This window comes from Lacerta agilis, chromosome 1 (genome assembly GCF_009819535.1).
Source record: "Lacerta agilis isolate rLacAgi1 chromosome 1, rLacAgi1.pri, whole genome shotgun sequence".
Classification (NCBI taxonomy): domain Eukaryota; kingdom Metazoa; phylum Chordata; class Lepidosauria; order Squamata; family Lacertidae; genus Lacerta; species Lacerta agilis.
In genome coordinates this window covers 132,304,230-132,408,443 of record NC_046312.1, presented here as the reverse complement: position 1 = coordinate 132,408,443, position 104,214 = coordinate 132,304,230, and the positions used below count along the sequence as shown (strand labels likewise).

General features: G+C 45.1%; 3 protein-coding genes across 8 annotated transcripts; 2 read left to right on the top strand and 1 right to left on the bottom strand.

Annotated features, from left to right (window-relative positions):
- The first annotated feature begins 2,221 nt into the window (after positions 1 to 2,221).
- MLPH (melanophilin) lies at positions 2,222 to 62,500 on the top strand. 5 transcript variants are annotated; one of them, XM_033172251.1, is made up of 15 exons: positions 2,222 to 2,358; positions 11,951 to 12,172; positions 13,424 to 13,560; positions 16,946 to 16,984; positions 17,683 to 17,774; positions 18,702 to 18,821; positions 19,895 to 20,096; positions 23,773 to 23,936; positions 33,423 to 33,506; positions 35,296 to 35,499; positions 51,223 to 51,378; positions 51,901 to 51,993; positions 54,760 to 54,817; positions 60,366 to 60,463; positions 61,921 to 62,500. In XM_033172251.1, the coding sequence occupies exons 1-15, from the start codon at positions 2,246 to 2,248 to the stop codon at positions 61,945 to 61,947; spliced, it is 1,809 nt and encodes a 602-aa protein (XP_033028142.1). In that variant the 5' UTR covers positions 2,222 to 2,245; the 3' UTR covers positions 61,948 to 62,500. The 5 variants fall into 5 exon arrangements, 4 of the variants coding, with proteins under 4 accessions (XP_033028142.1, XP_033028159.1, XP_033028151.1 ...); XR_004427974.1 differs by lacking the exon at positions 54,760 to 54,817; XM_033172268.1 differs by lacking the exon at positions 18,702 to 18,821.
- Positions 62,501 to 72,045: 9,545 nt separating this feature from the next.
- Positions 72,046 to 73,142, top strand: PRLH (prolactin releasing hormone). Its single transcript, XM_033174233.1, has 2 exons — positions 72,046 to 72,161; positions 72,933 to 73,142. The coding sequence occupies exons 1-2, from the start codon at positions 72,062 to 72,064 to the stop codon at positions 73,094 to 73,096; spliced, it is 264 nt and encodes an 87-aa protein (XP_033030124.1). The 5' UTR covers positions 72,046 to 72,061; the 3' UTR covers positions 73,097 to 73,142.
- Positions 73,143 to 78,587: 5,445 nt separating this feature from the next.
- Positions 78,588 to 90,371, bottom strand: RAB17 (RAB17, member RAS oncogene family). Of its 2 annotated transcripts, none has more exons than XM_033172230.1 (6): positions 90,251 to 90,364; positions 86,497 to 86,674; positions 84,201 to 84,352; positions 81,282 to 81,407; positions 80,441 to 80,534; positions 78,588 to 78,735 (listed from the first exon to the last, which is right to left on the bottom strand). In XM_033172230.1, exons 2-6 carry the CDS (start codon positions 86,669 to 86,671, stop codon positions 78,611 to 78,613), a joined length of 672 nt encoding a protein of 223 aa, XP_033028121.1. In that variant the 5' UTR covers positions 86,672 to 86,674; positions 90,251 to 90,364; the 3' UTR covers positions 78,588 to 78,610. The 2 variants fall into 2 exon arrangements, with proteins under 2 accessions (XP_033028121.1, XP_033028129.1); XM_033172238.1 differs by having other exon boundaries at positions 78,627 to 78,735; positions 80,441 to 80,551; positions 90,251 to 90,371.
- Between the last annotated feature and the right edge of the window lie 13,843 nt (positions 90,372 to 104,214).

Here is a 104,214-nt window from a genome sequence, read left to right as displayed (position 1 = left end):
TATTTTTGGGGACTCAGATATAAGAAAATGTGGGGAGATGGCCCAGAGTATAAGACGCCCCCTAATTTTTGACATTATTGTTAAGGGGGAGAAACCAAGTTTTATACATGGAAAAATACGGTACATCCTCAAGTTCCAGTAGTATCCTTGGATACAGCTCATCAAGCCCTGGTGATTTGAATTAATTTAAAGTATCTAGGTGTTCCCTTACTACCTCTTTTCCTATCTTGGGCTGCAGCTCCCTCCTTACATCATTTATTCTGTTATCGCCAGGTTGGGCATCGCTTTCCTTTTGTGTGAAGACAGAAGCAAAGTAGGTGTTGAGCAGTTCTGCCTTCCCTCTGTCAACCAATAGTGTTTCACCATCTTCTCCACACAGAGGACCTACCATCTGCTTGTTCTTACTCTTGCTTTGAATATAGCGGAAGAAATATTATTATTATTATTATTATTATTAACCTCTCTTGCAAGCCTGAGCTCATTCTGGGCTTTAGCCACCTAAACATTAGGAAGAACTTCCTGACAGTGAGAGCTGTTTGGACAGTGGAATTTGCTGCCAAGGAGTGTGGTGGAGTCTCCTTCTTTGGAGGTCTTTAAACGGAGGCTTGACAGCCATCTGTCAGGAATGCTTTGCTGGTGTTTCCTGCTTGGCAGGGGGTTGGACTGGATGGCCCTTGGGGTCTCTTCCAACTCTAGGATTCTAGGATTCTATGACTTTTCTGCTGCAACTGTTGGTGTATACTCCTCCTTTGTGATATCCCCTTTCTTCCACTTCTTATACATGTCCTTCTTAAAACTCAGCTCATCTGGAATCCCCTTATGCAGCCACACCAGTTTCTTTACATGCCTCCCATTTTTCTTTCTTGTTGGAATTGTCTGCATTTGACTTGGGTCACTTTATCTGCTTTCCCAGTTTAAATGGGTCCCTTTTCTTGTTTGTTATCTAGATGCAGTTATAAATTTAATACAGACGCATAATAAAGCAATCTTCTATTTCCGTATACTGAAATGACCTGACATGTGTGGTCAGATAAAGGCCCAGTTGTTCATTTTGCCCTTGGAAATGATAGCAGCTCATAAGGAGTGCCTCTGCCTGAATCCATGCTAAGCAAAGTTGGCTTGCATGTTTGGGATCAGCAGATTTTCTTGGCAGACCTTTCTGTCTCTTCACTGGCATCCTCCACGAGTTCAGTTTACCGGACAACTTCCTGGAGAAGAAGCAGCTGAACCAGTTTTTTACTTCTGGGAAGAAATCTACCCAATGCTAAGTCTGTCCTGTGTATTATTGCCAGTTCCTTCAGCTCTGTGGCTCTGGAGAAAGCCCTTCACACTACAGTGTCATTAGCCTTACTACAGTGTTGCTTGTTTGACAACTGTGCAAAGGTAGGGGATTGCTGACTGGGTGACATGCATTTCAGGGCGATGGGGATGCATTTCTCCCTTCATTTCTCACGAAGGCTGCAAACTGTCTTTTGACAAAGTCCACCGTGAACTTCTTGCAGAGAAGCTGGTAAAATGTGGGTTGAATAAGGTAACTGTTAGGTGGATTTGTAGCTGGTTGACCAAACCCAAAGAGTACTCATTAATGGTTCCTCGTCATCCTGGGGAAAAGTGACAAGTGGGGTGCCGCATGCCACAGGGTTCTGTCCTGGGCCTGTTGTTGTTCAAAGTCTTTATAAATGACCTGGATGAAGGAATTGAGGGGTGCTCATCTCCAGTTTGCAGATGACACCAAACTGGGAGGGGTAGCTAATGCCGCAGAATCAGAATTCAAAAGACCTTAACTGATTGTATACCTGGGCCCAAGCTTACCAAATGAATTTCATGAGGGACAAATGCAAGGTTCTGCACTTAGGCAGGAAGAACCAGATGCACAGATATAGGATGGGGACACCTGCCTTACTAGCAGTACGCGTGAAAAGGGTCTAGGGGTCTTGGTGGACCACATCCTTAGCATGAGTCAACTGTGATGCAGCAGCAAAAAAGGTGAATGTTATTTTAGGCTGCATCAAGAGAAGTCTAGTGTCCAGATCAAGGGAAGTCATAGTCCCACTCTACTCTGTCTTGATCAGACAACACCTGGAGTCCTGTGTCCAGTTCTGGGCGCCACAATTTAAGAAGATTGTGGTGATTTAATTTATTTATTTTAATTAAACAAATATTATTGGAAAATAATGAGTTCTAACCTGTCTGACACAGTTTACCTGACTTTTGTTCTTGATTTTTAGGTGCTCTGTTTCTAAAGATGGGAAGGCGGAAACTAGATCTTTCCAAACTGACAGATGAAGAGGCCAAGCATGTTTGGGAAGTTGTTCAGCGGGACTTCGATCTGCGAAAAAAAGAGGAAGAGCGTTTAGAGTAAGTAGCTAAAACATGAGAACAGGAACTTGGATGACTCTTCCAAAGGAGAGCTGTGGGAGGCCTTTAGCATTTGTCATTTTCAAGCTGTTTTCCAGCCAGCTTGAATCCCTACTGCTAGACCCATGGGGTGGGGGCTACAAAAAGAGCGATGGGGTAATATAGATAACGTCATCACAGAATTTGTTAATAATGTAACGATACAGTTTAATTTAAATTTAAAACTTCCTAAATTTAATTAGGAAAATTATTTTACCACTTACTAGCTGTTGCATACTAAATCTTATGGAACAGAAAAAGCAGAGATTCAGGAAAAGACAGACATTTAGTGAATGACTGGAAAAATATGTACTTTTGTAGACTTCTCTGGGAGTCGGTTGGTTGGAAAATGCAGCTTATACGAAAATGCTCTTTCCATCTTCTCAAAGGTCTCAGTTACAGCCTGTATAGGCTTCTGAAAGTGCATGTTACCATTTTTACGCAGCTCTGGCTCAGCCTTGACCACACGCGGCTGTGATGTCACTTTGGCACAGCAAGGTCAGACCTACCCTCACAGCTCCCAGAATGCCAATTTTAAAATTTTAAAAGAAATATCTGTGTTTCCAGCCCTTGTTGTTTTGGAGATCTATTTAAGAGCCAGGCAGCAAGTGCATCAGGAACAAGTTTAGGAAGAGTCCTTTCCACATGGCAGTGAATCATGTCCCATCTCTCATATGTCCATGGTGCTGTTCAATTATGACATCAGTTGCCTTTTTCACCATTCCCCAGCAGAGCACAGGATGCTCCCAGTACGTGGCACTTCCCCTTTCTCTTCAGAACAACCCTGTGAGAGACAGCTAACTGCCAGTAGTTTTTCCTCAAGTGTTGAAGGCTGCCTTGGGGTGGATGGAAGGAACATGCCCATGGTATTGTTTTGCAGTGCAATTTGAAGTACAGAAATGTATAGTATTTTTCTAGGCACAGAAGAATTGTGAATGCCTAGGTGTAAAATGGAGCCTTTAAGGGGTATATCCACAGCACTACAGAAACGGTATTCTGGCAGTGGGGAGAACAGCTTAGCTGCGCATAAAATTCTCAAACTGCGACTTTTGAAGGCTAGAAGGGAATGAAGAGTCAGAATAGTTATTTTTCTTTCATTCTTAATCCTTACAACAGGAGTCAGGGCAGAAGGGCATAGCTGTCAACTTTTTCCTTTTTTTAAGGGAAATTCCCTTATTCTGAATAGGATTCCTCGCAAGAAAAGGGAAAAGTTGACCGCTATGGCAGAAGGGGGAGCTGCAGGAGAATTGGAGCAGCTTCGTCAGGGTTTTTAGTCCTCTTTAGAATAATTTAGTTTGATGGCGTTTTTACCAGAGAGGACAAACTGCCATACTGCAAAATTAAAAATAAATCAGTTATACAATTTGGAGTGCCTGGACCCTGCCTTGAAGAACAGAGGTGAGGATGTGAAAGAGAAGCATGCAGTTGCCATGTTTCTTGGGAAGAGAAGGAAAAATTAATTCACTCCTCTTAAAGGAATTATTTACTTTGAGGGAAGAGGCAGGAAGTGAGTCATCAGATGAATGGCTTCTTTAATGATTGCACTGACATTCGTGGTTTTACAGTATCCATAATGAGAAAAAGAAAAACTTTCCTATGTCCATGTCCTATGAGTGGTCCAGGAGGAAATGCATTTTTAGGCCATTATAGCCCTCCTGGGCTTTTGTCAATCTGCTCTAACCCTTTCCCTGAAGAGAATTCATCAGATCCAGCTCATGACAGACCACTTGCAAATCTTGGGTGAGCTTCTTAAGCAGGCAATCTGCAGCCAGGCCCAGGCGCTCCGGGATGAGTGATTTTCTGGGTCCAGGTCAATGTGGGTTGAGGCCCAGTTTAAGCACTGCTACTGTCTTGGTTGGCCTTGTCAGGATAGAGACGGGGAGAGTGTAACACTGTTGATGCTTGATCTTTCAGTGGCTTCTGATACCCTAATTCATGGTATCCACCTGGAGCGACTGTCTGAGTTGGGGTGGGCAGCACTGTTTGCAATACAGATGACATGCAACTCTATTGCTCTTTTTCTATGGGAGTGGTGTTGCATTGGTGCTTGGCTGCTGTAAAAGACAGGATGTTGTTGTTGTTGTTCAGTCGTTCAGTCGTGTCCGACTCTTCGTGACCCCATGGACCAGAGCACGCCAGGCACGCCTATCCTTCACTGCCTCTCGCAGTTTGGCCAAACTCATGCCAGTAGCTTCGAGAACCCTGTCCAACCATCTCATCCTCTGCCGTCCCCTTCTCCTTGTGCCCTCCATCTTTCCCAACATCAGGGTCTTTTCTAGGGAGTCTTCTCTTCTCATGAGGTGGCCAAAGTACTGGAGCTTCAACTTCAGGATCTGTCCTTCTAGTGAGCATTCAGGGCTGATTTCTTTGAGAATGGATCGGTTTGATCTTCTTGCAGTCCATGGGACTCTCAGGAGTCTCCTCCAGCACCATAATTCAAAAGCATCAATTCTTCGGCGATCAGCCTTCTTGATGGTCCAGCTCTCACTTCCGTACATTACTACTGGGAAGACCATAGCTTTAACTATACGGACCTTTGTCGGCAAGGTGATGTCTTTGCTTTTTAAGGTGCTGTCTAGGTTTTTCATTGCTTTTCTCCCAAGAAGCAGGCGGCTTCTAATTTCGTGACTGCTGTCACCATCTGCAGTGATCATGGAACCCAAGAAAGTGAAATCTCTCACTGCCTCCATTTCTTCCCCTTCTATTTGCCAGGAGGTGATGGGACCAGTGGCCATGATCTTAGTTTTTTTGATGTTGAGTTTCAGACCATATCTTGCGCTCTCTTCTTTCACCCTCATTAAAAGGTTCTTTAATTCTTCCTCACTTTCTGCCATCAAGGTAGTATCATCAGCATATCTGAGGTTGTTGATATTTTTTCCGGCAATCTTAATTCTGGTTGGGGATTCATCCAGTCCAGCCTTTCGCATGATGAATTCTGCATATAAGTTAAATAAGCAGGGAGACAATATACAGCCTTGTCGTACTCCTTTCCCAATTTTGAACCAATCAGTTGTTCCATATCCAGTTCTAACTGTAGCTTCTTGTCCCACATAGAGATTTCTCAGGAGACAAATGAGGTGATCAGGCACTCCCATTTCTTTAAGAACTTGCCATAGTTTGCCGTGGTTGACACAGTCAAATGCTTTTGCATAGTCAATGAAGCAGAAGTAGACGTTTTTCTGGAACTCTCTGGCTTTCTCCATAATCCAGCGCATGTTTGCAATTTGGTCTCTGGTTCCTCTGCCCCTTCGAAATCCAGCTTGAGTTTGGCCAAACTGCGAGAGGCAGTGAAGGATAGGCGTGCCTGGCGTGCTCTGGTCCATGGGGTCACGAAGAGTTGGACACGACTGAACGACTGAACAACAACAATTAATGAAGTGCTGATAAGATAGCTGATATTCTACCTTGCAAAAACAAAGATGAATTTATTTAACATGGTTGTTTGGCATTGTTGCTCAGTTTCCAGAGTCATAATGTTTAGGTATGTATACATTTTTGAGGCAGCAAACTACAGTAGTTCCAAACCTTCATGTAAAATATGATACGAAGGGAGCAGCCATGCCTGCTTATTCATGGGTCTACCACATGCTAGGTTTAAAGAGGTAGCAGTGATTTTTTACATCATCAGGGATGTGAAGGTGAGGAGAGCTGAACCCGGCTGCTAGCTCCCCATGCTTTGCCCGTGCAAATACCTTTCACCCCCCCAGCTCAGCTCACTTCTGGTACAGGAAGAAAAGTGCCTGAAATGATGGAGAACAGAGTCTGGATGGGAGTGAGGTGGGGGCTCAGATCTTCTCACCTGCTCCTATTTTGGTGTACTGAGTAGAGCCCCATCCCAGCTTCATACTTGAATGGGAAGTGTCTGCTCTCATCCCACTCCGCTTGGCTTTTGGGACTGTGTGTAACGTGCACAAGGCTTTTTTCCGATGACAAAAATGATGGATTCATTTAAAACCACTAGGTTAAATTTACCTGAAGTTTATGAATCAGCAGATATGAACCGTGGTAGCTTTCCCGCCCATTAGCTCTTGTAGGAGAAAATGTTCCCTTCATTGCCTCAACACCCAGCTGTCTGCCCCCCAACGCCTTGCTGTTTTGAGTAGGTCCAAATGAATTTGGCCAAAGAAATGAATGAATGAATAATACACCTTTGGAAGGAAATCTGTTACATTTTTGGAAAATCCAACTTTATAAACACACAACACATAAGCACCACTTCTTGTATCCCCGATCACAAAAGGCCCTTCATTGAAGGGTTGGATAGGAATTTCCAAGACGGGGAGCTTGTCACATCCTTGCCGCCCCTTTTTGACGTGTTGAGCATTTACCAACAGGGCTTCCCCTTAAGCACTAAAGCAAGTGCCACTCCCATCTTGGCTGGAGTAGGGAATGATGTGTGGGACCAGGAACCTAGTGAGCAAGGCTCAAATCCCCACTTAGCCCTTTTGCTGGTGGGGTGTTTTTGGACCACCAGGCACCGTCTCTCAGCCCCGTCCGTAGAGGGTGTGGCCAGTGAGGTCCAGTGGCTGGAGTGTTGGACCTGGGTCAGATCCCCACTGGGCCAGGAAGAATGACTCTGGGTGACCTCGGGGCAGCCACTATCTGTCAACCCACCTCACAGGGTTGTGGCAGGGATTAAATGAGGAAGAGATCCATGGACCCCACCTGGAGCTCCTTGGAAGAAAAGGTGACGGGATTTAAGTGCAATAAACACATAAATACATGAAGACATAGATAAATGGAGAGGGGGGACTGTGCACACCACTCTCAGCTAAGGGGAAGGGCAGAATAAAAACAAAGTTTCCCATTCAATGCAATGGGGTGTAAAAGTGGTTCTGTTTGGCTTCGCAGTGGTGTGGGTCGGTATCCGCTAGCCTCATGTTCTCCAGATGCTTGGGACTGTCACTCCTATCAGCTCCAGCCAGCACATCTGGAGGGCACCACATTGGCAAAGGCAGATTTTTGTGTTGAGAAGGTTCTTTGCATACTTTGCTCTGCCTGCTCTTCATGGCTGGATTTCCACCTCTTCTCATATGCTCATTGGACATTTTGCTATTTGACAAGAGAGAAAACTGCTGTTGCGTTAGCACACCTCTGCCCTGTCTTATGCCACCTGCTGTTGCCACACACCTTGGCCTGCCTTTGGGTACTCTGGTGGTGCCCTCCATCCCTTCTGGCCTGGGCATCCTTGGGCCCTGCCTCACTTGCTTTTGCCAGCTGAAGAAGTGAGGAGGGTGGCACCCTGGGTTTGAGTCACAACTCTAGCACATCTCCCCTGCCCTGCCCTGGATTCTTCTCATTTAGGCAAATGCCCAATGCTGGCATACAGCCAGCTCAATGACTCAATGGCTGAGCTAATCTCATGGACCAAACCAGAACCCCCAAACTGTCAGGTCGTCTTAATGCGTCACTTAAGCATTCATGTATACAGAAAAGTTGGTTTTCTGCAAGTCCTAGCTAAGGTCAGTATCTTTTTGTCTGTTTCTTTGGAGGTTTCTGTAGCTGGTCACACTCCCAGCCATATCCTAAAATAGGAATAGAAAACATTTCAAAAAGGTGTGTGTCAGTTAATGTACCACAAGAGCATTGCTAATTACTCTCTAGGTGAAAACTTTCCAGCCCTGCCTACATGCAAAATAAGCCTCCAGGGGCCCACCCTACTAACCAAACATTGCACTTCTTACTTGTAGCCCCAAAGGCAAACAGAGTGCCGTGTCTATTTCTAGCTGCTCTGAAAGCAAACAGAAACCTATCATACAGCCTGGCAGATCCTGTCCTGCTATAATCCAGTACAGAGGCATTCACTTTGATCAGAACCTCACCAGAAGGTGTTTTAGTAGAGTTTCTAGAGTGGTTTTGCTTTCACACTGGCTGCATGTGGATGTCATGATAAACAAATCATAGTTTAGTGTGTCATGTACCAGTTTGCGCAAGTCTTGGGCTTGTTGCTGCCTCCATCCCGTCTCCTCTTCTAGCACGGCTGCGAACAGAAGTTCAAAAGCTTTAGTTTCCATTTTAAATTAACTGCAGTTTTAGCTAAGATTAACAACTGGATTCAGAGCTTAATTATGGTTTGTTGAAACAAGCCAGCTTCACAACCCATAGTTTGCAGCAGGGTTGTCTGTTCCACTCTCAACCTTTCTGATAGTAAAAGCTGTTTGACAGTGGAACTGTCTCCCCTCAGGAGGTGGTGGATTCTCCTTCCTTGGAGGTTTTAAAGCAGAGGTTGGGCAGCCGTCTGCCATGGATGCTTTAGGTGAGATTCCTGCATTGCAGGGGATGGACTAGATGACCCTCCCTTCCAACTCTACAGTTCTATGAAACAAACCATAGTTGAGATTTACCACAGGTCAGGCTGACACAGCAAGCCATAGATCAGCATAGGTCCCAGTTTGGCTTGCAAGGCTGTTTTCTCCAAACCCCAAACTATGCCCACGGCCTGCACCTGGTATCATATGTGGTGTCAGGTGAGATCCGGTTTCCCATCCCTGCCATAATGAAAAGTGAAAGCGAAAGCTGACAAACATTGCTACACTAGCAGAGGGGATGGGAGCGAGAAGGTGCATCAACCAGAGGCTCCAACAAGCTCCTTCGCATAATTGGGGGAACTCAGGCTCTGCAGGTGAATCCAGCCTCCCTCCAGGACTCTCTGCCCAGCCCTTGGGACCCCCACCCACCCACCCAGAGCCTGCTCCTCCCACGCAAGTGCTTTTGCTTATCTTTAAGGTGACCTTGGACTGTGACCTGGTGTTTGTCCTGGTGTGCAAGTGTCTGTAAACCCCGACTTTTGCATGGTTGGAATGAAGCATACCATGCAAAGGTAAGAGCGCATCCATCGCTCTGCCACTTTTTGGCTCTAGCCACGCCCACTTTTGACTGGTATGTGGCCCCCAGAAGGTCACCCACAAGAGAATGTGGCCCTTGGGTGGAGCAAGGTCCCCCACCTCTGTGATTGTACCCTGGTTTGTCATGACACCCCAATGCAGCCACTTTCTGACAGGTTGAAGCATTTCTGTTTTCAGCTAAGAAAGAAAATAATCTGTTGAAATCCCGTGCAAGACAATCCATAGGATTGCTGCTAACAGCTTTGGTTTCTAAAGAATTATGGAAAGTGAAAGGGTGTCAAAACTGCAAGGCAACGTCTTGATAGATTATTTTCTTGTTGTGAGCAGTTTTAAGGTACCATCTTAATGGTCCCTTGGAGGATGTCCCAGGAGCCATCGGAATGTGAGGTCTGCCCTTGGATTCCTTCTCCATGGGATGGTGGAGATGCCCCCCAAGAGCTGTGGGGGTGGGGCAAAAAGGGTGGCAGGTCAGAGGCAGATTGTAGGGGGTTTGGTTGGAGCCATTTGTAATATTGGGATGATAATACTGGTCACCTTTGCAGGGCTACGATTACAGCAAGGAAATATATGAGACGTACTTTGAGTACTGCACTCTGAAACATACAATTATTATTGCTATTATTGGAGCCGAAGCAGTCATGCAGGACAGATTCCCAAGCCTTCTTCAGAGGACATATGCCTGCTTGTACTTTGAGTACTTTGATAATATACTGTAGACAGTGATGAAGTTGCACTATATTTATTTAATGGAAACCCATAACGTTTTTCTGAGTCATGAAGCTGAACGATGGGTGTGGGTTTTGACAGAGTTCCATAATGGTTTGCCACTAATCTGGACTCTCTGTTCCTAAATAATCATCACTGGAGCCAAATACAGTATATGAAATCAGTCAGAGGCGGATTGAGAGGTTTTCTCCATGAGTTTTACCACCCAGGTTCAGAACTCCCCCTGTAATGCTCTCTTAAAGTCCAAGCCATCAGCTCACCACTCACCCTGAAGCAGTGAGAGAGACATATTCAGTGGCCAGAGAGAAATACTAGGTTGTCCAGCCTTGATAGGTGCATGTTTGTTATTGGTGAGAACTGGAGGATTGTAGAAGAAGGTAAGAGCCAGGAGATTTCCAGTTCGGATCCCACTGCTGACACAAATCCACTAGTCCTTTACCCATTGACTTGCTGAGGGTTTGCTTATTAAGAATTACTCAAACAGTAAGCAAATGGACTGTGAGCACCTAGAAAGGAACGCTGTGATCACTAAAAGTCAGCATGGGTTTCTGAAAAATAAGTCGTGTCAGACCAATCTGATTACAAGCCTGGTAGATGAAGGGAACGCTGTGGATGTAGCCTATCTTGATTTCAGCAAGGCCTTTGACAAGGTGCCCCATGATATTCTTGTAAAGAAACTGGTAAAATGTGGGCTAGACAATGCTACCATTCAGTGGATTTGTAACTGGCTGACTGACCGAACCCAAAGGGTGCTCATCAATGGCTCCTCTTCATCCTGGAGAGATGTGACTAGTGGGGTGCCACAGGGTTCTGTCTTGGGCCCAGTCTTATTCAACATCTTTATCAATGACTTTGTATGATGGGCTTGAGGGCATCCTGATCAAGTTTGCAGATGACACCAATGGGAGGGGTGGCTAATACCCCAGAGGACAGGATCACACTTCAAAACGACCTTAACAGATTACAGAACCGAGCCAAAGCAAACAAGATGAATTTTAACAAGGAGAAATGTAAAGTACTACACTTTGGGGGGGGGGGGAATGAAAGGCACAAATACAGGATGGGTGACACCTGGCTTGAGAGCAGTACATGTGAAAAGGATCTAGGAGTCTTGGTAGACCACAAACTTGACATGAGTCAACAGTGTGATGCAGCAGCTAAAAAGCCAATGCAATTCTGGGCTGCATCAATAGGAGTATAGCGTCTAGATCAAGGGAAGTAATAGTACCACTATATTCTGCTCTGGTCAGACCTCACCTGGAATACTGTGTCCAGTTCTGGGCACCACAGTTCAAGAAGGATACTGACAAGCTGGAACGTGTCCAGAGGAGGGCAACCAAAATGGTCAAAGGCTTGGAAACGGTACCTTATGTGAATGGCTTAGGGAGCTGGGTATGTTTAGCCTGTAGAAGAGAAGGTTAAGGGTTGATATGATAGTCACGTTCAAATATATAAAAGGATGTAGAGGAGGGGAAAAGGTTGTTTTCTGCTGCTCCAGAGAAGCGGACACTGGGCAATGGATTCAAACTACAAGAAAGAAGGGTCCACCTAAACATTAGGAAGAACTTCCTGACAGTAAGAGCTGTTCGACAGTGGAATTTCCTACCAAGGAGTGTGGTGGAGTCTCCTTCTTTGGAGGTCTTGACAGCCATCTGTCAGGAATGCTTTGATGGTGTTTCCTGCTTGGTAGGGGGTTGGGCTGGATGGTCCTTGGGGTCTCTTCCAGCTCTAGGATTCTATGATTCTATGAGTATGTGAAATGTTCTGAACCCCTGAAATGTGCTAAGTATTAACTGAATACAAACATTTGTTGGAGCCTGAACAAACTGTTTTCTCCTGTTGAGTTCTGAACCAACTTTTAGGGCAGAATCGTCCAACTTCTCTTCTGTGCCTTCTGGCCAGATCTTGAAGCCTTTGTTTTTTGCTCAAAGTTTACTTCCTGTATTCAGGTACTAAATACTCCTATTATCATTTTTTCAAAGGGAACTGAAAGGCAAGATTGAAAAAGAAAGCACCAAGCGTGAGATGCTGTCCGGTCAATCCCACCTCAATGAAACTCATTGCATTCACTGCCTGCAGCCCTTCAAGTTCCTGGTGAACAGCAAACGCAAATGCTTAGACTGCCACTTACACACCTGTAAAAATTGCAGCCGCTACAATAAAAAGGAGGAAGGTTGGGTGTGTGATCCTTGCCGTTTATCCAGGTAAGTAGGACAGATTCTTCTTGTTGCTGCGGTTTGTATAGTAGTGGGCCAAAGTAGATGTGAGATTGGGTTCTGTCTGGTACTAGAATTTCTCACAGGTTTCAATGTTTACCCACCTAGCCCTACAAAGAACACCCAAAATGATTTTATTTTCATTTTTTATTCCTTTGCGTGAACCTTCTGCAAGTTCCTCTTAATTCTCCAGTATATCCAGAACAGGATTGAACTGGTGTTGGGGGGGCTGGGCAGGTGAGTGGCTGCAACAGGGAGGGGCTGCGTTGCCTTTGACTTTTCTGTTTTCAAAAACGGGCAAAATGAAATGGTCATTGTTTCATTTTTATCCCATCCTTTACCTAGACAGCTCAGGGTAGCTGCGCACACCTATCTCCATAAGTTAGGCCTAGGGACAGGGATTGCTCCAAGGTTAAAGTCCAGCACGTAAGATGTTCTCTTAGCAATTCATTTCACTTCTGCTTTGCTCAATCCCCAGCATCAATTCCCTCAAGCTTCAGGCACTTGTCTACCAGCAATGAGACTTGAGGATGCTTTCTTTAGTTTTCATAACAGGCCTTTATGTTCGAGTATTTTTCACCATTACAGTGGTGTGAGGGGAAGCCCAGAAGAACACCTGCTGATCCCACCCAGTCCCTCACATCACCCTGTAGTAGGGAGCCTTTGGCGCCTTGTAAGACCAGCGTGCTGTGCTGCACAAGGCGCCTGCGCAAGGGAACAGGTTCATGGACGGAGGTGGAGCACATGCAGCCAACTGGTGCTGTCGAAGAATCTGTTGTTGCCGAGCACCAATCTTTTCTATCTCTCATTCCATGAACTTGGTTGCTGAATTCCCTGCTCCCCCCAGAATGTTTTATCCCCAGGCTTGTGTTACCTATGCAGGACACTTGTGCCTAGAATAAGCAGCTGGGCTGCAGCCATGGCTGGGATAGCCATGTTCCCCAACAGCCACTCATTGAGCACAGACAACTGAAGAGGAGCCCCTGGACATGAGCCAGGGAGCAGTCAGCATGCGGACGTAGAGGCCAGGGCTAATCTGGCTCCATGGCGTGGTCCCACTCCTACCCTGCGCACAGGCAATTGCTCCCTAATCCTAATGGAAATGTTTCCTTTTCGTGTGATTTGTGTTTTTGTGGTGCAGTCAAAACAGCCCTAAAGTCAACAGGTGTGTTTTAATTGATTGAAGGTTTGGGATCGTCCCTGTGTACATAATCCATTTTTTCCCCTCCTACTGGACAGGATTGTGAAGACTGGATCTGTGGAATGGTATTATGAACATGTGAAATCTCGTTTTAAGCGGTTTGGAAGTGCTAAGGTGATGCGGTCACTCTACGGAAGGATGACGCATGGACAGAAAATGAATCCTACCTTGCTTGGTATGGGCAGGGGGGGGTCTTGGGGGAGGGTCCTCTTAGTATCTTTCTCTACAGCACTCTGAAGGTTCCACAGAATGCTGGCTACCAAGTTAACTGCCACCACAAATCACAATAATTACATCTGAGTAGCCACAGTCTGTTCCCACACATTTGGAGTGAGTGACGTGGCTCCAGAGTTAGAGAGTGCGGTTTCGCAGCTGGCTTGAATCCCACCACCTTTGTTTTTAGAAATTAATCACCACTGGTGAGCGGTTTGGAAAAAGTGAATTGCAATGAGCTGTTTGCCCTTTCACTTAATGCTAAAATTAGGGGCACTCACTTGAAAGTTAGCTGCAGTGGATTTAAAGTTAACCCAGCAACAATTTTTGAAGGCAGAACCGTTGGTTACAGTTCCTGGTAGCAACCGATCGATCTAGTGTTTAGGGGTGTCGTTAACCTTAACTGTTGAGAGATGGATGGCAAATCTTCCTGGAGCATCTGAAGGCGGTCTCTGCTGAAGAAAGTCAAATGAGGCTCTTTAGGAGCCATGCAGCTATCAGGTTCCCCGCAGGGAACAAGATGCCTAAGACTGGCCGAGCTGCCATCTGTGAAAACACAAAAATTGGTGATTTCCCAGATCTGTTTTAATTTTGCAGGCCAAGTAAAACAAAATGTCCAGAAAAGACATTATAGAAACAAAGGCTGGAGATGAACAAAATAATGGTAGTAACAACAACTACTGCTGCTTCTACTAATATTTCAAGCATTTGTTATCACATTGCATACACACTCATCTCTCTGCAGTTTTCAAGTGAACAGTCTTCACATGTTTTTGTCGTGCTTCTAAAAGTCACAATGGGCGGGAACAATCGGACCAAAGAAATGGATGTGTACCGTCACCTGCCAGCGAGTGTAGTATAAAATGCCCTCCCATGAAGCTGCTGTTCACCATTTTTGGCGCAGCAACCAGTACATGCATGTTTTTCCTAACAGAGCAAATGGCAATTCAGGGACTGAATTATTTGGGGAAATGGACCAGGCAAAGAAAGGGCTGAGACCCACTGATTCCCATTGCTGTGATGCAGATCCAGATTGCCCCAACCCTGGATGAAACTGCAATTTGCCAAAATTTAAAGAAATGGGAGGTCTGACCACAGATATTTGCCACCTTGCCTCATTTGGCCCTCAGTTGTGAGGGAGATACTTCAGAACACACTTATTGTTGGTGTCCGTCTGTCTCGGGAGACAATGGAAGAAACGCAGACTAAACAGGCCTCTCTGGGCTCATCCACACTTTTGCTTGTCCCTTCCTTTCTAGCCACCGCTCTGAGTGGTTTTTGGTTTGTCCCACCACTTTCCCCAGGAAAACCCACTGCTCACTGTTGAATCGGAACAAACATCAATCTGCAAAAAAACAAACAAACCCCAATTGACTTTGGTTCTGATTTAGTGGTGGGACAAGCAGAAGTGTGGACACGCTTTCTTTGACTGACTGTCCTCCAGGCTTGCCTTCTTAAGAAATAGCCAGTGAGCCAGTGTTGCATCCTTAAGTCTTGTGCAAGAAAAGTGAAACCTGATCCTGATACATTATTCTGCTCACATGGAACTTTGTGCAGCCTCTTGCTTAAGCAGAAGTATAAGAATCGCTGCAGTCCCAACCTTTTTAGCACTGTGTGGCTGCATTGTGGAAGACTGCTAATGGTTGTTTTCCTTCTGCTTAGAATTCTTTGAACCCAGTCCAATAGATCTGCTCTGCAGCTGGAACATAATGACTTGCTGCTGGCTTTCCAGGGACACATTGACCTCCTCCAGGGTTCCTTCCAGTGAAGCATTCTCTAATATGGCCAAAGCTTTCTGATGGCTGAACATTTGTTTCCAGTTATGAAGCCTTGTTTTGTCTATTTGTCTCGCTATCTTCCTTTTCTATCTGTCAAATACGGACACAGTAGGCTATCCCATTGTAGCATATGGGAGCCACTGTGTAATGAAGACCTCACAGTTTGTGTTACCAAATGCATCACTGAAACCTATATTGTCTGTGTAGTTAGGTAGACTCCTTGCTTGTCCAAGAACTCTAAAGCAAATTAGAATAAAATATGGAATATATAATGAACAGCATTATTGAAAGTAATATTTAAAAAACCATTCTGGAAACCTACAAACTTAACAATAATGATATGTTTAGGAGAATCTCAGATTCTTTCTCTCATGCTTGTTAATTCCCCCACCCTCTTTAGATCTGTAAAAATTTAATGTCTGAAACTGAAATCCAAGGCGCTCTTAACTTTGGAGCACATCTTAACCCAGTGGGACTTACTTTGGAATACATGCACATTATCAGGCCTGAACGTGTGTGCATGTGTGTGCATAATGCATTTTGTTTCTAGTGCACATACCTGCCGAATTGCACCTGGCCAATAGATGGCAGTCTTGGGCAGTCTTGCAGGTTTGTCATGTGAAGGCAAGCTGCCATTTACAACACACTCCATGAGAAGTGACATTTGGAAACCTCTGGTTCAGTGAGTTCATGAAGGAAGAAGGTGTTTCTGTGGGTCATCCTTGTTTTCAGCATGGGATCTTTGGGAAAATTTGTATCCCTGTTCACTTTTTAAATGACAGCACATTAGTTTTATACAAAATCATACCAAAATCATGCCAAGGGTGGTGTCATTTACATTAGATACTCTTTCATTTCACTGATGATATCTGGGGTTTTGGATCATTAATAAGCAGAGATCAAGATGGTTAACAGAGCACCCTCTGATTTTGGCATGCTGACAGAGTGACAGCAGAATCCTCTGCAAAGCAAATCAGGGAAATCCACACTGCTCTGTCGCCCCTTGGTTGTGGGTCTGTTGCAAAAGTTGGTTATGCAGGGCTGAAATAACCACCCTCAGTTCTCCATGCTCTTTTGGCATGGGCTGCATTTCTAGCCTGATGCTGATGTTCTGGTGCCATAGCATCAACCCATGACCAGGGGAACACCATGATGTTGCAGGATGGGAAGATGCCTTTGTCATGGTCCACATTTTGGCACTGTGATGGCCCCAGTTATTATATATCCTATATACATACTACATGCGTCAGTGGATGTTGGTTTAAGTGGAAATCAGGCACAAGTAACTGTTTCCTAGCAGGAATTGCCAGCCTAAACCTGAATTATCCCTACAAAAGGTAGCTTCTCTCAAAGCCAATACAGCATTTTCTCAGGAACTAACTTGCATGTGACCACAAGCTTATTGATTTTCAGTCTAAGCTGGGGCTCCAGGCTGATAATAGATGCTATTTTTAATTGTCTTTACCAATTGTACACACATTCTCAAAGGGATAATTATTCAGCCCTACATCAGACTTACTGCAAAATATGTTTTTAAAGTATTTATGTTGCATTTTCCTCTTATTCTAGGTCTTCATGACAGAGTTTATAGCTTGCCAGACATCAACAGTAAGTGGCTTAAAGCAAGCAAACAAACTTATACACCCTGCTCCACCAAGAGATGTCAGGATTGAACCTGGGACCTACTGCATGCAGAACAGATGCTCTGTCATGGTCTGTCAAGGACAGAGGAAGGGAACTAAACTGGCTTGGGCATCCCCATAAGAAGGGAACAGCAAACATTCAGGCCACAATCTGAGCCACTTACAAGGGAAGTGAGCTCAATTGAACTTACTTCTGAGTGAAATGTCTAGGATTGAAACAAATGCTGTGCATTCAAAAAATCTATAATAGCAGTGATCAGAAATGAGGATGAGGTGGTCTTATGCTGAGTCAGACCACTGGTGCCTCCTTCAATATGCAACCCTTTCCCAAAATCTCAGAAGCTTTTCCTCGCCTTGGGAAGAGAGCCATAGCTCAGCTGTAAGCGCATCTGCTTTGCATGCGGACAATCCCAGGTTCAGGGCCAAGCAGCTCCTGGACTGGCAGAGAGGCCTTCTCAAACGTTGAGCTGCTGCCATGGCTGGACCCATGGTCTGACTCTGTATAAGGCAATTTCCTATATTTCTGTGTCTTTCCTGCTAATTCCCTTTCTGGTGGAAATGGCTGACACATTCTGAATGTAACGTCTGCATTCTCCTGCTAAGCTGCAGCCACTTCACATGCCTGGTTTGACCAACCTGAGGGCCCATCTCTTTGCTGTCCAGGTGACTGCAACTTCTACAGTGGGAATGAGGACAGTGAGGAGGGAGAGGCAGAAGATGCCATCGATGGCGGAGAAGCAGAGTGCTACGCAAGGGTAAGGGCACTCTGGGAACGGACTTTCTTCCATGTTAGCACTGAGAACTCGTTTATATAACACGCTGGGCCTCCTTGAATGAAGACATTACTCCTTTTTCTCTGGGAAAAGGCAATCTTTCTGCTTTTGATTTCTGATATAAATCTCATTTCCTGTGGAGTGATTTATTGTAGCCCTCGTGCCTCAAGCTGGCTTCTGGGTGATGTTCTCTCATTTCTCACAGTCTCTAAGAAGAATCTAAATTATACCTCGGCATCCACTGGAAATGTAAAAAAAAGGAAACCCACCATTTTGCCCTTCTATAACCATTGGTATGGAGTGTGCAAAAGCTGTTTAAGTATATTAATGAACGACCGACTGTTAGCCAATAAAAGATCTTCAGTCATGGACCTTGACATGAGCCCAGGAGGATAGCCTCACCCATATAAATATATTTTAGCAAGAATTGTTATTTAGGTTAGAAAAAAATCTCACTGAAATGTTAAACCCTCAGATTCAGATCTTTAACTTCAGCTTTGGCATTTCAGTGTATGTATAAGGAAATCAACATTTGAATAAATTCCAAATTCAGAGTGCAGAATCCTGGATCTGAATGTTTTTGTTTGAACTTATTTCTGCCCTTTTGGGGGAAGTAAATTGTTTTCAAAGGAGTGTTTGCATGTTTTCTATATAAATCTGTATAGAATAGCCCTCAGCTGCCACTTTTCCTTATTGACCTGAAAAGAAAACACCCCATAGGAGATAACAGCAGGGCTGGACTTGAACTCTGGCATAGAACTAGGGAACTGCAGGGGAAATCCCGTGCAGACCACTGCGTGGAAAGTAGCAAGATGGTTGCTAACCTTTCCAAGAGACCTGTGAAAATACTTTACTATCAGCTGTATTTACAATGGACTCTGGTTTCTTAAACTTTCTGTGCTTTCTAAGATGCGCAAGACCAAGCGCCTGCTGTCTGTCCATCCCTTTGATTTTGAAATGGACTCGGAATATTCTGCTCAATCCCGCCGGCAGTCTGCGCAACTCTCTCCTGGGAATGAAGGTCTTCAGGTATTAAGATGGCGCGCCTGCCTGCCTGCCTGCCTGCCTGCCTGCCTGCCTGCTTGCTTGCATCACCCTTCGCACCTCACAATTGCTCCCCTCCCCCATTCTTCTCATTTTCTTGACCTTTGCTAGCCCAGCTTGTCTGCCCTGTGAAATGTATTAGTGAAAGCTACAAGTTGGAAATAGGCTAGAAAGTGAGAGAGCAGATTCAGACGTCAGGAGGCTTTTGTTTGTTGTCACTTTCTGACTGTAGCATCAAGCATTGAGTTGCAAGTGTGACTCAGCCTTCACTGATGGAGCACCACAGATTATCACTTCCATCACACACACACACACACACACACTGTATATAGGAGATTAATTTTCCCCCATGGGGAATTATATGAAACACAATGGCAGCAAAACATCAGGTATTACATAGAATTCTTCATACAGTCGTATTCATGCTTTTGGTAAGCCGTTTAGGATCTCTTTATGTTAACTCAAGCACAACACTTCAGTGTAGAGTGTTCACACATTTAACAGCCACCCAACTTTGAGACATGAAGTGGAAAGTTAGTATTTTTCCTCTTGGCAGCTACCAGAGTGATTGTGGCTGCACATTGGAAACCTCCTCCTCCTCCTCTGCAAGCCCTCTCAGAGTTTCTCACTCACCATCATGATTTGAGGTGTGTGCATGCAAAAAAAAAAGATCATTTCGATCAGGGGTGGTATCAATTCGTCACATATATAACCAAAACTGAGGAAGTGCCCCTCCTCCAGACACTTACCTGTCAATGAGAGAATGAGAACGAGAGATCAAACTGCCTCCTTGTTCTAGTTACAGGTAGGTAGCCGTGTTGGTCTGCCATAGACGAAACAAACAAACAAACAAACAAACAAAATCCCTTCCAGTAGCACCTTATGAGACCAACTAAGTTTGTTATTGGTATGAGCTTTCGTGTGCTGTATCTGAAGAAGTGTGCATGCACACGCAAGCTCACACTAATAACAAACTTAGTTGGTCTCTAAGGTGCTACTGGAAGGGGGGGGGTTATTTTGCCTCCTTGTTGATGCTGATGGGCACTGTTTCTTCTTAGAGTTTTGCAGGATTTCCCAGTGCCAAGGAAGACCCCTCCCAGAAGGAATCGATGATTGCCGAAGCCGACCTGGCGGCCACGTTCCACCACCTCCTGCAGGAGCAGGGGCAGCACCTGCCGGCCCCTGAACAGGAGTTCAGCACCGAAGTTCGGCTGACCGTGAACGCACAGCCTAAAAGCCTCGAGAGAACTCCCAAGGCTGGTAGGTTCTCCTGTAGCCAAACACCCGAGGAAATGCCTTCTCAGCACTGTTTATTTTTAGAAGAGCTAAAATATTAAAAGTACAGCCTTTTGTAGATTTCTGTCTTTTAGTGTGAATCTAATTTACATGCAAAAATCACGTATCTCAGAGGATGCAGAGGATGACCAGGCATCTCATCCCTAGGAAATGGTTGCAGAGCAACATGGATCTTTCTTCCCAAATCCTTCCTGCCAAAGTGGAACAAGTACCACACTAATACGTTATTAAAAATGAGCCCTGCTGCAGTGGACTATGTGAACTTCTTTTGAATTTTCAGATCATTGCTGTAGTTATGCTTTATTCTCATTTACATAAATACATTTGACTAGAAGACCAGGAATAACATAGTTCTCCAAGAGTCAAACATGATTTCTGTAATGATGTTTAGCAACAGCAAACCCTCAGTGCCACCCTGCCAAAATGGTGGGGGGGGGGGACAAAAGAACCCCCACCCTGCCAATATTATATATAATCAATATATTAAAGTAAAAAGGAAAGACATTAGACTAAAGCCTCTTTCTGAAGGCACTTCAGAGATTACTTGAAATTATCAATTAGAGCAAGAGAAACAAATTTGTATTATTTGTGTGTTTACACTGGGGAGGGGGTCTTTTTATTTTTTAAAATTAGAATATTCTTTTTAAAATTGCATTTTGAAATGGTTATACTGTTACTGTGAACCATTCCTCCATTGCGCTGGCAGCCACTGAGCTTGCCGAAGAAGAGGGAGGTGTCAGGGCCACAAGGCCTGGGATAAATTGGTGGCCCCCAGGATAAAGGACAAGCCACACATCCCAGGCCAAAACTGCCCCTGCGCTGTCCATACTTCAGACTGTGGGGAACTGCATGATGAAATACCGTATTTTTCGCACTTTTTTCCTCCTAAAAAGTAAGGGGACATGTCTGTGCATCTTATGGAGCGAATGCATGGTCCCTGGAGCCGAATTGCCTAGGGACCAAAAGCAGATCGTGCTCTTTTTTTTACAAAGAGAGAAGGGGGTGTTGAAAGGAAGCCACTGAACAGCTGTTCAGCAAGTGATGGGGAGAGAGATAAGGCTCCCTTTCCAGCCCCCCCCCTTGCCCTGGCCTCCATTGTTGAATGCAGAGGGAGGCTGTTTGTTTCCCCAGCGACATGTGACTGGCTGATTAGATTATCGGTCTGGAAACTGTAGAAATGGCTGTAGGACTAGAAGCTGCAGAACTGTGAGTTGAACCCCATAAAAACTGGGCTTTTCCCTTTGCAAGAAAAGCTGCACCACTTTGAGTTGAACCCCATAAAAACTGGGCTTTTCCCTTAGCAAAAAAAGCTGCACCACTTTCAGCTGATCCTCAAAAAAGCAGGGCTTTCCCCCTTTCCTCCTCTAAAAACTAGGTGCGTCTTATGATATTCCCTTCATGAAAAGAAATTCCTAAACTGATATGACAAGAGCAGCTGCCTTTCGGGTAGCGTGCATCATGTTTCCTATGCACAGGAGCTGTTTAATTCGCATCATTCCTCCTAATAGCAAAAGTGGCTGGTTAAGGGCCTGTCAGTCTGCAAGTGAAATGGGACCTCCCAAAAATAAGGGTGTGGCACCCAAACACTTGGGGGAGCACTTCTCTCCCTAAATTAAAATGATAATAATAAATTTAAAATAATGTAAAAAAAGCAGCAGTAAGCAGCAATCCACCAAGCCCTATGAGTCTCCTGGCTTGTACGTAAGGCTGAGTAGTACTTTGTTTTGCAGAGGGGAGAGGAAGCAATGACAGAAGGAGTGGTACCTGGAGTATAAATGGTAGGGGAATTGGTAAGCCCCTGATAGTTTATACACTAAGTATGCTGGAGGGGGATTAGGATTGTGGGGATGGTAGCTGTGAGGTGAAAGAACTCCACTCCCTGCATTTCTCTTTCCCACTCTCTGGGACTCACCCCCCCCCCCCCCGGCTGAAATGGTGAATGCTAGCAAACCAGCTCCAAGCCTGACCCCAAGCCCAGTTGGAAGAGACCCCAAGTCCTCCCCTCTCCCTCTCCCTCTGGCTAGAACTTTGAGGCTGCCACACCAGCAATTGTTGCAGGTCTATACACAAACACCCCTCCTGTGGCAGTGCATGCAATTCAGTCTTCCAGTCATAAATGGTACAGACAAGGCAAGTTGGGCCACACAATAAGCTCTTGGTCTGGAGTGCATTTCTAGAAGGGCAGTTGGAATGAATTCATCACACAGACACTCCAACAGCATAGGCCCAAGCCATCGCCAACAGCCTACAGTTCTGGCAGATGGAAGACCTTCTTTCTTGGCACTTGGGGGTGGCACGTTGATTTACGCCTTTTGGCAAGGTGCAGAATGCCATGCAGCAGGGCGAAGGTAGCTCTTCTTTCTTGTCTTGCGTTGCCCATCAGAGGTTTGCATTTTAAGTGAACTTATTGTCAAATTGTCTATGGAAATGGATCCCAGTCCGGTTACTCTCGGAAGGTTTTGTTGTGCCACAGGGTTCAGTGCTTTACAGTTACTATAAATATCTGGAAAATGTGATTATTGGAAACTAAATTATCCCTAATGTGGTTTCTCTTAACAAGGTAACAAAACGGAAGAGTGCATGGTGCAAAGATTAGACACCTGCAGCCTCTCAAATGCTGCTCAGCGTGTTCCTCGTTTGTGGGTTAGGTAATGCTGCTCAGAGTTTAAAGGCCGGCAACAAACCAGGGCTGAGCTACTGTTGAAAATACAGGGCCAAAACTCCAGAACTGGTGACAAGAGCCGCCTTCCCCTTGTAGTTGCACAGCATCTAAGCAAACTTGAGAAGGGTCCCCTAGAGCGGGATCTGTTTGGAGAGTTTTGCATAGGCGGCTAGCCACTGAGGGCAGCGGGAGTTTCTGTGAGCCTGGTCTCCTGCCTCTTAGCATGGGGCATTGGGGAGCCATAAATGGAGAGGAGTCGTTGCCCAGTGGGTGGACTGCGTGCTTCGCAGCATAGCAGGGTTTATCTCTTTCTAAGCCCTGTTTCCCCAATAAATGTTATCCTGCCTCCCAATCCCCAAAGTGGCTTTTTGCTCCATGAGAGAAAACTTTGGGGTACAAACTTTCTCTTAATAGGTCAAATTGCCACAGAAAATGGGAAAGCACAAGGACAGGGTTAAGCCTGTCCTCACTCTTGCAAACATTTAAAGAAACAGGTAATCTGATCACATATCTCTTTCATCTAGTTTGCCCCTAAAACAATGGACACACTTTTCACACATTTTGTTTTTTCTGGGTTGAAAACTGGCACCTGGCTATAGAAATATTCTATTCCCTGCAATTAATTTGCTTCCATCTTTTGATTTCTTTAGGGAAGTTTTTAATGTTTGATGTTTTATTGTGCTTTTAATTCTGTTGGGAGCCGCCCAGAGTGGCTGGGAAAACCCAGCCAGATGGGCGGGGAATGAATAAATACAGTTTATTATTATTATTATTATTATTATTATTATTATTATTATTATTATTATTATTATTTATTTTGTCCCCTTTTTTGTAAACATATCTGAAGCCAAAGTGAATAAATTGAAACTTCTTCCAGAAAGTTTCAGAAATTAGTAATCTCGCTCAGATTGCCCTGAAACACAAGATTTGAGTTTTGAGTCTATTGCTCTGAATCCCAGCCTTGTTCTGTTCCCAAAGGCCGCCCCTGGAATGAGCAGCATCCATCCCAGTACTCAGCTGATCTGGACACTTCCGAGGAAGACATGGAGGGAGTGCAGAAGACCCTTGTCTATCAGCCCCACCACACAAAACGCAGGAGCCGGGCCTCATCCCAGGAAAACATAAATCCACCTGGAAATCAGGTAAATAAGGAATTGGACACCTTCCTTCGAGGCGTCTGCCCCTGAAGTAAGGCAAGAGCTGGGGTTTAGGGGCGACTCTTGGCTCAGAGTAAGAATCTGTGTCCAGGAGCAAACTAGAAACACAGAGAGAACACAAGATTGCAAGAGTCAAATGCCTGCCCAACGAAATGTTTTTATATTTTTCATGTTCAAGGTTTTAGAGAAAGCATGCTGCAAAACAAGAAACTTACTTCCCTTCCTCTTTGATGAGTCTAAAAAGGTTTTCACAGAGCATCTTATGTTAAAACATTCATAAATGGACATGAAGTTATAGGCTGTAGAGCTATCCCATTCACCCACTGTTAATCTTGTTGCATTTTATGTTCATTAATTGGTTGAATTTTAGTTCAAAGGCATGTGTTTTAAATGTATAGGATTCAATGGATTTCTTTTGGAGCACAAAACAGAACAACCCCTGTTGATGAGTTGTAAACTGCTTGAAATCTTACCTGCAGGTTCAATGCTGCTTTATCCGTCTCTGAAAAGCTGCAAGTAGAAATGTAGCACCACACTTAATGAAACCACAGGAGGTTACTTACCCACCTTGGTTCTGATTGTCACCCAAACTGGAGATGAGAAGTGCAATTTAGAGAAAGCATTCATGATCTAGCTGATCTCTTTCAATTGTTGTTCTAAGTGTCTGCAACAAGACCAAGAATCTTAAGGACTTTTTTTTTTCTTCCTGTAGACCATAGGGGGGCAACTACTGATCTGAAGCTTCCCAGTTCTTCCATCCCATTGCATCATTCTCTTTCTCCTTATTTTTATTGGCTTTTTAAAGCTTTTCTATCTCATTCCAGAACAACTGAAAGGAGAAATAGTTTCAGAAAAATGCATTGATTAAAAAAAAAAAACCCGAAACTATGGCTATACAATTTGGGCAAAATAGGTTTTTACCCCATTGTCCGAAAATAGCTTGATAAGATTAAAAAGGAATTACTTGCACTGGTGTTCCAGACCAGTAGATTCATTGGTCTTTTGTAAAAACATTTTTTTTTACAAGCCTCCTCCCTGCTCCCCTTTAAGTTTTGAGTAACAGGGATTTTGACAGGTGAGTGGCCCTTCCCATTTATCAAATTTGGCCCATGAAGCACTTCCTGGTAAGGATCTGGCCCATTGTCAGGGTCCTTGTGTGGATGGATGGGGTGAACTGCAGAACCCCAATTCATTTACACTCCCGCAACTGAGAGCGTTGAAAGTGCCTACCCAGGTCCTTTAATTATTTGTCTGCAAGTGACATGAGAAGCCAGATTCTCTCCTCCAAAAACATTTCCCCTTGAATCCAACTGTTTATAGCTGAAGTTATTGGAGGCTGTGAATTTTTAATTATTTTTCCAATTTACTACCAAGCAATTCAATTCATTCAGACATTCAAATCTCAATGAAGGTTTTACTTGAGACTCAGTTCTGTTTCACACTGTGAAAACTTGAGACCAGTTCCAGCATAGCGTCTTATTCATTTGTTTGAATGCACATTAAAGGTGTACATCGTAATGCTTATCCACAATTGCTTCCAAGTTCTGAACTGGAATCTGGAGTTCAGAAAAGCCATGAAGACACCTGGGAGTTTAAGCCCAGTGTGAACTGAATTCTGGGGCCAAGGACCAGGGAAAGTACCTCACATCTCTAACACACGAAAGCTCATACCAAGAACAAACACAGTTGGTCTCTAAGGTGCTACTGGAAAGAATTTTCTATTTTGTTTCGACTATGGCAGACCAACACGGCTACCCACCTGTAACATCTCTAACAGTTAACATTGTACCAGTGGGAGTTGTCTTGACTATGGTGGGATTAATCCACAATATGCCATGGTCCCAATCCTGATCCCCTTTGCTATTTAGAGCTGGTGGGTTACCTTTTTTTGGCCTGAGTGCCACACTCATCATTGGACAGCCCTCTGGTGGCTCAGGGGCGACATTTGGTGTGGTCACCTTATTGCAGATATTAATATTGCACAGCATGAAGCAACTGGATGCACAAAAACCCGACTCCTTTTGGAATAAAACATTCTCCAGACCCACAAATATTGTTCAAAGCATTACTAACCAGAACGTCTTCAAAACAAGTACAAAAAACATCCAAGATACACCTACATAATACCATAAGACATATGCCCGTCCAAGGCATAGGTTCATCTTCTTAGAAATAAAATAACTTACAACCAGAGCTGACAAACAGAGCTCTCTCTCTCTCTCTCTCTCTCTCTCTCTCTCTCTCTCTCACACACACACACACACACACACACAGGTTCCATTATCCTGAGCTCCTGTGTGAGAGTCATTTACACTTCTCCCACTGAGCCTGGAAACAAAGGGAAACAGCCACAACTCTTCCAAGATGGAGAATTTGCAATTGAATGCCTTCATCAAAGTTAAACACTCAGTTAATTATCAACTAGTTAGAGCTCAGAGGGCTCTCAGGATGCAGCCATGGCAAATCTCCAATGTTAGCAAGATACAGTTAGACATTCTCAATTTCAGAGTCAATTAAACCATTATACTTACACCTACACACAACTCTCTCTCTCTCTCTCTCTCTCTCTCTCTCTCTTCTCTTCTCTTCTCTTCTCTTCTCTTTCTCTTTCTCTTTCTCTTTCTCTTTCTCTTTCTCTTTCTCTTTCTCTTTCTCTTTCTCTTTCCCTCTTTCCCTTTCTTCCCTCCTCTCACACACACCCAGCTCTCCACCTTCAGCTGCTCTGGCAACAGTTCCCTCTCCGTACTCAACTGATGAGGGGGACTTTGTTCCCAATCCCCATCTGGCCTCTGGGCTTTCTCTGCCCGCCATACCGACACGTCTACTTTATTTATTTATTTTTTCATTTTTGCCACCACCAGCAAAATCAGTGAGGTCCTTGGCTGGGCCAGACCCTTGGCTCAGCTTTCACCACCTCAGATTTAGAGTGTATTGGGATGGAGAGATTCGCAGAAGTTGGGGCTGTGTTTTGCCCTGTTCAGCTATATTTTCACCCGTGAAGCAGAGATGTTATGGCTCTCTTTTGCTTCTACTTTCCTAGAAATGAAGCAGCAACATGTTGTCTCATATTCTACCACTGAATGCTAAGTAACGAATACCAAGGAACAGGCCCTTCCATCTTAGTTCCTTTTCTTACTGAGAAACACACTGCAGCTTATCTTTCCTCTAACAATTTGGCTCTTCTTTTCTTTTGGCGTCATTGATTTTTACAGACATTCCCACCTTTGGAAAGCCATCAGTTTCACAGCCTTTTATGGTTTTCTGTTGGCTGCCAATGGCTTCCCCCACACTAGGCATCTTGAAATTGATCTCGCCAGGGCTCTGGGATCAGGAACAAATCTTGAAGTGGGGCATCTAAGCATCAAGAACTCTCTTCAGTGCTTCCTCCAAGTGTCCAAATCACGGCAGAGCTTGGTCACAGTGACTTGTCACCTGCTAGTCTGACTGATGCAACTGAGTTGTTATTTTTCTCTGTAAAATGAGATTTATTATTTCTCTTTACCCAAGACATTTGAGCTACTTGGGAAAACACATGTTGATTCTGCACAAAGTTAATTATACTCAGATACAATAAGCATTTAGTGTTTGTAACAAAAAAAAATGAGCAAATTAGAGCTACCGTACTTCTATTCCATAACTCTTAGATCTTCTCTTGTCTGGATTTGTTTTTATCAAAGTAGCTACTATATGGTGGTCCTCTATAATCAGTAATCTCAGTTACTGAAAAGCTCATTTTGTACTTTTGTAGATCTCAGTCAGAGTGTTTCGCTGTGTAAAGAGCAAATAGTCTTTCACAACGGACATTCCCCATATGCCAGGATTCATGCCTGTACCTTCTCGCAACTTCACTTCCCAGCAATGACAACTGGAAACATTTTTCAGTCCAGAGCAGATGCTGGCCAGCTTCTTGTCTGCTTTAGATTAGACTCCCACACTTGACCCGGATTTGAATTATGGAAAGGGTTCTTGTATTGTCTTGAATACACACCACCAGAACCACCTCAAATGCAAATTCTGGCCATGACCCAGAAAAGTGTGTAGTTATTTCTTCCCGTTCAAGCCACACACACCATGCCATGTGGCAAACTCCTTTTGGAAAGGATGAGGCATTTGAAAGGGACTTGTGCCCTCAGCCAGGCCTGCCCCAGTGCTTGGATGTGCCTAAAAAGAGGTATTTGGGTCTGAATTACTGACATTATAGCCAAAGCTGTTAGTAGTTTGGATTTAATAACAGAAACACACACAATTCTTCAAGAAACTACAGCAGGAATTCACAATATGCAAATGCAAGGCACGGAAACAAATTTCATTTTCACAGAATCATAGAATTGGAAGGGACTCTGAGGAACATCTTAGTCTATCTCCCTTCAATGCAGGAATATGCAGCTGTCCCTTCCATGCAGGGATCGAACCTGCAACCTTGGTATTATCAGCACCACCCTCTAACCAACTGAGCTATCCAGGCTGAACTTAATTTGGTGTTATTTTTGTCATATATATTATTATTAGCCTTTAAACAGAACACATCTTAAGAGGAATGTTTTTGGCAATAGCATTGCCCTAAGATATTAAGATTCTTAGCATTGAGATTGTTTTAGCAGAGAGGATACAGCATTGTTTATACAGATATAGCATAGTGTCAGAAATGCCGTGCTTTAGTCCCGAATGTTTGTAGTCTGCTTTCGTCATGAACTCGTTAAGCCTCACAATTGGGATTTATTAGGAAAGAGCCAAGCTTTCTTTAGCTACAGAGATTCAAATACTGAGCTCTAATGAATTGCGCTGAGCTAAGGGGGTAATCCAATTATCCTGGCTACCTAAGTGGCTTAGTCTTGGCCGTGATATAAGAGATAAGGTGAGTGTAACCCTATTATTCCTGCCATGTTCACAGTCGGGGGGGGGGGGCAGATTCTGCGCTCTGGAGAGCCCTGCAGTCCCTTTGACCTATGCGAGGATTTAAGTGGAAGCAGAGCCCAAGAGCGGGTCTGAGCAGGGTTTCAGTTAGAACCAACTCCAGAATAGAATTTCATTCCTACAGGAAATTCCACTGTGTTTGAAATTTTGTTTCTGCTCCAAGGGAAAAAATAGAATATCAGACTCAAAGTTCTGAAGTGTTTCAGTGTAGACAATAAAAATTCATCTGATTTTCTGTCATTGCTCACAGGGAATGTGCATTTTGTTTTGTTGTCTGGCAAAATTTTTATATACTTTAAAATTTAAACTGCAGTAGGAGAAACAGCCTTACTTTAGATTGCCTAAACAAATATTTGCCAAACTTAAATTTTAACTAACCAACCTTCTCGGGTAATGCTTAAACAACCCCCAGGTAGTCCCTTAAAACTAGGAAATTGTAAATAATTTTGTTAGCCACCTCCACATGACACTGAATCCCCTGCAGCCTCTTCCTCCCAGTCTGCTCTTGGGGGGGGGGGGCTCCAATCCAGCAGATTTCATGGGGAACTGGGATGCAGGTGGAGGGACAGTCACCAAAATGGCCTCCCCCCTTCCACTGATGGATGCATCTGGGCTCTCCGTCCTTGGAGGCTTTTAAGCAGAGGCTGGATGGCCACCTGTCATGGATGCTTTTGCTGAGATTCCTGCATTGGCAGGGGTTGGACTAGATGACCCTCAGGGTCCCTTCCAACTCAAAGATACTAGGATTCTGTGAAGGGACACCAACCAGATACCAACCTTAGCCTTTGCTATATTTGCTGCAGTGGACTCACGTGGCAGACTCTGGAATTTGACCGTTTGTTTTATCCCCCTTATTATGCAGCTCCCCGGCATAGCCCTTGAAGTGGTTTGCAACAACTTGCAAACAATAAACTGCAATGCAAACAGCCATTACCCGAATCACAACACACTCATGCAAAAAACATTTAGCAGCCACATCCATCCTCTGAAGGAGAAGCTGGTAATGAAAGCTAAACAATGGCGATGCCAGCTGTATCTTGTGTAATCACAGCAAAACAGCGTAAGGCGCCTCTCCTGCGGATCTCAATGCACAGGCAAGCAGGTTTAGGCATCTGTTAGTCATTAAGATGCTCAGAGATGCTTACAGGGTGCCAACTTGATTAAAATGGGGGGGGGGGCAGGTAAGCCTCGCTCCACATAATTGATCACAAGACATGGTGCATGCGCACCATTTGAATGGCAGTGCCCATCAACTTGGGATGTGCCCCTCTCAACTATTTTACTGGGGGGCAAAGGGACCTCAGCCCCTAGGAGTTGGCTTCTGCACTTCAGAATTGCATGAGGAGCTTCCGACAAAATGTTGCTGCATGGAGTGCTCAGGTGCTTCGGTCCAGCGGATCAGTCTTTTGTTTTTCAGATATACTCAGTGTCATTTCTGCTCCCCAAACAGCATTCTGTCCTCAGTCATCTCATTTGATGGGTCCCCCCCCCCAAAGCTTTCTGTCGGAAATTTTTTAAACTTGTGCAAACCTTGGGTTTTCCCCAAACTCCCAATACCTGCCACTTGTTTGTGGGTGCGGCCCTTTTGGCTACCTAAGAATGGGCTCTTGGAGCAGGAGTCCACCAGCATTATGTGCCAGGAGATGACCTATCCAGACAACGCATCGTTTCTCTCTTCTCTCCTTCGCATCCCTGTGCGTCTCTTCCTCTGTCCTTTCCCAGGATACGCCATTCCTTTTCCTCTCCCAACTGGTTTTCCATTTTCCCTCCTCTCAGCAATTCAACATTGGGGTGCCAACTTGAAGGGCGAAGGGCTGGGTGTGCCAACACTCCTCACAAACCCGCAACTCTCCTTCTTGCACCACATGAACCTCAGGGGATGCGGCCTCCGTGCGCATGAGGAGGGCTGTGTGAATGACCCTTATATGAACAGGGAAAAGGACCGTGTCTTTGGAGGAAAGCTGGGATAGGAAGGAAGGAAGGGAAGCACTTCTCATAAGCTCATTTGCTTTAATTGAAAACTGAAAAAGAGCTTTTAAAAATTAGTGGCCAAACTTAGGTGACTAGAATATTCTGACACAAGCTGAACTACAGAGGAGTTTCAGCCCCATGACTGTCATTTCCCACAGCAGATGGAGGAGGAACCGGCCCATCCCAAAAGATCCCCACCAGCACGGACCACCCGTTCCCTCTGCCCCCCCCTCCCCTCCCCTGCCCTCCCCTCCTCTCCCAACCCACAAGGGGAGATGTCTCTGGTCTTCATTCAGCCCTGGAAAGGGCTTAGAGAAATTACAGCCAGCAAACCCTAAACTGGAACCATGGCAGAGAGAACCCATATTTCTGATGCCCTTTGATCTGCCACAAAGTCTCTTGTGCTAGACTTTACAAAGTATTTGTTTCTCTGGTTTTCCGTCTGAGAGATTGCCAGCTTCATCTGGTTGATTTGTCAAAAGGCTTGATCAATGTTGTGCTTGCTTCTAGCTGGACTCGGTTGCTGAAAACTCACTTCAGAATTTCATGAAACATTGCCAGGCTGCATATTAAGATCCACTAGAAAATATTTTCAATTAAGGATATGGATTACAGCATTACTTTGACCCTATCCAATTTTACAATCATCTTTCCCAGTGTGCTTTAATCTGCTATGCAGATCCATATGGTAAAAAATTATTCATGAGGGAATTAATAAAAAATGAGGCAATTAATCACAAAAGCATAAGAAGCATAAGAAGCCCTACTATAAAAGAACTCAGGGTGTCTATGGTCTTCTTCTTCTTCTTTTCTTCTTCTTCTTCTTCTTCTTCTTCTTCTTCTTCTTCTTCTTCTTCTTCTTCTTTTATTATTATTATTGAAATTTATATACCACCCTACACCCGCAGGTCTCAGGTATTCATCATCATAGAATAATAATATATACATTATTTTAGTTATAAATAAAAAGAATGAAGAAATACATAGGCAGCAGTGAATGTGCCCTTCAAGCCGTTTTAACCAATGCAAATGAATCAGTTCACAAAGTGGGGGGGGGGGGCAAAGAGAGCAGGGGGTCATCTGGGCAAACAGATTTGGTGGAGGGAGGCTCACGGTTGGGCTGCAACCACAAAAAGCCACCCCTTCCTCATTTCATTTTTAAAAAGCAAAGCAACAGAAACAGAACGAAAGAGAGGAGAATTATGTTTCCTCACAAGTTAGACAAGGCATTGGCACATAAGTATGAATTATCAATTACATTGATGACACTAAGAATAATAACAATAAGCACCCTTCATACAAGTATCCCAGAGCGGCTTACAATATAAAAACACAGAAAAATATAACATGGTGTTATTTGCTGTCTGCTTGAGCCCCAGGCCAACAGAGGAAGTTATCCTCACAGGTGGCAGCTCCCTCCCTCTTTTGTCTCCTGCCCCCCCCCCCATCTTGAGAAGGAGAGACCTGAATTCAAACTTCATATAAAACTCAAACTTTGGAAGTTATTGGGGAAGGCAGCTAAACTTGCACAATCTGGACATTGCTCCCTTCCCACTTAACAAATAAAAAACTTTATTGTTCACCTTCCAATGGAACAAGTCCAAGTCCTTATGATTCCTTCATTCTCCCCTTAAGCATCATGCATGAAAGTCTGTATTAATGAAAGATGCAGTTCTTCCACAGCTGGACTTGCGCTATGTAAGCATTGTTTTCATGGTGATCCTGGGAAGAATATGGTAACACAAAATGGTCGTAATCTGATATAGCAAACTACAATGTATATTTCCCCCCAAATTGCTACTACTCTCCTGCTCTTAAAGTCGCCGTCCCAGAATTTTGTTGTTATATAAAATACTAATTTCCTGATCCACCAACTGTATATTGCTCCTTTGTAGCAGGGGTGTTAGGGAAAGCAAAGAGGGCTGGGCAATTTGAGAAATGAAATAAAACACATGGAAGCCACAAACCATAGAGCAGCTTTCTCCTTTGCCACATTTGCCTTGATTGGGGTAACAGATGTGTAGCTTTTGGGAACTTGAGTGTTGAACCCTTGCGTTAAAAGCCTAAAAAAGATTACCTTATAAATAATCTGGCACTGTTGAATCCAGTAATTTCCACTGCACATTTACGGTGTGAATAAATTTATATTACTCACTTTATTTATCTTCGCAAAAACCTTTTTCCCATTTAGCAAAAGGGGAACAAGTTAAAGTTTATAACTGATCTGGAACTTAAATCAAGGCCTCCCAGTCTTAGTACATAGTGTATCAGTTCACATGGACAGTCTGCAAGTGCAAAAAACAGGGGGGGGGGAAATAACTCACATTTATCATCTTAAAAAACAAACTCATTTGGGTTATTCTGGTAATATTAGAAGGCTTGTCTTGTTATTTTTTAATGGATTAAAATTAGCTGTGCTGCTGTTTTTGCTTTTGTTTTATTGCACTGGCTGGGACTGCAGATCTATTGATTTCTCCATCTCTGGGCAAAGGTGGCAGAAGCTATTCTGCACTTTCTCTTTAGCTGCTAAGAAGACTCTGGTGGTGGTGGGCTCCATCCTATGCTGTCGTCTTTCCTTTCTCTTAGATTCTTGAACTGAACAAACGCATGTCGGCTGTGGAGCGCATGCTGAACCGTCTTGAGGAAAAGATTCTGGTTGACCCAGATGAGGTAAACTCAGGAAAGAGGACTTCCCCCCCCCCGAGGTTGTCCATCCTATTATATCATAAAGGGAGTGTTTGGGATATTGTGGCCACCAGAGAAGACTAGCATTCACTTCCTTTTGGGGAAGAATGGGTGAATAGTTCATCTCCTTCTTCCTCCATTTGTCTGGTCCTCACACACCTCACTGTGGTCCATGTCAACCATCCGTTGGCAAAATGGAAAAATAAGAAGATCAGAAAACCCAGCAAACATTAGTTTCCCATCCTGAGAAAGCACCATGTGTTGGAAGCTGATCACCTCTTACAGAATTCATCATGGAGCACTCTCCTTTCCAAGAACTTGCCCTGACACAACAAATACCAGCAGTGACATAATAATGCTTTCAGCTGAAAACACTTAACTGTGTGAATATTGTTGCAAACAATGCTCTTTTTCTAGAAAAAGAGGTGCTGAAACTCACCACGAATGCCTCCCTTATTTTCTTAGAATGGCAAAGGTGCTGGAACTCAGTTCCAGAGAGTTGTGGCTGGGGGAAAAGCCCTGAGTGTAGCAGGTTTCCTCACCCACTTAGGCCTGCTGCTGCATATGGTGCACAGACAGGTTGGTTGCTGCCAAACACTAATCGCATGTGCTGCGTGCTCCAAACCTTTACACCAGGTGAAAAGGCATGCATTGGCCGTGTCATGTGGAGTGAGGGGCTTGGGAGGGGGAACTGCCTTGGGGACGTTGTGCGTGACAGAGCCAGCACCCAAGAAGGCTGCAGCTGCTGCAAGTGTAACTTTTCTCTGTGCTTTTAATAGGTATTTGACACTGGGTTTTTTGTGATTTTTTCAACAGCAGCTATGCTGCCCATTTAATGTATAAGTGGAAGACAACATAACTCCCTATTTTATGTCTCCACATTGAAACTACTTAATGGGCAGGTGGCAGGGTGTGGTTCTTCTTCATTTCCACACCACCGAGTTAAATGTTCAGTGAAGGCAAAAAGCTGGACTTTCTTTCTTTCTTTCTTTCTTTCTTTTCTGCAAAAGGGAAACACGTGAGCCCAATGAGCATGCTTGCACTGGCTGTCATTGCAGTCACATAACAAGAGAGCTCACTCTGTGGTGGCTATGCCACATAGTCATGTATTTATGAAGGCCAGAAGAAGACCTTGGTCTCTGCAGATTATAATTTATCAACAAAGGAAAACTTTCTCCCAACATGGCTCAGGATGCGAAACTTTCCATAGATAGGAGCTTGTAAATATGGGGGAGGGGGTTTGCTGTTTGAAATGATGAATGTTGGTTAGTCATTGTTTCCAGGCTTTAGAGCTCATCATTTTCACCTTGTGGTGCTTTCTAAAGAGGCTGCCACTGACTCCGTGGCGGGGTGGGCGAGAACAAATAAATGAAAGTTCAGAACTTGCCATGGGAAGTCAGGTGGGTGGGCAGGCAAGGCATGGGGCTTGGACAGGGACAAAAGCTCTCCAAGGCAGACTGGCCAGGGGAGGGATGCATGGAGGTGGGCAGGTGGACAAGTGAGCAAGCGGCAGCCTGACACCTAGAGGCCCCCTCAGCTGGGCAGCCAAGCTGCTCACTTGCCTGCCTAGTCGGCCTCACTAGGAAAAGCAATAGAACCCCCAGGTTCAGGGACAGTCTACCTCTGAATACTAGGCGAGGTACCATGTTCTTGTTCTGCTCAGGTGGGAAAATGTCTTGGGTTGGTCCTGATAGGCACATTGAAGTATGAACTAGATGGCTGAAGTAAACTGAGTATTGCTGGTCTGTCTCTGTATGTGTTTGTTTGTTGCTAGCCTCCAGCTCCTGAGTCCCCTACTGATCCTAGCATAGAAGAGAAGGAACTGAGGAAGAAACTAGAAGAGCTGGCAAGTAACATCAGTGACAAAGCTGTTTCTTCTGACGAAGAAGAGGAGGAGAAGGAGGGCAGAATGAAGCAGGAAGGGTCCATACCAGGAATAAGCTCGTCTAGCGATGACCTGCCTACTGATGACAAGAAGGTATGGTCTTCCTTGCATTTGGCTTTCTTTTCCTTCTGCTTGTTATATTTTATGGAATGTAGTCTTCGTGCATCTAAACTAACCTGCCTTCTGGCATGATCAGCCTAACTCATCTAGCTAGTTGCTATAATGCAGGTCTTGGGGTGGATTCGAACCGCCTAATTGTGCCTCTTGCAGGTGATGATTGCAGTCTCCGGTGAAATTGCCCATATGATTGCATGGAGATGATGATTCTGCAAGGGGGGTGGATGATATTCGAGATCACCATGTGGGCAGTAAGGTTTTGTAAATCCACCCTTAAGTCCTACTAACAAATAACACAAGATGTGGCATTGGGAGATTTATGAACATGTCTCATAGTGTTTGGATAGCAGCCCTGGGGGTCTATGGCCCTGGGGTATTTGCATTTATTCTTTCCCTCCACTGAATTTCCCCAGTTTTGGTCCCATTGGGGCAAGCCAGGCAGGTACCATGTAGGGCAGAGGCAGCAGCTTTGAGGGAGAGCCCTAGTTTCATGATTAGAACAGAAGGAAGGAAGAGGGTTTGCTTAATTTTATTTATGTATTCATTGAATTTATTTCCCACCCTTCCTCCTTGGGGTACCCCTCTGATCACTGGATCCTGTCCAATGCCCTCTGTAGCAAAAAGACAGGTCTAGGGTATGACCCACAGTATGTTTTGGGTGTGTGGTGCATTGAGACAACTCCACGGTTGTCCTGGTGGCCATGAAGTCTTGAGCTGGCCCAGACGAGGCATCGGCATGGATACCAAAGTCCCCCAGAACAAATGCCCTGGGGTTCTCCAACACCGCACTGAAGACCGCCTCTGCCAGCTCAGCCAGGAGGCAGTTGGTCCACTGGGTGGACAGAACAAGATCCCTGTTCTGTCTCTGCTTCCCAACATCCAAATACAAACCCTCGTGTCAAGCTCCCAGATGGACTGGCCTCCTGGTGAGAATGGTGGGGGTTTTATGGATCACTGCCGTGCTCCCTCCTTGCTCCTCCAAAATTGACTGGTGCTGCACTGAATATCCAGGTGGGCAAAGCTGGGTAAGGTCACCCACCCACCCTGAGCTCACCTAGCTAGGTCTCTGTCATGCACACCAGATCAGCCACGATCAGATCTGTTCTATTGCGGACTGAGCTGGCATTAAGTAACAGCACCACCAGATGGGAGAGCAGACCAACATGGCTACTCCAGTCTCGGTTGGGGGCAGGAGGCTGAGCAGGGGCAGCAAGTGTCAAGTGTCTCCACTCTTCTATGGAATTATTGCCTACCCCCCATTCTATACCTCACCACCCCCAAGACCCTAATAACAGCAGTCCCCTGAACTCCCTCTGACCCAGGCAGATGGAGCTGTTACTGGTTGCCCCCCCCTCCCCAAGTCCTGCAACAAGAGAGCTCAAAAATGCATTACCATCCACCAAGCATCCGGCATATGTATCCATGAATGGGTTCCATGCTCCAGGGGTGTCCATTTTCACTGCCTCAGTTCTATGAGATCTTGCCATTAGCTGCCACCAATCCTCTGGGGGCCGTGGCAGGGGCAGGTGGGGCACCACCCCAAGGGATTCGGCCATCCAAGGTGGTTGCTTCAGTCTGCCTCCTGTGTGCCGTGCTCTCGCCAGGTCACTATCCCCCAGAACTCCCTCTCTCACCCAAGAGGCCGGCTTAAGCGCAAAGAAACCATCTTGGTGGTTCCTGGCACTCACTCTGGAATCACATCCATTGTCCTGTGTTGCAGCCCCACTTGGATCCAGGGCCTCCCCAGAACTGCTATTCCACTTTGAAATACCAAGTGGAATCTCTGATCGCTGGCTTCTTGATACCACATCTTGTTGTTGTTGTTGTTCAGTCGTTCAGTCGTGTCCGACTCTTCGTGACCCCATGGACCAGAGTACGCCAGGCACGCCTATCCTTCACTGCCTCTCGCAGTTTGGCCAAACTCATGTTAGTAGCTTCAAGAACACTGTCCAACCATCTCATCCTCTGTCGTCCCCTTCTCCTTGTGCCCTCCATCTTTCCCAGCATCAGGGTCTTTTCTAGGGAGTCTTCTCTTCTCATGAGGTGGCCAAAGTACTGGAGCCTCAACTTCAGGATCTGTACTTCTAGTGAGCACTCAGGGCTGATTTCTTTGAGAATGGATAGGTTTGATCTTTTTGCAGTCCATGGGACTCTCAAGAGTCTCCTCCAGCACCATAATTCAAAAGCATCAATTCTACGGCGATCAGCCTTCTTTATGGTCCAGCTCTCACTTCCGTACATTACTACTGGGAAAACCATAGCTTTAACTATACGGACCTTTGTCGGCAAGGTGATGTCTTTGCTTTTTAAGATGCTGTCTAGGTTTGTCATTGCTTTTCTCCCAAGAAGCAGGCGTCTTCTGATTTCGTGACTGCTGTCACCATCTGCAGTGATCATGGAACCCAAGAAAGTGAAATCTCTCACTGCCTCCATTTCTTCCCCTTCTATTTGCCAGGAGGTGATGGGACCAGTGGCCATGATCTTAGTTTTTTTGATGTTGAGCTTCAGACCATATTTTGCGCTCTCTTCTTTCACCCTCATTAAAAGGTTCTTCAATTCTTCCTCACTTTCTGCCATCAAGGTAGTATCATCAGCATATCTGAGGTTGTTGATATTTTTTCCGGCAATCTTAATTCCGTTTGGGGATTCATCCAGTCCAGCCTTTCGCATGATGTATTCTGCATATAAGTTAAATAAGCAGGGAGACAATATACAGCCTTGTCGTACTCCTTTCCCAATTTTGAACCAATCAGTTGTTCCATATCCAGTTCTAACTGTAGCTTCTTGTCCCACATAGAGATTTCTCAGGAGGCAAATGAGGTGATCCGGCACTCCCATTTCTTTAAGAACTTGCCATAGTTTGCTGTGGTCGACACAGTCAAATGCTTTTGCATAATCAATGAAGCAGAAGTAGATGTTTTTCTGGAACTCTCTGGCTTTCTCCATAATCCAGCGCATGTTTGCAATTTGGTCTCTGGTTCCTCTGCCCCTTCGAAATCCAGCTTGCACTTCTGGGAGTTCTCGGTCCACATACTGCTTAAGCCTGCCTTGTAGAATTTTAAGCATAACCTTGCTAGCGTGTGAAATGAGTGCTATTGTGCGGTAGTTGGAGCATTCTTTGGCACTGCCCTTCTTTGGGATTGGGATGTAGACTGATCTTCTCCAATCCTCTGGCCACTGCTGAGTTTTCCAAACTTGCTGGCATATTGAGTGTAGCACCTTAACAGCATCCTCTTTTAAAATTTTAAATAGTTCAGCTGGAATATCATCACTTCCACTGGCCTTGTTGTTAGCAAGGCTTTCTAAGGCCCATTTGACTTCACTCTCCAGGATGTCTGGCTCAAGGTCAGCAACCACATTTCCTGGGGTGTATGAGACCTCCATATCTTTCTGGTATAATTCCTCTGTGTATTCTTGCCACCTCTTCTTGATGTCTTCTGCTTCTGTTAGGTCCTTTCCACTTTTGTCCTTAATTGTGGTAATCTTTGTACGAAATGTTCCTTTCATATCTCCAATTTTCTTGAATAAATCTCTGGTTTTTCCCATTCTGTTATTTTCCTCTATTTCTTTGCATTGCTCGTTTAGAAAGGCCCTCTTGTCTCTCCTTGCTATTCTTTGGAAATCTGCATTCAATTTCCTGTATCTTTCACAATCTCCTTCGCATTTTGCTTGTCTTCTCTCCCCCGCTATTTGTAAGGCCTCATTGGTCAGCCACTTTGCTTTCTTGCATTTCTTTTTCATTGGGATGGTTTTCGTTGCTGTCTCCTGTATAATGTTACGAGCCTCCATCCACAGTTCTTCAGGTACTCTATCCACCAAATCTAAATCCTTGAACCTGTTCTTCACTTCAACTGTGTATTCATAAGGAATTTGATTTAGATTGTATCTTAGTGGCCCATCTAATTTAGATTGATTTAGATTGTATCTTAGTGGCACATCTAGTTTCACCCTAAAAGCTGAAATCCTAACAATACTTACTGTGAGCGAAGCCCCACTTGAAACCCGCAGGACTTACTTTTGAAGAGTGACTGGCTGTTTAGTATGTTTACAAAATGGTTCGTGCAGATCCTCACTCCATGCATGTTACATATATTGTGTTTCAAGCAAACTGTTGAACTTAATGCCAGCCTGTTATTTTCAGGCATTTGCATGTCAGAGCTCAAGGGTTCTCCAACTTCCCATGACCACATATGAGTAAAATAACTAAGAATCTAATCTTAAACACATCTAATACATCTATCAAACTCCGTAGGACTTCCTTCTGGGTAAATGAGCTCTATAAATTTTCAGCTTTGCCAGATCCATTAGCCTAGGTAGGAATGTTATTCTTCTTAAACTGAAAAGCATTTGCCAAACAAATGGTTTTTGCCATTGCTAAAACTCTGCTCTAAGCTGTTACCATCTCCATGCAGTGATTAATGAGGCATTTCCATCTCTGATTCCAAGAGTCTATGGACCCATATTGATAGTTTTGGCCAATATGTGCCTGGTTGTAACACATGAAGGACAAGGAAAGATTCAAGTGTAATTTTAAAATGGAGGAGTGTGTGCCTGGCGTCTTTGTGAACGCTTTTCCTTTTGAGGGGCTACATTAGCACAAAATGCAAAAAGTTGCATTCCTTTGGGTTTCTAATGGCTTCTTTGTCAATCCTGCCCGGTTTTATTGTTTCCGAGTCTCATTCTGCCCCTCTGAATGAACAGCTTTAGTGTCATAGCACTGAACTTGAGCCAGGCTCTCTAGATCACTCTGTGAAAGGCGACTTTCATCTTCATCTAAAAGCAAGAGCTTTTTTTCTCATGAGATCTTTCATGTTGTTCATCTGCAGCTTGTGGGGTTGGGCTAAAAGATTTTCAGAAATGTAGATACCCGGAAGACAAAATGGTGAGATGCTAGTGAAAGGGGTAATTAGTAGACATTTGAGATAGGCTAGTGCCTCCTACAAACACACAAACATCCAATTCAGAAATTACTCAGATGAACAGAAGTAATTTTTCTTTGTATCTGAACGTAAACTAAAATTAGTGTTTTGAACATCCGAAATATCCCTCATTATCCCCCCCCCTCTCAGGCGCTCATTGCTGCATTTCAAAGACACAGCAGTATTTTCTACCACCTAGAGCAGGAGTTGAGCTGACCAGGGCACCCAGCTCCAAGGTCTCTGCCCAGGCCTAGCATTGCCAATAAGCCCAGATCAAATCTGGCAACAACAAAAAAAAAGACTCTGGGGAATGGAAATCTGATCCATCCAGATGAATCCCCAGGAGCCATAATTCCAAACCTGCCAGTAAAGGTAAAGGGACCCCTGACCATTAGGTCCAGTCGCGGACGACTCTGGGGTTGCGGCGCTCATCTTGCTTTATTGGCCGAGGGCGTACAGCTTCCAGGTCATGTGGCCAGCAAGACTAAGCCACTTCTGGCAAACCAGAGCAGCGCATGGAAATGCCATTTACCTTCCCGCTGGAGGGGTACCTATTTATCTACCTGCACTTTATCTACTTTGCTTTCGAACTGCTAGGTTGGCAGGAGCTGGGACCAAGAAATGGGAGCTCACCCTGTCGCGGGGATTTGAACCACCGACCTTCTGATTGGCAAGCCCTAGGCTCTGTGGTTTAACCCACAGCGCCACCCGCGTCCTTGCCAGTAGACCCCAATATATTCTGTAATTTGACAGCGACTCTAATATTAATTCAACATAAAAAATTGCAAGGTACAATCCCACCTCGAATTTGCACATCTTTAATTGTAATCCTAGAATCCCCTCCAGAAGATCCTAGAGTGCCCCTTCTTAAACATGCGAAGGTGGGTGCACCATTCATGCTCTGCTTCCCTGGTTGTGTTCAGGATGATGCTGAAGTCTGTACCAGGCAGTTTCGTCTTGCTAGAGGGCCCAGCAGCTTCATGTTGAGATCTCTGGAAAATCTTGCAGATAGCTGAGCAGAGTAGCATACAAAATAAATTCTGAAAAATCATCAGCTTGTAAGGTTTTCTTAATTTATTTATAGATCTTCTACTAGTTTACTTACATTGCATGTTTTGTTTCTGTTGCACTTTCACAAATGAAAGTGAAAAGACAACCTTTTTGCAATATTGAATGACAAACGCAAGCAGTGACTTTGCTGGCAGTCATTAAACACCCAGCAGCAATTAACCTGCTCTTTACCATTTCTCAGCCATTGTAATATCAGATTTCACTGAGTTTCACATGTCTATAGCCATTGTTATACATGATCATTCGTCTCCTACAGAGACCCTGCACACTGCAGTAACAAGCTGGACGTCAAGATCTGGATCAGTGCTTCATTGCATTCATTTCAGACTTCATTGCCACCAAAGGCATCTTTTTCTGAATGTGCAGCAGCCACAGTCCTGACATGTGCATGCCGTGTGAAGCCTTCTCATTCAAAGCTGGGTTTCATTGAGATGGCTCTTGTCTTTTTGTATTCATCCAGACTTACAAAGTGGAAATATTGCAAAGCTGCTTAGGAAATGTTAGTCAAGCAAAGTACATAAAAACAGTTGTACAAATAAGAAATGTGCTCATGAATCACTGTTGACAAACTACAAATGAATACATACAAACTTCATAGGCAAACGCCACATCAGATCTAAAAAATATGATTATTTTTTTAAATCTGCAAACCAGCAGAAAAACAAAGATAGCATATTTAGGCAAACCCACCGTAATCTATTTGGGGGTTCTCTTGCTTTCCACCTTCATCATTTGCCTACACTAATTTTAATTGCTTTCTGTGCATACATTAGTTGTTCAGCAATCGTATATCAAATTAGCACTCATCATGTAGCGCAGACATGCCTGCTGAGATGCTGTTTCTCTTTTTGCCCTTGGTCCCAACCCTGAGGTTGACCTCAGAAATGGGGGGGGGGGCAGGTCCATGTAGCTTGTGCCCACTAACTAATTGCCATGTACAAGCACCAGCAGGGTTGTTCCTTGGGAAATCCTCATCTCCCAACTTGGCCTTTCTCCAGCCATCCCACAGATATTTAGCTTTACTTAGCATGTTTAGTATCCTGTGATTTAGTGATTTAGCAAAAAAAAAAAAAAAAAAAAACCCATCCCCCGTTCATTCTCAGGAAGGAAGTCTTTTGAGATGATGCAGACCTAGAGTTGCCATATTTCAAAAAGTGAAAATCTGGACACAAAACTTGTTGAGCTTTTTTTGGAATATCTCAAAAAAGAAGAAGAATTTTTTGAGCTATTTTAAAGAAAATTCACCTAAATCTACACTCCCCAGACTTATCAGCTATTTCTGCCTGGACACTGCCAAATCCTGTCTGTGTCCAGGAAGTTCTGGATGTATGGCAGCCCTGTGCAGACCTAACTTGGGGAGGCTTTGGACCAATGTAATCATGCAGAATTGAGGTTGCGCATCCTTTGTACAGGGCCATGTGAGGATGCACATACAATCCCGACAACATTTACATCCCCATCATCCAAACCACATGACGAGATGTGTCTAAATTAAAACATTAGCACCTACTCAGTTCTGCCAGCAAATTGCTCATTTGTGGACAGAATCCTTCTCAGCCAGAGTCTGAACACCAGCCAGCTGAATGAACAGCAGTTGTGAACAGAGCAGCCATGAACTGTGTTAGGGATCCCAGCAGGATCCGAGAGCAGAAGCTGCATGTACAGTCCCAATGATCCATCCTTGTAGTAAATGGCACAGGTTCCTAAGACACCTGTGGAACAACAGAAAAGAGAGGCAAAAGGAATCAATGCCCGATTCAAGTTTCATCTTCATATCACATCCTCCTAAACCTGAAACTGAGGTTATAGACTTCTGTTTCCCTCTGGGCCAGGCAATTAAGAGTGCCTCTGAGATGGGATTTTCATTTCGTTTATAAAAGTGAACACTCCTCTTCAAATACATATGAGCAGGATTGAGGCAAGCAAACTCCTGCTTATCTGGATCCTTCTCTTACCTGGATCCTGCAGGCATATCAATTATCTGGGCAGCGAGTGGGTACTCCCGCTGGGCTCGTCCCCGTCCGTCCCCCCCCTGCTAGGCTTGGGACCAGGACTGGCAGTCCCAGAATCCTCTGCACAGTGGGGCACACAGGGTCACGTTTTCTGTTAGTACTTGGACTGGTAACCCCAATCCCATTCCTGTCAGGAAATGATGCTCTGCCTGGGGAGCAACTCCTTGTACCCAAGGTAAGTTTTGGGTGTAACATTATTGACAGCATGCCTCCCAAGGGTGAAGATAGCAAGAGCCTGGCCGGTCCAGCATTCCATTTCCCACAGTGGCCTCCGTGCTAAAGGATGGGGGGAATGTAGACGAAGGGTTTGCTTTCAGAGCCCCATCGTTTCCACTGCACACAGGGTGCCTGCAGGCCTTCACCCCCATCACTCAGCCCCGAACCCTCTGCAGCCCCACTGGAAGGAGGGCAAATGCCAACGCCTGCTGTGCATCTGCACGGCCAGCCCAGCTTTCTCTTTGGCAACTGTTCCCCCCTCTCTATGAGAGAGCCACCCCTTCATAATGGTCACAGCCTGATCTTCTCTTGGGAGCACTCCAGGACAAGCAGGAAGCTTATGGATACATTTGGACTATGTTCCCTGTGTGGCTGATCTGTGTGCTGTTTCAATTCCAAAAGTACACAATTATGGAGAAATGTCCAATGTACGGTATCTATATTGTTTTGCTACCCTGACAGTGAAAACTGCATTATGCACAATGACAAGGACCCCTGGGCAGTAGTAGCGCATCATCCAACTTCATCCTTAAGCACTGCCATGTATGATGCGCCTCTCTTCGCCTGACTGTACTTGATGAGCTCTGTGATACAGTCATTTTGCTGAACTGATATGCTTGCTGGCTACATTGTTTATAATCTCCCGGATTAAAAAGTGGCAACTCTACTTTCTGGTGTTCCTGTTGGTGTCTGCCCAAATTGGTGAGGTTGGGGAGGAAAGGGGCTTGAAAGGAAAGGGACTGATAAAATAGGCTTCACTTGGGGAGGCACTGTCCGCCATGAGCCATGCGGCTGGGCAAAAGCCCCGCTCCCTGGGCATGTCTGCCCCTCCAAGTGCCCTCCCGGCGGGAAGAGACGTCTCTCAGTGGCAGAGCACAGGCTTCACAGGCGGAAGGTCCCAGGTTCCATCTTGGGTATCTCCAAGTCAGGCAAAATCACGTTTTACTGCCTGATGCAAAACGGAAATGTTCTGTCCCTCGCCCCATCATTTCCATGCCACCGCAACACCCGCCCCGTCGCTGAAGTCAGCAAGGACTGAGGTGTCCCGCAAGGCACAAGGGGGTGGGGTGCTGCCTCCTGCACTTCCACTGCCTGAGGCAGGTGCTTCACCTCCCCTCCTGGGTGGGCTGGCTCTGCTCCGGCTCAGCTGAGACTGGGAAGAGCCCTGCTGCAGCTGGTCGGTGCAGTCAGTGCTGAGGTGGATAGAGCAATGGGCCGACACAGGGTTCCTTTCTTCTGAGAGAGCAGGCACACCTTTGGGGAAATAGCAGGGGCAGCCTGTCCCATTTCACCACCTGAGGTGAAATGAGAAGGTGCCACTGTTGCAGTGGCTGTTCCCCGAAGCTGCCACCATGCAATGCTGGTAGCGGCAGGAGCAGGGAGGGAGCATGTGTGGGGTGGCACTCCCAAGGGCTTCCTCCGCCCAAAGTGGCTGCTTCTGTCTGCCTCGTGGGCCAGCTGGCCCCAGAAACATGAGCCTTATTAGATAGGCAGAGTCTCATGGGCTAATGACCTGTGGAACTCAGGACTGCTACAAAAACATTCTTTAATGAGAGAGACCATTTTTTGCCTGGGGGTGGGGTGGGGCCAGCACAGTGGAGACCTCCAGCGAGTAAGTAATCCTTGACAATGCTGCTTGAAATTCAGAAGTGACAATCCGAACAGGAATATGATAGTGGCTTCAGTACTGTACTGAATTCAAGGCAGCAGAAATGACTACCTTGCCCTGGGCTTCCTAAATCTGAAATCATCATAATTCGAATATTTTTTTGACTGGGGGTGGGGTGCGCATATTCCTCAGTTCTCAACTCAGTTCAGCATGAAGCTTGCAGTGCAATCACTGAAATGTCCAATTAATATGCAGGTGGTGGTGATGGTGCATGTAGAAAGTCAAGACTTGAATGCTGTGGCAACATGCTGAATATGTATTTCAAAAGTGTGAATTCACATGGTATAAATCCTATTCCCCCCACCCCTCTGCAGTCCTCCATCTCCATAATGATCTGGTTTCTTCTCAGCCACCTGGCATTGTCCTGAGCAGAAAAGAGAAGTTGCCCCTCATAAAAATTCTCCCCACTGGGCACAGATGCTCCGCAGGGCAGCATGAAGAGCTTCTCGTGTCTCTAATGGGAGCTCTTCACTTGCCTGCTGAGGTGCTGCCTTTGTCGCAGCTGCCTTGAGTGAAGCATTATCCCAATCAAAGCATTAAGGTACTTGGACACTTCCTCTTGCAGCTAAGAGCCCTGCGGGGACAATGAGGACCCTTTAATTAAAGACCGACCTACCTTCCCGCTCCTTGCCTGGCTGCTCTTGCCTCTCACCCCCCCCCCCCATTTCCACTGCACAGCACAGGGGTTAAAATGCCCCTCTTTGGCTGAGCATGGCGGTTGCAGAGGTCACTGGCTACGGCTTTGTGTGGCATCACAGCCCAAGCGCTGAAGAGCCATTAAGGCCCCAGAAAGAGTCCTGCATGAGTCACTGGAGGAAGAGGGCTCTGTTCTCCGGATCTTGAGAAAGAGGTAGGAGGAGCTGCCTCGAACCTATCAAGGACTTGAAAGAAACCTAAGAGTCGGATGATGCGTCTCTTAGGCACATAAATGAAATAAGGCTGTTTAGTCTGTGCACAAATAATGGGCGAGAGTTTTGTCTTTCACCTTATGAATATGTAAATGGGGACTATAAACTAGGAAAGGATCTCATGAAGGTGCCATCTCAGTTTGCTGGCTACTAATATCTGCTGAAACTGGTGGCAGTATGAAGTGGTGTGTGGGGAAAATTCTTATCCATAGATCAATGCAAGCAGAAAAGGTGGCTGTCTAGTGTAGCGCCATATTTTGCATCCCAAATTTCAATCTCACCTCAGCCAGGAATTTTCTGTGTGAGCAGCACCAGCCCTACCATTGGGCAGAGTGAAGGGGCCTCTTGTGTGGCAGATGCTGAGGGGTGGGGAGCGTTCAGAGTTCCCCCAGCCACTCTTCCTGCCGTGTCCCCCGCTAAGCTAACCTCCAGGTGCAGTGGAAGATGCCTGGCCCACCCCCAGTCCCGGAATAAGAATCAGCTTCCAGCCGGGTCAACTTCTGTGGCCCTGCATGGGCGAGTGAGGCAGCTGCTGTTAACCAGAAGGCTGGTGTTCCAAGCCCATGCAGGGACAGGATTCCTGCATTGCAGGGGGTTGGACTAGATGACCCTTAGGGTCCCTTCCAACCCTAAAACTCTATGGTTCTCTCAGTGATTTACAGAAATGTAATCAGGATGATGCTGATGAGTGCAGGGGGTGGGAAGCAGTGCCACGTGGGCTGCCCTGGGCCCCCTAGGAGCAAAATGGCTTGGGCTGACCCTTTGGCTCCCCTAAGAGACTCGACATGCAGACGAGCGCTGGAAACAACTTCTGATGGGTTGCTTCAGTGTCCTTGTGAAGGGAGAGCCCTGCTAAATCCACCCCAAACCACACAGTGGCTGTCAGTCACTCTCCCCGACCCTCACCCTGAACGCTGACATTTTCCTTCCACAGGGAGCTTGCAAGAGGTTCATAAATGTATAAGTTGGCCTGGTGGGAACATGAAAAGAGCCACACTTTCAAAGCTCATCGTGGCCTGAAGCTTCAGAGGTAGCCTAAAGGGTCACTTCAGATAAGACTGCTTTCATAGAATCATAGAAGAGTTGGAAGGGATCCTTAGGATCATCTAGCCCACCCCCGGACCATCCAACCTCTGCTTAAAAGCCTCTAAGGAAGGAGGGTCCACAAGATCCCGCTGCCTGCTGTTGAACGGCTCTCACTGCGTTACTTTGACGAAGGTCCAACTACTTCCAAAGGCTGGGCTTCATCTGAAGCCTCTGGTGCCTCTGGCATAGGAAAGCTGAGTGGAGGCAAGCAGGCGGCAGGTCCCCAGGGAGCTCCTTGTGCAGCACAGCTCCCCACACCGTCCCTTCTGCACTTTCCAGCAGCTCCATCAAGAAACTCAGCAGTCTTTCAAAGTCCCAGGCTGCTGTTTTTCGCACCCACAACCTGCAGAGTCGTCTGCTCAGAGCCCACTCCTGCAGGTGAATTTCCCAGTCAGAGGTCTTCTAGGATCACTAATACACACTAAGAAGTTTTGCCAGCTCACTGACTGCTCATTCACCACGATCAAGCCAGCCAAGTCTTGCAAAAAGCAAAAGGCTACATTTAGGGCTGTAGTGCACATTTTGTGAAAATGGGTGCTTGGCTGCTGAGTTGCCTATTTCTTTCAAAATAACAGCTTCAGGGAGATGCGTTTGACATACACACCAAAAATCACCAGTCTTGTAGCTACAATTTGACCAATGTCATCTTCCTTGTCAAGGCAAATCACAGCTTAAGGGCGGGGGTGTCATTGGGACCAAGCTGCAGAGAACAGGGTTAAATGCCCCCCTCCCAGCTGCTGTGTTAAAAAGAAAACACACACAATCCTCCCCACCACAAACACACAAATCCTACTGAGTTAAAAGCAACTAGGCCAAAGTGCTGCTGCTTCTTTGGCGATCCCTCACAGCCAAGTAAAATTGTCTTCCATGAACACGGTCTTAGGAGTGAGTCCGTAAGTGACTGTGGAGGCCAATTCTGGATCCACAGTGGGGACATAGGTTTCCATGCAGGAGTTGATCACGGTGAGGGTTTGCCAAGTGTGCCTTCCTCTCTTTTGTCCTGAGTTTGAGCATCTTCGAAGTCCATGACACCTTCGGGAAAGGCTGTTCTCCAATTGGAGCACTCACAGGCCAGTGTTTCCCAGTTTAATTGTGTTTTATGAACACTAGGTGGATACCCCGCTGGGTGCGGTAATCCAGTCATGGAAAAAGGGAGGCGGACTATGTTTAGGGCATCTTTTCGGGGTGAGCAGAGTGGATCCCCAAAAGGGCTGCTCAGTCATGGATACAGCTGCCGAGATGCTCAACTGCCTTGTTCCTTTTGTCAGAACGACTGAATCTGTATCCACCGCCCATGTGCTGGTTCATGACTAGGGGCTTCCAGATTTCACAGTCCTGCCCCCGTTACCATTTGCCAATTACCATGGGACTTTTTTGGGTTTGGGTTTGGGGTGGGTTTTTGGAAGACGCCTGTGCATTAATTTGTTTTATGTGTGTAGATCAGTGCACGCTGACCAACGCACAGTCTTCACAGGCAGGCTCTGTTCCAATGGCATGAGTATCACAGGGACCGGTAGATTCTTATCTGCTGCAGCCTTCATCCGCCTTCATAGCCATTGTAACATACCGCTTGTTATCATCCACCTGTTCTGCCATTGAGGACTTCTTGGATCATTCTTTGTCTAGCTCCTCCCCTTTGACCTTACCGCCTTGGGTGATTCTGCTGGGAGTATGAGACTCCCGATGGCTTCTCTCACAAGGGTTATAGGAACATGCAAGCCCACTCACCATGACAAGGTGATGATCCAGTGAGTGAGAGGCCAAAGTGCACCTGTTTGCTGGCCCATAAGGTATTGAAAACCATGTACAGTCGTACCTTTGTTCTCGAATGCCTTGGTACTTGGACATTTTGGCACCCGAACACCACAAACCCAGAAGTGAGTGTTCCCATTTGCGAACGTTTTTCCAACATGGCTTCCGATTGAGTGCAGGAAACTCCTGCAGCCAATTGGAAGCCATGCCTTGGTTTTTGAACTGTTTCGGGAGTCAAATGGACTCCTGGAACAGATTAAATTCGAGAACCAAGGTACGACTGTATATGAAACTATCTTCCATGGGATCTTTGTGAGAAGCAGAAGCAAAGGATCTTCATGTCATTAGCAGGGCTCACTGGTCAGGCACAGCTAATCCAGGGCTTTGGTGGGTTGTAAAGTACACCTTTGACTGTGCCATTCATTCATTCATTCATTTTTATTATGATCAATAGACCAGAACCAGCAATAAATTTGAGCTGCAAGCAGTAAGGATATTGACTTGAAACTGAGAGGGAAAGAAAGAAATACAACTTAAATCTTAAGCAATAAGTAGATAGGTAAAGGTAAAGGGACCCCTGACCATTAGGTCCAGTCATGTCCAACTCTGGGGTTGCGGCGCTCATCTTGCATTACTGGCCAAGGGAGCCGGCAGACAGCTTCCGAGTCATGTGGCCAGCATGACAAAGCCACTTCTGGCGAACCAGAGCAGTGCACGGAAATGCAGTTTACCTTCCTGCCGGAGCGGTACCTATTTATCTACTTGCACTTTGACATGCTTTCGAACTGCTAGGTGGGCAGGAGCAGGGACTGAGCAATGGGAGCTCACCCCGTCACGGGGATTTGAACTGCTGACCTTCCGATCAGCAAGCCCTAGGCTCTGTGGTTTAACCCACAGCGCCACCTGCGTCCCCAATAAGTAGATGGCAACAAATAAATCCCACGGAATAAATCAATAGATAGATAAAAAGCTATAAGGGCATATAAATAGAATATTATGGGGTGTAATAAAATACAGCATTTAAAATAGTTGTCATGAAGGCACACACACACCCAGTTACACTGCCATCTAGCTAAGAAGAAAACCTTCGGTCCATCCACTGTTTTATCACCCTCTCTGCCAATGCTAAAGACTTTGCAGCTACCAGAAAGAGAGAAAACCTTATATAGTAATTTGTTGGTCTGCCAGGTAAGGGACCCATCAGGTGACTAAGCAGGTGTCTTCAAATGCCAGAGCAGAAGTTGCAAAGCAAACAGGGGCCTGTGTGCCACAGTTGCCACCTTCTGTGGCTGCCCAGGCACCGGCTGCCCCTTGCTTGGAGGCTCAGCATCATCGCCATGGCCCAGAGCCACGGATAAACCTCCCCATATTCAGTTCAGTTCCCTTCTCCAGTTGTCTGAGCTAGTGACCGTGTCTTGTAACCATGAATTTCATGGATTAACTCTGCCTTACGTGAAATAATTCTTTATTTTGTCTCTCCGGATTTTGCTCCTAATCAAATTAATTAGACGATCCTAAGTCACGTCAAAGTGCAAGTAGATAAACAGGTACCGCTCCGGCGGGAAGGTAAACGGTGTTTCCGTGCGCTGCTCTGGTTCACCAGAAGCAGCTTAGTCATGCTGGCCACATGACCTGGAAAAACTGACTGCAGACAAACGCCGGCTCCCTCAGCCAATAAAGCAAGGTGAGCGCCGCAACTCCAGAGTCGTCCGTGACTGGACTTAACAGTCAGGGGTCACTTTACCTTTACCGTTTAAAGTTACAATATGAGAGGAAGAAAAATAATTTGTCCGTCCACTTTTTCCACGTTCTGCCTACTTTGATAAACCTCTATCCTCTCCCTCCCCTAGTCACCATCTTTTTTCTAACCCCAAAGCCCCAAATTCTTAAGCCTTTTGTCACAAGGAAGATGCGTTGACCCTATAACCATTTGGGTTTCACTGTTTCCAGCTCTGTTATAGCCTTGCCTAGATTGGGCTTACGGGAGTGTAGACACTAGTCCAGATGTGGGAGATAATATGTTAAAAATCCCTATCTGGAAGGTGACTTAATATTGTTGGCTCCAGGTGTTTGTTTCTGCGGGAAAAGCATCTGGGCTAGAGAAGAGGCCAAGAGACCGAGGCGATGGGGCCTGCCACAGCACAACCACCGACTCGGAGCTCTCTGAACTTGAAGACAAAGTGGCCTTTGCAGTGGCACAAGTGCAGCACACAGAGAGCGAGGTAATCCTTGGTTTGGGGAAGTCAAAAACTTTCAACAGCAAAAGCAGAAAATTAATCATTATTATTTGTAAATATAGATCACTCTCCCTCCTGAAGGAGCTCAGAGTTGTGTACAACATTTAAAAAACCTGATAAAACATCCGCAATTCAGTGAGAAGTTGCAATATATGAAGCAATATGCCCCAAAATGTTGCCGGTCAGCCTACTTTTGTTGTAGTGGTTCTCCAAGCGGTGATATGTTCCTCGCCCAAATCAGACTTGGCTATTCCCTTTGGCACTTGAAACACCCTTACTGGATGATTCGTGAGGATACAGGGTGGGGTGGGGGTGGAAAAGTAATAATCGGTTCATGTCTCACCACTGCTAGCACATGACCTCCAGGTTACTGCTGTGAAATCAGAGTGAATCCCATAAAACGCATTGAATGAAGCATACTTTTGAGAATGTCTGGTGTTTTATGTCCTGCTTACCTGCACCATAACTACCTTCACTGGGAAATGACATGGGCTCTTTGCTCTCAAGGTATCTGACATAGAATCTCGAATAGCTGCTCTCAGTGCTGCTGGCCTGACTGTTAAACCAGTGGAAAAGTCTAAGAAGAAATCAAGCACCCAGGTGAGTAGACCAGAGTTTTGCAAAGAATGGAAATACTTACTCATGAACTCTGGAAGGAGACCTTTTGGTCAATGTAGTTCAGTTTAAAACAGGTTGGAGGCCATTAGTATTGCAGTAATAAATAAAATTCAGCTGCAATAATTGAATGGCACCCTAGCATTTGTGGAAGTGGGCAGGGACTGAGCTTAGAGTCATGGAAGGTTTTCCATAAACGGGTTTCAGTGAAGAAGACGCTTTGCCTGTGGACGACACGTTGTTACTTTCTAGGGTTGTGATTCTAAGCATACTTACTGGCAGTAGATCCGATTGCACTTGGTGGGGTTTCAGAGTGGGCATGTTCAGTATTGTGCTTCACACCTGAGTTCTTAATAATTTCATTTATATAGCTCTTTATAGCAAAAAATGGGTCCCTGCCCTGAGGAGTTCACACTTAAGCTTTAGAGAGGTTAGGGAAGGAAGGCAAGAGCAGAGAAGGAGAGGCATATTATGCCATTATGTGGACTTAGGCTTTGTTTCCGTTGGGGATAAGGACCAAGGAGTTAAGTCAAGGATATCTTAGTTAAGATGCATTTTGCATTGGTGCTTGAAGGCAGAAGGGCAACGTCTTAGAGATGTTCTGGCAGGAAGCTATAGGCATAAGAGGCAGCAAAAGAGAATGGGTGGAGAAAGCAGGTTTGTGGACAAAAGTAAAAGCAATTGCTATGAATTTATCTGAAGTAAACTTTAACAAATATTAATAACAATACTAATAATACTAATACGTACTACTGTTTGGTGGTTACAGCTCTTATCCACAGCTCTGTGAATATTATGTAGGAATCAGGATTTGCCTAAGTTTGATCACCAAAGGACGTAAGCCAAAGACCCATGTAGTCCAGCCTCCTGTTCTCACAGTGACCAGCCAGGTGTCCCTGGGAAGCCTGCAAGAAGGACACCAGCACAACAGCTGCTTGCAATCCCTGAATTCAAAGGCAGAGAAGAGCCACCATGGCCAGTAGCCCCTTGGTTACAGGAGTACCCCCAGACTGCATGCAAGCGCCACACACCAGGGGATACTCTTCCAACAGTCTCACTCATTCCTTTTGCAACATTATATGCAGTAGATATCTCGTTTTAGTTTGGCTTTGCACATAGCCGGTGGAGGTGCACAAGCCAGTAGCCAGGTACTCTCTGAACAGGACACCAGCCAGGGGGTGGGGCTGAGGGAGCAGGAAAGGGAGGGGGAGCCATCTTGACGTCACCTGCCGCTTTCTAGTTGAGGTGTGCTTCTTGGTCTGTTTTTTGCTCTACAGCAAAGCAGAGCAATATTTTTCATTTCTTCCACCCCCAAGGTGTTTATCCTTCAGCCTCCCAGGAACTCTTATAGTTCTCTAGAAGATCAGAGTCCAGACACTCCTGTCGCAGCATCAGCCGGTGATTTCAAAGTGAGTGCACATGCCTTACTGAGAGGCAAGCGAGACCAGAATCCGTTAGCAATTTTCTGGCCAAGAGATAAAACTGTGTTAGGGGCTGCCATGGGGATTAAACAGTGCAAACTGAATAAAACTGAAAAAGAGACAAAACGGAACAGAACATTGGCATGCAGCTTTGAACTTTGAACTTCTCTCTGTTCGTGCTTTTGTAGGGCTTCCCTGGCTCTCTTAAAAACAACAACAATGTCTAGCTGCTTGCTGTTGGTCATTGAAATCTTTTGACTATATAGTCCTGGAACCAGTCATGCATTTCAGCATGCCACCCATTCCTGGGTTTGTGTATGGAGAAAAATATGGCTGCTCCCATGTAGAGTGTCCCTTACAATGGCCTTGTAAGGAGGGAAAGATGGCTGTGACTCTAGCAGCCAGATTTTTTAAAAAAGTAAAAAGTGCCTTAGAATTTTTTATTTTTAGAAAAAGAGTGCAGATATATATGAATTTAAAAAAACAACATTTTGCCTAAAATGTCACAATGGAGGTTTGCTGGAGTGGATATGCAAGGGGCCATATTAAGAGCATTCCATCCACCCCCATCATCCTTTACACAAATATTAAACAGGATAAAAATACAGAACCAAGATAAAAGTATAACTACACAATATGTAGGACTGCCAAATGCCTTAAAAAGGTGCAAGACCGCAGGACTGGACCCCTTCTCCTTGGAGTGCATTATATACAGTATAAGTGTGGGTGCGCTTATGCATGTGTATGGGGGGGGGTTGTGTATACACCCACCCCCCCCACACACACACATGGAAGAATAGCTGGGCATTCCTACATTTTAAACAGTCTAGAGGGCAGGTTATTTGCTGTCTCCAAACATAAATACACAGGAAAGGCAGAACACAAGCTAAGAGCAACCAAGATAAACTGAAGCCCACCACTCGAACTGTACCCTAGGAACCTCAAAACAGAAACCTGCCCTTTCCTTAACTCTGGTTGGCGAGGAATGCTAGTCCCAAGGTCTTCGCAGTACTTCTGTTGGTCTCTTGACACCCAACATGATAAAACTGCCCACTGCAAACAGGACTAGACTGAACATAGTTGGGATCAACCACCCCATAGAGGTGAGGGGGTGGAGAGGAGAGAAGAAGAGGTTGCTTAACATTCCTAATGTCTCTAACTGTGCTTACACACCATAATATAAATGTTACTGTGGGTTGGGCAAGACAGTCCATCAGGTGTGAATGAAGTTTCAGAAAAGCTGTGCTGAAGCTGAGTTAGAAGAGCCACGGTGAATGCTGATCCACACATTGGCTTGTTTGCACTCTGATTAAGTTTGTGCTCCTTTTAGGTGATGTCCATGCCACATGTGTTGAGGAGAAAATTCAACACTTCACTTGAAACTGCAAGTAAGACTTGTGCTTATTTATGTATGAAGTAGGGGGAAATGCTTAGTGGTTTGGAGAGGGAGAGTTTTTGCAGTAAGCCTGGAAATCCCCTGTCCAAAGTATAGCTAGAGTTCAGTTATTGTCTGTTCGGGGTCTCTGAAGTTGTGGACCCTGATCTGTCCACATACAAAGAAATGTTCTGAGCAACTAAGAAAACCATAAAATCTCTCCCTGAAAGTTAGTCTTTTTGCAGGATTGTCTGATAATATAAAACACAAGACAGCTTTAAAAGTATTATAACTTTCAAAATTAATCAATTTCCTTGAGAAATTTTAAATGGCTCACAATGAACTAAGAAAAAAAGAAAAACATAAAATCGACAGATTTACAAATTCTTGGCCTGACTTCAAACATTCTACCTTTCAGATTTCATTCTAAAACGGGCTTATACTGACTTGTAAAATTTAAAGTCTTGAGTAGGCTAGGAGTGAAATGTTGATCCATGCCATGAGCCATTTCTTCTCTAGGTTTTCTGTGACTTCCCCCAACAATTTTTTGGGCAACAGTGACTCTTCTTAAAAATTCCAACAAAGTTCAGGCCACTGTGTTCAGCTGCCCCCCTGGTGCCCCATGTTTTTTTCACAATGGTAAAATGCTGCAAATTTTCCAAAATTAATTTCCTGTGGCAGCTGCACAGCTTCTGGGTAAGTTGCCTCTTGCTTCCTTATTCACAGCTCATCTCAGTCACAGCACCGAAATGGGCAGAGATGTTTGCCTGTGGTTTTCATAGATCTATAGGCCAGTGTGTTGAACACTTGAAACACACTGTACGTGTGTTTGGTATTATTAAATGCTAATGATAAACCCCTTTTGTAGAAGGGCTGGTGGGGAATGGGAAAAAAGCAGTCATTCTCCCACAGAGCGCCCCAAATCCTTACCATTAAACTTGAATGGTGAAGGAGTATATTTCTTGACCTGGGCTGTGCAATGTCATCTGCGTTGTTCCCCAAGAAGTCACCCTTACAGGGCAGAAAGATAAACTGGTTGACTTTTCACTCTGCTTATGCAGACAGAGTGAAAACACAGTCAAAGGAGAGGAGCCTAATCACTCACAGTTTTCAGACTGGAAGGGGAGAGGAGACACATCCTCCTGCCACTCTCTCCTCCCGGGGGGGGGGGGGGGCGATGATGCACCAAGTAGCTGAGGGAAATATGCAGATAGGAGAAATTGGAAACAGACAGTAGTAAATTGGAAGATTATTTTGGAAGAGCTGCAGTCCCATCCCAGAGGGAGTCCTGATGGAATTTTAAAAGCAACAGAACACACTAGTGTGAACACCATTTATTACCTTTGCATGACATGAATCTGCAAACAAAATATTATGGTGTTGCTGCTTTACCCCCTATTTCGGGGAGGCCTGCTGAAAAAATGCGTAAGCTTCTAAGGAGCCACAAGTGTGTGTGTGTGTGTGTGTGTGTGTGTGTGTGTGTGTGTGTGTTTCAGGACTCTGCTTTCCCCTTTGGCCCATCCCACCCCCCTGATTTTGTCTTGTTGGCAAAACTTTTCAGATTGGAAATCAGACTTTGTGACTTTGTGTAAAGATTTCTGGCAGAATAGTTCCATCCAAAGGGTGATCTCCAACATAGTTCCAAATTGACTCCTCCTCCAGCAACAGGACCTCCTCTTTCTTCTCCTCTTTCAATCTTCCAGGTTGTGCAAATCTGCTCCAGAGGAAGGGGAAATCCCATAGCATGAGTGGAAGTTTGTTCCACTCATAGACAGATCCAGTTAAATGTCCCCCAAAGCATTTATTTGCTGCCACAGCAAGAATAAATGTAGAAATCCAAGTACCAGTAGCTAAATAACGACCACTTGCCCCAGGCCTCTGGTACCACGTTTCAAGTTGCTGATTTAAACAGCAGCAGCAAAATCTTTCCCCCTCCATTTGCAGAATAGTTCAGCTGTTTCATACTTCAGACCCAATGACTTCAAACTACTTCATGTTCAGGTATTTACTTCTTTTGTCTCCTGAGAAATCTCTATGTGGGACAAGAAGCTACAGTTAGAACTGGATATGGAACAACTGATTGGTTCAAAATTGGGAAAGGAGTACGACAAGGCTGTATATTGTCTCCCTGCTTATTTAACTTATATGCAGAATTCATCATGCGAAAGGCTGGGCTGGATGAATCCCAAACCGGAATTAAGATTGCCGGAAAAAATATCAACAACCTCAGATATGCTGATGATACTACCCTGATGGCAGAAAGTGAGGAGGAATTAAAGAACCTTTTAATGAGGGTGAAAGAGGAGAGCGCTAAATATGGTCTGAAGCTCAACATCAAAAAAACTAAGATCATGGCCACTGGTCCCATCACCTCCTGGCAAATAGAAGGGGAAGAAATGGAGGCAGTGAGAGATTTCACTTTCTTGGGTTCCATGATCACTGCAGATGGTGACAGCAGTCACGAAATTAGAAGACGCCTGCTTCTTGGGAGAAAAGCAATGACAAACCTAGACAACATCTTAAAAAGCAAAGACATCACCTTGCCGACAAAGGTCCGTATAGTTAAAGCTATGGTTTTCCCAGTAGTAATGTATGGAAGTGAGAGCTGGACCATAAAGAAGGCTGATCGCCGAAGAATTGATGCTTTTGAATTATGGTGCTGGAGGAGACTCTTGAGAGTCCCATGGACTGCAAGAAGATCAAACCTATCCATTCTCAAAGAAATCAGCCCTGAGTGCTCACTAGAAGGACAGATCCTGAAGTTGAGGCTCCAGTACTTTGGCCACCTCATGAGAAGAGAAGACTCCCTAGAAAAGACCCTGATGTTGGGAAAGATGGAGGGCACAAGGAGAAGGGGACGACAGAGGATGAGATGGTTGGACAGTGTTCTCGAAGCTACTAACATGAGTTTGGCCAAACTGCGGGAGGCAGTGAAGGATAGGCGTGCCTGGCGTGCTCTGGTCCATGGGGTCACGAAGAGTCGGACACGACTGAACGACTGAACAACAACAACAACATTTACTTCTTAAAATATACATGCAGAATCCATGGAAACAAAGTCCAAATCATTGCCCATGCAAATATGCTGGCACAAGTTCTATATTTGGGCACCATTGATGCCCAAGGTGAGGCATATGTGCCCGAGGTCAAGAAGTGTTGTCAGAATATGTCCCCAGACCACTTGAGTTCTTTTAAGGCCGAGTTGCTTTTGTTCATGGCTGCATGGTAGATCCCTGTGGACACGTGTGCCACCAGAAGGGGTGACCCCACAGCTAGTTTTTGGCCAGCTAGGCTTTTGCAACTTGCTAAAAACCAAGTATAACACTTTCAGAACAAGGGGAAACTTTTGTGTGTGTCAAAGGTCATTTTAAAATGAATGGGTGTTTCTTGTTTTGGTCATTGTTACAGTACTCTTTTATGCTATGAATTGTATGTGATTTTTTTTTTAGTGGTGGATAATTGGCTGTATTAAGGAGTTTCGTGGTTTAACATATTGATGTGGGTTTTGATTGTACTTTTGTGGTTTTATGTTGTAAGTCACTTGGAATACTTCTGCAGATAGACAGACGAGCAGGTAGAGTCCCCCAACATGGGCAACAAGAGCGCAGTGTGCCAATGTTCTCTCACCTTTGTAGTTCCATGAAGGTTCAGGAGTTTGCAACTAGAGCTCAGAAGTGAGGTTGTGTTTTTGCAAGGATAGTCTTTGCCTGAAAGATTGTTATGGTAATAGCATAATGTCATAGCCCCCCCCCCCCAGTACTGAACAGTCTGGGCTAGCAAGCAAAAATATGATGCCACTCACTCTGAGTCATCCATAGTATACTGAAATCTTATCCTGCTGTTTTATTCACATGTGCCGGATTCACCCTGCAGCAGTAATAGGCATGCTTTTTTAAAAGATGGGACTTTGCAAATTTGGCCAGTGCAGTTTTTGAAGTGTAGTGCAGACTAGTGGAATGATTACTGGACAATGTCTTGAAAAGTGTGGGTTCAGTGTAGTTGACTAGAGTGTTGGGCTTAAAACAAGTCGATCTGGGATTAAATCCCCACTTAGCCATGAAGCCACCAAGAGATGGCAGGACTTCTCTCAGCCAGACCTCCTTCACAGACACGTTACAAAGTGTGTGTTGCGGGGGGGGGGGGGGTTAAGTCTCAGCATCATTGTCCATGAAAGGGGAATGAAGTCTTTTCTCACTGGACTAGTCTGAGGTGTTGCTGTGCCCTCTGAATCTTAGAAACGGCCACCTATAAACCTGTACAGCTGTTTCCTTCATTAGGTTTCACAGACAATTAGATTTGATCCATAGTCATTTACACCCGGACATAAGAGAATGTAAAATGTTAACCACATTGAGTGGTACTTTGGCCTGGTATAAATAACTTCATGCGGTATAAATTGCTATATAAATGTGTCCTGAAATGCTGCCAGCAAGATACATTTTGTGCCCATGTTGTGCCATTCCCCACACCCTGAAATGCCAGCCAGCTCCAAGCTACAGAAACCAAGTCATCTGCGTCCCTCTCTAACTGGTGCCTGAACTCACTGTGCTCAAAAAATATTAAGAGCTGATGCAGTGAGCTACGAATTGGGGAGTCCTTGCTTCACATCTTACCTCTGCCATGAACTGAGGTGGCCTTGGAAAAGAGACCTTCCTCTCACTCAGCCTCCCATATGGCAGGGGTCATTCTCACATCACAGAACTGTTCTAAAGATGACAGCAAGATAATGTTTCTGAGGCACTTGGCAGCACTGTGCACAGGCTATGTGTTTAAAAAATTGTGTGTATCAGCAATGGAGGGTTACAAAAAGAATTCCAGTGTTGATAAGAGCGAGCTTCTGAAAACGAGGAGAATTCAGGGACTGGTTCAGGTGATGGTCCTGTGACTAGGGATGGGGAAATCTACCCATTTTGCTTTTCTTCTGTTTCACATTTTCCCAGGCTTAAGTTCGGTTCTCCTCATTTCCACACCAGTTTGCAGTTTATTTATTTTTAAGTCCTCGTGAAAATTATCAGTATTTTAATTTGCAGATTTCTCCTTTTATTACATATTTTCGTGTGCCACTTTACCTAGCATACACACTTTTTGCAAAGCAATTTCCCTAATATTTTGCATGTTATTTTCTAAAATATGCATGATTATGCACACCATGTCCCAGTAGGTGCATTTTTTTTCATATTACTTGGCTGGAGAACTGCAAGATTCAGAGAAGTGCAAACTTCAAAAGATGGCTGTGCTTCCGTTCCATTCCATTCCATTCACTTGCTTTTGGGGAAAGTGAAAATTTGGTACTTTCCCTTTTAAATGTGGACTGAATCGGACTCCCCCCCCCCCCCCGTGACTGAATAGACTATGAATCACTCAGTCAGCAAAACTTCTGAATGATGGAGATGTGGAGAAAGCCACCTGACCTTTACGGATAAATGGGCTCACAGATAGGCCTCCTGTTTTCACACACCTCAAAGGCTTCCTCTCCAAGCAGATCGTTCTAGAAAAGCTCTCTAAAGCAAAACAGTTGGTGGCAATGTCATAACAAATGCCTCTGCCTTCCATTTTTCAAGACAATGCTGATTCCTTTGCTCGGAACTCCAATTACAGAGGATCTTTGACACAGCGAAATCCAAATGGAAGAAACAGGAAAGCAGATCACATCTTTGCGGCAAGTATTCAGAATCCAGCTCATTGCCCTTCTATAAGCTGAAAGGTGGTAGACTCGCCAGGGACAGCAGAGAGGAGTTAGTGCAGGCCACCCCAAATCGAGATGCAGAAGGAAAATGGAGCTTTGTTTCTTGATCAGAGATTATAAGTATGTAGGCAATTCAAAATGGGAGAGGTACAATCTTTCATGGGTCCAGCTCCTGTTAATATGAGGAAAAAAGTATAAAATACTCAGCCGTGACAATCCCTAAAACAAGGTGAAGGTGTAGTAAAGATATAACCCAAACTTAACTAAACGCAACTCCAAAAAATGGGGTGCTGGCCCCTAAACAACTAAGTGGAATTAGACAAAAATATATACAACTCAAATGAAAACCCTCATAACTAAAACCCTAACGAGATGCCGGCTCTTCCTCGTTTCACTGGATAAGAGTCTGTTTCCTCAGAGGGAAATTAATTATAGAAACTACAGAAAGCTACAAAAGTCAAACCAAAAGAATAAAGAGCAGTAGGGGGAGAATCCTCCCAAACTATTTCATGTTAGTTGAACTCAGGTTAGCTAACCTAAACAATTTTGATAATAAAACTCATTACTTTGAAAAAACGAAGCCGCATGGGCTCCTGTGACAAGATGCTACAAAAACATGATTAAGTCTTATTCCACATAGTTGTTTAGGGGCCCTCACCCCATTTTTTGGAGTTGCGTTTAGTTAAGTTTGGGTTATATCTTTACTACAAGCCGGGATTGTCACGGCTGAGTATTTTATACTTTTTTCCTTGGTGACTGTCTTTCTGTTTTTCCCTGTTAATATGAGAACATGCATATCCTTGAATTATGCAACACTCCTTATCAGACATTAGACAGAATGAAAACCAGCTGATTATAAATTTCACAAAATGAAAGCACCATGCCTTTTGGTGACAGCCATATAATCGCCCAAACTTTTTGTCCTTGACATGTGTGCATTGTTGGGTTCTGCTTTAACCCTTTAACTGTCTCAGCCTTGGGGTGCTTCCAAGACAAGTAAGATAGCATTGTGGATATCTTTTTTCCTATGACTTTATTAGTGGCAGAACCCTGTTCAGTGAAAAGGGTGCACTACAGGCGACTCTCCATTTAGGTGGGGTTACATTCCAACCCCTGTGCACAGCAGTAAAATTGCATAAAATGGGGAATCGCCTGTATCAGCTCAGCAGTTGCACGGGGAAGAAGTTCCCCCTAATGTCAGCTGTGCAAGCCCCACGGTCCCTCTGGACTCGTGTGAGCCGAAGGGACAGCAGGGCCTGCACAGCTAACCAGAGCAGCTTACCACCCTGTTTTGTCCCTGCTCACTGAGTATCTCTGAAACAACCACCTTCACACCCTGCAAATAGTGAGATGGTGAATGTGGGTGAGCAATTTTGGCCCATCCTCATTGATACCAGAAGGGTTCTCATCAATGTTTTGATACTTTACAGAAGCCTGTGATGACCCATCGCTCTTGAACAGAATGAAGTCTTCTAAGAACTCAACTCAAGATTTCATCCCCTCATTCTATTTGCTTTCTTTTCTTCTTTCCATCTGTTCACCTGGAGTGCTAGATCTACAAATTTTCCTTCAAGGGGGCAAAAGCGAGAACTGCCTGAGTCAGGAAACAGGAAAGAAGCAGGTTACTTTGGAAAAGAATTCTCTGGGCAACATCCCTTTGAAATTTGGTTCCTACATTCATTGCAGCAGCACACAGTAAAAGGAATTTCTGTTCTAGGATTGACTCGTAGCTAAAATGTTTTTTCTTCATGCACTGCTAAAGTATGCGTCCATATTCTGATCATTTGGGCTGGTGAATTACAGTCATGTCATGCAGGTTTCAGTGCTCAGGATTTCACAGTGCCCTGCAGTAATAGGAGGGTTTTTTCAAGGGTCTGGAATATGGAACCAGAAGGCAGAATGCTAGGCTTGCATCCTTAGCTGCCTTTTAGTATCAGATGCTAGAGAAACCCCAGAACAGCACGCAGAGGAGGAAAGGGGCAACAGTCTGCCTGGCAAGCCAAAGCACTTGCTCTGATGGAACGTGGGATTCTTCTCCAAGTGTCCTGCGGTTCCTTGAAGACTAACAAATTTACTACGGCATCATAAATGAACTAGAGCCCATTTTGGAGCCCCGTGGCAACACAGGGCACAAGGAGAGCCTTGCTAGACCAGGCCATTTCCCACAGTGGCCAACCAGATGCTCATGGGAAGTCCACCAAAGAGGGTAGGAGCAGCACAGACCTCTGACCCTCTTCCTCCCCACTGACTTGCACCATAATACATAGGTTTTTGTCAGCCTTCAAGGTTCACAGAACTCTTTGTTGGTTTTGCCATGCCAACGTCTTGCGGCTCTGTCTCTGGAATGTGTTAGGGCTCTGGTGCTTAGCCAGGAGTGCAGGCCGTGGTTGCACAGGCACCAGTCAGAGAGGCTTTCTGCTCAGATTTCTCCATGTAGGGCATAGAATCCTAGAGTTGGAAGAGACCCCAAGGGCCATCCAGTCCAACCCCCTGCCAAGCAGGAAACACCATCAAAGCATTCCTGACAGATGGCTGTCAGAGTTGCAGAAATGGGGTGGGGGAGAGAGAGATGAGAAACTAAAATGGCAGGAAGTAAAATGGCAGAAACTGGGGGAACCATGGCTGAGTGGAAGGTCAGGACTTTTCAAGGTCTGATCCCTGGCACCTCATAGACAACACTGGGCAGAGCAGAGGCGGAGATGCTTGTATGGCCATGCCATTCCTTCCACGTTATAGTGGCATGTGTCTTTGCAGAGCTTTAGGTGGATGAAGAGCAGGCTTATGAGTAACAATGCTTAAATGAGATATGAAAAGAATCCCCTATTCCATATGCTCTAGTAGAGGAATGCAAAATTCTTTCTCTTACTTCTGATAAGCACATTAAGTAGAGGCTCAAGGAAGCACATCTGAATTGCTGTTGAAGGTCAAATATTGCGATAGGCAGATACGCTCACAGTTGCAGACCTGACTTCTTCCCTCTGCAAGTTGTCATGATAAATAAGTGATAGGATAAACAAAATAAAAAATTCCTTCCAGTAGCACCTTAGAGACCAACTAAGTTTGTTCTTGATATGAGCTTTCGTGTGCATGCACACTTCTTCAGATACAAAATGCACACGAAAGCTCATACCAAGAACAAACTTAGTGAGCTCCCGTTGCTTGGTCCCAGCTCCTGCCCACCTAGCAGTTCGAAAGCACGTCAAAGTGCAAGTAGATAAATAGGGACCGCTCCAGCGGGAAGGTAAACGGCGTTTCCGTGCGCTGCCCTGATTCGCCAGAAGCAGCTTTGTCATGCTGGCCACATGACCTGGAAGCTGTCTACGGACAAACGCCGGCTCCCTCGGCCTATAGAGCGAGATGAGCGTCGCAACCCCAGAGTCGGACACGACTGGACCTGATGGTCAGGGGTCCCTTTACCTTTTTAAGGTGCTACTGGAAGGAATTTTTTTATTTTGTTTTGACTGTGGCAGACCAACATGGCTACCTACCTGTAAGTGATAGGATAGTTAGCTTTCAACCCTGATTTCAGCTTACTTCTGAATTGTATAGAATTGTACTGTCTTCTTCAGGTATCCTTTGAAACCTCCTCAGGATAAATCAAATGTTATGACAAACTCTCAAATTCATCCCCAAATAAATTGGTACCGTGAGCCAAAGGGCACAATTAACATTTCGCCCTCACGTAGTCCATCTGGAGTTTCTGTTAAAGTGCTTCAAATTCCACATTCGATTCATTTCCATTTTAATTTCTTTTCTTTTACTGAAATCCAAACTTTTTTTTTACACAACCATACAGTGTCACCCTGAATGTCCAGGATTTATATGGCACCATGCCCATGTGACTGGCACTCAGACACATGGAGGTACAGGAACACAATTTTTACCACACACTGAGGGATATACAAAGGACCCTTAAAATGTGTGCCCCTCCCTCCTTTGCTTGTAAAGCTTTGCCCTGTGAACAAACCCACAGAAAGCACCAAAGGCTCCTGCTAAGACAACTCACTGCATCGCTGGCAGGAATCCTCTTATGCCGGGAAGCATTTTCCCCTTGCAGCACCCACATCCACGCAGGGCCTCTGAAATGTGTCTCATTTGCCACCAGCCTTTTACGTGTCCCACATCCCCTCCAGTGATGTCCATTAGTTTCATGATGCAGTCGAAGGGCAGAAGCGCGTGCTGCCTTTAGTTCCACGGTTCTTTTCCCCAGGGCTATTTTTATCAGATAACGTAGCTGTTGCGCAAAGGACCAGTGGAAGGCGGGGGCCACCCCCAACCGAAGGCTCCTCACAAGTGCTTTACCCATTTAGAGAGAAGCCCCAGGGACAAAAGAGGTAAAGAACATCGCCTAATGTCTCCTTTTGGCCTAAGATAAAACATAGTCATTCTGCTCATCTAAGCCATTGGCCTCTATCCATGTATCTATCGTATGTATACGCTAAATCATACAATAAACACTGGCATTGTGCTCCTATTAAGCAATGTTTCCTGCAGTATCTTTTTCCCCTTCCTGGTTTCTGGAGGGAGGTGGGGAGGGCAGGGCAGGGCAGGGCAGGGCACTTCATTCCTACCAGCTCACACTTCTGCCTTAACCAACTAGTGCTAATAATGTCTTATTAGTATATATATATATATAAATATTAATAAAGGAAACAAAGTTTTGACGCCAAAGCAGAAAATGGAGAAATCAGCTAGTGAGAAATATAGCACACCACCCCTTTATATTTCCATGTTGCTTACCACATGGGAGGAAATTATTTCAGGTAGCAGACCAAATGCCATCCAAATCTGATTTGTGAGATTTCGAACCACAGAAGGTTTGTTGTCAAACACAGGTCTCTTAAGCAAGGTAATATACTTTATGTTCTTGAATGGAAAGGCTTGATAGTTTATCAGCGCACAAAGCAAAAGAGGCATTTTGTCGTAGGTTAATTAATAACGGCATGTAGAATGGATGGAGTTTCCAGGCCAGCCTTCAATGCTACGTAATTCCTAGCATTTCAGAATGGGGTGGTGTAAACCTAATAGTGGGAGAGGCTTTCAGGAGCTTCCTGAAAACCCAAGGCTGCGTGGGTTGTGCCTTTAAAAGAGTTGTTACTTCATGACAAATTTTTTTCTTGTGTTTGGGTGATCTGACATTCCAAGGATGTCTCAGAGAAGATTGGTGCAGTGGGATAAAATGGAGATTCTGCCTTATCTCATGGAAGTGAATCATATTCAGTCATTTTAGGACTTTCTGCACCAAAGTTTTATTTGCTGGAATGTCACTAGAAAATCCTCCCAAGAAATGAAAAAAACTCAAAGCAGGGACAGGGCGTGAATGGACGAAGAGGCTCCTCAGAAGCCCTCAGGGGTACATTGGAGGCAGCTGGGCACCCACACACTTGATAGGCATTGCCAGCATTTTTTTTTCTGGGGGTACTCAAGGGTACACAATACCGGCAACCCCCCCCCCCAATGTTAAAAGTGTGAAACTTACTGTAACAACTTCATGGTTACTGGCACCTTTTTATCTTCTTTTTTTAAAAAAGCGCTGGGCATTGCCATTCAGATGGTGTGCATGTGCCGTATCTTGTGATCAATTATGTGGGGAAGGGCTTACCTGCCCCCCCATATTTTATTCAAGTTGACACCCCTGTAGCCATTGACAGCTAGGGCTGGCAATCTTAAGTTCATTTCTTCACATTTCCACAGCAATTCATTCCCCCCCCCCTTTTTTTTAAAAGGCCTCGAGAAAATTCATCAGGATTTCTGTACAAATTTATCCTCATACACCTTGCTTTGTATTTTTCATACGCAATTTCCCCAATTGTGCACATTTTGTAAAGCAGTTTCCTCATACAAGCATATTTTTGTATGTTGCATCCCGTGATATATGCATTTTTACAGTGGTGGACTCTGGGCTCTCGGAATTCAGTGGGGCCGCCATGTGCAAGGCTGGAATTCAGCTCCCCTGCCTCTTGGGCTCCCCCTGCAAGGCAGCGCCCAGTGTGGCCAAGCCAGTCACACTACCCTAAAACTGCCTCTGGTTTTTGTGCACAGCATATACATTTTTGCCCTCATAACTTGGCTAGAGAATTCTACTGCAAAATCTGGAGAAGGGTAACTGTGTTTTGGTTTACCCCCCCCCCCAAACACACACACACCTGAAAGTGCAAACCAGGCAGGTTCACTTTTAAATGCAAACTGAATCCAATTTCTCCTGCAGCCCTAAAGACAGCTCTTGCGGCTACTTTGCCTGACCCCCACTATCACTGCTTTCCAGGCCAACTCAGTCTTGCTCCTAGCTGCTCTGGGTAGGGATAAATAAAAGTACCTTTAGTGGCTTTCAAACCAATCTCTGGAAAATCAGGTGCTGCTTTTGGATAAAATAGTATATTTTGAAATGCCTTGGTTAGTTAGTTAATTCTGGTATGTTGACACATACACTGCCCGTCCAATCCTTGACACATTACCCTTTTATCTAAAAGTCCCATGTGGGAAATTTGCTATTTGCTTGAAGTCCAATAGCAGGCCTTCATTACTGGGAAGGGAATATTATGTTTCCTAGTTACAGCTGCAACCCACGAGAGAGAGAATAGCTTGATGTACAGTTTGCTCAAGACAACAACCTAAACATTAGCATATGGTTATGGTAAACATCCCTGCAATTCTCTGTGCCCAAAGAGGGCCCCCACTGCAACACAGCTAATACAAAATACAAACACCACAAATCCTAAAAACCTAACTTTCATGTCTTATGTAGTACTGAAAACTAAACATGACAGACCTTGGCAATCAAAATCTAAAGTATCCTGAAACCACAAAACACAACATTGCAAATAGCAGAGAGTCTGTCCAAATGAATCCCAATCATGCAGCTACAACAAAAATGCCACTGAAGTATAATTTATGGCTATGAAGCAAACTCCCAGACTTCCCTGTGCAAAACTTGGATTTGGAGACACCGTCAGGTCTCCCTATTTTCACTAAGAAAATGCTGGCGCCAGAGATCAGGCCATAGCAGCTCCACTCCTGTCCTAGGTTTATATTACAAGACTGGTGTTCCTTAACCATTTTAACTGTGTTGTTCTCATAATCTGTCAGCCATCAAAATAGAAGATGCAATATAAATACACTTTTCACTCATACAGCACAAAAACGTACAGCCTGAGGTGAAGAATTCTCCACTTCCCAGAATGCTATTCCCTTTGGGCCAGAATTAAACAGGGGTGGGGTAAATTTGTGCTTCCACTCCAGTAAGTTTTTGCAGAACCAGGGATAAATCTATTGTGTGCCACCAAAACTCTGGAAACCCACAATTCCATAGTGAAAGTATGCACACACACACACACACACACACACAAAAACACACACACTTTAGGTGCACAAGCAACTACCACCCCAGAGAGGAGAGGCAAAGTTTGCTGTGCTGTGCAACCCATGACTGAAGATCAGCCCAGAAGAAGAATGGAGAAAAGATGGCCTCCCCCTCTTCGGATCTCTTTCGGTGCATGCACTGAAATATAATGGATCATGCTCATGGTTTCCAGTGACATGGGAAGCAAACCCCACCATGCAGAGAGGAGCCCAGAAACGGAACGGTAGATTTCTTTGTATAATTGCTCTCCCCTCTCGCTAGGAATCCCCGCAGTCCAACTCAGGGAGTTCTGCAGGCCACAGTCATGTATTCCGAGTTCGTGAGAATCAGTGTCTCTGGCTATACCTCACATATCCCATCTGCCAATACACTCATATCACCTGTTTCTCAGTGGAGTACAACACAATTTTAAACAGTTTTAGATGTGGGTGTTGTTAATCACTGTTAAAATGTTTTGCTTTATGGTTAATTTCATTACTTTTGCTACTTTGCTGTTTGCCATCCTTGGCTCCTTTGGGATGAAGGCTGAGATAGAAATTTAATCACCAACATCACCAACATCACCATGACAAATTGGAACAAAATAATTGCACATTTGATTCCTGCATTGCAGCGGGTTGGACTGGATGATCCTCGCGGTCCCTTCCAGCTCTACAATTCTATGAAAACAAACAAGGTGTACAAATGCACTCAAAACAAAATAAAATAAAAATAATCCTTCCAGCAGCACCTTAGAGACCAACTAAGTTTGTTCTTGGTATGAGCTTTCGTGTGCATGCACACTTCTTCAGATACAAATGCATTTAAGCATTTTTGCCCAACTTATTCTAGTTAATCAATGTGAACTAAGTGGTCACACAATATATGGAAGATGACATAGTACACAAAGGCAATTCATTGGCAATGGTCTCCATGTGGACAGAAGGAAGGAACGGGGTCGGGGTGTGAGCTTTGAACATCTGCAGTTTAATCTTGGAGTGTTGGTTTTTAGGCTGCAGTCCTGTACAATGTAATACACATTGTAGTACACATACACATTCTCACCTGGGAGAAAGTCTCCTTGAACTCGGTGGGATTTACATCAGAGTAGGCATGCATACGATTTCCCTGTTAATAACCAAATATGCATTTTAGGATATTAGAGTACTATACAAAAGCTGAATTCTCAGGTGCAATATAATAGGAAGAAGGACCCATCTTTCGCAGCCCATAACATAAGTTGTTATGGGATGATGGGAGGATTATGCCGAGATGCCTTGTTCCAGTCCTGGTGATGTCACAGGCAGCCATACATAGACAAAGGGACAGCATAAAAAGGAATAGAGCAACCACCGGCTCTCACCGCGTCACTCCCTGAAAGGAGAGCAAAGCACTGCCACTCTCCATCACTCTAGGGGAAAAGTAAGTATTCCTCTTCAGTTCTGCTTTTCATTGCCTGTTTCAGAAAAAAAGTCGGGGTGAGCGAGACTAAATAGATGGCATGCTTTGTGTGGCACCTGTAGCCTCATCAAATAAATCTGGGGAGCTCTCTCAGTTAAATGCCTTTCCACTCCCATGCCCATCGTGAGCATTTTATAACTTTGCTGCTTTGTTGTGTGTGTGTGGGCTTGTAATTTCATTTTAAAGTGATAATGGTTTGCTAGGGTAATAAAAACCAAAGGGATTTCTAGCTAGATCTTCTAACAGCTTGCTTTTATTTTCTTAAACCAAAGCTCAGGCATCTCCTTTTTGAGATAAACTAGTGCTGCTCCCAGTAAAACAAAAGAAACAGTAGATGGTGTTGTTCAATAATTTAGGGTTTTTTAACATTTTCAAGAATAAAATTGTCACTGCAATTATTTTAGGTATATACCCTAAGATATTGACATAAATGACAATCCACTGGGAGGCAATTATTATGCCAGCTTTCCAGTTGGGAAACTGAGGCTGGGAAGCAGCAACTGACCCAAAGCCAATGTGTGAGTTCCATATCTTATTCCCATTTAGGCTTGCTGGTTTTCAGAACGGACAGTTTGCAATGTATTTTGCAGCCAATAAATACAACAACATAGTTGCTTTTGGCCAGAAGCCTTTAAAGGTCAGGCTATAATGTGGGGATGGACAGGAAATGTGCCAAAACGCACCAGGACTTGGGGAAAGATGCCCCTAGCTCAGCAGGTGTGGTCAGCGCATAGGAAGGAAGTTTCCAGACCCAGGAGAGGACCCCTGTGCAACAAGTATGATGCTTAGAAATGGTGGTCCAGAGAGGGAAGAGCCCACAGCCGAGGCAGCAGCAGGCATTGTGCTTTCTGTTGGGTCAAGGCTGCACACAGATCAGTTTTCACAGACCCGACTCAATGTGCTTCCCCCCAACCAAAATCTGCACAGTGGCTCACAATTCCAATCAATTGTCAGCTGAAATGTCTTACCAGTTTAATTTGTATGATAACTGCTGGGCATTTTTGAAAATTTGGCTACCGTTATCCTGACTACAGTCCTGCAAAACAAATGCATATAAGTGTGTATATGCGGGAGAAGAGCTGCACACACACAGCCGGAAGTGCCTTTGAACTTTCTGCGGCAGCTTTTTGCACAGCTGAACTGGCAAGCAAACTTTAAAGTGAAAAGAGGCCGGCCCATTCATCGAGGTGCCATGGAGCCATTGCAGTAGAAGCTTCAGGAGCATCTCCAGCTCTGCACAGAGTTCTCCCCCTTGCACTTTCACGCAATGCTGTAGAGACATAGCAAGAAAAAGTGCAGACACCCTGAGAGTTAAAACAATTCTGGTTCCTTTTAAAAACACAAATTTGCCGAAAGTTCTTTTACTTAAAGACTGCTAGAGAATGATGGCAATTGTTCTTCCAAAGGTGAAAAAACAACTTTTATTAGTTAACAGGCTAATGTAGAGTGAAAAGCTGCATAATATGGCGGGGGGGGGGCTCTAAAGCCTGTTTGTCCTCTGAAGGTTAAAAAGTCCACATTTTGCAATACTAAATAGGAAATATTGAAAGTAATCAAGGGCCCCCCAATCCAAATATGTGCCTGTGCACACTGCAGCTGCCCCTCTCCTTTGACTGTGTCACAACTGTGATGTTACATTTGTACATGAGGACTTCGTTCACACATGAGACCTTTCATGGTTACGCCTCCTGAATCTTCCTCAAGGTTACCTGTTGGCTCCAGAAGGCAACGCTTGATGGGATTTGCTTGTGCTGTGTGTTGTTGTCTTCTCCCCTCAACTGCTACTTCCCCCCCCCCCCGCCCAGATGTTCTGGAAATCTGAGGTCCTTTGCGGAGGCATTTGTCTCTGTGTTGTGTGTGTGTGTGTGTTGTGTGTGTGTGTGTAACTCTCTTGTTCTGCTGAGGCTTCCCACCTAACAACTTGAGAGCTTCTGATCCTTATAGGACCAAGTAAATAATTTACTTATTTTCATTTTATCGTACTTACTCTCCAAAGAGCTCCTGGCAGAGCCATGGACTGGCTCAAGATTAGCTTTGCCTGAGAGGGATTTGAACCTAGGGCTTCCCACTTTAAACATATGTGATGGACTGGGATGTGTTGAGTCGATTTCAGCTTCTGCTGGAGAAGTGGCAGACTTCTGGTGATGCCTTTTTTAAAAGAGAGAGAGAGCCCATATTCTTCCTGGATTTCTCAGTCAGGTATTGTCTCAATCAGACATGCATGGATAGACAAGGATATTCACTTCCATTCACGTTCTCCCTCCCTCCCCCACCCCACCCCTCTCTCTCAAACAGAGAGGAATTAAGCATAAAAAACACAAAATCATGGAAAAAGTAGGAAACTTTTTTTAAAAAAATACTCCACATGAGCAGAGTTCACTGCATCATCAGAGACCCAGACTGCATGAGGAATGCTACTCAAATTCAAGCTCAGGGATGGCGAGGGACTGAGGACAAGCTGCTCATGAAGACTTGAGGAGGGGACTTGCATGTGCTCACTTTGAGCCTTTGCATGTTCAGGCAAAAACCTGAATGCACCTGAATACCCTTCCCTTCCCTTCCCTTTTCTTTTCACCCCCCCCCCCCCACTAATAGTTCTTGAAATGAACGTTGCAAACCTGTTGTGCATGTTGTAGAGTTTTGTGTTGCTGCTGTCGCTCACCCTGAAGTGTGCTTTGGAAGGGCACTTTCCTTGCCTGAAACTGATAGACCTTTCCCTTGTGACTGCAGTTGGGGCCTGAGTGTCACAGAAGAGGGGAAAGGAAAGAGACATGAGGCTTTTCATCGTCTGCCTCTTGTGCTTGCTGATGGACTGCCTGCTGCTGCCTGACGCCGAATGCCGAATCCTTGAGCGATCCATGGAAGTCAGAAGTAAGTTCTTGGGGACTGTATGGGGTAGAAGATAAAACTTTTAAAAGCAGCTGTGCTGAAGAGACCCTCACTGCAGCACTGGGAAATGGCCAGTGTCCCCTGCAGTGAGTTAAGGGGCATGGCAACCACTGACAACTGGATGAGCAGCTAGACCCAAGTGATGGGTGTGCAGCACAATCATCAAACCAGATGAAGTGGAATGTGAACTTTCATAAAGGAGTTCCGCTCAGCGGAGGGTTTGCTGATCTGTAACATGCACTTGGGATGAGTCTTGAGGGACCTTGGGAGACAAGAGGAGGGAGAGCCTACAGAAGGTGGAGGGAACCTTTGGCCCTCCAACTAGAGGTGGAACATTGTTGGAAGTTTTGAAGCCAGGGGAGAAAAACATTCCCCCTTCCTGGGTTGTCATCCCCACCCCCCACCCCCAGGAAAAGTGGAAATAATTGGTTGGTTTTTCTAATAGCATTCTGTATGCATCGAAAGTCACTTTGCTACATGGTGTCCTTCCTTGTGTGCTTCTCTTTCACGCCTTTATTCCTAGCGCACAATCCGCAGGCGTATTAGGCAGGTGTGAAATTAGACAGGTAGAAAAAATGCCACCAGTTCAACAAGGGTAGCCTTGCAAAAAAGCTTTGCAAGTGCTGAAAAGCTCGCGTTGCCTCCCCACAAACAAGTGTGCCAGTGCTTTAGAATATGGCAGAGCAATGCCAGGTATTCCGGTGCAGGGGTGGGAAGGACTTTTCTCAATACCACCTGGGCTTTGCCTTCCAGATCCAGACATTGATCCTTCCTGGTACACGGGGCGAGGGATCCGACCTGTGGGACGGTTTGGCAGAAGGAGAGCAGCTGGAGAGAATGCCCAGAAAAGTGACCACCGGCCCCAGCAGGCCTGCTTCCCCATAGGAGGGAGCGATGAGCAGCTGCAAGATGAATGATGCCTCAGAAGTGAACGATCTCCCATCCCGACAAGAAAGAACACACAAACACACACACACAAACACATCGCAATCTCTCCGGAGGCCAAATAAAAAATGTTGGACTTTTTGCCGTGTTTCCTTTATGTGTCATGCCAGAGGAGTAGAGTTCAAAAGCAGGGTTTGGCTGAAGAATTTCCTTAGCCTATATCTCTCCACGCCTTCACATTGTATTCCTTTTGCTGTCAAATTCATTTTCAGATTTCTTGCACCAGTAAAGGCTGTCCCTTTTGTGAATGACTTTAATGTGTTGCAGAACAACTATCCTTAAACTCCACTCCAAATCACCCATTGGTTGATGATACAAGTTTTTATTTCATTTACTTGTTTTATAGCACTAGAGGTGTACATTCTTGAGACTTAAAAAATGTAAGAGAACAGCTCCCTGTTCCCAGGCGCTTGCAGCCCAAAATTTAATACAACAGAGTTAACAGAGTAAGGGATGGGGAAGGAAAGTCAGTTGTAAATAAGGAATTAATATGCATTTCTTTTAAATACATACAGACTTTGACCAATTAAGACCCCCACCCCCACCCTAGCCAATATCAACATCATCCTGACCTTTACCGGACACCAAATCTAATATATTCCAAACAGAGCACTGAACCGGATATAATTAGGAACAGTTTCCACAAAGCTCCAATTTGCTCACAGAAAGGACGTCTGTGAATGGATGTTCAAGGCTCCAGGGGTGTAACAAGGGGGGTGCGGTAGGTGCTGCCCGCCCCAGGTGCCCCCACTGAGGGGGAGGGTGACAAAATGGCGGGCGGCACTCACCGCGGGGCCTGCATGTGTCTCGGGTGCCTGCAGGTTCCACAATGTCCACTCACTGCCTCCCCCCAGCTGTAGGGCGGCTGAGGCCCCTGCCCCTGCGACGCATCCTGCCGATATGGGCGCTGCGCCCCGTCCCGTCCTTCCCTATGGGCACCGCATGCCCCGTCCCTATGGGCGCAGCTTGCCCCGCCCCAGGTGCCTGATAGGCTTCCTCCACCGCTGCAAGGTTCCCCATTTTCAAATTTCATGGAGTCTTCAACACTACCTCTAAAATCAGAAAGGTATTGGGGTGGGTGGTACCCTAGCAGAATCCTCTCCTAACTCAAGAACCCAACACTATATGCAAACACTCAGGTTTAGTGGACTGTTGGTCAGGAATCCTGATCGTGAAGGTTTCATCTTGGCAAATCATGGCAGCACCCGTTCTTCCCACCCTTCAAGTTGATGCTGCACTGAGAAAGCCTATCAACAAAGCTGAGAGAAGATAACCCCGCCCCCAAAGCCACATCTCTGTAATGCAAGTCAGACTGACATCCTCATCTGGGATTAAGTGGTAATGGTTTTACTATTCACCAACGCTGAAGAGAAATATCCACAAGCTTGAAAAATTAGAATAATAGAACCATAAAAAGGTAAAGGGGCCCCTGACCATCAGGTCCAGTCATGTCCGACTCTGGGGTTGCGGCGCTCATCTCGCTCTATAGGCTGAGGGAGCCGGCGTTTGTCCGCAGACAGCTTCCGGGTCATGTGGCCAACATGACTAAGCCACTTCTGGCGAACCAGAGCAGCGCACGGAAATGCTGTTTACCTTCCCACTATTTATTTACTTGCACTTTGTCGTGCTTTTGAACTGCTAGGTGGGCAGGAGCTGGGACTGAGCAACGGGAGCTCACCACGTCACGAGGATTCAAACCGCCGACCTTCTGATCGTCAAGCCCTAGGCTCTGTGGTTTAACCCACAGCGCCACCCGTGTCCCTTTATTCTGGGTAGAAATGACTACTACTACTACTACTACTACTAATAATAATAATAATTAGTAGTGGTAGTAGTGGTAGTGTATACCACTCTATACCCATAGGTCCTTCAGAGTGTCTTTTGCAGGTGGTCTATGCCCTTATTTTTTCCAGGGTTCACATGTAGAAAGCATACACACATTCAGGTGTACATGCAGAGGCTTCTGTGCAAATGATACCTTGAATGCAAGAAGTATTGGGGCAGAACCAATGGCTGTGACCTCAATCATCCTCCTCCACATGCATTCCTACCCAAAATAAAAGATTCGCATTACTAAGATCACTTCAGAATGGATCAAGATCCCACTATTTATCTACTTGCACTTTGTCGTGCTTTTGAACTGCTAGGTGGGCAGGAGCTGGGACTGAGCAACAGGAGCTCACCCCATTGCAGGGATTCGAACCACCGACCTTCTGATCAGCAAGCCCCAGACTCTGTGGTTTAACCCACAGTGCCACCTGGGTCCCCAAATAGAACCACAGAATTTTAGAATTTGAAGGGACTCCAAGGGTGACAGAAGGCCATCCAACCTTTGCTTAAAAACCTCCAATGAAGGAGAGCCCAACACCTCTCATGAAAGTCTGTTCCACTGTCAAACAGCTCTTACTGTCAGGATGTTCTTCCTGATGTTTAGTCAGAATCTCATTTCTTATAACGAAGCCACTGGTTCAGGTCCTCCACTCCCGAGCACGAGAAAACAAGCTTGATCCATCTTCCATGTGGCAGCCCTTTAGATATTGGAAGATAACTATCTGATCTCTTGCGTGCCCAGGCATCCCCCATAAATAATGTTGTATTTGGGTGAAATCAGGCCACACCTTTATTGACTATGGATGTAACTGGCTGACTGACTGAACCCAAAGGGTGCTCATGAATGGCTCCTCTTCATCCTGGAGAGAAGTGACTAGTGGGGTGCCTCAGGGTTCTGTCTTGGGCCCAGTCTTATTCAACATCTTCATCAATGACTTGGATGATGGGCTTGAGGGCATCCTGATCAAGTTTGCAGATAACACCAAATTGGGAGGGGTGGCTAATACCCCAGAGGACAGGATCACACTTCAAAATGACCTTAACAGACTAGAGAACTGGGCCAAAGCAAACAAGATGAATTTCAGTTACAGGTGGGTAGCCGTGTTGGTCTGCCATAGTCGAAACAAAATAGGAAACAAAATAGGAAATTCTTTCCAGTAGCACCTTAGAGACAGTTGGTCTCTAAGGTGATACTGGAAAGAATTTCCTATTTTGTTTCCTATTTTGTTTCGAAGATGAATTTCAACAGGGAGAAATGTAAAGTACTACACTTGGGCAAAAAAAAATGAAAGGCACAAATACAGGATGGGTGACACCTGGCTCGAGAGCAGTACATGTGAAAAGGATCTAGGAGTCTTGGTACACCATAAACTTGACATGAGTCAACAGTGTGATGCAGCAGCCAAAAAAGCCAATGCAATTCTGGGCTGCATCAATAGGAGTATAGCGTCTAGATCAAGGGAGGTAATAGTACCACTATATTCTGCTCTGGTCAGACCTCACCTGGAATACTGTGTCCATTTCTGGGCACCACAGTTCAAAAAGGATACTGACAAGCTGGAACGTGTCCAGAGGAGGGCAACCAAAATGGTCCAAGGCCTGGAAACGATGCCTTATGAGGAACGGCTTAGGGAGCTGGGTATGTTTAGCCTGGAGAAGAGAAGGTTAAGGGGTGATATGATAGCTATGTTCAAATATATAAAAGGATGTCACATAGAGGAGAGAGAAAGGTTGTTTTCTGCTGCTCCAGAGAAGCGGACACGGGGCAATGGATTCAAACTACAAGAAAGAAGATTCCACCTAAACATTAGGAAGAACTTCCTGACAGTGAGAGCTGTTCGGCAGTGGAATTTGCTGCCAAGGATTGTGGTGGAGTCTCCTTCTTTGGAGGTCTTTAAGCAGAGGCTTGACAGCCATCTGTCAGGAATGCTTTGATGGTGTTTCCTGCTTGGCAGGGGGTTGGACTGGATGACCCTTGTGGTCTCTTCCAACTCTATGATTCTATGCAAGAGGTTTGGCATTGGCACTGGGTAGAACCCCACCCTTTCTAGCCCATCTGCTGGTAGGACTTGCACCTGGGGAGTGCTGTGACCTTGCCCCCACTGGGGCATCTGCCATGGATCCCTTTAACAGGACATGCCATTTTCTGTAGGGGGAGGCAGAGACAAAAACCTCTCCTCCAACCAAGACTACGCCTATCCAATGCCTAAACCGCCACTCAAGCAAATGCTCACCGCTAAACTGCTCACATCTGAAGCCAAGACCTTAAGCCTCTCACCCATAAGTCATTTCACACTCCAGACTGAGACACGTGCACCCATCCTGTCGGAATAAGGCCTCTTGGTTGAAAGCGATACCAGGGCACCGAATCACCCAGCTGCCCAGCAGCAGCACCTTGTGTTTTATGGCTCGATTCCCTTTCTTCCATGCCCAGCTCAGGGGTGTTGCCCCTCTGGTCACGCCAACTCTGCCTCTCCAGTAGCTTAGATCCAAGCAGCAACCCTTTGAGATGTAAACAAGTTTAGAGTGATGTGTGTCGGGGCAAGCCATCCTAATTTGACATATATGCTCAAGGGATGTGAACTGGTGGTGGCTGACCAGGAATGTGACCTTGGGCCACTTCACTTGGGCCACCGTGGGAGGCAGGTGGCTAGACAGGATTGACCGTTACTTTGGTCTGATCTGGCAGGGATCTTCTCATATTCTTATGAAATGGCACAATGCTGTTTTTTCCTCTTCTGTTTATTCTCTTTATTACATTTGGATACCAAAGAAAAACTATACTATTGAAAGCTTTTGCAAATAATTTGGAAGTGTGTGTTGTTTTTATGATTCCAGTTACAGGTAGGTAGCCGTGTTGGTCTGCCATAGTCAAAACAAAATAAAAAATTAAAAAATTCCTTCCAGTAGCACCTTAGAGACCAACTAAGTTTGTTCTTGGTATGAGCTTTCGTGTGCATGCACACTTCTTCAGATACACTGAAACAGAAGTCACCAGACCCTTATATACCAGTATATATAGAAATAGACTGGAAAGAGAAGTTGCTGAATTGCAACTCATTACCAAACTTAAAACCATGGAGAGACCTGGTCTGAACAAAGATATTGGATTTTTATCTCATTATACGTGACAAAGCTATCTTTAGCCATCTCACCCCTTGCTTTTTCCTGTAAAACCAATTGCAGTCGTTAACAGTCGCCAACAGGTTTTCCACACCCATCAGCCAATCCCCCATTCCCACCACCCTTCTGAGTAATACCCCTCCTCACTCTCTCACTGTATTTAAGGGTTTGGTGGCTTCTGTTTCAGTGTATCTGAAGAAGTGTGCATGCACACGAAAGCTTATACCAAGAACAAACTTACGGTAGTTGGTCTCTAAAGTGCTACTGGAAGGATTTTTTTTTATTTTTTGTTTTTTTTTTTGTTTTTATGATGTTAGCTGCTCTGAGCCCAGCCTCGGCCAGGGAGGGCTGGATACAAATAATAATAATAAATTGTTGTTGTTGTTGTTGTTGTTGTTGTTGTTGTTGTTGTTAAAACTTTTAAACATCTTCTCACAGTGAAAAGGAATGAGGTAGGCACATCAAACAGAGCAAACCCTCCGGCTTCTGTTTTTGATTGCAGCAGCAACCCCCGCCACACGGAACAACTCATCTCAGATTGCTTGGCAGCATTTCGTTTGGTGAAAACTTGTTTCATGCAGATCAACATGTGATTTCTTCCATTGTGTTGATTGAAATGTCTTCTCTTTCTGTTGTTCTTGTTTTAACAATTCATGAGCTTTGTGAGGAAGGGAGAAATGGTTATTTTTCTGTGACATATAAGACTTACAGCCTTAATTAAAAGTGCAAGTTTTTACTTATTTGCTTACATGGAATAACAATTGTTTCCTCCACCACATCACCAGTTGGTCAGCCTCAACCTGTTTCTGGGTTTCAGAAAGAGTAATGTGACCTCTGTGACCCTTGAAGGTCAAACAGTGCCCTGTAGAGGCTGGAAGAGGCAGCTAGAATAGTTGATGGCCAAATAATAGATCATTGGCCCAGTTTGCAAGACACAGCAAACCATAGTTAAGAACAAAACTTGGCTTCTATAGGTGGCCTTTTGGGAGAGAAACAAACCCGGTGGATGGCATGAGAGGCCAGACTATTGCATTTCCCAGTAAGGCAGCAGCAGCAGGAAGACCTGAGAGGATGGGAGTGCCTGCAGTTTCAGCCGTACGCATCAGCATGCTGCTCAACCACCTAAAACGAACTGGGTGATTGTTTTGCAAACACGGCTATTATTCTGGAGCAATGATGTTAAACGGTGTGGACATAGAAAGTGGCTTTTCTCATCTATGCAAGAGTCATTTTACAGCCTCCAGCTCCGCCTGCTGCAATTGTTTCTTACCACTCTTATATGTTGAAGAGAAAGCAGGTGATGTGCTTTGATGGCTGAAGCACACATAAGATAAAATGAGAACGTGGAACAAATTCTACAGTTGTGCTCTCAGAAGCAATCTGTCTTGCATGCAAGCAAACTGAGCACGGGCTCAAGGCCTTTAGTCTTTCCCTCAACCAGCAGGCAGCAGCAACAGGAACCAAGGATGGAAGAGCCAAGGCTGAACTCCATTCTCAACTACACAACTTTCAGAAGACATCTGAAGTTGTTGTTTTTTATGTTTGACATTTTATTACATTCCCGCCCTGCACTCATTTCTCACCTGTGGCTCCTAGAAGCTGTCAGCAGGCGACAGTGACCACACCCCAGGAAATGGCTCCAACAGGACAGCTAAACCAGGCGAGGGCAGCCAATAGGCCTCAAACCCTTACTGAGTTAGGGACTTGTCTGTCCCCTGCATGTGAAGACAGGCTCTGGTGGATTGAGAGGACGAGACCAAGAGTGGGTCTGATGGCCAAGAGGGTAGTTTCTGCACATTCTGTAGAGGGAAGTGCGGGATAGATGGGACCTGTCAACCTGGGAATGTAGCCCATCTTGGAGAAGGAAAACTCCAACCTCCAACCTCTGCTGCCTTGTGGGATATCTTCAGGAGAAGAAAAGGCTGAAGAGCAAACCCTACACAAATCCAGACTGGAGTCACTAAGGTGGTTGGGTGGTGCCTTGGACGCCTCCTTCTGCCAACTCCTGCAGCCACGTTGCTCCTAAACATCTTGCTCTGCTTTCCTTTGGACCCCGTCAGCGAGGCGAAGGCGGGGGTCTTGTCATCTGGGCAGCCCAGGACCTCTAGACACACGGCCCAAACTTGTCACTTCAGTGCTGCTAACACAGCAGTTTTGTCAACACCCCCCAAGATGCACTCCATTGTCTCTTGAGACATAGGGATGCCAACAACGAAACAAGATTCGTACTTGAAAATGAAATAGATTTTACATTGGGCATTCTATCTTGAGAGAAGCATAAGAGCATAAATCAGAAGCGTAGGCAAAACGTTGAGAGACAGAGAGCACCTTTTGTTAAATGTTAACTGTGTAAATTAACTTACCCAGAGACACAAAGAGTTCTGCCACTTGGTAATTAGATTTTGCAGATGTTTCCATGTACTGCAGGTTCTTTGTTTGTGCAAAATCCTTTGCCTCCTGGAGAAACAACGTATCTATGATTTCAGGGAAGTAGACTACCGGTATATATATATACACACATACACACACACACACACACACACACACACACACACACACAGATATATATATATATATATATATATATATATATATATATATATATATATATAGATTCATAATCCTATAACATTTATTTATTTATTTATTTATTTATTTATTTGCCTTCTTGGGTTAAGCGAGAGTGGTAGTTTATCTGTTTATTATTAAAAGGCACAAATTTGACCTGGAGAGCCAAATGCACCCCACCAATCATCTATGATTCCTGCATTGCAGCAGGTTGGACTAGATGACCCTCGTGACCCTTCCAACTTTACAATTCTATGATTCTGTGATGGGCTGCCACATACATGAGAAACTCCAAAACAGCTATGTGAGATTGTGTGTTTCGGCAGAGGAATGTGTATGCAGTGGTACCTCTGGTTAAGTACTTAATTCATTCCGGAGGTCCGTCCTTAACCTGAAACTGTCCTTAACCTGAAGCACCACTTTAGCTAATGGGGCCTCCCGCTGCCACTGTGCCGCCAGAGCACGATTTCTGTTCTTATCCTGAAGCAAAGTTCTTAACCCGAAGCGTATGTAACCTGAAGCGTATGTAACCTGAGGTACCACTGTATATGTATGAGAGGGAGATGGGGTGTGTGTGAGAGAGAGAAGGCCTACATTTGTAAAAGTCATTGGCCTAAATACAAGAATAACTTCTACCTGTAATGTGACCTCCCGTTCAGCAGAAAGGTCCAGTTTATTGCCAACCAAAGCTATAATTATTTCATCAGGAAGGAATTCCTTCTCCAGTTCTGTCAGCCACATTTTTGCTTTCTCCAAACTTTCCTGAAAAGACAACTTATATGTAAATAACTGATATACAAGCAATAACGGAGCTATAATTTCTTAAGAGAAATTAAGTTCTGTATTAGTGTGTGAAATGTGTTGTGTGCAACCAAACAACATTAAAAATGTGCAATGAAGGCTTGCCTGCTCTGGATGGGGTTATACTCCCTCTGAAGGAGCAGCTATGTAGCTTGGGGGCCCTCGCTTAAGGCTCAGGTGGCCTCGGTGGCCCAGAGTGCCTTCCATCAGCTTTGGCTGGTGGCCCAGCTACTCCCCTATCTGGACAGGGATAGCCTAACTGCTGTTGTCTATGCTCTGGTAGCCTCAAGGTTAGATTACTGCGTCATGTGGAGGGCTGCCCTTGAAGACTGTTCAGAAACTCCAGCTAGTGCAGAATTCAACGGCCAGGTTGCTCATATGGGCAAGAAGGTTTGGCTCAACTGCACTGGCTGCCAGTTAGCTTCTGGGCCCAATTCAAAGTGCTGGTTTTGTGTTTTCAAACAGAGAAATCAAAGTTGGAGACAGAATTAATTGAACCGAACTCTAAAAACCTTTCCAGGATGTATAACTTGTTGCTAGAGTGGCATATGAAAGATGAAATGGTAAAATCAGTTATGATAGATTGGGCAAAAGATGTTGGACATAATATAATGATGGAAGACTGGGAAAAATTGTGGAAAGAAGGTATCAAATTTACAGCATGTAACGTTTTAAGAGAGAATATTATGAAAATGATTTACAGATGGTATTTAACACCAGTTAAGTTAGCTAAGATGTATCATCGATTAAGTAATGTTTGTTGGAAATGTAAAAATGTGGAAGGTACCTTTTATCATACGTGGTGGACATGCCCAAAGGTAAAGGCTTTCTAGGAGTTAATCTATAATGAACTTAAAAAAGTGATGAAAGTTACTTTCAGTAAGAAACCAGAGGCCTTCCTGCTGGGCATGACCAATCATGAGATACCCAAGCAAGATAGAGTGTTTTTTATGTATGCCACAACAGCTGCTAGAATTTTGATTGCGAGAAACTGGAAAGGTGAAGAGCTCCCGACTGTAGAGGAATGGCAGATGAAGTTAATGGACTATATGGAACTCGCTGAGCTGACTGCGAAGCTCCGAGACCAGAGGGAGGAGAAGGTGCAAGAAGATTGGAAGAAATTTAAAGAATATTTAAAAAATCGTGAAAAATTAGACATTTGAAGCAGAATTAGTGAATATAAATGGCTTTAGTGACAAGATGTTAGATAAAAATAGTATACTAGAAGTAATGTTGATGAAAGAGGTATGTTATTAAATGGTGTAATAAGTAATAAGTAATATGAAGTAAGTTAGTTATTTGAAATTGTAATAAGAACAATGATGATTGATGGAAATTAGTTACAAAGTTACTAAAGTAAATTAGAACTGAACGCAGTTGAGAGAACGGGGGAAGTCCCCTATTTAAGATTTAAACTAGATTGAAACATTAAGCAATTAGCATCTGAGTGTTTGTGTTTAGGTATGTATAAGTTTTCATTATTTTTAATTTTAATTTTAATTTTTAGTTTGTTGTTGTATTTGTTTTTATTGTGCTTGTATGTTGTATTTGCGATTTGTTTAATGTGGAAAACTAATAAATTTTTATTAAAAAAAACAAAAAACCAAAGTGCTGGTTTTGACCTATAAAGCCTTAAATGGCTCACAGCCGCAATTCCTCAAGGGCAGCCTCTCCCCATATAAACTGACCTGGACTTTGCAATCATCATCTGGGGCCTTTCGTCGTGTGCCTCCCCCATAAGAGGTCCAGAAGATGGCAACACAGGAATGGGCCTTCTCTGGAATGCTCTCCCCAGGGAAGCTCGCCTGGTGTCCTCATTACATATCTTTAGGCACCAGTCTTTGGCTAATTAAACAATCTATGGGCTTTTAAACTCTGTGAGTGTGTGGGGAGTTTATTGTTTTTGTTTGTTACTATGTTATGCATTTTGTGTTTTTATATTATAATAATAAGACTTGGCTGAATGGAACAATCATGAATTCCTGATTCGAACTAGGATCTGGTAAGGGAGTTCAAGGATTGGAGTGAGAAATCTTATTATGTTCCAAGTTATTTCATTGTATAACAATTAGTGAACAATGCGCTGAGACTCTTAATGTCAGGGTCGTGGCTTTGAGCCCCACACTGGGCAAAAGATTCCTGCATTGCAGGGGATTAGACTAGAGGACACTCGTGCTCCTTTCCGGCTCTACAATGCTATGATTCTATGAACAGTTCCATACTGCTAGCAGCCTCTTCCATACATCTCCACAAATTTTTGGTAATGAAAGCTGTTCACTTAGAGGGGGCTCCTGGAGCACAACTGAAGGGCAAAGACCACCAGAGGCCACAGCCTTATTTGCATAAAAATTCATAATTCTCCACAATGTCATCATATTCAGCAAGTTTGACATCCTTCATTTTAAGATGTTTTCTTTGCCAGTGACACTTTTGTGTCTGATTCATATGTTATTGTGTGTGGCAACATCAGCCTGGTTGACTTTTCTAGAAGATTTTGATTGACTCTGTTGATATTGTGGTTGTTCCAACACGCTCCCACATTGTCCTGGTTTAAGCTACTTTTAACAAAAGGTTTCCCAGGACTTGAACGTACAGAAATGCACCAGACCGACCTTTTCATACAAATATAGAAAAATATGACGACTTCTCCTTGGAAAATAAAGCACCATTTGGAAATTACGCCAAATTACACATTCAGAAATGGTGAAATGGGAAAGGGGAAGGGAAGGCCCACGCAGAACATTCCTGCCTTACCTTCCTCGTTATATCATAAACCAGAACAGCAGCATTAGCTCCTCTGTAATAGAGATGGCAGACACTATGGTACTTCTCTTGGCCTGCAGTGTCCCAGATCTCAAGCTTAATTGTGGTGTTATCCAAACTTAGAACCTGTGTGAAGAAGGAACCTAAAAGCAAAAGAGAAATGAATCGCTTTCCAGGAGAAGCTGCAGACACAATGGAGATTACATTTTTGTTAACTAGCTGGCCTTACTGATCACACTGATCCTCATGCTTACACCTTGGGCTAATGGGCTACTCGCAGATGATGGTAAACCAAACCATGGCTTTGCACAAATGCACAAGTGTGAGGGCTCTGAGAAAGGAGATCACAGCTGCCGTGTTCCTCCCCTGGTCCTCTCGCTGCTGAACTGCCACGAGCAAAGTCTTGCTTGGCTTGAGATGTTGTCTGAGCCCAGACTCTTGGCTTGTTTTGCTCCAGACAAACAGTGCAGAGTAAACCCTTGGTTATTGTTTGGCTGGAGTGAGTCAAGCTGCAAGCCCAGGGTTGAATGACATGCTAAGCCAAATCATGGCTTAATGTCGGCAGCACAGCAGGAGGGAGGAGGGCAGCAATGGCCAGGGCCCTGCCCACTGGCATGAGTGCCCTAGACCAAGGCTTGGCTCAGGGCAGCTTGGAACATTTGGTCAGGCTATGTGACTTTTTATGAGTCAACCGCTTAGCCAATTAATAAATAAAGTTATAAATAAAGTCATAATGCTATCAGTGAGGGAGAGCGCGCAGGGATTGCCTCTTTCAGGATGAGAAATGCTTCAGCCATGTGTGCATCAATGGAAAACAACGTTCAGGTCTATTTTTTTGTCATATGCAAATAAATGTGATCAACTAATTTGCACTTCTATCAACTTCCAGGCTCACAAAGCAGCATCAGTAATGTTCTATATTAATCTTTTTCTACTCAAAAGTCAAAATATGGAACTTTGATGTGCAAGTTGAGACATGTAAGATTCTGCACCTGCCCAGGCATTGCTTTCTTTGGAAATAACAATGTGTCCCTTCCTGGTGCCTGCCAGATGAGAGGGCTACAGTTCTGGCCAGCCCTGTCCTCTGGCCACTCTATTTATTAATTGGTCTGGGGCATTCACACTCTGAAGAAGTGTGCATGCGCACGAAAGCTCACACCAAGAACAAACTTAGTTGGTCTCTAAGGTGCTACTGGAAGGAATTTTTTAATTTTTTATTTTGTTTTGACTCTGGCCAATCGTCAGGGACGATGGAATTGCATGTAGTCCATCTGGAGGGCACCAGGTTGGGGAAGCCATCCCTGTTAAAAATGAAGTGGTAATATACTATGCATCCATTCAGATTACAGGTGACTTTAATTGTACAACATGCCGTCTGTCGCCTGCAAGGTGCACAAGAGTGCAGAAATCAATTTTTATATCAGTATATCAAGCCATCATATAGCTGAGAACTAAAGTCACTATAATGTTGCTCTTCCCAGTGAATGAGTCTGCTCAGTGCTTCTGGCCCTGCTGTTTCCCATTCCTGCACATAAGCCACTTCGCCAAGTCTCCTTCCTCAACGGCCCTCCCTAGTTTGTTGCTTCCTTGCACACAGAATCCCAGAATTGTGAAGTTGGAAGTGGCTGTGATTGTCATCTAGTCCAACCCCCGGCAATGCATCCCTCAGCCTCTGCCTGTTGCTTCTTTAAACCTGGACTTTATTGAAAGCATGTGAACTCTGCCACAATCACTTCCACGTCCACTTCATTTCCCAGCAATTGGCTGATAAATACTGGGAAGCGCAACTCTGGGCCCCTCTCGATGTCCCCATGAGGCTTTGCAGGGAGGGGGCCCACGTGGTCCCACTTTCAAAATTGCTTGCATCTACAAATATACAGACACCTCCAGAGGTTCTTCCGTGTCTTCTGGCCACGTTCTTCACCTCCTCAGCCGCTGCACTTCAGCAGCTGGGGGGTGGGGGGTGGGGAGTGGATAGATGTCAATTAGCCATGGCCCCCCATCACATGATGATGTTCAAGTTGTGCACTGTGTTGCTTTTATCACTGGGTGTCACTCTGTCACTACAGCTGCAAGGAAAGAGATAGCGCTCCATCCCTCTAGGGTGTTCTGTGCATGGTTGCCATGGAGACAATATTTCATAATAAAAATAGCTGAGGCTGTGCCAAGCAGTTCCTCAACCAAATGTTCATGGCTTCCATCCTTGGCCTTATTCTGAGTAATTTGTAGCATGTCGGTTGGTGCAAAAGACAGGGAACCTTCAGCCAGCTCAGCGCCATCCACTTACAGCCCACAGTAGGCAGGGAGTCCCGGAAGTCCTTCTTCACATAACGATAGGCCAGGCTTGACTTTCCTACAGCCGTGCTTCCCAGGAGAACTACTTTGAAAACGTATGCGTCTTTTGGGCAGGGGACATAAAAGCAGGGAGTGGCCTCCTTGTTCTGCACCCTTCTCTGAGCCATGTCCTGGAGAGGGAAAGGGAAAGGAAAGGGAATGATTTGGCAGCAATAGAGGCTCTGGAAAGCAGAGATGAAGCCTCACAACTATGCTGCAGTAAATGGAACACTTTGCTGTTGGATCATGACATTTCTCAGCCTTTGCACCAAGTACTTCCTTTCAGGTGTGTTTGTTGCCTCTGAAGAATGCATTATCAAAATGCATGGAGTTTTTTATATTCCACAATTAAGTTTTCCACATGTGGGCACACATCACGCCTCTTTGTTCTGAGAGGCACCGTGAGGATGCAGTAAAGAAAAGGCCTATTCATGCAACCGAGGACATTAAGTATCTCCTGGTCAAATGACATAATGATCCCAAGTCTGGTGCTACTTTTAAAATGCCGTGTAAACTATGATTTCCTTAAATACATTTTTATCTTACTTTTTGATCAATATGATTTTCCTCCTGGAGTTCATGCACAGCTTCCTTGCCTCTCATGCCTACTTGGCTGAATAAACTACCACCCCCACCCCCACCCCCACCCCCACCCTGGTTATGTTCCTGCTTGGTCTGGGGGCTCTTCCATTGAGTGTCTAGTTACTTGCCTGTTCAAAGCACGTGGAGAGTGACAGCTGCTAAAGGAAGTGTTATCAAGTTGAGGGGGTGCTAGTGTCCTTGTACCTCCACTGCCAAAGGTGTGTGGCCTCGGAGGAGCCCAGAGCCATCTGCTGGCCTTGCCTTGCTCTGACCTGGACAGAGTGAAGCATCTCTTGAGGAAGCAGAGAGACTGGAGTGGGGACCCAGGGACTAGAGAATGGGTTGGGGAGGGGGAACGTCCACAGGTCACGGGGCAAGAATAGAAGAAGCAGGAAACTGACATGGTGCTGCTGGATCTCAGGGGCTACAATGGAGAGGCAGGTGGTGGCAGCTGCTACTGAAGGGGAATCACGTTTTTCTGGGATATCACACTTATTCCCAAATGCTGCTGATAACAGCACAGGTTATTCTTTTCACTCATGCCCGGCCACTGTTCAGTTCGTCCCCCCCCCCTTTTCTTCTTATGTGGCTGAGTGAAGGTGGCAATAAGGGTGCTCCCATATTCTGGTCTCTTTCTTCAGCTTCAACTAGTTCACCTGAAGGATCACTTTTCTCACTGCTTCAGACTGCAGAAATAGTACCTTTTCAAGGGCCACATAATGTTAATTCCACACTTGAAAGTAATTGAACCTTCAGCATGAAGCCGTTTACCTTCCTGCCACAGCAGTACCTATTTATCTACTCGCACTGGTGTGCTTTCGAACTGCTTGGTTGGCAGGAGCTGGGACAGAGCAATGGGAGCTCACTCCGTCGCAGGGATTCAAATCACCAACCTTCCGATCGGCAAGCCCAAGAGGCTGAGTAGATTCGACCACAGCGCTACCTGCGTCCCTTTTTAATGCACCTGAACCCCTCAAGGATGGAGGCTGAACTTGGCCACCTCCACTCCACTTCAGCAGTTGGACACATGCCTTAACAGGATGGTGCAGAAGAGATAAAAGGTCAATTTTAATCATACAAAGTACTTTTTTCTTTTTTTTAGGAATTGGTGTTCAACAGAAATCTCCATTCCGAATGCTTCAGAGGGTCACTTCTCCTGGAGCTTAAGCTGGCCTCCAAATTTCTAACACAGCAATACTTAATAGGATGTAATCTTGCTGAAATTTGAGTCTGGGGAGTAGCAAGTCCAGCACCAGCACTTGGCACCCCGGGGATCCAGGAGGGCCTGCCTCCAAGCCGCTATTTTAATTCCCTCAATGCTCAGAGTGGCACTATGCTGTGGGAAAATAAAATAGCAGCTCCCCAATATGACTGGTGTGCTGTTGTCACTGCCAGGTGACTGAGGGGGCCCATCAATATAAGGAGAGAATGAACAACTTCCATCCTGCTAGGATGTGCACATCATAATGAGCTCATCATTCTCTTTCCATCAAGATGAAGCAATCATTCCTTCTCTTCCTGCCCACATATTCACACATTTCTTAGAAACATTCTGCAAATATAATTCCTGGGATCTTTGCGTAGTCCACACAACTCAGCAGTAGAAAATCAAGAGGCTGAGCCAAAAAAGTTGAGGCTATTGCTGCAGGTCTGAGGTAAAGAGACTGGTGGTGAAATAAGAGGTCTTGGGGCTGAGGAAATCCACCCGGTCAGAAGGTAAGGAGAGCCTTGCTGGATGCAACCAGGGCCCAGCCATGTGCCAGCGTGAGTCTCTCTCCTGCTTCTGCTCATCCAGCTCCCAAGAGGAAGGATCACCAGGTCTACTTTTCTGCTGGGTCTTCCCCTTCCAGCAACCCCCTCAGCTACAACTGAGAAGAGAGGAGCTAGCTAGCCTGAAAGCAGGGTGGAGGGGAAGGCCTGGAGAACATCACCCAAGAAGCAGCAGCAGCCGTCCGGGACACCTCAGTGGCATCCCAGCACTGGAGGAGGAGAGCACCAGAAGCAAAGCAAGGGGTAGCTCTGGGCCCATTGCATGGAGGTGGCTGGGGAAACCTGGGAGGGGCACGACCTGCTGCACTGCCAGGATTGCAATCCTGCACAAGCCACACAATTTGCCAACGTGCAACAATGATAGGGGAGTGGGAGGCATTATTTATCCTCGGCTAACCCTGGGCCAATCCCCAAAGTGGTAAAACTGTCCTATTTAGTAATAATACTGCTTAGCATTTATTACATGTCTGAAGCATATATCTCGTTACAAGCTTTAAAAGGAACCGTGGTAGCATTGCCTCCCACATTGCAAACAGGAAGTTGGGTTAACTGAGTTCAGGTCAGAGGGGAGATTTACTCTTCCTGAACTTCCTGAACTGTAGCTAAGAGGGCTGCCCAGTGGGATCCTTGCACAACAGACCCACTACCCACCCCCCCAAAAAAGTTTTCCGATAATGAAAGTGACAGGAAAATGTACAATAAAGTGCAAGCCACTTCCTTGATGCCATGTCCTCTAACCTCCCCACAACAAATGCAAATGAATGCTCAGTACACAGCCAACGTCATCTAATCTCCCTGCAAACAAACCAGGATGTATTCACAATGAACAAGTTACCAGGAAAGGCCCCCAGACTTTAGCTGTTTGATCCTATGGCTATTTATTTGCTCAGAAGGAACGGCAGTCCTTAGGAGTGCTACCCCAGATACTAATCGCCTAGTTGAGATTTGTAGTTTGGAGCACCTTTGGTTGTGGAAATGCTGTCCCATGTAGTAGTAGAATAACTATTTCTAATGTCTTAAATGGCTAAAGCTAATGCCTGACAGAAATTATCCACACTGGAAGCAAAATAGTTCCTCTTGCAAATTCACCGTGCAATGGAGCCTGATTCATGCTACTGTTCTAAATGATACAAGACCCATTTTATGTGAGGACTAATCTAACCAGTTTCTCTTTTAGCTGAACATTCACCCACCTCTCATCCAGGCTGTCCATATCAAAGCAAACAAGCCTTTCTGGTAGCTGCATGTCACAAGTTATATATTAGCAAGTCCCGTTCCTCGCATGGGTCACTGAGGAACCGTTTTGCCTAGTTTCTTCTACTAAGCATCTGGGTGCTTCTCTCTGAAGACCTTACCTTTCCAAATATTCCTGCCACGTTCTCTCCTTTTCAAGATTTCTGCTCATTTATTTCGGGGTGCTGAGATGGGAGAATGGGCGGCCTCAGCAGAGGCACAACAAAAGCAAGACTTCTCCAGTCAGGGAAGGAAGGGCTCTTGCTATTTCCCCAACCGCCTGCTGCTTTTATCAGCAAGCTGACCCAGAGTTTAAGGTCCACTGATTTCCCTCTTAGACAGTCACCTTCAGAATTGTGTGTAAAGAATGCAGAGCCATAAAACCTGATGATCCAGGTGAGTTGCAGTTGGCAGGGGGTGTTTCTCACAGGGTGGAGCCCTGCGCAACTCAGTGAACCTCAAGGCAAAACCTCTGCCTGATACCTGTTCCTAGCCATTTCCCACAATTGATTTATAGACCACCTCCTGTTTTGGTTTTCCTTTAAAAAAAAAAAAACTGCAAACACTAGAAATCCAGGGGATTAACCATAACTACTTATTTATTTGTTAATTTATTTTAAAAACAAAGAGAGTACCCTTGTCATATTATCATATCACAACGTGGTATTATGGGTCTTTGCACAGTTGCACTGATGTTGTAAGGGCGTTGATCCCGGACCCTCAATAAGCACACGAAAAGGCTTCTATGTGTTGATTAAGGCTAGCTTTGTCTGCCCCTTACCATTCAAGACCAGAGTGCCTTTTATCTAGCTCCTCGCTGTCTGATCTTACCTGGGCTACAGCCAGCCACTCACCCCATGGCCTCCTCCTCCTCGCCCTTCCCTGCAGCGCATGAGTCATTCTTGCTGTCTGCTGAAAGTGTTATGTTAGGAGCCACTTTCTGCAGCCGTGTCAGTCCACTGAGTGACAAAGAGTCTTGTGCAGGGGTAGGCAACCTAAGGCCCGTGTGCTGGATGTGGCCCAATCGCCTTCTCAATCCGGCCCGCGGACGGTCCGGGAATCAGTGTGTTTATACATGAGTAGAATGTGCCTTTTTATTTAAAATGCATCTCTGGGTTATTTGTGGGGCCTGCCTGGTGTTTTTACATGAGTAGAATGTGTGCTTTTATTTCAAATGCATCTCTGGGTTATTTGTGGGGCATAGGAATTCGTTCATCCCCCCCCCCAAATATAGTCCGGCCCACCACATGGTCTGAGGGATGGTGGACCAGCCCATGGCTGAAAAAGGTTGCTGACCCCTGCTCTTGGGGCATCTTCAGAAATAACAAGTGTTATGGTGTAAGTTGTGATGACGCCACTGTAAGACTCCACAAAACCCTTCGTTGATGAGGAACCAAGTTTTGCTGAAACTTTCACCCACCTAGTTTGTTCTAAAAGTCTTCAAGAAAACTTTTGATAATGCAAAACAGATAGGAAAAAAGGCAAGAAAGGACATTCCGACTAATCATTAGGAAGAGCTTTCTGACGATAACACCTGTCTGACAGTGGAACAAACTACCCTGGAAAGCGGCAAACCTTCTTCATTGTTTTTTTTGGTTTTTTTAAAGGTTGTATGTCCATCTGTCATGGATGCTTCAGCTGTGATCCCTGCATTGCAGGGGTGGGACTAGATGACCCTCTGGGTCCCTCCCAACTCCCCAGTTCTATGTCTCAGTGAAAGAAAGTGAACATCCAATGGTCACCAGTCTCATGTATTACACTCCCATTCTGCATTAGCCGCTTGCTGCATGAAGAACAGGAAGGAAAATGTAGCAAGTATTTCTACAATCCTAGGAGCCAACCCCTAGACTAGAGCCTGAGGTCCCTTCGACTCAAGCCAATAAAATATTTGAGTGGGCCGCTCCCCCCAAGGTGATGGGCACTGTCATTCAACTGAGGTGTGTGCACACTGTCATGTGATCAATTATGTGGGGCAGGCCTTACCTGCCACCCCAATATTTTAGTCAAGTTGCCCCCCGCCCCCGTCTACAATGGTCATTTCCAATCAAATACAAGTTCAAAAGCTAGCTTGAAAAGGCTGCTATCTTTTAAAAACAACAACAGAAAATGCCAAATAGCAAAAGCTCTGGCAGATTGTTTTCAGATTGCAAAGAAAAGCCGCAGGTCCATCTCCTCAGCCCAACCACACTTGGCTTATCACTCATCGTGTTTCTTTGTCAAAGAATGTATGGTTTTCCCAGGCTCCTTCTCCAGAATCTTTTCTGCTGTTAGCATGCAATTTGCAGCCTTGTGTAAAAAAGCACCTGAAGGTTAAGGGCAAGGATTCTCCGGATCTTGTTTTGTGTAGTTTCATTGTGGTTTTCTTTTGTGGTGTCTTATGATCCTGTCCTTTTGTGCCATTCCTCTCACACTGTTTATCAGAAGCCATATGTCTCATCCCACGGCTGTGTGTTGGGAGAGGGCAATTTGTCTATGAAATGAAATCTGTGGTGTGCATTTTAATTTCTTCCCTCTGTGCTGAATACTAATTCCCATGATGTCACACAAATGACATTGAGCGGTGCTAGGAGGCAGCCCGGCCTGTCTGTGCCAAGCTGCAGTTGCCTTTCCCAGCTACACCACAGCTGCACTCCCTCCTCCCCTGAAGGAATGACCTATATTTGGTGCTTTGAATTTTTGTCCTCTTCTGGGGCCAACTGCAGCCTGAGCAGAAGGAAGAATCGCGGGAAATGTGGCATTTCCTTCTCCTTTCAACGGAGAGCTTGGAGAAATGACGCAATGCACACAATCCTGGCATGCTGTGGTGTTGCAGCATGCGCCCCACTGCCACCCATTTCAAAATGACAGATGCCATGAGGGGAAGATCTACAGAAGCTGCCTCTCGTGTTTGTTTTTAATGCTACAGTAGATCTTGCATGGGGAGTCTACCATTCGTCCGCTGGGTACTTTCTTTTGTGCCGACAGTGTGTAGCATGATGAATTTCAGAAATGGACATGCTCAGATTATAAATTAGCTTAAAGTCACATGGCAACTCTGCTCCCAGCAGTCAGGTTCTGGATTCTCACCTCTTGACCACCCAGCTGGTTTTTACTGCAAGCCTGGTAAACTGAGCTCTGGATTTCAAGGGCTTTATCAAGGCTGTAGTATCAAGGACCCCACGGGCGAATCCTGACCCACTAGGCCCTGGAAGGTCCTAGCCTCCGTGCTTGCTCTCTTGGATGGCGACATTGACTTGGATGGCCTCCTGCCTTTCCCTGGTGGGTCTTCGGATCTTGAGCCCAGCCTGGCTTGGACTGAAAATCTGCTTCTGGCTCATTTCGACTGATAGCCCTCTCCCCTGGGTCCTGCACCTGTAACATGGAGCTAGTTATGCTAGAGGTTGATTTTTTACAATGTGGTGCAGATCTGGGGAACTGGTGGCCTTCCAGATGTTGTTAGACTCAACAATGCCACCAGCCCCAGCCAGCAACATCTGGAGGGCAAAAGGTGTCTCAGCCCTGGCACAGTGAGTGACTCACTCCCAGACACAAGACACAAGAGTTCACCAGTAAACAAAAGCAGGACTGGCTAAAGAGCAGGCCCAGAAGTTTCTAAAGGCTGTCAGCACATCGTTCTCAAAGTTCAAAAAAATGTCCAGACCTGACAAGCTGCAAGGGGGAGATTCTCTCTCTCTCTCTCTTTCAATAAATGATCTCCTGTATCTTTAACAGGCACAGAAAATCCGTAGATGCAGCCTTGCCCATCAATGTATTGTCCAGGCTCCATGCAAAATTCCAGTCCCTGTCCAAGCACTTTTTGGCCTCGCTGCTTTCCCCAGGAAAGCCTGCTCTTTAATGCTGAATTGGGGCAAATGGCAATCCAGGTTTTCTGCAGAACTGTTTTCAGCAATGAAGAACAGGTTTTCGCAGGGAAGCACTAGGGCAAAAACCAAACAAAGCAAAAACCCAGCGACACTTGGACATGGAGCTGTCAAGCCTGAACCTGTGCCTAGAAATGCAGCATGAAAGGAAATCTGGATGAGCCCTCAGAGTGATTTTTGGAAGATGTACAGTATAAGTGGAGTTAGACTAGCAAGTTAAATAACAAACTTGTTCATTTATATATTTGGGTGTTTTTTCTGTGAATCTGTTTCATGGAAATGGCATATTATTTATTTTATTTCATAAAACGTAGACACCACTTGATTCTAAAAACCTTATAGCGGTTTACAAAGATAAAGCTTAAAACCAAGGAAAAAATCACAACCCTAACCTATTTTAAGGCATACCAAAGTTACAATACTAAAACAGATTAAAGTTATTTCAACTTTCTAAGCATCTGGTAGTGGGTAGGCTTCTCTAAACAGGAGTGTTTTTGGCAGGCACCAGAAACAGAACAGTGTAGCTGCCTGCTTGATCTCAATAGAGAGGGAGTTCCAAAGTGCAGGAGCTGCCTCACTAAATGCCATTTCCCAAAGCTATTATTTGCCTCACCAAAGAAATCTTACAGATTCAGAATTTCATCATTAGGTAAATCGCAACCTGGGATGAATTCAATAAGGCAAATGAGAATGAGTTAAACACTTCTCTCCCTGCTTCATGGTCCTGATTCAAATCATGTTTCTACTACTGTTTTTTCCCTTAAAAAAAACCCAACTGAGACCCCTCTGCTGGGTCTCCTGTGTTACATCTCGTTTGGTCCTTGGGATGATTGTGAACCAGCAATCTTCTTAATTTCCATGTGGAGGGATCTAGAGGGAGAACTGAGGCAGGAATAATCATCAGCATAAAAAATAATTAATTTAGCAAACATACTATTAGATACCAAAAGTTGTCAGCTTGGAAATCTTTTAACTTTAGCTCATTTTGCCAAGTGGACAGTGTCTCCGTTTATTAGGTTCCCTGCCAGGGGGGATGTCAGATCTGCTCATGTAGGCACAGAGCTTTTCTCAGCTCATTTCTGCAGAGACTGTGATGACTTCAGCTCTCTCATTTCCTATTATGTCTTCTTTGCTTTTCAGTATGAGAGAACCCTTTCTTTGTGCCTTCCCGTAGGTATGTCTACATAAAAGGGGTGTTTTGTTTTTTTCTTTGCTTGCTGTGTATAGAGATTTACTTAGTTCTCAAAGAATGCTTTTTTTTAAAAGGAAACAACAAATAATATGAATTCATGACATGAGCGCACAGCAGTTGAATTGGTTTTTCTTGCCTCAGCTGTGCCTAGGAGGGGATGTGACATTATTGAAGTCTGGTCTTTGAGGCTGATGTGTTCTGATGGCTTGTTCACTGGGACATTAAAATCATTGCCTCTGTCTGTGTGAAATACACAGCAAGGAGAGGGATGGGAACACAGGTCAGAAAAGGATTGTTTGCCCTCCTTTTGTGGTATAGGATGTCACACAGAGAGCTCGGCGTGCTGCCTCTTCCAATGTCACCCCTTCTACTGAGCTAAAAGACTATGGCAAAATTGGACTATTTGTATTTGGGGATTCAGTGACAAGGATCCAAAGAGTTCCTTTAGGAACACCAAAGGGCTGGTGCAAGCCCAGTGGGATTTTGAGTCCTTTTCCTTCAACACCAGCCCGCCCTTGCTTTCACTGGCCACAAGGCATAGCAGTGGGACTTAAGAAACAAAAGTTCAAAGCCTCATTGCACATAGAATTTCAATTGCTGGCCAGTATCTTCTTGATGCATAAATAGTGTTTCACAGCCAAGCTGAGACTAAAGAATACAGAATCAGAGCAGAGACCACAACACACAAACACAGTCAGGCATCGAGATTGCTTGCAGGAATGATCAAGACATTTGTATTGTTCATAACTTGATGTGCAAAATTGAATTGAACAACCTCACTGTCCTGAACCCCGGCATACCCAGAGGTAAATCCTGATGGTGCTCACAGCCCCAAGGCCAACACTAGAGAGGAGGCAGACCGTCCAAAGGGTCAAATACCGGTCCAGGTCCAATACAATGAGCAAGGTCCAAAGTCAATCCGCACAGTCAGGTTCTGCCCTCTGCAGAAGATCAGAAGATCCAGGGTTGGAACACCTGGGGGCAGCCCCAAAGTCACAGTCCGGTGGGGTCCCCAAAGAAGCCCAGTTGTGCTCCAGCAGCGGAGAAAGTTGAGCAGACACCGTGACTCTGCCTTATTTCCCTTTTTCTTCCACCCAATCTTATTTGACGTATCTGAGTTTGTGCCAGCTGTGCAGCTATGACCCTCACCTGCCCTGAGCCTCATCCAGCTAAGTGACCACAAACCTCACCCCATTGCTAATGAGCCCTGTGACCTCCACCTGGTTCTCTAGGGAGCTGGGCTGGATTTCCTTGCCTGCCTCAGTCTCTTGGAGTGCATTTCTTGATGTTCCCAGCACCTCAGAGATTGCCATGTCCCTGGAGAGGGGGGCACCTCTGGTTCTAGTGATGTGTCCCCCTCCGCAGGCTCCCCTGGCCCCTGCAGCAGCCTGTCATGTCCTGTGAGTACCTCCTAAGTCCCCAACCTCCCCTTCCCTCTCTTCAGCTTATCCTGATGTGTACCAATCACAGCTACACCCCTCACCAGGATCCTCCTCCCTTTCCTTGGTGTCCTGCCAGTTCATGACACTCAATCTCACCGTTGATCTATTGTTTTTGAAGTGGAACTTGGATCCCACAGCTGGCAGAATCAAATTCAGAGGGAATTTCCAAGTATCTGGAATCACTGTGCAGCTACCCGTAATTCCCATTAGCTATACACAAAGGTCCTGTTCACCTACATTGTGTGCCACAGATATAGACTGTCTCAGTTTGGGTACCAAATATATAATGTGGAGTGGACAGTACTGTCAAAGATGTATACAGAGAGATTTGTGTTAACAATCAAATTACAAAACTAGTGCAGAATAACATGCTGCCACTATTGGTTCCTCCAGAGCAGAAGGTCCACATCACAATGAAAGATGAGTATCTTTTTTTTACTCTGTACATAGCATGCCAGTCCCAAGACAACAGTCGTAAAAAGGGTTTTTCAGTAATTAGCACCAGCCAATGCCTCCATCAAATTCTGCCAAGGTTTGAAATGCTCATCTGCTGCGTTTTGTTAACTGGCAGCCTCCCTCCTTCTTTCTTTCAGAAAATTCTGAAAATAATTCTGTAGCATCTTATCCCATGACAGCACTTCTCTTAAATATTCCAGTTTATCTCTATAAGAAGATAAGATAATCTTAATCCTTGACATTTTCTCTCCTTGTCTCATGAAGTGCAGAGTATCTTCATTTTGCCAGGGACTGAAGCCGAGTTAGCTCAAGGCAACCTATTATCCAAATAACTGACAACCACATAAATGGAGCCAGGTCCACAATGCTCTACTGCGTGAACCACAGTATCTCCGACCTAGTTCATTTCTCCGAAAGATGAGGTTTTTATGCAGCAAAGTATCAATGACAAATGCCTGCCCGTCTTTCATTGAATGAGGGGGCTGGAGGGGTTAGAGGGCCATTAAGTCCAGCCCTTGCCCCAAGGTAGCTTCTTCCATACATCAGACTCCTAAAGCTCTAATTCAAGTATCCAGGCAGGCCAGGAGCAACAGCAAAGTAAGTGTGCCATACCAGGAAAGACAAGGAAATGAGGCCCATATGCAAGATACAGTCAGTGGGGAATTCACAGAATACAGGCAAATGCTGCACTTTTACATTCAGTGAGAAATAAATAAATAGATTTGGCTGTGGTTCCTGCAGGGTTTTATTTTGTACAACCAACAAAATCAGAGAGCTCTTGTATCTGAGTGTAAATTTAGAGTTGTTCAAGAAGGGGGGGGGGGAATCACAACTTGCTCCCAGAGATTTAATGTATATAAAGTGACAGAATGTTCATAAAGCCCACTTTCTGATTTTGGCAGGATTATTTTGTTTTTATTATTTTATTATTATATGGTCTCAGTGTAGTCCAACCTGGATGAAATCAAATTTGCTAATAAATTCTAGTTCAGCAATTTTAGAGTTCTTTTTTTCCCTTCCTCAAAGTTAGGAGCAAAGTGACCAGGGACATGGAAAGTTTCTCTTACAGCAAAGCTCCTCTGAATGCTGCTGGTTTTTTATATTAGATTTTCTGTTCATATGTTTTCTGTCCATACATATTTCTGACAAAATATTAATAGCAGCAGTGTAGCCATAGATCACAGGATTTGCCCCCAAATGGTCTGATCTCATCTTTTCTTTTATTGCCTAGCAAGACCAGATTGTTTGCTTTGGCCAATAACTTTGTTCCTTTCATCCGTGAAACTAGGCAAACTGCAAAAAGACACAGTGATATTTTCAGCCCACCATGCACTGCACACCTGACTTTCTTTCAGATTGTATTTTAGATGAATTCCACTGTGCGATGGATGTGCCATCGTGGCTGTGCTTTTGGAACTAGATTCCCATAGGCCACCTTGGTATTATCGTTTGAAGCAGGTCTGCAACAATCTACCAGTGCAGGGTTTCACACAGTAGCAAATATCTGAAAAGATGACCCAAGATTATGCTAAATTTAAAAGTTCTATGGCCTTTCACGACATGGAATATTTTTGTATTTCTTTTGCATCAGGTTCTAGCATAATCAGATACAGCATTATTTCTCAGCAATTATAATATTGCAGTGACCCACCCCACCCCAGGGAACAGAGGCCTAGACAATGATAGGTGAGACAAACTGCACAATACAGTGTTCCAGGATTTAAAATTGGCCACACCTTTTATTGATTACAGTTGTAGGTAAGCTTCGTCTCAGGCGCTGGGTTCAGCCTCCAGATGGAGGGCTGGCAGTTCAGCAGGGTTGTGCCTGGGATTAGGAGACCTCCTCAAGACTCAGCTCCATGTAGGTGGTCCCCCGAGGCTACAGCCCATCTGCCCCCCCCCCGCTTGGCTTCTGGACAGAGACTCCTCACTAGAGCCCTCTAACAGTGTACCCTGTGATTGCACCTGTTCAGGATAGGAGCAATGCACCACTTTACCCCGACCCGATATTAGACTAAGAATTCCACCCAATGGAATCCCTTATCTGCCCAAACTTGTGGCTGTTGCCAGTGGCAGAGGAAGGGGGTGCGGTGGGGGCGATGTGCCCCGGGAGTCATCCCTGAGGGGGGGGACATTTGGCACACTGCCCGCCCGTGACTCCCAAGCCTACCCTGTGCTGTTGGGGGAAGGGGGGAGCCGTGCCACTTTGCCGGAGGCATTCCCCCCTTCTCCCTTCATTTTGACAGCTTGGGGGAGGCTTGGGAGTCGCGGGCGGGTGGCCGGTGCACCAAATGCCTGCCATCGGTGGCTTGCTCCGCCCCTGGCTGCAGGGCACGCACACCGCTCCATGCAACTGAGCGGCTATCCCACGCCTGGGAGGGCACCCTCCACCCGCCTCGGGAGCGCACCAGCCCTGGACAGCGTGGGCATATGCTCCACCGCTGACTGTTGCTTATGATCAAGACAAAAGCTCCAAATGGGGCCAATCTGTTTGCAGGTAAATTCATTCCTGGCTCTGAATACAGCAACCATTAATGAACCACCACAAGGTCTGTTATGCAGTGCAGGGAAGAAAAGGTTAGCATGCAAAATAACCACAGCATAAAGGAAGGGGTGGAGAATTATTCTTCCCAAATTCAGGTGCAGCCGGTCTATATAGCTGGGCCCACTGGCCACTGATTGGCTGATTCAAAACTTGGGGATGGTGGCCATCCTGCCCTCCTTTGTGGCCGACCAGGGGAATTCCCCAGCCGCTGGCCGCACAATGGAGAAGCCTTTTGGAGAGGCCTCTGTGGAGTTGAGGGCCTGACGCGACGAGGCACAACTGCTGCCCGCCTGGAGACTGGGTAAGCAGCCATTACAGTGCTCCCCAGTTGCTCAAGGTATTTCTAGATGTGGTGCATGAGGCACAATCGGGGCTTTTTCCCAGCCAGAACTTGCTGGAACTCAGTTCCTGCACCTCTTAGGTGGGCACCATTGCTATTCTAAGAGCACAAGGGAGGAGTTCAGGGTGAGGCATTTATTTTAAGTGAGCTCAATAACGCCCCCTAATGGAAACAGTGGAGTGCTTGTGCTTTGAACCCTGGTTAATTGTCCAGAGTGAAGGGGGATATAAGCAACCCATTGATAACCAGTTAATGTCTTAATTTGACCCTTCTGCTTAATATGAACTTGAAGGTGAGCCAATAGTTAATTGTATTGATTTAGGAATTAGATTTGTTTCTGTGGTATTGTGGCCTAGGGAAACAGAGAGCCCGAACATTTGTTCTCTTTCTCCCCATTGTTTGCCGCTTCCTCTTCACGCCCTTCTGAAATAATTAGTCAGTAAACAATATCCCTCCCAATGTGGAACACGCGTCAACCTTGCTGGGGGCAAAGAGGAAATTCATGTGGAGGAGGGCATCTATCTCTGACGTTCTCTGTGGCTAGTGAGATTCATCCTGCCTCAGCCTGCGTGGCAGTTAAATGTCATGAACCGTATGCCATATGATGTTGTGGATAGGCATCCCAAAAGGCAAGCCTGTTGCTATTGATTACACATAGAGGGTTCTGCGTGCTTTTCAGTCAGCATCCCAGCATCACAGTATGAACCCTGAACCTCAAGCCCAAGAAGCCCTGCATTTTATTCTCAGGGTTGTAAAATGGCAAGCCGCAACCCAGCTCCAGGAACATGGCATTTCACCGCCTTGTATGGGGTGGGAGGAGAAGGCGGCCTTTTGCCTACTTGATTTTTAAAGGATCCTCAGTGCAGGGGTGCGTTTTGCTGCAGGAGAGGAAGGGAGTGCAAGAACACATCCTCCCAAGAAGAAAAGAAATGATGGGGTTTTGCCGCAGGAAAAGTTGGTGCCTGGCACTTCGCTATGATTTTGCAGGTCTAACTGAACACCTTTGCAGGACCGCAAGGAAGCACTCAGTTGCTAGGAGAGTAATCAAATGAAATAAAAAATAATTATTTTTTAAAATGCTGAAAGGCCACAAAATGACAGTCATGGATTGGAGACATATCTCTCATCGCCAGTGCTGTCTTTAAACTTAAAATCATGGAATCATAGACTCATAGAGTTGGGGGGACCCCAAGGGTCATCTAGTCCAACCCCTGAAATGCAGGAATCTCAACTAAAACATCCAAGACAGATAGCTATCCAACCTCTGTTTAAAAGCTCCAAAGTCTAATATCTTCTGAGGGAGTCTGTTCCATGTTGAACAGCTCTTACTGACAGAAAGTTTTTCCTGTTGTTTAGTTGGAATCTCCTTTCTTGTTACTTGAAGCCATTGGTTCAGGTCCTGCCCTCCAGAGCAGGAGGAAACAAGTTTGCTCCATCTTCCATGAGACAGCCCTTCAGATATTTGAAGATGGCTCTCATATCTCCTCTCAGTCTCCTCTTTCCCAGGCCAAACATACCCAGCTCCTTCGACAGTTCCACATAAGGCTTAGTTTCCAGACCCTTGATCATCTTGGTTGCCCCCCCCCTGCACATGTTCCAGTTTGTCAACATCCTTCTTAAATTGTGGTGCCCAGAACTGGACACAGGACTCCAGGTTTGGTCTGACCAAGGCAGAATCGAGTGGGACTATTCCTTCCCTTGATCTGGACATATACTTCTGTTGATGCAGCCGAGAGTAACATTAGCCTTTTTTTGCTGCTGCATCACACTGTTGACTCATGCTAAACTTGTTGTCCCCTGGATCCTTTTCACGTGTAAGCCAGGTGTCCCCCATCTTATATTAGTATAGCTGCAGTACTTGACACTTTTCCCTATTGGAATTCATTTTGTTAGCTTGTGCCCAGTTCTCCAATCTGTTAAGGTCATTTTGAATCCCGATTCTGTCTTCTGCAGCATGAGCTACCCCTCCCAGTTTGGTGTCATCTGCAAATTTGATGAGCATCCCCTCAATTGCTTCATTTATAAAGATGTTGAACAACAACGGGCCCAGGACAAAGCCCTGCAGCACCCCACTTATCACTTTCCCCCAGTATGATGAGAAACCATTAATGAGTACTCTTTGGGTTCAGTCAGCCAAATCCACCTAACAGTTACCTCATCCAACCCACATCTCACCAGCTTCCTCACAAGAATATCATGGGGGACTTTGTCAAACGTCTTACTGAAATCAAGATACACTATGTCCACAGCATTCCCCTGATCCACCAAGCTTGTAACTCCATCAAAAAAAGAAAGGAGATTTGTCTGGCATCACTTGTTTTTGAGAAACCCATGCTGGGTCTTAGTAATCACAGCATCCTTTTATAAGTGCTCACAGATAGACTGCTACATGCACCCCACCTTTCTTTCTTCTTGAAACTGTCTGCATTTGGGTCTTCAACATTTCATCTTCAAGGGCCTTACATTTTTTTTTACAGAGTTTGTGTTCCACCAAATAACAAGGAAGTTGAAGTCTGCTGTGAGTACTATATCTCTCCTTTTTGAATCTTTGGTAATCTGCTCTAGGAAAGGATCATCCAAGTCTTCAGTCTGGCTTGGAGGTCTATCGCAGACACTCACAGTAAGGTCACTGTTGTTTCTCTCTCCTACAGTTTTTACCCATATACCGCTTTCGATGCCCGAAGCAACCACCGTAAGACCGTAGCAGTGCCCACATACCTGTAAAGAAGAAGTTAACCTGCAATAAAAGGCCTAAACGAAAGGAGGGTAGGCAGGTGAAGCTCTGGAGCCGACTGAGAACTCCCATGTAGGCTCCACCCCCTTTTATGCTCAAAGCTCCCCTGGCTACACCTCCCCAGTCGCAAATGGTTCTTTGCACTGAGGTTTGGCGGGAACCTCAAGGTTTGCGACTTGGGGAGGAGGTCCAGGAGAGCTCAGCTGGGAGTCACGTAGGATCGGGGGTGGTGTACGCAAAGGGTGACCTCCATTTGATGTTGAGAGCGGTCATTGTATTCTTATCGATCAATAAACAGGAATCAGAGAGTAGAAGTAATTCGGCAGTTCTCCCAATGGAGTGCTGGAAGTAGTCCCCCAAAGGATCAGTACAGTCGTACCTCGGGTTGCGTTCGCTGCGGGTTGTGAATGGTGCGTGTTTACTTCCGAGTTTCGCCACACCTGCAGAAGCACTTTGTGCAGTCTGTGCATGCACAGAAGCGCGACATCGCGCTTCTGCGCATGCCTGATATTGCCACTCGGGTTGTGGACTTTTCGGGGTGTGAACGACACCCCGGAACAGATCATGTCTGCAACCCGAGGTACAACTGTATTGAGACCTGTACTTTTAAACTTGCTTATAAATGATCTGCAGTTAACCGTAGGTAGTGGCGGGGGGGGGGCAATTGTGCATCCCAGGGGCATGTGGTCCACCACTGTGTGAACAGGATGCTGGACGAGCTAGGCCTTTGGTCTGATTTGGCCAGACACTTACATTTATATGTACTATATCCAGAGAGAGCTCCATTCACAAGCAAAAAATTTTTGTGGGAAAGCTTTCTCAGAGACAGTTGTGGTCCGTTTTTGAAATGTATCAACAGGGTCTGTTCAGTAATTCAAAGCCTAATGCCACTCTGTGTTTTCCACTGGTTTCCCAATGAACTGTGTCCTGAAGTAAATATTTTAATGACCCTCCAACGTTACCTTATTCTCTTCTTGAATTTCACAGCGGTTTTAATTTAAAGAGTACTTGTTTTGATCCTCTAATCCAGCTGGCCTGCTATTGAGGGAGGAGAGTACAATGATTTTGCCATCTTATATAATTATTTAGTTGATTACTTGGAGCTTGGTTTAGCCAAATGCCTTTCAATGAAGGACAACACAGATTCTGAGCTGCCAAATACTGCAGTTTATCCTTTCAGGCTCCTGACTGTGTACAACTGATAACCCCGCATTGTTTCCAAGCCAAAGGTGGCAATGGAAAATCTCTATTGATTGCACAGTTGTTTCTCTAGCATATGTTCTCACATCAGCAATTACTTTTAATATTTCATAGAAAACTCAGTAGCAAGCCTGTTAAGAAAATTAGCACTTAATTGTTTAGAAAGAAACATAATTCAGTTTTCATACTGAAATTCAGGAATGTCACACTGAGTACAATGACTTATTTTCAATTATTTTACCAGACTGAGAAGACATTTGCCTCTCTTCTTAACCTCTGTCCTGTTATCATACTTTGATTTTCTTTTTCACCATGTG

Excerpts from the sequence above, each read along its gene's own strand:
- PRLH (XM_033174233.1), top strand. The coding sequence starts at position 72,062 with ATGAGGCTTTTCATCGTCTGCCTCTTGTGCTTGCTGATGGACTGCCTG. Across the intron at positions 72,162-72,932 it reads GCGATCCATGGAAGTCAGAA|ATCCAGACATTGATCCTTCC; the intron begins GTAAGTTCTTGG and ends TTTGCCTTCCAG.
- MLPH (XM_033172251.1), top strand. The coding sequence starts at position 2,246 with ATGGGAAGGCGGAAACTAGATCTTTCCAAACTGACAGATGAAGAGGCC. Across the intron at positions 18,822-19,894 it reads CTGGGAATGAAGGTCTTCAG|AGTTTTGCAGGATTTCCCAG; the intron begins GTATTAAGATGG and ends GTTTCTTCTTAG. Across the intron at positions 35,500-51,222 it reads TGCCTACTGATGACAAGAAG|GTGTTTGTTTCTGCGGGAAA; the intron begins GTATGGTCTTCC and ends TGTTGGCTCCAG.
- RAB17 (XM_033172230.1), bottom strand. The coding sequence starts at position 86,671 with ATGGCTCAGAGAAGGGTGCAGAACAAGGAGGCCACTCCCTGCTTTTAT. Across the intron at positions 84,353-86,496 it reads CTCCCTGCCTACTGTGGGCT|GTTCCTTCTTCACACAGGTT; the intron begins GTAAGTGGATGG and ends TTTTGCTTTTAG. Across the intron at positions 80,535-81,281 it reads AACGGGAGGTCACATTACAG|GAGGCAAAGGATTTTGCACA; the intron begins GTAGAAGTTATT and ends TTGTTTCTCCAG.